Genomic DNA, 129,103 nt, shown 5'->3' with positions numbered 1-129,103 from the left:
ACCTCCAGAGATAAGTTATGCGGCATTGGCATTTGCAGAGCCTAACTTTGGCCACCAGGTAAGTTCTACTCTAATTTACCGTCAAAACCTAGCTAGCTAGCTAGCTAGTAAAGTTACTACAAATTTATGGTATGGTATGTAAAAGCATTTTCTCAGTCAAATTTAACCTACTCGCGATTGGCACAAGTTTGATCAAGCATGCAGTTCTAAAGTGACATTAAATCCAACAAATATTGTGAAACAAGTGAAGTAACCAATATCGAGGAGCACCAAGTATATGAATTGTGGCCTCCGCTAGTTCGTCCTGTATGTAATGTCACACCAGCTTAGCTAAGAATATGATTGAAGAAACGGAATTGCTAACCTTTATTTGATTTTTTTTGGGTGTGTGTGTGGAGGGGGTTTAATTGCATATTCTTCAAATCGAATCAACAAAGATTCCTAGTGGCAGGCTCCTTCTCTGGCTCCGACGACTAAGAACGTTCAGACAAGTTAGGATTTAGGGCTCAGCATTAGAATCACATGAAAAGAGGGTGGAAAATGGGGGGGATCGGAAGAAAGTTCACATGGCTTAGATTGGCCATAGGAGGCGACAAGGCAATAAGGGTGTGGGATCTCAACTAGTTATCAGGAGAAGGGGTGGTGATGGCATCACCAGCAACGGGAAGCCAACAGAGATGAGGAATATAGTGGATGGGGGCACTCGCTACTGCCTAGCTTTTTTTTTTTGGAGGGGGAGGGGGAGAATAGAGGGAGGATGGCTCAGGGGACGTAGGGATATCGGGATTTGTGCAGGCTTGTCAGCGCCATTTACAACTTTCGGCACCGGCGAGGGTTTGTCCGCACCGTTTGCGACTTTTGGCACCAGCGAGAACAGGGAGGATATTGTGCTGGTGAAGAGGCGAGCATGTGATGTGCCACTAGGAGGAGTGGGAGGGAAGGAAAAGATGGATTATTGTTTGTGCACGTATGTTAACACGATTATATATGAAAGTGGCTGAGATGAGAAAAGTTTTGTAACCGAGACGAGGTGTTAGTATAAAACCTCTTAAAAGAAGTGAGAAAGAGCTCGTATACTCGCTGTTAGTATTATATATAACCCTATTTTTTAGATTGGTTGTCATTCTAATAAGTTTCAAAATAAATAATAAGTTGCGGCAAATTAAGTCGTTACCCCATTAAGGGTCTGTTTGGAACATAGGGTTCCCAACCCTCCATCGTTTTCCGCGCGCACGCTTTTCAAACTGCTAAACGTTGTGTTTTTTGCAAAAAGTTTTTATACGAAAGTTGTTTAAAAAAAATCATATTGATTATTTTTGAAAAAAAAATTAGCTAGTACTTAATTAATCACGCGCTAATGGATCACTCCGTTTTCCGTGCGCACGGCTCCGGATGGGAACTGCCAGCAGAGAACAGAGCCTAAGTACATTCTTATTTGTTTCCAAAGCAACCATTAGCTCCGATTAACAGTTGTGTGTAGCTGCATTGACGAAGTAACAATCTAGATGCATTGACGAAGGGTAGAAAGTAAAGGTCACTTCTAAAAATAATACTTTGAATTGTGAGAATAGCAAGTATTTTTTAAAAAAATAACTAAATAATAGAATGTAAGTAATTTGAAACAAATAAAATAGATGGTTTAATAACAACAAAATGTAGCTCTTGGTACACCTTTCTAACATATGACTTCAACCATGAATTTCTCCTCTCATGTCAACTATTCTCTCTATCCCAAAATATAACTATGGTTATGTTTAGTTCCCAAATTTTTTTCTAAAAACATCATATCGAATCTTTAGACATATGTATGGAGCATTAAATATAAATAAAAAAAAGTAATTGCACAGTTTGCATGGAAATCGCGAGACGAATCTTTTGAACCTAATTAGTCCATGATTAGTTATAAGTGCTGCAGTAACCCACATGAGCTAATGACAGATTAATTAGGCTTAATAAATTCGTCTCGTGGTTTCTAGGTGAGTTATGAAATTAGTTTTTTCATTCATATCCGAAAACCCCTTCCGATATCCGGTCAAACGTCTGATGTGACATTCAAAAATTTTCTTTTCGCGAACTAAACAAGGCCTATATATAACTCGGACAATATCACCTCTTGTACCACACTAAGGTTTTGTTCTTCCCCCTTCTTTCCCAGCCCACCTTCCTCTTTTTTTGCGCACGTACTTTTCAAATTGCTAAACGGTGTGTTTTTTTGCAAAAGTTTTCTATATGAAAGTTGCTTTAAAAAATCATATTAATATAATTTTGAAGTTCTTTTACTAGTACTTAGTTAATTATGCGTTAACTCAGCCTAAGGGACCATTTGAAAGTGATACGAGCGATTGATAAATTGGGTTTATGATATATTTTTGAGGGCACAAATATAAAAAAAAGGCAAAATTGGTCATATAGCAGGCAAAAAATACCGAAAGTTGCAAGTTTTTTTTTAGAAAATCGTGCCGTTTCGAAGTTTGGAAAGTGTGCTCTTGGTAATATCCGGTGACTGCAATCCGAAAAAAGAATGGACCCTTTGACATGTGAATATCAGTTTAATTATCAAATGTTTGACATTTTCACCCACAAGCACACTTATAAATGGTTTCTCGAAAAAGACAGGAGATTATAGAGCAGCTACCACCCACCTACAAATGGTTTGGTACTACTTTTGGTGCATCAATTTCACTGTCATCAATGCAAGCTGCCCCCGTCTACGCAAATTCTGAGTTGCTCGGCTTTAACTGTCCGCGGTCTTTTCCACGTCTAATGACGTCAAAATTGAAAGTTTGGTTGAAATTAGAACGATGTGATGGAAAAGTTGAAAGTTTATATGAGTAGTAAAGTTTGATGTAATGGAAAAAAGTTAAAGTTTGAAGAAAAAATTAGGATCTAAACACGGTGTAAGCCGAACTCTTCTTCTCTAGCCAAGGCCTTTGCTTATATAAAAAAATTTTGGCCAAAAACATCACATCAAATATTTGGCACATGCATGAGGCATCAAATATGAGAAAAAAACAATTGCACAATTTGCATGTAAATTGTGAGACGAATATTTTGAGCCTAATTACACCATGATTTGACAATATGATGCTACAGTAAATATTTGCTAATGACGGATTAATTATGCTTAATAAATTCGTATCGCAGTTTACAAGCGGAATCTGTAATTTGTTTTGTTATTAGTCTATGTTTAATATTTCAAATGTGTGTTCATATACTTCAAAAACTTTACACCCAAAGAACTAAACACACCCTAAGGCCTTGTTTAGTTGGGAAAAAAATTTGGTTTTAATTGTCACATCGGATATATGGACACACATCTGAAGTATTAAACGTAGTCTAATAACATATTCCATCAGTAAATTGCGAGACGAATTTATTAAGCCTAATTAATCCATCATTAGCAAATGTTTACTGTAGCACCACATTATCAAACCATGGCGCAATTAGGTTTAAAAGATTCGTCTCGCAATTTACACGCAATCTATGTAATTGTTTTTTCTCCTACATTTAATACTCCATGAATGTGTTCAAACATTCGATGCGACAGCGTGGAATTTTTTATTTTGGGAACTAAACAGGGCCTAATTTTCTCCATGTCCAGTTTTACATTACTAATATCCTCTTTGTTTAGGTTTATAAACCAAAAAATCTAATCCTAAACAAATAAGCAATCTTTTCGTTTGATTTTTTAAGCCATGAGCCACTCTAACACTATTAAGCCAAAAGCTAGTTTAAAAAAGGGTTTCTGACTTAGGTATAACTTATATACCTTCACTACTAAACTTCACTACTTCCTCCGTTCCACAATGTAAGTCATTCTAGCATTTGCACATTCATATTGATGTTAATGAATCTAGACATATATATTTATTTAGATTCATTAATATCAATATAAATGTGGAAAATGCTAGAATGACTTACATTTGTTTAGATTCATTAACATCAATATAAATGTGGAAAATGCTAGAATGACTTACATTGTGAAACGGAGGAAATACTAAACTTAAATCCACTGGTTTATAAATCATATAAATCATATAAGCCAATAAGGTGGGCTTTAAGTTATCTAATCTAGTTATGGGTTATTATACTTTAAGATGAATGAAGCGTGAGATTACGCTCACTGCTGTATCCTGGATTTGTGATAGTGATTTTTCAGTTTTGCAGCAGCAGCACCTCTAGATTCTCTACAGGCACCTCTGGCTTTGCAGAAACAGGGGCCGGATTGAAAAAAAAAAGGAATAAATTCATCTGAGGTCACTTAACTTGTCAACGAATCTAGTTTTCATCCTTCAACCAGAAAACCAGATACAATAGATCCCTCAACTATCAAAACCGGTGCAAACGAGGTCCCTCGGCGGTTTAGATTGCTGTTTTGGCTGACGTGGCGCATACGCGGCTAATTTGACTCGGTCTTCATCTGATGTGGCATTGACGTGGCGCTTACGTGGCAATCTGATATGAAAAAAATAATAAAATCCATGGGACCCACATGTCAGCTTCACACACAAAATAATTAAAAAATGGTGGGACCCACGTGGGCCCCACATGTCATCCCTATCCTCATCACCTTTCATCTTCCCCTTCGGCCTTCACCCTTCTCTCTCTCGTGGATGGCATCGACCGGTGCCCACCGATGGATGGCGCCGGCGGCGAGACGGAACACGGCGGCCACGCCACCTCCTCCCCCGCACCCTCCTCGCCCGCACCGGACGCGACAAGAACCTGCCATGGAAGCTCGCGGCGTTCTCGTCACCACCACCACCGTTCTCGTCGCCGGAACCCGAGTACGAAGGGACGGAGTGGGAGCCCCTCCTCCGTCGGAGCACAAGGAGCTCGCCTCCTCCCTCACGGAGCTCATCGTTGGACCCAGCCGCCCCGCCATCGCCGATTCGCCGTTGACCAGGCCGAACCCGCCGCGCGACGTGCTGAAGACGGAGGACGAGCAGAGGCAGCGCATGGGGAGGCAGCGCCGTTGACCAGGCCGAACCCGCCGCCGGCTTGCCGCCCCTCCTCTCCCCGCCAACCCTCGGACTGCCACGGCCGTCCGTCGCCAAACGAGCCTTCCTCGCATATGCGCAGTACCGCTTGCTCGTGCCGAGGATCGCCGTGCCATCCCAGGCTTGATCACTCCCTGCCGCTGCCGCTCTTCTCGTCGGACCAGCGCGACGGGTCATCGCCGCCACGTAGCTTGCTCTTCTCCTTCTCCAGGGCGTTGCCTAGCGTGATGCCCTCGAGGACATCTCGCCGCTCTGCGTCTCCTCGTCAACTACGGCTAGCAGCAGCAGACATATAAGTAAAGCTCGCGGCAACCAATATCCAGACAGAGCCAAGCATATCGCAAATATAGCATCACAAGAGGGAATATTAATAGCTTCATTATACATATAAGTAAAATCCTTGCACCTATAACTTGCTCAATCAAGAAGCGAATTGAATATTTGAATCTGTTAATTGCATTTCCAACTCGCGGTCCGCCGGGACCTCGCCGGAGCCCTCCCGGAGGTCTAGGGCCCTCACGCCGCGGGCAGTGTGGAGGCAGCAGAGGCGACGAGGAGGTGCCTTCTTTCTTGGGATGGTCAGCCAGTCGGGGCGGCGGCAAAAGCTTGGGTTTTTTGAGGCGGCCGGGCGAGGGGAGGGGCAGCTCCGACCCAGATGTGACCATCGAGGATGTCGGCGGTGGCGGTCGGGCGAGGAGGGAGGCGGCGTGTGGCGGCAAGGCGAGGAGGGAGGCGGCGCGCGGCGACCGAGCGAGGAGGGCAGCGCCTTTCAACTGGGCATCGCGGGCGGAGCGGCCAACGGAGTGTAGCTGTCGCGCTCGCTAGCGACCTCCTCCTCTGCCTCTTCCTCCTCCGGCAACCTCCGCCGCCCGCGGCCTGCCGCCGCTCCGCCCGCCCCTCCGCCGCTCCGTCCGCCGGCATGCTCCTGCCGCCGCCGCGAGGACGAGGGAGAGAGAAGAGGAGGAGAAAGGAGAGCCGAGAGGGACTTGTGGCTGACATTGGGGCCCACGTGAGCCCCACCATTCTTTTATTGATTTATGTGTGAGACTGACATGTGGGTCCCACGAAGTTTATTATTTTTCCAGATCAAATTGCTACGTATGCGCCACGTCAATGCCACATCAGATGAAGACTAAGTCAAATTTGCCACATAGGTGCCACGTCAGCCAAAACCACCGTCAAAACCACCGAGGGATCTCATCTGCGCTGGTTTTGATAGTTGAAGAACCCGTTGTATCTGGTTTTGTGGTTGAAGGACGAAAATTGGATTCGTTGACAAGTTAAGGGACCTTAGATGAACTTATTCCAAAAAAAAAACAAGGCTAGGCCCGGATTGGAGAAGGCCATCAAACGGGCCGGATGAATCAGTACGAATGGGCCTCCGTTCGCACGCCATGTTGGGCCATGAACCCATAAGCCCAGCCCATATCCAATCTCCCCCGCATATCCTTGGCTGTTGGCTTGGCTGGTTCCCCATCTTCTCTCAACCCCTCGCCGCCTCCCGACCTCGACGACGACGACGACCGACGACGAGGTAATCCCCCTCTCCCTCTCGCTCTCCAACCTTCTTGGAAAGATTTGATTCCATCCATGTGGTCCAAGAATCTCTTCCGGACCAGAATTCCCAAGAAATCGTGGTGCGAGAACGGAGGGTGAGGGGGTTCTTTGGTTGGGTTAGGGATTGAGGGTTGTTGGGGGCGGTATTATTGGGATTCGGGCTGATTTGGGAAAGTTAGGTTCATTCTAGGATGAGGATGGATTGGATGCATGGATGGATATGGATGCGTGCTTGGTTTCTGTGATTTTGGTAGTGATATGAGGGTTCGGTTTGGTGGTGTGGTGTGGGCGCAGGTGCGGCTGAATTTGCTGGAGGATTGATTGATTGGCCATGTCGACGGCGGTGAAGGCGTTCCTGAACAGCCCCGTCGGCCCCAAGACCACCCATTTCTGGGGGCCCGTTGCTAACTGGGGCTTCGTCCTCGCGGTACGCGCACAATCATCTCTTGGTTTGCCCCTATGTTCTATCGATAATTCAGTGTTGATAATTATTAAGATGCAGCAGTTGTTTGCTCGATGACGCCTTCTTAAAGCGTTCTGTGTTATGAGAAAAATGTTCTCGGATGATTTGTGCAAAAGCGCAGCATGAAATCGAGTAGAAGCTCACTGGTTTTTTCATGTTATGTCTGTTAGGTGGCATTTTCTTCTTTAGAACAGCGTAAAACTGCTGATTGTCACATCGGGTTATCCACTTTTCAGACCATGTTGCTATGATTGTAAAACTGAAAGCTACGATTGCTGTCATCCACTAAACAACTATGTGATTTAGATGTACCAATTCTATGTGCAGTTACTGAAACAGGCTAGAGTATGTTAGGTCACTGCAACAACGCTTGTATTTTGAGGTGCCAAGGCAACATGTCTGTTTTATTACCATTGCAACATTCTGTTGGAATACTGAATTCTTGAGAAATGGTTCTGGTTTGGACCATGCTTATTTTGCTTGCAATAGAGCATTGGCGCAGGTACATTTCTGTTGCATCTGAAAACTAGTTAATGTTTTTAGCCGTCAAAACATCTGGTTTGTTTTATTCTTGTGAAAAGTACATTTGATTTCATCTTACATATTGAAGTGTACTGAAGTGTGAATAACCTGATCTGTATGAAAAATCACCTTCTTGCTCTATCCACTAATGGGCTACTCTACGTTCTAACTTCAACTATTCATTAATGTGGGTTGATGGATATTGAGATAGTTTAGCAAGTCTCCTGGAGTAGTTGTCAAGGATCAGTCTAACCAGTAAATATGGTGTTAGCAGTAAAGTAAAATTGTGTCCACTCACATGGTCCAGCACTCTGGCATGTATTTATTAAGTACATCCAAGTCGGAACTTGGATTCACCTGTTAGCTGAATGCTTTTGACAGTTTTTGCTACTCGATAAAACAAATTAACACTCACTGTGGTAGCTTGATAGTAGTCTCTGTCTTTTTAGGCATCGCTAGTAAGTGTGCAATCATAATGCACAATGGGCAACAAGATTTGGTTAGCAATCACTTGCATGCTATAATGTGGACTGTGTTACTAGCATATACACAAATAATTGTGCTTTAATTTCGTGATTTCGTCTTTCCATTCCTTTGTTGTATGCTCAATGTTATCCAATGATCCCTCTGATAACTTATATTACTATGCTTGCAGGGTTTGGTTGACATGAACAAACCTCCTGAAATGATATCTGGCAATATGACAGCAGGTCGGTATAGTTCTTGATATTTGCTCCTTGATATGCTACATAACATCTAGACCTATTGAGTTATTTCAGCATTAACCTATGCCCATGCCTATCTAATACTATCTCCATTCGATGCAGCCATGTGCGTGTATTCAGGACTCTTTATGAGATTTGCCTGGATGGTACAACCACGGAACTATTTACTTTTAGCATGCCATGCTTCCAATGAATCGGTTCAGCTCTATCAGATGTCTCGGTGGGCTAGGGCACAGGGGTAAGATGTCGGCAGCAAATTCAGTTTGTAGTTGATAAAACATGTACTCGTATATATGTCTGCTGGGACATATGGCGAAGTTCCTTTTGATCAACGAAAAGGACAATACTGAAGCTAACAAAAACATGAAAATACTTTACAGGTATTTGGAGAAAAAGGAGCCAGAGGCTCAGCAGTAAAAAAAAGACGCAAAGCGCAGCATTTAGCTTCTCAATAAGAAAACTTGTCTCATGTCCATCAATGCTGAGTCTGTAACACAATATAATCTCAGATCATATCTTCCTTGTGTGCCATAAGTGCTTGCCCCTAATGTTATTTGATGTCAAACCTGTTCCAGAAAAATCAGAATCGCACATAATTTCTGGTTGTTTTTCTGAAAACCTTTATGATTTCCTGTTTGTAAAAACTCATCACATTGTGTTGAAAATGATTGGTTCCAAATGTAGTGCCTGCTGTTTGACAACCAATCTCCATCATGCATGTGGTGTGTCCCTTGCATTGTTCCAAAAGACTGCATTCTAGCGAAAGGACCAAATGCTGAAACTGGTATCAGGTATATCTTTGCAAGCGACTGATTGTCAAGCCTGTGGATGACACCTAGTCATTACAATCATACCTTACTTGGGAGAAGAAAAAAGGTATGTATCTAGTAACTGGCACACTTCCACTTTGCTCTAATTTGGTTGGCCGAAATGGATCCAGCTGAAGAGAGAAGAGGATATGTTTTTTTTTAATTTCTCATGTATGCAATGCAAGGCTGTAGTTCTCGATTGGGCACCCTGTCATTTTCAGTTTGTCCTATCACTCATGTGCCCTTGCCATCTTTGGTTTCATCATGGATACGATTTTTTTCACTAAAGCAATGCGTGAAAAGGACAGCGTGTGACCGGCTTTATCCCTTGCCCTGTATAATAGACTAGCTAATATTTGGAACGCTGGAATTTTTTAATGTCTTTTACGAAAATAATTTAATTCAGGTGAAATTCTTGCGTTCAACACGGTCCTTTACACGGTAATATAATTATAGGCCCTGTTAGAGGGATCTTCTAACAATCGCAGTTTGTTCTAGCACCTTCAAGTCCTATTAATAATTTAGATTCCCATGTAATCTCTCCATCAAAAAAAAACATACTTCTTCTGGCCCAAGAAAAACTAACCTACTTTTTCTGTCCTAAGAAAAACTAACATAGTATGTTAGGATGGGATTTGACATCACAAAGGATAATGAATAGGATAATGAATCTAGACAGTTCCAGATGGTGTCAAATCCCTATCTAGGTTAGGTTTTTTATTTTTTTGGGAGGGGGGGGGAATGAAGGGAGTATATTGTGCCTTATGTCGGTCCTGTTCTTTTGTTCAACAAGAGTTGGATGAAGATTAAGATTTTTGTGGCACGCTTTTCAAACTGCTAAACGGTGTGTTTCGTGCGAAAACTTTCTATATGAAAGTTGCTCTAAAATATCATATTAATCTATTTTTCAAGTTTGTAATTATTCAAACTCAATCAATCTTACGTTAATACCACCTCGTTTTACGTGAAAAACTTAACCTTCATCTTCATCTTCAGGAGAAAAGAACACCACCAAAGATTCGTAGCTAAGAACTGATTCCTTTTAGGATGGAGGGAGTAGATTTTGAGATTGTAGTTATAGAGGAGGCACAAAACTATTTTGAGATACTCATTAGTCGTTTCTCATAATCCTATGCCCCTCTAAGGCAGTGTTCGGGAGGCATGGTTGCCAACCTTGCCTCCCGACACGGAAAACTAGGGGTGGTCATTCGGTCTAACCGAAAATTTTGGTCTCGGTCTTCGGTCTTTCGGTCATTTCGGTCTTTGAAAAGTGAAGACCGAATTTCAACGCAAAAATATCAGGACCAACAAATTCAGTCTCGGTCTCGGTCCTGACCGAAATTCATCAACATTTTCATATATGCAAAGAAATAATGGAAATTTTAAACAAAAAATCACAAAAAAAAATTGTAAACACACGTATGAGTAAAAACTCTTATTAGGTTGCATGCTTAGAAGAAGTAGGGATGTGAAAATTAGAGTTTAATCCTATTGAATTTAGTGGATTGTAGGTTGCATTTAGACTTTTTTTTATTAATTCGGTCTTTTCGGTCTATTTGGTTAACCGAGGAGACTAACTGAATTGACCGAACAAAATTCGGCTTTTCACTGCCTAGGATCAAATTTCTCGGTCTCGGTGTTGGTCTTTTCGGTTCGGACTTTTATTGCCCACCCCTACGAAAAACAAAGCACACGATTATAGTGAAATTAATTAAGTATTAGGAAAAAACTTAAAAAATGGATTAATATAATTTTTTAAAGCAACTTTCATATAAAAAAACTCTTGCAAAACATACACCGTTTAGCAGTTTGAAAAGCGTGCGCGTGAAAAACAAGAGAAGTTGGTTGGGAAAGAGGGGATAAGAACACAGCCTAAATAGTGCCATAAACCTGAGCTAAACGTACTCTAGAATTTTTGCAAATGTCTATATGAAAATAAATTAATTTTGGTGACATTTTCACGGTGATACGAACCTGAGCTACATGCAGTCCTGTATCATCAGGAGATTGAAAAGTGAAAGCCGCTTATCGTGTTGCGTCGGTGTGGGCGTCTGACAGGTGGCTAGCAGACTTGCCTTTTGTTTATGCGCACCGTCCCACATGGACGAGGATGTCACTCATCACAGGCAATCTTGAGTTTAGAGTTGACAGTTTGACACCCATCCATGACCCATGCATGACCTTGCTATCCTCCCTTTGTGGTTGTTGAAACTCTTGGATATTTCCAAAAAACATTAATTAAGTTATGACATAATGCTACAGTACGTTAGAGATATTGTATATTTTTAGGGAGGGTACAATACCATTTTTAAGTGTTGTATCATGTTTTGACTGAGAGGCTATTGAGGGGAAAAAAAATCTAAAAGGCTTCTATAAGCTAGTTTTGGTAGTATGGGTTTTATTATGTTAATTTGCATGAAAAGCTTTGTGTAAGCATTTTTTTGGTTATTTAGTTATAATTTGGAGCTCTTTTTTTTCTTCCTCATAATTAAAGCTCATAATTTAAAGTTTTGTGAAAATTGACTTCTTTTTATCTTGGTTTTAATTTTGTACCGATCAAACAATGAAACAAAGATGGTAAGAGTTTGTGAATATGGAGCTTGTTACTTTCAACTAATTTACAAATTCCCACTCACTGACATTTGAAGCTTCTTTAAAAAAAAGAGCATGGTGAACTGTCGCTGCTGTTATTCGCAGCACATTTGATATGCACCACACAAAATGGCATGAAGGATTATGGTTTTTTAAGGCCCTGTTGGATTAATTCGTAAAACGAATGAATTAGAGAGAATTAAGTAGGATTAGTTCTAGACATCAATAAAAGTGTGGAATTATTCTCCTTCAAATCCTATGTGAGAGGGATTAACCGAACACGGCCTAAGTTGGCCACAATACAAGTTTATTAGACTAATCATTCTTCATGCGCTTTTTTTTGCTAGATGGCGGACAAAAGCTAACTAAATTTTTGTTACGAAAGAAGGAAACCACAATTTACTTAGTCACTTAACCAACACAACGAGATCAATTGTTGCAACTAGAAAAGGCGATAATTTACAACAAATCATGACCTACACCCTTACCACCATAAGTTTTTTCAAAAGATTACGTCATTATCACATTTCATTATGTCCGTTTTAACTAGTATTTACGTAATCTTTTGCAAAACACTTATGGTGGTAAGGGTGTAGGTCATGATTTGTTGTAAATTATCGTCTTTTCTTTGGCTGCTGTCATGAGGACATGTCTTATTCTTGCGCGTGGCATGTGAGGATACGAGATGTAGAGAGGAAGAGGGCGAGAACCGAGAGAGAGGATTGGGGGGGAGGGGGGGGGGACAAAGCACAAGTAAGGCATTATAGTATCGACGATTGGGCGACGCCTACACTATGCAGGCCATGCTGACCTATTAGTGTAGGCTAGCGGTCGTCAGCAGGATGACAAAAAAAAACCCGGCCACGTCTAATTTATTTGTAAGCCGCCACCCTCATTTTGCATGGCGCCATGCAAAATGCGCGGGAATTTCTAGGTTAATTTCCTTACGTGAACAACAATAGAAGTCCCCCCAAACAAATCTTTTACTTATATTTAATCACCTCTACAATTTTACCCCTATAATAAAAATCTAGAGGACTCCAATTTTACATCCTAATAATTCATATTCTATATTTTTCTTTAAAACTCATAAACATCATCAAATTAATAGATAGACAGAAAGTATATATCGACCCATTCTCATCCAAAGAAAACATACTTTCAAATGAAACCGAACATCAAAATACACCTCTACTTAATAAAAACACTAATCAAACATCACTATTCCAGTCCTCCTAGCACCTTATTTTTTTAGATTAAAAAAGGGGCATAACCGCTCGCCCCAAACCGCATCGCTATCGTATCGACCGCCGATCGCGACTCCCTCGCCCCCATCCCATATATCGACGGCCCTCCTGCCGCCGCCGCCGCCTCGAGATTCGTGCGCCCCACGGCCGGCTCGACACGGCGACGCCGCCCCCCCGCGATGAGCGGTTTGCTTCTTCGCTGCTTACAAAGAGGAGTATATACAAATACCAATCCACCCCTCCTCTCCTCCTCCTCCTTTTTCCTCCCCCTTCCGAAACGACGAAAAGCAACCGCCGAGGCGGAAGCGGGGAGAGGAGAATTCGCCGCCGCCGCCCCCCGATCGGTGGTGAGCACGACGCGCTGTTCTTCTTCTTGTTGTAGTTTTCTTTTCTGTTCCGGCGATTCGGCGGCCTCTCCTATCCCCTTTGTTGTTGTTGTTGTTGTTGTTGTTGTGAATTTTCTGATCCTCGATTGGAACGAGGGGGCGGTGGTGGGGGGGTGATTGATTGATTGATTGAGTTCGGTTTGGGCGGAAGGTAGGTTGGTCCGTTCGTTGGGGCGGGCTTGGCTGGCTCTGGTTCTATTCTTTTCTGCCGGCAGCTAGGCACCACCTACCGCGTGAGGTGTTTGGTTCTAGGTCACCGGAGGAAGAATCTTGGAGGGGGCAATGCGGGTTTGGGTATCTTCTGGTGATTTGTTGCGTTTGGGGGGTTCGGATTTGTTTGGTTTCTTGGTTTAGTTTGCGCTAAATTTGTGTTTCTTGGATTCAGGAAGAACAACTAACAACTAGATTGATCCATCCCTGCGCCGCCGCCTCCGCCTGCCGTGGGGGCTCTCTCCGCTGTGGATGATAGGTATGGTGCGATGAGAATTTTCGTTAGGGTTCTTGCGGATTTGTAATACTAGGTGATTCTTGTTTGTGCTAAGATGCTGTGTGGATTGTTTGGTGGATGCGAGGACAGGGAGGCTCGACGATGGGAGGGAAGAAGGCCAAGACGGTTGAGAGGAATGACCACCGCCTGCTCTGCAGTGACGTGCTCACGGAGGTCTTCCACAGGCTGCCGGCGCGCACCCTCGCGTCGTGCAGGCTTGTCTGCAAGTCATGGATGTCGGAGCTCACCGATCCCCATTTCGTCCACGAGCACCTCAAGAGGAGCCAGCAGAAGCTCCTGCTCTTTGCGAACGACAAGGCGAACGATAGGTCCCTCGCGATGGTGCTCGCCGACGACACGGGGGCTACCTACCAGCTGACCAGGCCCATGGCTTCGAGGAGCCTCTTTGTGCACAATTCTTGCAATGGCCTGCTCTGCCTAGGTGACAGCACAGGAGCCGTGCAGTTGCTCAACCCGACGACCGGCGAATCGGCTACTCTGCCGATGCCGATGTATACCGCAGGGAGCAGCCAGTTCTCGTCGTGTAATTGGCACTGCTTGGGGTTTTGCCCGTCTACGAAGGAGCACAAAGTGGTACATTTCTACCTGGGAGCTCATTTTGATTCTTTCAATGTGTGCTGCGAGATATTCACTATTGGAGATAAATCCTGGAGACAGATTGGGAGTTTCCATGGAGCACCGACAGATAGAGGGGTGCATGTGAATGGAGCAGTGTACTATCTGACAAAGTTCCGTTACATTGCTTCGTCACGTATCAATTGTTTGAATCTTGAGAGCGAAAATTTTGATGTGATGATGCTTCCCCCACGCAAGTCGTATGGAGGGCATTGCTCTTTGGCGGAGCTTGAGGGAAAGCTATGCTTGCTAGTTGTGGAGGGTGGACATGATAATCCACCTCGTACAATGGACATATTGATGCTTGATAGTGGTGATAAGACAACCTGGACGCACAGATACCACATCTCATTGCCATGGTTGATGCCTTCATGTTATTTTACTCCAAAACACACTTTGTTCCATGAGGGAAAAATTTGGGTTCAGTTGTTGGCTCGGAACCTCTACTGTTATGATCCAAGTTCAAGCTCCACTGAACTGAAGATGGCATGTCCAGAATCTGAGTTTCCTTTTAGCACACATACTTTCATTGAAAGCATAGTTCCTCTGCGCAAAGATTACTTCATCAAGCAGATACAGTGATAATGGTGTTCATCACTTGTTTTCCAGATGTTCCGCAGTTCACAGAATTACAAAATTGTGCCCCTTTTTCCTTTTCCGTTGATGAATTTTAGCTGGTCAATGACTTAGAGTGGCCTATTTTACCGTGAATTGTAATTAGCTAAAATAAATGCAGTATTGAAACCTCCTTACAGCACATGCTTGTCTGACTTCTAATTGATGTGCTTGTTTCTAACTTCCTATTATGATGCTAAATTGATATGACGAGTTGAGAAAGAGAGGTTGTTCAGTTTTTACTTTACTTTGAATTATTGTTGCCATTTTAGGTGACCTTTTTTACATAACAGTGAAGCATGCATTTCTAATAAATTTTGGTTCTAACATCATACCATTTAGATATGTGCCTGCTACATGCTACCACATTAATATGGATAGGCCAATTTAGCTGTATGCACTGGACTACTCCTGTAATAACAGGTGCAGAGTTCTGCCTGTTCAAGGAAAAAGATTGAATGGCAACCGTTTATAACAGATGAAATTTGATTATGACATGAGTGGTGGTGCTTTTTTGGGGGGCAGAGTTGCTGGTTTTGTGCATCATATTTATTAAGAACCCACTCTCAGATTTTTTTTTTAACAGCACTTTCTGATTGTATCATCAGCTATCTATCTTGTTTTTTCCCGATCTTTTACTTCATAGCCAACTTCCATGTTTGCCTTTCCAGAAACACACCTGCCCTAAATATTGCTAGCTTTTATTTCGAATAACTATTGATGACTACTCAGTGTTATGTGTTCTATTGTTATACCCTTGTTGAAGAAAAATACTATTTGTGCTTTCTAGAAAGACATATGAATGGAGGATAGTTGTGCTAAATAATCCTTCAAAAGGAACACAGCAAGGTATGCTCTAGACACCCTTCTTTTAGAATCATTCTTGTACCAATTCTCAGACTCGATCAGAATCTTTATGTGCTGCTTCATATCGCTACACTTACTTTGGTTGTTATGGCAATGCTGTGCAACACATTGGTTTACAGTAAGATGAAATCTGAAACCAATGGTTTCCATTGCAGTTACAGTGATGTTCTTCTGATCTTAGGAAGGCAACTCGTACGCTCTTGTGAAGTATCAATCAATTTGCAAGACTTGGCTCTTCGTGATATCAGCCTCAAGATTTGATCAAGCGCTTTCTCTTCTCCACAGATCAGCAGCAGTAGTGATGCTGTAAGGTGAGCCTGCTATGCCTGAGGTCCAGATGTCTCATCACAGTCTTTGTACAAATGTACATACTTCCTGCAACGGTGTTCCAGCTTAAGCCTGACAACTGCTAATCAGTCCTGCTGTGGATGCCAACTAATTCATCTTCAACAACGTCGTTACCGTACATCCAATTGGTACTCCCTAGGATTTTGTCCTTGAAGAAGGGAACTCAAATTGGTACAATTCATATGAATTGCACAATTCATGGTATCAGAGTTGGTTCGACATTTACCTGCTGCTTCTCTCAATCTCTCTTGAGAGTGAAGATCTGGATGTTGTTTTGCTTCATCCATATCATGGTTTCTGTATCAGTCATTGCTCTCTGACGGAGCCTGGGTGTCAGATTGGCTCTGTGGTCCTGCCCACAACTTGTGCAGCAAAAAGAGATGAACATGCTGGTGCTCAATGACCACTCATCAATACAGGATTTTTGTTGATCCAATCCAATCCACCGAAAAGTTGTGTCGACTTGGAGGAGTATGAACACCCCCCCTTCAGGCTTCAGTATCCATCCTTATTTTTTTGTTGGAAGTCTGGTTCCCTTGCGTGATAGGTTTCATTTCAGCTGTTCTTTGTGTTTCATTGTGATCCAGATTTTTTCCGAATGTACCTGCATCATCTGTTACGGCCACCAAAAATTGCTTGATGTGATTAAGCTTCAATGAATCCATACAGAAATATTGGTGTTTTTGTGATGCTTCTTTCTTGAGAACATCTTCTGGAAAGAAAAAAAAATTATGGGGGATATCAGTCACCATTTTGCCAGACGACTTGTCTCACTCGAATCCTGAAGTCCCATGGTTGTTTCAGTTCTTGGGAGAACTTCCATTTTCATCAGAATATGAAACCAAAATATGAATGCTTGGGGTTCTTGAAAGCTCCGGTCTAGATGATGCTAGTTGGTCTATTAGCATGAACCATCCAATGCTTGAATTTTGATATCTCTACATTAGTCTGTTGATCGGAGTTGTTTACTGGATCCAATGTACCAGACCCCTCCAAAGAGATGATGGAAACTGCTTTATGAGTAAGACCTAGGGTTTGCAGGTAAAGATTTGACCTCAGGTGCTAACATGCCAACCGTTGACGAATTGAGATGAGATGCTTTCTGAAGCAAAGCACCATCTTGCACGTCCCAAAAGTACAGGAATAATTTGCAGCATATATTATGTAGGGGATTTCGCGCAAACTGCTAGTAATAAACTGATGAAAACCAATGAAATCCATACAAATCTTGTTAAAAATATATTAACATTCAATTCATTTCATTTTAAACTTGACAAAAAACCGAGCAATTTGTATTTTCGACCTAGTAATCCGGACCTGTTTCCATCGGTTTTAGGAACCCTGCTTACAAATCACTAAATTTGAACCAAAATTGCAACATTCATTTAGAACCCCTTTAACAAATTCTAAAAAAAATTACAAAAAGTAATAAAATCAGGTCAACCTAAACCAACAGTAAATAACAAACAAATAAATAAATAAATAAATTGAAGAACATGAAACGAGAGCAAGTGAAGAAGACGCAAAGTCATATTCATTCCACTGGTTGGTGGACCTGCCGAACCGAACCGAAGCTCACCGGAGACCAGAGGCCGCGGCCGCTGGAGTTCGCCGGCGGCGAGCGAGGGCATGGGCTGCTCCATCTCGGGGCTCAACGCCCTCTACGACGCGGCGACGGGCGGCGGCGACGTGTGGATCAACGAGCGCCGCTTCCGCGTCCTGCGCCAGATTGGGGAGGGCGGCTTCGCCTTCGTCTACCTCGTCAGGGAGCACCAGGCCTCCGCCGACGCCGCCCGCGGCCGGAGCCCCTCCCTCGCCTCAGGTTCTTCCCCGCTCGATCCTGCTCCAACCCCACCGCCCCCGCGCCTCTTGGCGAGTTCTTGATTTCGCCCTCGTGTTTGTTTGTTCTTGGTTTGCTCGAAGGTTCTCCGCATAAGATTTGCGCTTGGTGGACAAGACTTTGAAAATTTACCTTGGGGGTTTTCTGATCGAAACCATGTAGTAAATTGTGTTCATGATCCACTTCGAGTAATCAAGTAAGAGTGTTGTGATGGAATGAGTGGAATTTCTGTAATTTCAGAGCTTATTGTAACCCAATTAGAGTTTCTTTCATTGGAATAGATGGGGTGAATCTGGGATTTTCAGGAGATTATTTACTATTGTGAAGTTGTTTCGAGTCCTGAGAGATTTCTGATGCGTGTATGTTTTAACCGTTGGTACAGAGGATGGGACATATGCTATGAAGAAGGTGCTGATACAGAGCAAGGAACAGCTAGATCTGGTGAAGGAGGAGATCCGTGTTTCGTCATTGTTCAACCATCCTAACCTGCTTCCGCTTCTTGATCATGCCGTGATAGCAGTTAAGGTAACATGCTGTTCAGCGCCTTTTTTTCGTGATAGAGGATGACAAGTCTCAGGAAATGTGAAAGATTTAAGGAAATCGCTGTGATTTTGGCGAGTTGGTTGTGCGCTTGGGCTTGATGATATTGTAGGATTTATGCTAGATATATCTGAAGCATATGCTTGTTTCATGTTAGTTAGGTAGTACATCCTAGAGATACAGCAACAAAATGGATTCTGTAATGCGGATATTTAGGGCCTGCCATAAGCCCATAGTGTTAATTAGCAATAAGTATGGTCACAAATGGTTAGGCAAATTATTACCTACCGTATACTATGCAAGTCTGTTTCATTCTAAGAGGACTTCTATGGATTTCATATATTTAGAATCAACAGGGAGATTGGAACCATGAAGCCTACTTGCTCTTCCCTGTCTATATCGATGGTACTCTGTTTGACAATGCCAAAGTCATGCAATCCAGGAAGGAATTCTATTCAACAATCGATGTTTTGAGAATATTCCAACAGGTAAGCAGTTTTACTAGACAATAATATCAACACTATTGATGTCGTTGAGAAATTTGAAGTCACGGTGAACTGATTACTTGTATGTGACTGGCCCCAGTTGATTGAGAACTTGAGATGCTCAAAACGAAATTATCTATCTTAGTGTTCCGTTACCTTTCTGAAGAACAAAAATATGAGCACAAAAGTCAAACTGTACCATTCTGATTTGACTTCTCTTGTGTAGTACTGATTTTTCTTTTCTTCTTGTACATGCTCTTATGTCTCATTCCTTCTAAACTTTCATGTCAAAATAAAATTCACAACACATTAGTTTTCTTCCTGGGCTTGTCTATAGAGAGATGATCATCTTAACAGTTTCTCTTACGCTGTTTCATATCAATGACATTGCTAACACACATTAAATGATGAGATGCTGAAGTAAGAAAACTGTTCTGGATTATCATCTCCTTATCTTTGCTTGAATAATAGTTAGTATTTCATTACCATCTCGCACCTCCCCTTTGTATACTAATAAAGGATCATCACAGCTCTGTGAAGGACTGAAGCACATGCACAGTTTTGATCCACCATATGCCCATAATGACGTTAAGACTGGCAATGTTCTTATAACTCACAGAAAAGGACAAGCACCTCTTGCAACTTTAATGGATTTTGGAAGTGCAAGGCCTGCAAGAAAAGAAATCCGTTCTCGTGCTGAAGCATTACGATTGCAGGTTTCTTTCATCTGCCTAGCATTTTAAGAGATAGCTCTTCTTGTTGATTTTCAATTTTCTCAATTTTTGGGATATTTTCCCATTATCCTAGAAAGATATTCTGTTCACCTATTCAGATGTTTTAGTACATAGGAGCATTTTCTTTCTGGTGAAATTTTTATTTCTCTACAGCTGTGAGTGATTATGTTTGAACTATGAATTATAACTGGTATTTTTATCTCCCCATAAACTGGTGGATATACCAGGCCAAATAATCATGTAAAAACTTAGTATTCACTTTATCATGCAATTGTTACTCAGAAGAAGTTGAATACCAGTACTTGGAGAACCATTGGTCTTTTGCTGTCTAGACATGACGGTTCATATCTTGCTTTACTATAGGAATGGGCCGCTGAACATTGCTCTGCGCCTTACCGTGCACCTGAACTGTGGGACTGCCCAAGTCATGCCGATATCGATGAGAGGACAGACATCTGGTCTCTAGGATGCACCCTTTATGCTATCATGTAAGTTCGCTTTGTCTTCTTCATGAGTAAAATATGATAATCTTTGATTCTGTTCATCTCTTGTCAATGTGTTAGTTTCATTCTAAGTGTTTGTGGGTCTGCTATTGTTCCAGTTGCTTGGGCACATAATTACTTACACGATTTTAGAAACTCCGGTCAATTAACCATGCATGTCATGTTATTAGCAGCATTGGCAACTTTGCTCAATTCAATGTCATAAATGATCATTCCATTATTTTTTTTTGGGGGAATACATTCCATCAAAGTTTTAAAGAATATATATTAGATACTTGGTGAAAGTAATTACCAATTGTGATCCTGCAATAGTCTTTTCAAGATTAAACTCAAGTTTTGTAGAAGTTGTAGAAGTTCAAAGTCAAGTACAACTATTTTATTTCATAAAGCTCCTTATCCCGTCATTAATCTTAAAGAATGCAGTGCACAGATCCATTAGAGTTATAGCCTGCGGTTACCTAATAATTATCTGTTGTTTAAATCATTTTCCTTCTTAGGTACAATGTTTCACCATTTGAGTATGCTCTCGGTGAATCTGGAGGAAGCTTGCAATTAGCCATTGTCAACTGCACGCTGAAGTGGCCGGCAGGACCCAGCCCTCCTTACCCTGATGCACTTCATCAGTTTATTACCTGGATGCTTCAGCCACAACCTGCAATGCGCCCTCACATCGATGACATAATTCTACATGTCGAAAAGCTTATGGAAAAATATTCGTCTTAAACCTGCTGAACATACTACTGACTTTGTTTACACAGTTACACAATTGAATATATTGCAAATTGTGAACATTGTTCATGTCTGAGGTCTTTCCTTACTGAGAATTGAGATTGAGTAGGCACAATTTATTCTTTGTGGATCTTTCAGATTGTAATTGACATGCCTCCTAACTGTTGTTAATTCTGGTATTCAGTTTTCTTGTAAAATATTCGGTGAATACCACAAGTTTTCTCAACTTATAACCTCCATTGATACCTTCTTTCTTGTGCTTCTTCCCCAGGTTCTTGTTTTATTTGTTTTAAAGAATTGGGTACAAAAGTAAATGTTTGATTGTGTGGACAGGATAGATGGCAAAGTTAGAACCCTACAGAAGAAAACGACACCTGGAACTTGATGGAAAATGAAACAAAGAATGTGTAAAGAATATCAGGTTATTTTTTGTCCAGAATTTCCATTAGAATGGAAGATACACCAAGTTACAATCGAGTTCCACAGAACATTACATGATTGCACCGTAAATTAATTAATCGTCTGCACAATTACATGAATGAACCAATGAATTAACGAACTTATCCTGCATATTTCTCTTATAAATGAGGATATAAGGGGGGAAAACATTGATCAACTTTTTCTCATAAAGTATATGGCAGCGCAAGCAGCCTCCTAGCAACTCGTGAATCATGGTTGCCATGTTTGATACTGAAAATTGATCTGGTCTGGGAATCAGGTATTCAATATGATGTATCTTCATGTAGGGATCACTATATATAGTTCTTCAGTTAAGCATTCAGCCCACAGATTAGTCTTCATGATCTTCTTCACCTTCAGAATCTGTTTGATAGTGAGCAGTTTTATGAGACAAATAAATATACAGTCCTAGAAATAAAACTTATTTAAATCAGTAACATGAAGGAATCAATTACCAGATCGAACATCATCGCCGATACGGCCTCTAGATTGAATTTGCTTGACTAGCATCCGGTATATTAGTACCCACCAATATATGTGAAGAACTAGAAGTGAGAACAGAAGGCTGTTGAAAACATAGTAGTATATGGGGCCGTAAAATTTATGCTTCTCTTTGTCCAAGGTCAGCAGTACTTCATAGCTGAAAAAGGTACCAGATCATTGATCAACAAAGTTTCTTAAAGTCTTTCTAGTGTAGTTGTGCCGTTGTGCTCTTTTCGATTATAGCGCTAAATGGCTAGAGATGCGTAGATAACACCAGATGCCAGAGCAGCATATAAGCAGGCATGAGTTTACCTTGTGCTCCTTAGGATCCAGAACGGGAAAATTATTAGACGCAGAAGAATCCATGAAGCCACAAAAAGAAGAAATGCTGCAACAGCTAGCCCCTCGCAACTACTGTACTTGGACATCTTCCCAATCTCTAAGAATATATCACTAGCATCATGAAGGGCTAGAACAACTGAGCCAACGCGAGCAAATCTGTTCGAAAAACACAATAATATTTAAATATAGCTTGTGGAGCTGGAATGCCATACATACAATTACCTTATCTGGGAAATTGTTCAGAATATACCTGAAAATATAGGATAGAACGATCAAAACAACAGTTGCCAAATGGTGAGACATTGAGACTCCAAAGTCTGACCGCCTTGTTTCCCAGAACAAAAGAGCGAAGATGGAATATGTGTAAAATCCAGCAGCAAACATGTAGACAGCCTTAAGCTTGAGTCTGCAATAAGGTAGAAAACAGGAAAAAAAAACTCTGTGTGACAGAAACCTTTTCACAGGTATAGATTATTTTTTTTCCACTCACTTTGTCTTCTGATCAGGCCAGATCTGTTCACCAGGCCCAACCCAGAAATTTCTGGTGTTCTTGAACCATGGCTCATTGTATGTTACAGACAGTGATAGCAGTTCTGCAGAAAGAAAATAGACGAATTTCCATGCTGACTCCTTAAACTTGTTAATTTTCTTCCTGCTTTCATCTGTTTCAGCAAGTTTGTCATACCCCTTTCCAAGTACAAGCCTTCTTGCTAATAACTGCGAATTGAACGAGACGATAAGTCTATAATATATGCATGCAAGGGAGTACAGGTATTGCACAAATATGACACATGCAACCATTGCATCAACAATTGTATCCTGCTAGTATCAAATCATTGCAGAGATGGTTAAAAGTGTTACCATAAACGTGTCACCTTGTACTCCAATTAAAAGCAACTCAACACAATCAAGGCCTACACTTTATGCCTTTGTATTAAAGGGAACAAATCAACCACACAACCAACTTGCTAACTGTTAGTACTAAAAGAAGCCAACTTCACATGAAAACAAACTATGAACACATCTTTTATCAATCCAATCGCGCAGAGTCCGAATCGAAAGATACTGCATTCATTTTCACCATGCTCATAATTTCAACAGCATATGAAATCTGCACGCCAGAACTCTGCATAATTGAAAATGAAAATTCTGACACCCAAAAGCAGATGCCTTTTATCTAACAGTCTTAACATAATCAAACCGATCCATTAACAACTCCCAAGTCTACCACCAGCAGTTCAACACTGCAATCCCAAGGGCATCTCGGATCTAACGAGACAATGCGCAGATTTTACCTCGAAGACGAAGCGGTCGAGGAGGAAGCGGACGGCGGGGAAGAAGGCGACGAGGAAGGGGAGCACGGCGAAGTCGCCGTAACCCGGGTAGGACTCCGCCTCCCAGTCCACCGGCGCCGACGACAAACCCAGCAGGTGCTCCGCGAGCGCCGCCATTGCCGGAGGAGGAGGGCGACGAGATCCAAGAACTCTCACGCTCCTCGGATCCAAAAACACCAAAACTCCCCAACTCCTCCAAGAACGCGAAATGGCTCCGCGAGATTCGGGTGGGTGGGGAGGATGAGGGTCAACTCACTCAACTCGAGAGCAGCAGCAAGAACAGGGAGGGATTTGGGATCGGGGGAAGAAGAAGAAAGAGAGTAAAAAAGACATGTTTTTTTTCGGGTGGATGTGATGGCGAGGAATGATGAACTGGCGCCCTTTTTCTGTGGGGAAACAAACGGGAGAATCTGCAGCTGGAGTAGAGAGAAGAGAAGAGAGTAGCCTTTCTCAAGATAAGATCCAAGGCGGCGGCGATTATTGTACTCGGGCAAATTGGTCAATGTGTGTACGAAATGCTTTAAAAAATGCATGGAAATTATGTGCAAATCGATGTAAGCCTTGTTTACATAAAAAAAAATTTGGTCAAAAACGTCACATCAAATGTTTGAACACATGCATAAGACATTAAATATGGAAAAAAACAATTACACAGTCTACATGTAAATTGCGAGACGAATCTTTTGAGTCTAATTACGCTATGATTTGACAATGTGATGCTACAGTAAATATTTGCTAATAACGGATTAATAAATTCATTTCGCAGTTTACGGGCGGAATCTGTAATTTGTTTTGTTATTAGTCTACATTTAATACTTCGAATGTACGTCCGTATACTTCAAAAACTTTACACCCAAAGAACTAAGCACACCCTATATCTGCCGTCTGCCGAGTACCTTAAAATTTCGTGGAAATTAAGTAGCCCATTTACAACAGCTAGAGTGCATTAGTGTTAATTGCCAACTACTCTCACAGTTTCATATTATGAGTCGTTTAACTTTTTTTAGGTAAAATTTATTAACTTTGACTAAATCTATAGAAAAATTTATTAACATTTAAAACACCAAATTAGTTTCATTAAATCTAACATTGAAAATATTTTTATTATATGTGTTGTGCTACTATATTTATTTGGTTAAACTTAAATAAGTATGACTAGAAAAAAATAAAACAATTTATGATAGGAAAGGAGATAGTATCACTTAGAGTATCTCCAATAGCATCTTAATATCATTTCTTATCTAGTAATTTGAGAATTTTTGGTTGAAAATCGGTTCCAATCGATTCTCCAGTCTTATTCCTACTATCTTCTATTTCCTAGCCCGCAATCATCGTTATCCACTTATAGGGACACACTTTGGTTCCCAATTGCATGTGCGAACGTGATTTCGTGGGAAAGGAGGGATGATTTCTATTGGACTTTTCTTGAGGGGCCTACCTATTAATTCTTAGGAAGCCAATTTCAACCAACTTTTAGAGCAATGAAAAATTAAACACCTCAAAATTTTGTTTTAGGATTCTCAAAACTAAAATTTTAGGTATATTTTGAGATGGTGTTAGTGATGCTCTTAAAAATACTTCTTTATATAAACTTCCCTCGTTGCTTGGGTTTGATGTGCTATGGGCTCAGCTACTCTCAATTTCGCTTATGTGAAAAATGAGTCATCCTCCACTTCTCCCCCACAATCATATTTCCGTCACATAAAAAAATTACCTACCTTGAAACATTACCATGTCTAAAATAAAAATAATAACGCCTACTCTAAAAATGTAATTCTCATTTTTGGACCACGATAGGAGGAGGGATGAGCGACTCTGGGGGCAACTCTGAGGGCGACTTTGGGGGCGACTCCGCCGCTGGCGCGAGAGCCCCTCCAACTCTCGAGCGTCGTCTTGTAGCTGTCGACAACAGGTCTGCCCTACTCCCCACCCTCCCCCCTCGACATGCCTTCGTCCCCGCGCTCGGTTTATCCCCCACCTTTCTTCTCCTCTAAAACCTAGTGCCCTTTTCAGTAGCCTCATTTTGCACAACTTTCACTCCTCTGTCTGCCCCTCGGGTGATCTTAAACACCGCTCTGACCGGATTGCTCCCCTTTGGATTGCAGTCTCCTCTAGGAATTCTAGCTTTAACTCATTCTCCATTAAGAACATTCTGAATTTCTGGTTCAGTTCATTTTCGCAATCCTTCTTGGTGGTCAGTTTGGGATTAGGCTTGTTCCGTACAGAGGTTGCTAGCTCCAATGTGGCTTCTACTATGATTTTGTCGGGCTCGTCAGTGATGCAACAGAAAGGGATCTCGCTCCACCTCACCATTTAATCAGCTGTTCTTGCTGTGAAATCAGATTTCCTCAATCAGCTGGATGAGATTTCCTCTCAGTCAAAGTTTCTTCCCGCCTTGGACGTGGCAGTTCAAAATACATGCAGTAACAGTGTTCCGACCTTAATGCCAGTTTAGGAAGTCTCTACTCTAGCCACTAATGCTGCTCTGCCTACCGATGATTTACTCCCATCTGCCGACCCTCCAGGACTGAGCACCGCACTTACCGCGACGCGTTACTCGCCCCACCTACTAGCCCTTCGTCCACCTCCAACCTTGCGCCGCGGAAAGCCCCCCTCTCCATGTTCCATCGCTGTTTCCGCTGTTTGAGCCATGACCACACAGTTGAGTACTGCCGAGACCCCGTTGTCTGTGCAGCTTGCCGTGGCATGGGGCACCGCCAGTCCGATTGCCATGCCTCACTCTCGCCGGGGCAAATCCCCACGAGTTCCCGTACCACCCATCCCCTCCAACCAACAACTTGCCCATCCATCTTCCAAAGCCGCTGGATCAAAAAATCCTGCGCCACCACCGCTCCGCCTGCAACACCACTTCCAAAAAAAACCCTATCCTAACTCGCTTCACTCAGTCAAGATGGAGAGTGCGACTGCTCAAGTGCTCAGTGGAGAAGATGCTGTTCTGGCTGCAACTTTTGCTGCTGACATGCTGGCTGGGGACCAGACTGCTGCTAGCGAGGGGCAAGATGGAGGTCTGAACTACTGGGATAATGAGGTATCTTTTGATCTGGAACAACTGTTTGCCTCTGCTCCTTTGCCCCACCCATGTCTGGCTATTCTGGCGGCTCACCGCACCGCGGTTGCTGGTCCGTCTAGACCGAAGGGGAAATCCCCCCTGTCGATTGTTGGTGCTGCTCTGCCAGTCATTAGTGAACCAGATGAGGTGAAGGACATCTTTATGTGTGAGTCGGGTACTGCAAGCCGACCTGCTCGTGTCCCTGTTGTCTCTTTCAACAGTAGGTCCCCTCCTCCACCTGCATCGAGGAGGGCTCGCTTACCTCACCTGGGGTCGGGTGGGTCTCGTCCAACTGGGACACCGAGCAGCTCTTCCTCAATAGAGGTTGAGTCAGATGATATTTCCTCAGCCGACAGCCCGCAGACAGGCCAGCTCAACCAGTTTCTTGCTCAGCTCAATCCAGCTTTTGCAGAACTGCTTCGCATGTACCCTCTCCACTATGACATGTTTGCTCCCTATGCTGACATGCGGATTACTGCTCACTATGCATCTGCGTTCCTGTACCCTGCGGCTTCAGAACCGTCGCGTGTGATCTGGGAAGCAATGAGAGAGTACCTCCCTCACATTCACTTCTCCTTGAACCCTGCTAGGAGGGGAGCTATGTTTGTCAGATTTAGTACTCCTGAGGATCGGGATGCTGCGGTGGATTTCCCTGGGACCATGATGGCAGAAGGGCACATCCTTGTCCTGGAGAAGCCTGAGGACAATGAAACCTGCTTTCACCAACCGCTTGACAAGTTAACTGAGTTGGAAGTTCTGGATTGGCCCCCTGAACACCGCATTCCAGGCCGTATCAGAAACCTGTTCATTGGGGTTGCTTTTGTGATTGAAATCGATGATGAATGTGTATATGGGGACGACATGTCGTTCCTCTGTCTGGTTGTCCAACAATACCCGGGCCAGCCGGTCCTTCCAGCTATGTTTGTGTGGCTTCGAAATGGTGATATTGCTGTGGCAAAAATCAAGATCATCAGGACATGGGACGCGAGTCAGAACTTCGATGACAATGGCACATACACACACCACTTCCCAGTCCTTGTTGTCCCTAACCCAGGACGCCATTTCTCTCAAGCCCCACTACCGCCGCCTCCAATCAATCCTGGTCAGCCCAGAATCAGAATCAGAATGCGGGAGGGGGGACACAGAACAATCTCCAATATGACTTTGTTGTTCCGCTTACAGCTCCTCCTCCTCAGTTTGAAGATAACCTGCATGTTTGGAGTTCAGTTCATATCACAGAGTTGGTGGATGATCCAGTGATCGGGCACTTGAAAGACTTATCACTGCCGACTCTGACTGAACATCTCCCTCATGAAGACACTGAACCAGATCAGACCTACTCAGTCAGGAAAACCAAAGGCGACAAGAAGCGAGCCAATGAGGAGATTGTCAAGCGCAGGCAAAGCAGTCGCCTGGCAGCTTAGGAAGCAGCTCGCTTTCAGACTGTTGCTGGGAAGGCTGCTAGACTGAAGTTGAAGGAATAACTCTCCAAGTGCTCTGTCAAGCTGAACCAGGTGGTGGCTAAGCATAAGCTACTTGATTGGGACTCTGCAACCACCCCTGAAGCGCTCAAAGATCTGGCTGTCACTTGTGGCCTGGATGACCATGATGTTGCTCAGCTCAACAAGGTGCTAGCTACGCTGGATGAAGATGCGGCTTAAGCAATGGGCCTCTCGGGGTAGGGATGTTTTGTTGGTCCTCCCCTACTCGGCTAACCCCCTTCCTATCTAATCCTTATTTAGCTATGGTGCTACTAGGTTCTCCAATGGCTGCTAACTCTCGATGTCTTTCTGTTCTTTCATGGAATGTTAGAGGCCTAGGGGATAAGACTAAATGTGATGTTGTTCTTAATGATATATTATGTGAAAGACCTCTTCTAGTTATGTTGCAAGAGACAAAGCTTGCTATTGTTACTCCTGCGAAAGCTCGTGCTTTCCTTCCCACCTATCTTGCTGATTTCATGCCTGGGATAGCACTTTGCTCTTGAAAACTTAGTATATCTCTCGTCATCATACGCTTTCGATTTCTTTTGAATCTCTGATTGATTCGATCTCCTTCACTGTCACCAATGTTTATGCTCCATCCGACCAGGCCTACACTGATGATTTCCTTGTTGAGCTGATTGATCTTGATAGAACCATCTCGGGACCTTGGCTTCTTATCGGAGACTTTAACCTAATCCGTTCCCCCATCAGAAAAGAACAACGATTACTTCCGTTCCTCCCTTGCTTCCAAGTTCAATGATACCCTTGATCAGCTATCCCTAATTGAGCTCCCCCTTTTAGATAGACTGTATACTTGGACGAACAAAAGGGATGAACCTGTCTTAGCTCGTCTAGACCGTGCCTTTATCAACCTAGACTGGAGCAACACTTTCCCAATGACTCACCTGAAATCTAACACAAGAACCACTTCGGACCATGTCCCTCTTGTTGTCTCAGCCTCCACTAAAGTCCCCAAGCCACAAATCTTCCGTTTCGAAAACTCCTACCTTCATAAATCATCCTTCTTGCCGGCTGCGCTAGCAAACTGGAACCCCTCCCAGGGGGATGTTGATGGGGCGGCGGTCATTGCTGCTAACCTCAAAAAAGTTCGATCCAATGTTAAAGCCTGGGCAAAATTAAACAAGGACGGATGTGGAGTGGAGGACGATTGCAGATTTGTTATTGATTACTTGGACTTTCAGGAAGAGAATAGGCCTCTGTCGCCGGCGGAACTTACTCTCAGGCAGCTTGTTCAGAGAAGTTCACCTCTTTACAGCTTCAAAAAGCAGCGTACTGGAAGCAACGTGGGAAGATCAGAAGGATTAAGCTGGGGATTGATAACACTAATTTCTTCAAAGCCCATGCGTCCAACAATCATCGCAAAACTTATGTACGCTTGATTAAAGTTCAGGGTGTCGAATTCTCTGATCATGCTGCTAAGGCGTCGATCATGCATGATTATTACAGTGCAATTCTATGGTCTACCTCAAATCCTGAGTGGCATTTTGATCTTGCAGCGTTGTATAGTCATCGCATTTGGAATTGTGACAGTCTGATCGCTCTATTCACCCAGACTGAAATACTGTTGGCAATCCGGCAAATGGACAGGAACAGTGCGCCGGGCCCGGATGGGTTTGGACCGGGGTTTTATCAGGCTGCCTGGGGAACAATATCATCTGATGTTATGCTAATGATGCAGAGTTTTCACGCAAATGAGGCTGATCTGGAGCAAATTAATAGAGCCTATATTGTCCTGTTTCCAAAACCTAGGAAGGAGAACACACCTGATGGATACCGCCCAATTTCCCTGCAAAACTGTTTAGTTAAAATCATTGCAAAAGCGCTTGCTAACAGGCTGCAAATGGTACTCCCCGAGCTCATTGATGCTGACCAAACTGGTTTCTTGAAAGGAAGAAGTATATCTGAAAACTTCATTTATGCAAGTGAGTTGATTCAATGCTGTCATAAGAGGAAGTTACCCACTGCCATCGTTAAATTGGATTTTGCCAAAGCATTCGACTCGGTGACCTGGATCAGTCTCCTTGAAATTCTCCGCGTAAGAGGCTTCCCTGAGCTGTGGTGTTCATGGATCTCTGCTCTCCTATTTATACTGATCAAACATGTGCTACCCTCCAATATGCGGATGATACAATTTTAGTTTGCAGATCCTCAATACAAGACATCCAGCTGCTGAAAAACACCCTGGATCAATTCGCTCTTGCTTCTGGTCTGAAAATCAACTATGCCAAAAGTACTCTAATCGCAATGCACACGCCGGAGGATGAGGCTACAAGCCTCGCTCAGATCCTCCAATGCAAAATTGAGGATTTCCCCATGTCCTATCTCAGCCTGCCTTTGACTCCATCTAAGGTTAGAAAAGGAGAATTACAACCAATGATCGCTCGAGCTGACAGATACCTTGCTGGCTGGCAAGCTCGCCTTCTATCATATGCGGAGAGATTAGTGCTGGTGAATGCTGTCCTGGACATCATACCTGTATACGCCATGTCTGCCATCAAAATTCCCAAAGGGGTTGTTGAAGATTTGACAAAAAAAGAGAAGAGCCTTCCTCTGGACAGGTGAAGACACTTGCAGTGGGGCAAGGTGCTTAGTTTCCTGGGATTCAATCTGCACACCGAAGCAATTTGGAGGACTCGGGATCAAAGATATAGGCAATCAAAATAATGCACTACTCACAAGAAGACTTCATCACCTTCACTCCGGTCATTCTACCTAGGCTAAATGGGTTTGGGAAGAGATTTCTAATTTCAATTTGCTGCAAACCTCACTCGGCCCTCACTACGATTCACTAACGACCCTCCTGCCGCTTCTTCAGCACAACACCTCAGTTCTGGTGGGGGATGGCTGCCGAACTTCGTTCTGGCATGATCGCTGGTGTGGTGACTGCGTCCTGGCAGACAAATTTGCGTCGTTATACACACACTCGCTCAGCAAAAATGACTCGGTGGCCAAAGTCCTTTCGCTGGATTTGAGGGGGCACTTTGCCCCCCCCCCCCGACTAACGTCGGTTGCATCTGATCAATTTACATGCCTTTGTGCCCTCCTGGCTGAGCACCCAGTGACAAATGGCCAAATGGATGTGCGTAGGTCAATTCATAACAATGATATTCTGAAGACAAGCCATGCATACCTAGCTCAATGTTGCGGACTTCCCCCCTGCCCCAACTGGATGTCTATATGGAATAATAAGGCTCCGCTCAAAGTCCAGTTCTTTGCCTGGCTCCTGGCTAAAGATCGACTCCCGACGAAGAGAAACCTTCATAAGAAAAACATTGTGTCCTCCCCTGACTGTGATCTTTGCAATACCCCTGAAGAAACGGCTTCGCATTTGTGTTTGCATTGCCCTTTTGCTGCGGCATTTTGGAACAACCTTCATATCCAGATCAACATTACATCAATGAGCGAGCTGGCCTCCCTTCTCCCGCCTCATCAAATTCCTGGCAAACATTTTAGGGTGTTTTATCTCTTGTGCTTCTGGTGCCTTTGGAATCATCGCCATGGAGTGGTCTTCAGACATGAAGAAGCTTCCCTGCTCCGGATTTTCACTATGTGTGTCACTGAAGCCACCATGTGGGCTGAGCGACTAAAGTTTGATGATCATCATGTAGTCTCGGCTTGGAAATCTCTTTTTTCTTCGTCTATTCACTCTCTTGATGTATAACTGAACTTCCTATTCCTATTGCATCCTAATGATCAATGAATTCAGGTGGGGAATCTCTCCCCCCCCCCCATGAATTTTCTAAAAAAAAAACTAGTGTTATGTAAAAAAGGTAATAATAATTTGTGCTTTTTATTACATTTGCATGGGCTTTGAAGTAAATGATGTTAAAGGAGTAAGTACCTTATTTAACGACATTTAGCCTTTTACTACTAGGGTGCACATTAGACCAACTACACATCAAGAATACTTCTTGGTTCGGTTCAACACTAAAGTTGTTATCAGTTTTTTTTTTACAGAATAACAACATGGGAGATCTCTGCCATTATAATTTTCTTCAATTGAAAAACAGATTCAACGAAAACAAAATATTAGACTAAAAAGTAATGGAAAAAATGAAGATAGCCAAGAAATAAGAAGATTTCTCTGTATCACACCCATTTCAAATGGAGGAACAAATAAAGGTCTTCCTTAAAAGAACCTTTTCCAACCAAAGAACTCTTGTTGTCAAAAGATAATCCCTTTTCTTTGCTAAGATCAAAATAATAGAGTTAGATGAACACGAGGTAACTAGAAATAGGTTAAATAGGGGGCGGCGGATCAATGGTGAACGATTTGTTTATGTTATTTGTTGGATTTTTTTCATAGCTTGATAGAGAATTTGATAAGCCAATGAATTTTTTCTGCCTTTAGTAATACAGTTACTAATCAATTAAAAAATTAAGATATGTGCGTACACCAATGTTCTAAATCTCCGGCTATAGCTGCCGCTATAGCCAAAGATAAAGAATGGGGAGGGGAATAGCTAGGATATACCAATTTTGACGCTACGATTTATTGGCCGCTAATAGCTACAGTTAGTCGGAGATAGCCGCCAAAATAGCCGAAGATAGCTGCACTTAGCGGCAGCAAAACTGAAAAATATACTTTTGACGTGTGAGGCCCACGAAGTTCAGCCCAAAAGGCCAAAAGCCCAGCCCAAAACTAAACCCTAATCCCCCACTCCCCATCCACACCCGTGTTCTCTTCTTCTCCCCTAATCCCCGACTCCCATCCCCAAAGTTGCGGCGGCAGCGGCAGGGGCAATTGCGGTCGGCAGCGGCGGCGGTTCCTGCCCCCAAGCAGCAGCGGCAGCTCCTCCCACCAAGCAACAGCAGTCGCTCTGACATGCTGTGGCAGCGGAAGCGGCGGTGCTTCTCCTGGCCGCAGCTGCGGTGGATGCAGCTTCTTCTCCTGGAGGTGGCAGGGGCTGCTGTTTCCTCGCAACGACGAACGGCCACCATTCCTCCCTGCCCCCTTCACCAATCCTCCTTTCCATCGCGTCCCTGACTCCGAGCAGCAGCATGTCCCTGCCGGAGCAATATACAGACAAGAAAACATTCTCTGATTCAGATTGTTCAAATGCCAAATGTTTTGTATATGATGTTTTCCGATTTTAAATTGGTGATGAAATTTGAATTGGTGATGAACTCTATGTGCAATCAAATAAGTGATACTAGAAAATTAGCGTGCCGGTTGGCACGCCAATAAACTTATAGCCATGTGTGTATGTATTACCATGTGTATTACTATAAGCTATTGATTTCTACCAAAGCAATTGTTGTTAGTTCTATAGAAATATAAGATATCAACATGGTAATGGTACTTGTCTTAACTGTATTTTCGACATTATATGAAAATTCTTAGTGTTACTTGCTTATGTATTTGTAATTTTGCTTATATTTTCTTTATTTTCAATTAAACCTGTAGTAGATTGTATGTATTTGAAGATTTTTAATACTAAGATTCTTGTTACTACTTGTTTGGTGCTTTTAATTTCACTATTTATTGTTTTATTTTCTAGAAATATATGATGTTACTATCATGAAGTTACTTACCTCGATTTTGATTTAGTATGAAGTAATTGCATTTACGGAAAAAAATTATCATGGGTTAGAAATCCTAATATTTTCCCCTTTTCTTTCCCTTCATTTTTTATTTATTCAGTTCTCTATTGCTCCATCCGGCCATAAATATTTGGCCAAACATATGTAACTTGGCCACTAATAACATTCCATCCATGCGGAGGGAGTGTTTCCCAACTCCCATGAAATAATGCAGCCATAGTTTAGTTTATCAAACACATAAAAATAATATATATAAAGTTAATTGGAAAAGTACTATCATGATCTTATAAACTCAAACTAATGATCCAAGTTCATAAAAATAGACTGAAAATTCTTATTTTTAATGTTGAAAAAATTATCATTGGGAGTACTTTTTTCCCTATAATTCTCTATAGTTTTCTGTTCGCCAAGCATGCACACGCCTCGTATACCAAAAGGGATTTTCTTGATGGGAGTTTGATACATGAGAAACAATCTACTGCAGTTCTTTTGTTATTTTTCATGCGAATGGTACGTGGGGCGTCAGGCCCATACGTGTATGCAAGGCCTGGCTAAATGCTAGGCCCTCCCATAGCACAACGCAGTGTTCTTTTTTTTTTTCTTTTCTCGATCTTTCCCGATGCATGTATGTTCGCCTTTTTTTTTGCGTGGAGACCGTTCCGTGAATAAGGACTTGCCACATGGCTCATCTCTTCGGCGATTAATTTGCAGAGAATTCATGTTATAAGATGTCTTTTTTTTTCTTATATTTTAGAAAACTGCTAAATTTTTTAGTTGTAGCTATAGCCGGCTATAACTGCTCTTAGCTGTTGGAGAGCTCAACCGCTAAGAGGCTTAGCCAGAGATTTAGAATATTGGTGTACACATGTGGCAATAGTGCCACGAGAACCCCTTTGTGAGCTAACGATGAGCAAGGGCGTGAGGTGGTAGGAATTTAGGAATTAACATATGTAAAGTGAGCTCGGTCGAAGAAAAAAGAAGCTAGTCGATTGGTTGGTTAGGGAAGGAGGCAAATAAAAGCAGTTGGATTTGAAGTTTTTAATATAACCATCGAGCATCGACCGAGAGATCCACTTTGATCACTTAAACACAACTTAAAAACAAAATTATTAGCACGAATATTAAGAAATGACCTAACATTAAATAATTAGAAGGGGTAAAGCTTCGAACCTAGGTCGTCTAGCCCACCACCTTGTGAAGCTAGCCGGAAGATCCACGTGTGTTTCTCATAAAAAAATAATCAAATGATTATTATTGCAACATCATGTGAAAACAAATACATGACAACATCGTCTTCATCAGTTAATAGAACGAATCAAACAAATCAATCAATGTCCTAACAAGAAAAGAATCTAACAAGGAAGAAAAACAATTAGCATATCCTAGCTACTGCATTGCATATACAACAATAATCCTATGGTTATTGTTGGTTAATTTAATTAACAACAACGCTGGCTATCGCCTTCCTGGCCACCGATTTGGCCCAAAGCCTGAGCATCTCCTTCATGCCGTCCTCCCGGCTCCGCGGCCGCCCGCCGCGCCGGAGCCGCGCCTCCTCCTCCCGCCGCGCCGCCGCCACCATGTCCACCGGCACCGCCTCCTCCAGGAACGCGTCGACGGCGAGCAGGTGCACCGGCGGCGCCTCCTCCTCATCGACGCCGACGCTCTGGTGGTGGTGGTGCCAGTGCTCGTACTCGTACCCGGCCATGGCCAACGCCTCCAACGACGGCCTCGCCGCCACCGCCGTCTTCCTCGACTCCGATCCGACGTCACGCGCCGCCGCCGTGACGCTGCCCAATTGCTGCATAAGTTGGTAGAGAGCTAGCTAGCTAGAGCTTGACGATTTGGAAATTAATTAGTATGGTTATTGCATGCTGAGCTAGCTAGCTCATTGATCAGCTGGTATTTATAGGAAACGGATCATAGACTATACTCCTAATTAATCATATGGTGGTCAAAGTCGAACTCAGATCATATAATTAAATTAATTAATTAATTAATTACCGGGACATGTCAATGGCTTGAATTGTATAACAAAACGCATGTGCTGTTTCGTGAGATGAATTCCGACTCGACTCAGGGGGAGGGGAGTACTGTCACGGGTTGGCTTGGAATACGAACTTTCTTGTCCTAATCCGGCTAGTAGTAGCTTCTTAATTAGTAAAAGTAGCTTAACCTGCTGGTAATTAAGCTAGTCGTAGTCGGGTCGCCCCCAGTTGTTTCCGTATTTGGCCGTGGTTCATGTGAGCTAATTAAGCTAGCGCTAGCTAGCCCTGAACAGGTGATCACGTACAATACCATCATGGAGACGACGGCGACGACGTATGTACGTACGTGTTGTCGCCTGCTAGCTTGCTACGTCGTCTCTACTTGGGTCACGCCTATACATTAATTCGTACTTATGTACGTTATGCTTAGTTGTCTTTTATTAATTCAATCAATTAAAAAAATAGCTAGTTAGCTTTGACCAGTGATATTTGTTTTATAACCGAAAGTGCTTTACTAAAAATGTTCCCTCCATTTCAAAATATTCCAAAATAAGTTCATTTTTTACTTCATCAGTTTGTACCAAAATAAGTTCATTCCAGAATACATTCTACTACTCCCTCCGTTTCACAATGTAAATCATTCTAGTATTTTTCACATTCATATTGATGTTATGAAAAATACTAGAATGATTTACATTGTGAAACGGAGGAAGCAGTTGCTAAGCTGGGCTGAAGAACACACGTGCATGCGCACGTGTGGTTATGAACACACTTGACGCACGTGTGGAGATTCGATCTTGATCGATCTCAAGTTGCAGCCGGCCGGCCGCCGGCGGCGAGCCGGAGACGGAGGCATGGTGGAGAGGGAGACACGACATACTATGCTTTTGGCCGGGAAGATATATACATATATATGCACGGTCATGAGCAGATCAATACTAATTTTGACATGCCTAGATCTTGGCTGTGGTCAATGCTCTGAAAATTAAGGAGGGAAAAATGTTGGCTGATCAACTGGATGTAGCTAGCTGCACACGTACGTACGTGCGAATGCAAGCTGGGATTGACTCTTGACTCTCGAGGCTTCAAAACGGTTGTCGATCGGACTTGATCAGGATTTTACCGACCGTGAGTGAGAGAGTCTTCCGACGAAAACATCGGATCACTGTGGGCTCTCCGGAAACCTGCTGCTGATCGATTGTTTTTCCCTGCACGAAACAGGACAGAACGTATCTATAGAACTTTTATATACCCCCTCCGTCGCAGTATAACTACAGCTATAGGACATATCTCACATACTACCTCCATCTCATAGAAAAAAAACCAATCTATTATTAGATGTGACACATCCTGATGTCCAGATTTACTGGGATATCTAGTACTAGATTGTCTTTTACAGGATGGAGTAAGTACCAAGTGAGAAGGCAAATAACTTGAATACCCCTAATAAATTATTTATGAGAAAGAAAGACAGATAGAATAATATTCACATAGCAATGATGAGTATATAGTGGTGAAAATACATCTACAGAACTATTACTACACCAAGCACGCACGGTGGGAGGCAAATAATACACAAATAAAACAAATCCACAGCACTAGTCGCTAGAACTAGTAAGCGTAAAAAATTACAAATTATCTCAACAGTAACCTCAAATATAAACTATGATGTTTGGATCTTGTATCTCCGGGATAAAGAAGGCGCCGTCTCCCACTGGTGCATCCTCTGAATCAAGGACATAGGGGCCAATAATGTCCACTTCTTGCGTCTCCGACTCAGACATAGTTCGTATCCACCCAGTGTCTTCCTCCTCCGAGTCGAGGACGTATAGATTGTCGTCGAAGTCCACATGAAGGTCACCATGACCGTTGATCAAGCCTCACCTGATTCCTAAGCCGACGCACCCACGCCTCCAACCATCGCGTCTACGAGTGATGTTGTTCGATTCTCATGGTTTTCACCGCCACCGCTCTCTCAACCCTCACAGCAGGTTCCCCTCTACCGTCGTCAGACATTGTGTCGAAGTGGGTAGAGAAGGAAAGTGGATGAGGAAATAGCCAGAGAGGAGATGACAGGATAAGTCGATGAGAGAGCTAGAGAGAAGATGAGTGGGTGAAGAGAGAGAATGGGAGAGGAGAGACCCAAGGTGGCCGACGATGGGTGGTACGGAGGCATCTTGTATATGTCACTATAACCCAATGCAATAATTTTCAGTCCAAACAAGATGAATGTAGTCCTCCATGATTATTAAATGTGTTCTCGTAAAATAATAAATACATCTTACATTATGATAGAATATTTATCATAAAATGTGTTCTCGTGAAATAGTAAATGTATCTTATGACTATAAATATATCCCTCTAAAATATAATAAATGGGTTTCACCGTGATAGACGGGGGCGCCTTGGACACTATTGGATAGTACGTATGTATATCTAAATAACCAAAATCTAATAACTACTACCTCCGTCCCAAAATATAAAAACCTAAAATCGGATGAAACATTTCCTAGGATCGAAGCTATCCAGATTCGTAGTTATTCGTAGTACTGGGAGATATCTCATCCAATTATAGGTTATTATATTTTGGGATGGATAGAATATATATTGTTACATGTAGTTATATTTATACGTTATTAGTAGTAGGGAGTTTCTTTTCTTTTTCTTTTTTTTTTGGGGAAATCGTAAGGAGTTTCTGATGAAAGGATAGTGTCTTACTATCATTCAACCGCCATCATATATAGCCGCAGAACCTGTCATGAGAAACAGGCTACGGGCTTATACCATGATTGCAAAACATGCCAATTGCCAGGTAGTTGTGTTCAGCAATGATCGCATACACAGCCTAAAACAGGCTGAAACCACAGGCAGGCAAAGATCCGTCTGTTGACTCTTCTTCTCCGTCTGCCTCCTCCGATCGGATCTCTGCTCGATCCGATCCCCGGTGTCACGGGCTCGCTGATTCGTAGTAGACCAAAGCCAAAGAAGCTCCGACCTTCTAGGAGAAACCGCGACGCGGGTCGGTTTCCAGCACACACAATCGTGCGGCTCAGTTTCTGTTTGATCTTTCGTTTTCTTCCAGATTTGACCACCTTTTGCAATTTTGGAGGCCAGTTTCTTCAGCTTGACCAATCCATAATTAGTTGATTAATCCTAGAATTCAACCAATAGCAAGAACTAGGAGAACTGGGCTTTTAACTTGGAATCAACAGATACCTCATTCTGATCTCATAGTTTCGTCTTGTTACGCCAATGGAGACTTTCTCACAGTGAAGCTGAACATGGCAGGGAATATTACATGTCACAGATTTGTACAGGGAAATGGACCATGGGGCAATGCAAAATAAAGAAGTGGGCGTAAGGGTTGCACTCAGCGGATCATTCTGCTCTATATCTAAATAAAATCCTATGGTAGTAAGACAGCCTTTCATTCTCCCCGTACTTGTACAAACAAAAGTGAGATTCGAATGCCCCTCTACCGAAAAACTGAAGCTACATCCCACTGTGTAATAAACAAGCTAACTTGAGAGAGCCAATTACAAGTACTCGGGCTACTCTTTGATGCCATCTCCCGGTGTTTCATTGACCGTGCTGGCTTGTTCAGACTGTATCTCTTTGTATTCGCCAGTTTGTTCGTCATACGAGTACCTGAAATACATGGTAGATAAAATAAGCACATGCAGTTCTATAAGTTAGTGTTGGTAGTTGTAGAGAACTGTAATAAGGATTTGGTAATTAGGAATTCATATTGCTACAATTGAAGTTATTTAATAATATGCAGCTTTATTGTATACCAAGTGCATGGGGAAAATGTATTTTCGCTCTGAATGCACCCACACACTCAACTAGTAAGATGAGCTCTCGCCATCAAAGTTTGTTTGAAGGAATATTAATTGAATGGCCATGTGGCACATACCCATGTCTAAAGAATGAAGCTAAAATATGTAATAACTGGCACATGGATATCAGGATGTTAGTGGGCATAGTAACATAGGTAATGAATCATAGATGCTTCACAAGCAACGGTCAGTGCTAAAATCAACCATATGGTATTCCATTTTTCAAAATGACGTGAACACATGCAGAACACAGATATGGGTAAAATGGGAAACAATATATTATGCTATACTCTAAATTGCATGGATATCATTTCTCCAGAAATTTTCATAAGGATTTAGAAGTTGAGTTAAAGAATATTGTCCCATGTATCTCAACTAAGCTGTAAGCTGAATAGGAGGCTTAAATGTCAACTTGAAATCATTCCACACGAAAATAGGCAATGGACTACTTCAAGTCGTTCATTGGCTACCAACATTCTACTTCAAGTTGGTCACCAACAATCCATCCTTTGGCAGATGTTAAACCCTGTCATGAATTGGGTTCATGGCACCCAAATACACAATTGTGATAAAAATGGGGCCTCGACGTAAGTACTTAAAAGGGGAACTGTCCAGCATACAGATAGTGTTATTGCATCCAGAAGGAAACAGCCCACGCAAAAACTAACCAATGCCATTGCATGTAAATGAAAGATGGAGAATAATACCAGGCTCCTGTAGATGCAGAGCAATAACATCCAGATGTAGAATCATAGTAATAGCCCGTGCTACTGCTATAGTAATAACTGCATAAAAACGGGAAAGCAAATGTAACTAACATAACCTAACTATTCAAAAATTACAGCATTGGCTGCATAATTTTGTCGTAATGCTGATAGTAAAGAAAACCAGAACTGAGATACTCAAATCGGCTGTAACAGTTGAGTATGGTAGCATAAATTAAAACCTGTAACCTACCCTGAAGTTGGATCATAAACATAATCTGAGCTCACACTTCCATTCTCACCTTCTGCAAGGAACAAAAAAAAGACTAATCAAAACAGAAACAACAGTTGTTAAAAGTTACAAAGGAAATGTGTCACGTTCGTGTTGCTTAGCAAGCACAAATAGAAATCAGCAGCATATCACAACTTACTCTCTGCACCTGAGGTTTCATTAGCATCGTGAGATACTTGTTCAGGATTCGAACCTGAACCTACAGCATTTGCATCAGAATCACGTTTGACATCGGTCTTGTCATCATCGTCACCAAACATGTCAAAGTCACTGTCATCTTCCTTAGATGTGGTGGTGGTTGTAGAGGTATGGGCAGCTGAAGGACCAGGCTCCATATCCAGTAACGAGGCAGTGGTTTTATCTTTTGGACTGTCTGCAAACATATCTTCTTCAGCTTCTGGCAGACCAAGACGAGCACGTGCCAGACGTTCATAACCCGCTGCAAAAGCATGAAAATTGAAGCACATAAGAAGGTGCAATCCCTGTTAAGATACATTTCTAGAATAATTTGCATAATCACTTAAAATACAATGTACATACAGCCACAAGACACTACTGATAGAACTGGTACACAAGTAACTGCACTGTTTTCAGTTCCACAATCTCTAGATGCTGCTCTCTTTTTTTTGGCACTTTCTATCAATTTCTGTAGTGGATGCATCTTTAACTGGTGAAACATGGTGTTCTTATATGTTTAACTGCCCAGTGAAGTTAACTAATAGATTTATATCTACCACCAGTATACATGAACATGATAACATGAAGCTTTTATTCAAAAGGAAATCAATGCCCCAATGACGTGTGAACAGCCCAGGGGCTGTCGGATTGTACTTCATGTTCCTTTTCAACTAGGTCAATGTATGCATGTATTAACTGCAGCAATGCAGAGAATCTGCTTCTACTAGAAGAAAGAGAATCAGAGCATCTCATCAACGCAGCAAGCAAAACACCTATGGACTCGACATGCTTTTTTCTAATAATGTCAAAGAACTGAAAGCTGCTGTCAAGCACCCACATTTTGCATGTGCATTTTACAAGAAAACAAGCTCAATATTTTTGGGAAATTCAAATACCAAAGTAACCACATAGGCAAAAAAATATCTCTTTTACACAAACATGATGAGAGTGACACAATTTTCATACACATGGAGAGAAGTAAAAAAAAAAAACTCATGAGTACTACCTCCATCCCAAAATATAGCTACTTCTGGCTATGCACCTGAACAAGTAGCTATATTTTGGGACAGAGGGAGTCAAATTTAAGAAATGGAAAGTAACAAAAGTAGAAACATTAGAAAGGGAACATAACAACCGCAAAACAGAAATCAAATTAGCTAGTGATTGGACACTAACCAGCCTCACGTTCAAAAGTCTCCCGATCATCTGAATAAACATCTACATTGAAACATATAAAGATGTAAAGATGATGCAAATCACTATAAGGCTACACAACGTAATTGCACACTGAAATGACTAACAGAAGGCTAAGAGCTAAACAGAATGAGAATCAAGCATAAAAGAAGCACATACTATACTCTCCGTTCTCCATTAGCTTCATGGCAGCTTCTGTCAACTCATCAAAGATACGTTTGGTCCCCTCAGTCATCTTGCCACGCTTATCACTGGATGTATTCTTCAATCTTTTCAAAGCTTGTATTATCTGGCAGGGAATTGTCGAAAGTATTAGTAGGCACAGAAGTTATTGATACAAAAGACTCTACATGATTCTTTTACATAAAATTCTTGTTTTACATAAAAATCTAACCATAAGGTGTCCTCTACTGTTCCCAGTAAAAAGAACATGTTTCTTTTGTCTCGCGACAATTTTTTGGTTCATTCAGTGTTTCTGCTTTATTAGGGTATGTTACGATCCTTAGACCTTGGGAAGTCAAGAACTCAAGATGCAACAATGATGTGAGGAGCACATAATGTTACGACCAGCAAAAGAATGTCCCATTAATAATAGGTATCACAAAGCCAAGTAAATATCATGTGGAGAAGCAACACACCATTATTATGCATTAATAACTGACACTTTCTCAAGTTTTTCAAGAATACTAGTAAGCCTACACTCTAGAATCAGAATAGCAAAAACATATGTTCCTAGAGATTGCTAAGCAATGAAAGTCACAATTTACGGGGAATTCGTTTGGCATAGATATGCTCTTTTTTACACAACAGGGAGAAATATGCAGGAAGCAAAGGATGTGCATGTAACTTCGCTCAGTATTAAGCTGACATGATAGCATGATGCAACAAACAACATTGTCCTTGGTGCAAGTTGGGTTGAATAGTTCGAGCATAGCATCAGCAGCAAAGATTTATATGCAACCACTATATCAGGCTATCAGGTTTAACTCTTTAAGATAATGGATAACTACAGTTAAAAATCACTAAATTTGGACAGTCATATAAGGCTCCATTTGGAAATCTGGTGCCTTTTTAAGAGCAATATCATTTTCCCCATAATTGGTACAACAATTGATTCAAAGCACCTTTTCTGGAGACTTAAAAGAAAATTCTTACTAGAATTCCCATGACTAATAGATTCGGTGGCATAGAACAATAACCCCAAACTTACCACAATACGGACAGCACAGATTGATCTATATCCAACATCAAATAAAAGAGAGAATTTGATAGCATAACAGGATTAGGGATTTAGGGTCAGTGTTCAACTCATTCAAAAGAATTAGGTGCTTTTACAATATCATTTGATGCCTAAGCACAGCATAGTTGCTTTAACATTTCTTACTTCTTAGCTAAAGGCATTTATTTGGTTACAAAGAGGCAAATATTAGATAGGGTGATAACTTCACATATACATAAAAACAATAGACACTCAAACATACCGTTTCGCCTGGCTCAAGTATGTTTGATATTCTTCTTTTTATCTTTCCAATATCATCGGATGAAAGATCCTGGAACTCCTCTTCTTTCTCTTTCTCTCTCTTCTTTTGAACCTTTTCAGCATACTTTGTGTCAACTTCAACACTATCCAACCAGGCATCCTACAGAAAATAAGTGCTTGCATCACTCAACTATAATTAAAATTACATGATTGCAATTTGTAAAATTTAAAACATAAAAACAGCAGCACCTTGATGTCGTTGCCCCTTGCGTACTCCACAAAGTTTCCGTTTTCGTCAAAATATCCTTCCTCCCTCTCTTGTTCCAAGTTAAAAGGCTCTAGTCGAATGCCATCATCAACCAAATTTGCACTATCCTGTTGAACATCAAATCAGTGTTATCCAACAATGATAGCCAGGTGGATAGCATCAAAGTCATGGCTCAACATTCATATGATATCAAGAAAAAGAATGAAGCAGAGAATAGTGTTTTCTAACTCAGAATATGAAGGGGGAAAACATATGCACTATAAAATGGTTCCTTAGTTCACAGTACTCATTCAAGTAGGATAAAAAAGTTGCAGCAACATTAACCAGGACTCAGACATCCATAACAAAAGTTCCCATCTTAATCTTAATGCATTTCCACTGAAGTATCCCTGCAGCCTCTTTGGTTTAAGTGTAATCCCGCATGCTCTTAGGATACTAAACTTGTTCAGTCTACTGAATATTTCCACAAAATGCCAGGTTACAAAAATTTACTCCAAAAATACGTGCAATTCCAACACTAAAATCATCTGCATAGCCAGCTAACTATATCCAATCCACGAAGCAGAACAAGCTTAGCGACTTCAGTCCATAGAAAGCACGGCCTACCTCGTATCGCACTTCGAATCCCCTGACGTCGGAGGCGACTCCCTGCTGGTCATCCTCGTCCTTGCGGTGGCGTCGCCTCGCGCGCCGCTCCGCCGCGAGCTCGGGGTTTATCAAGCCGTCGATGCCCTCCGCCGCGGCGGCTGCGGCGGGGTCCCGGTACTTGGCCTTCTTCCCCTTGGGGAACCGCGGCTTGCGCTCCCTGCCAACGTCACACCCGAACTCCATAAGAACCACACGCAGGGGGGAGGCAATAACGCCGAAACCCTAGCCGGAGGGAGAATCTCCTAGACGAAGGGGGGGAGTAAGCGGGAGGGGAAGAGGGGCTGGACTGTGGGGGGGTTACCCGGGAAGAGCGCCGTCGTCGTCGTCTCCGCCGGCGGCGTCGGCGTCGGCGTCGGCGTCGGCCGGGAGCGGGCGCTTGGTTCCCCGCGGCGGTGGCTCCATGGGTCGGCGGCGAGCGGGGGTGGCGGCGGAGATGACGTCAGCAGCGAGGGGGCAGATCGGTGGGTGGGTGCTTGTCAGATTGTGGGCCGTGCACCGTGCGTGGGCTCTCTGCTTTTCTTTCTTTCTTTTTTTTTTGTTCTCTCTCTTCGGCTCTGTTTGGAGCTTTGGATGGGAAGAAGCAGAACTGAAGAAGAAATCAGAGTTTTTTTAACTAAAGCCTTTTTAACTTGGAACAAGAGAGGGAGGAGGATATTTTGACGAAAACGGAAACTTTGTGGATTATGCAAGGGGCAACGACATCAAGGTGCTGTTGTTTTTATGTTTAAAGTTTACAAATTGCAATCATAGAATTTTAATTACAGTTGAGTGATGCAAGCACTTATCTTCTGTAGGATGTCTGGTTGTATAGTGTCGAAGTTGACACAAAGTATGTTGAAAATGTTAATTTGACTATACGTATCTCAAAATATCCTTTCTCCCTGTCTTGTTCCATTTTTCTTACTTGTTAGATACACGCCTATTCCTAGAACCCCACATGTCAGACTTACATCCTTTTCATTTCACTGCACATTTTTATTCTTCGAATGCGTATTCTATCTATCCTTCCGCCTTGCTCTATTTAGCTGTTCTTCATCAGCACTTGTACCTGGCACGTCTTCATCGTCTCTCCGCTCCCACAGTCCCACTGGCCCTCGCGCTGTGTGGTGAGGAGGGAAAGAGATAAGGGTGAGGAAGAGGAGAAGGGTGCGCGCATGCGTGGAGATAGAGGAGGCGGGGGGCGGGGGCGCGCATGATAGGAAGCCGCATCAACGCCTCCATGACCACGAGTCCACACCATCTCGGTGGTTTCTCTGACGTCGCCACCGTCGCCAACATTTGGGGATCTCGGGAGACGCCAGATCTGCCTCCCTTTGTTCCTCTCCTCGATCTGACGCCACCCCCTCCTCCTCAACTGCGGCCATCGCCATTGCCACAGGTGACTGCCAACCCGATACGTGCATTATTGTCGATCCCCCTGGTCCTCACGTGCGTCTTGCGTCCCCTCCTCCGGCGGCCGTGCTCTACTTGTTGAATTGTGGCCGTATCGAGGCTCCTCATGCCACTGCCACGGTATCTTCTTGAATTGCGAAAAGTACAAACTTATTGACAGGATTCAGGGGCACCTGGTTACACATGATCAGCTACAATGACTAGTTCAGAGGTTTGAAAAAGGTAGTGCAGACGAGGAGACGATGCAAGAGGATGGAACTAAATTCAAGGAAGATTGAGTTGATTCAGCTAGCAAATGGAAATACAAGCTCATCCAAGACAACATGGTGAGAGACGTAAAACTCTACCACACTGGACCGATCCAAACACTTTGGCCCTGTTTAGATTCCAATTTTTTTCTTCAAACTTCCAACTTTTCCGTGACATCGAATTTTCCTTCACACACAAACTTCCAACTTTTTTGTCACATCGTTCAAATTTCTTCAAACTTCCAATTTAAGCGTGGAACTAAACACAGCCTTTGTACCCCTTATGAATGATTGAATATTAGTGTACCCAAGGAATACACAACAACGAGAGCAAAACTCCAACTAGAGTATTTATCATGTTTTTTGGCACTCAAATTTTTTTCATGTTTTTGGCACTTAAAAGGCCGGTGTTTGACTGTGGATAACTTGCAAACTAAGCCGACCACACCAAGGCCAATGGTGTAACCTGGAGTTCCTTTTGGCATATGTTCTTCAAATGTTCCCACACAAGAGAGTTATGGACTGCAACATCTCTATTCTCTGCTCATTGGTTATCACGTACGGCAGTTACCTGCTGAAGGGGATCTGATTTCGTGGTGGTTGCCACACGAAAGAAGTTGTCAAAGCTAGAGTATAGAGGTAGGTATTGATGCTTTGGTCATTCTTTTTACCTGTCTGGTATGGAAGGAACACAATTTTGAGGCCAAGGAGCGCTCACTCTGCAACTACAGCTTGGCTAGTGGAGAACTTTATGCGAAGCTGGACTCCGAATTGGAGATGTATCGGGAGAAGTAGGTTAATTTGTAATCTTCTCTGCCAGATGCTGCTAGATGTAGATAGAAGAGCCTGTGTCGGCCGGCTTCCCTTCAAAGAATCCTAGTTGGTTACCGAACCAACAAACATGTTTATTGACCAAGGCCTTGTTTAGTTCTCAACTTTTTCTTCAAATTTTCAACTTTTCCGTCACATCGTTTCAATTTCAATCAAACTTCTAATTTTGGCATGAACTAAACACACCCTAACAAGCATAATCAGTGTTTGAGGATTTGGCCAACAAGCTAGTACAAATGAAGGTACGGAAGTATGAATAATCAGTAGATTTTTTTTACAGCCCAGCAGTAAGAAATGCGCCATCCCAGAATCTGACTGCCATTGAAGCCTGAGCAACAAGTGCGAGCCCAAATTAGCCTTTACGGGCTTCTCTGTATTTGTAAATCCTACATATATCAGCTACTGACATAATCCCAGGCAATTACCATGTTCATGTTTACAGAAGATTACAAACTATGTGTAATGGTTTGCTCTCCTTTAATTGCCTGCTACATACTTAAACCCGTGAATGTAGTACAGCTTGTTGCCTGCATCTTGGAATGATGTGCCCATGGGAGTATTTTGCCAGAAGATATCACAGAGCCCTTCGTGGAAAGAAAATCGGTATCCTTCCAGGTCTAGCTGAGCTACTAACATCAAATTATGTTCTGAGCCAGGTACGTAGTATACCTTTTTCAGCTTCACTTTGTCTGACTTTTTCTGACCTTATTGTATTACTTCAAGCGGTTCTCCTTTTGGCGTGTGCAGCATCTTATCAACCGGATGGTACTTCTGGGAATCCTTTCCTAGAACCGGTCAAATGATGGGGACAGGCAGAGTCCAGGATCCATGTCTGCAATTGATATTCATAACATGGATCAAACAAAAAGAAAATGCATGATTAATATGATAAAACTGATAAATGACATATATGTATGTTATCTGAATATCACGAGTCTGTTCTCAATGTGCGGTCGATTGCATGCATCCGGCGAATGTGGATTGCAGAGTTCCTGTGATTGGATAAAAAAATCCAAGTCCAAATTCATAGGTAAGCTAGCAACTGGAATTTTTGTTGAACCGAAATTGATTTTTAATTGTAGGTTTTGTGTTCGACTGTAGATCCGGATATTTGCGCGTTAATTCATGATGACTGTAAATCAAATTGCAGCTTGCTAACCTGATTTGTAAATCAGATCGCCCGACATTCCTCCATCCATCATCTACTTTATCACGCGAGAGTGCATGGTGATTATGCTTATACTGTTTGTATTTTACTCATAAGAATAAAAATCCATTTAAACTATTTACTGAAATGTTGTGTGCAGATGGGGATGTTATTCCACTTCTTACCATGAAAATAACTGTCTGGTGCTTTGTTCTTCTCTTATAGTTGGTGGGCCTAATGTTCGATTCTTAGTCTTTCAACTGCATTATTTAAAATGCAAACAGTAGAGATATATACCAGAAGTTATATTATGTTTTTTTACCCTATCATTCCATTATATTGGTGTACCCAACATGGTCACTTAAAGCATTGCATGGACACAACCATTGTCCGTGTACATTTGGTGTAAACTTTGAAAGATGTTTACTGACAAACAATTATTTGAGTTCCTTGATACATTACTTGACTTTAACACCGGTACTTCCTGTTATGCAAATCTTAACAATAAATGCATTATTGTAGATGAGATGGTTAAGAAAGACCTGAGCCATATGTCCCTGGTGGCACACTATAAGGAGAACCGCTTTGCGACGTGATTCATGGTGGCGGTGAGCTATTGCTATATGTGGTAATTTAAGTCAAAATTAGAGTGATATTGCTATATGTGGTAATCTGGATGTTAAATATGATTTTCACTCAATTTAAGGTGTCGACTATTGCGAGACATAACTCAGCTAACCAAGGAAATTCGGTGGCACTAACTGAGGTGTTCAAGCACAATAGCATTGATAATGCACTGCAAAGTGTTGTTGGACACAAGAGAAAGGTGCATGATCTAACACCAAAGGAGAATATAGGACGTGAAGATACACATTCTAGGGCAAAGAAGATTGGGAAGGCCAGACCCGATTCTCCATATGCTAACTTCACCAATAGCCAACTGTTAACAACTTCCCGGTTCTAGCTCAAGTAAATTGCCCCTCACTCCCTCTCTCCATCTCTTAATTCTTTTTGCAATCATATGTGGACAATGTATTATATTTAGGTGATTAATGAGTACAGGAGTTCTAGCAAATGAATATTAATCCCAGTGATATGCTTTGTAGGTGTTGCTGCTGCATCTGTTTATTCTTAAAGAACTATAGTTCATGAGCTCAATCTTGTTTGTGTAAATAATAGGAAATATGCATGGTATGTTATGAATTACTATGAAACTGGTTCTTATATTTTGATGGCAATGGATGTTATGTTATGGCCGGGATTAATTCCCATACTTTGCCCTGCAAGGTTGGATGAAAAGATGTTGGTTTACCTCTTCTCATGTTGTGATTTGCCACTTTGCCCTCTAATCGCCATGTGCAAGATGATGTCTAACATGACTTTGTAGCATGGATATGATAGGCACCTGAATGCAAATGTATATATTGCAACACGCATGTGTGTGTGTATATATATATATATATATATATATATATATATATATATATATATATATATATATATATATATATATATATATATATATATATATATATATATATATATATATATATATATATATATATATATATATATATATATATATATATATAGAAACTTACATGTTTTTCTTTTGCAGGTCCAAATGCATGGACAGGTTTTGGTGTAATCCATTCTCAGGTTGTGTTTTTCCTCATTGCAAATACATGCGAGCCTCACAGGATGACAGGGGCAAGCCACTCAGTAGATCAATGATGTTTATTGTCTTGTAAATCATAAATATACCATTGATTGTGATAGCATATCTTACAAACTTAATTACCATTGAGATGATTTGTGAACCACTTAATGTGCGATTGAATTGGAATTGGGAATTATTGTTCTATATTGTTTTTGGAGATATATGTGATGTGTTATGTTATTTCCTGTTAAAACATTCATATGGTGGGATGAGCCTATATATGCATGTACTGTACTATTTGAGGCATTTTAATAATGTGCCTAAAAAGAAAAGTAAAGGCATTGTAAAAAATGCCTTGAAAATAAATTAGGGGCATATGTTAAAATACCTCGGAAGAAATTATTGGCACAAGTCCAAATGCCTCAAATGTGTATAAAGGCATTCTAAAAAGTGCCTCAAATGTGTTTAAAGGCAATCAAAAAGTGCCTTCATCTATACTTATGAAGGCATTTTAAAAAAGTGCCTTAAAATGAAAATGTCTTTCCCTACAGCATTATATCCAACACTTTTTTAAGTGCCTTTTTTAAGTATTGAAGGCATTTTTTTAATAGTTGAGGCATTCTTAAATGCCTCCAAATCCTATCCATCCTGTAGTGGTTCCTTGATACATTACTTGACTTTAACACCGGTACTTCCTGTTATGCAAATCTTAACAATAAATGCATTATTGTAGATGAGATGGTTAAGAAAGACCTGAGCCATATGTCCCTGGTGGCACACTATAAGGAGAACCGCTTTGCGACGTGATTCATGGTGGCGGTGAGCTATTCTGTGATGTAATGTTGGGTACTATGCGATATGTGACTCATGTGTTCTCAAGTCTCCATCTCATAGCTTCTGTGTTCTATAGTGATATTTTTAATTGGTGTGACAATGATGCATGTGCACTACAAATTGCTCAAGTACTTTGATGTTTGTCGATGACTCCAGAATAATCATGTGATATTTTATTTCATCTATATTACAAATTTTTGCTGTTCCTGGTACTAATATGTGAAAACTATAAAGATGGTGAGTAATTATTGTTTGCGACAAAACAAGGCCATTGCAATGAAGTTGCATTCAAATGGTTATTTGACATTATTTAACCGTGTGATTTGAAGTTCATACATAACCTTTTTAATTTGTAGTTTATTTGATTTGCCCAGATTTTTTTCTGTGTACAGGATGACCTTTGGCAATCAGTTCTTACATTCTATGAGCCTTTCCATTTCTTCTCCTTTAATTTATGTTCGAGTCTGTTACAGTTACAAATGTGCATGCATCCTAGCACCATTTTGTGGTGAGCAATAATTTCTGTACCATGTTCTTCAGGGAGTTACTGATTGTGGTAAATTGGAGGCTTCTACAGTTGCTGTCACTTTTTAATTAATCATGTTGTGTACTCCCTCCGTCCTATAAAAAACCAACCTAGTACTGGATGTGACACATTCTAGTACTACGAATCTGGATATACATCTGTCCAGATTCATTGCCCTAGAATATGTCACATCCAGTTCTAGATTCATTTTTTTTCGAGACAGAGGGAGTATGTGCTATATCTATACATGTTGAAGTGATGCGTAATGTAGTCATGTGCTAGGGAGAAAATAATTGAGGCAGATATATTCAAGCTCAGCAAATTAGTTTTTATTTTTCAATGCACGCTAGTTTCTTGGTGCATATTGTAGTTAGGGCCTCTTTAATTTGTAGGATAACATAGGAAATATGGAAGATTTTAATCGCATAAAAAAAACAATGAAGCCATTTGAAACAAAAGATCGGATCATATCATTTCCTTTGAAAATTTATATGAAATAGATAATCCTATATATATTTTGGATTTTCTTTGAAATTCTATGAAATGGACAATCCTAACAAAGATTTTCAAGGAAAGCTAGCAAGAGATTTAATTTCTTAGAAAATTTCCTTTGTGACTTTCTCATCCGGATGTATTTTTCCTACGGATCACTCAAATGATCATTCCTTCATTTTTTTCTATGTTGCAATTCTCTGTTTCATACTTGCATTTCTATCAAAATTATGGTGGTGTTTGAATCTCCTGAAGATGAAGATGAAGATGAAGATTTCACGCAAAACGAGATGGTAATAACGTGTGATTAATTAAGTTTTAATGATTACAAACTTGAAAAATGGATTAATCTGGTATTTTAGAACAACTTTCATATATAAAGTTTTCGCACGAAACACACCGTTTAACAGTTTAAAAAGCATGCCACGAAAATCCAAAACTTTAGCAGTTTTGCTTATTCCTCTTTCTTTTAATCTCGCGTTTCAAGAAGGGCCTTATTTTATTTAGTTGAGTCCAAGTACCGGTTTAGCATTGGAGACATAATTTTATCATTGTAATATGTGTTCAATGTGTGAGTTGAGAATTTGGAGAACTCTGAACGATAGAGGAAATACAAACAAATCTTACTTTAGGAGCAGGTGATCCATGTCAAGAGGTGTGTTTCCAAAGAGATGCAAGATTGGGACAAATCGATCAAGGCGAAGTCCTGTTTCCAGCGACATATAAAATTGGAATTGACGCATACCTTTTACCTTACACAGATTGTGCCATAATTATTATTTGTGCTATATTAAGGTTTTCGGTGCAACAAATTCATTCGATGATGATTTAACATCTTTTTCATCCGATATGATTTGGAATTGATGCATACCGGACGGGCACCATGCTCAAAGAGACGAAAACCAACAACACATCCCTGGTTTCATCAAAATCCTGTTAAAAGCCCATATTCACGTGCATAATATTCGTAAGCATCAGGATATGAACCATAGTTGGTAGAGTCATGCATCCATGACTTCACCACCAAACCACCGATGTTGAAAAAATGGAACAATTTTGAGGGGCACAACATCTGGATATATCTTATCTATCCTAAATTTGATTTCTCAGAGAAACCACGATGTTTATATAGGCTGTTCTGCCCGCTGCCGTCTGACTTGGGCCAAGGCCTTTCCGAACCTTAGGCCTCGTTTAGATCTAAAAAATTTTAGCCAAAAAGTCACATCAAATATTTGGACACATACATATTAAATGTGGGAAAAAAATTCAATTGCACAGTTTCCATGTAAATTGCGAGATGAATCTTTTGAACATAATTACGCCATGATTTGATAATGTGGTGCTATAGTAAACATTTGCTAATGACGGATTAATTAAGCTTAATAAATTCGTCTCTCACTCGTCTCTCACTTTACAGACGGAATTTATAATTGTTTTGTTATTAGTCTACGTTTAATACTTTAAATGTGTATCCGTATACTTTAAAAATTTTACACTCAAATAACTAAACACGGGCCTTAGATCAAAATGTCATTAGAATTATCACTGGAGCCCAAAAACATTCAAGCAGCAACGGAGCAGCCCCAAAACTTTGAAGCACCACGTGGTATGTTCATTAGTTTCATGTTGATTATTAATATGCCTATACAAGTCAAATGTGCTTACAATAATGATAATGTTTCACAACTAAGTTCTCATTAAATTAATTTACACTATATCTGCAAATCAATAGAAGTTTCAAGTTTGTGCGGACTACGATAGTGATGATATGCTTAATAACACAAAATGAGACAGAGGCAGCATCTCTTATCTTATTGAAAGTATTCTAATCAAAATTTAATCCTGGATAAATACAACAATTAACCAAATCTTGTTCATTCAAAGATGTGGTGGGGTTCAGATGTGTCATGTCCTCCATGTTGCCCTTCCAGAGGGAACTACCTGCAGATGGCAAGAAGCTGTGCTACATCTGTGGAGACGACGATGGCAGCCATGAAGAATTACGTTGCCCCTTCAACTACATGTACTACCACATGTCTGATGAAGATGCCTCTGCAGGCACCTGCGAGGGGAGTTGCTCCGCGGGGAAGCACCCCATGGCCGAGGCCGTCGTCGTCTATGGCTCCGGCCGCTGTCGCGAGTTCTTGCGCTGCGTCGTCCGGGTGAACAACTTCCCGACCAAGCTCCGGCCATGGGACCCACTACTAGAAAAAGTATTTTTCAGACAAACAAAACAAGTTTTCGCAAGCGAGCAACTGGTCTGCCTATACCTCAAGGCCTGCAAAAATCGTGATTTTCCTAAGCGGGCAACTAGCCCGCCCGCGAAGAGATTTTTCAGCGCTAAAAAAAAAGTGCAGCAGCCACACCTTCCTATTCCCAATCCAATCCAATATTCCACTTCCTATTCTCCGTCCAATCCAATCAAACCAAATCAAATTCACAGAAGCATCGCAAATTCACATAGAGGCAACATGATTCACAAACAAAACAAATCCATAGACACAGTCGTCACCGGAAGGGAGGAGCTGCCGCCCGCCAAAGCCGGAGGGGAGGGCCGCTGCCACCGCGCTAGATCCGGAGGGGAGCAGCCGACGCCACCCGGATCTGGGGAGAGGAGGGGAACCGCACCGGGGTGCGCCACCGTCTATAGCCGCTGCTGCCACCGCCCTCCCCCTCCCTCAGGCCAGATCTAGGGAGGGGACCGAGCCAGGGTGCGCCGCCATTGCCTGGAGCCGTAGCCGCCAACGCCACCACCAGCACCGGTAGCCGTCACCGCCACCGCCCTCCCCCTCCCTCCGGCCGGATCTAGGGAGGGGACCGAGCTGGGGTGCGCCGCCACTGCCTGGAGCCGCAGCCGCCAACGCCATCGCCACCGCCGGTAACCGTCGCCGCCACCGCCCTACGACCGTAGCATCTGGCCAGATCCGTGCACGCCGGGGAGAGGGATGGAGAGGAGAGGGGAGAGCCAGAGAGGTGAGAGAGAGGGACTTAGCGATTTTTTGGGAAGGTGAGGCAGGCGGACTTCTTAACTTTTTAGTACCGGTTAAATCTAAGTCCCAAAAATATATTTACTACCGATTGGTATTACCAACCGGTAGTAAAAATACATCGGACTTGCTAAAAAGATGTCGACACTTTTTAGGGCTGATCTTAGTCAGCTTTGCTATCCGTCTGATCGCTAAACGTCTTCGGTTGTGCCTGTTCGGACCGTTCGATTTCTTCTCTTGATCATCTCCTAGCTAGAACGTAAGGACTGCATATGCTTTTGCTTTTTATCTTTTACAATGTAAGATTTAAATTTATAAATTTACATAGTAGTTACATCCCACTTACACACCACTTACATATGCAATTAGTATGTAATTTTAGGATTTACATATGTAATTTTAGAACTTACATTGTAAATACATTAAAATTACATATGTAATTTAGGGACTTACAATATAAATACATACCGACTAATTTTTGGTAAAAAATATGGCGCTATAAATATAGCTACTCCCAAATAAATCTTTAGTATCGAGATTAAAGATGAGGATCTTTAGTCCCGGTTGATGTTACCAACCGGTACTAAAAACTAAAAATATTTTTAATTACCAACCGATATCTCCAGGGTTAATTAAAAAAATAAAGCGAGAGCGAGCATAACACACGAACGGAAACCAGCGGTAGCGGTGACATTAGCTTGGGTGGAGCGGTGACATTAGCTTGGGTGGAGCGTGTGAGGAGCACGAGGCGGTGGTGAGGGAGCTGGCATGCAGGCACGAACTGACGACGCTGCTGCGGGCGCTGCGCGGGCAAGGGCAGGGGCAGGTCGAGGCCACCACCACATTCATCCTCGGGGAGGTCTCCCGCGCCTTCACCGTCTGCCTCTCCATCATGGCCAGCGCCTCCCCGTCTGCCTCGCCGCCGCGGCTGGATGAGACGCCGCCGGCGGTCGACTCGGCCGTCTCCGTGGGCGCGCGCGGCGCCGCCGCCACCACCACCGTGCGCGGCAAGAGAGGACAACGTCCCGCGAAAGTGAGTTGTCTACTGGAAGCAAAAATAAATACCGCAAAACTAGCTACTACTAGCTAATTAATCATTTACTACAAGATTAGCTGGGTTAAATTTGCTATAGGAATTGAGCACGAGTTCATCTGATTCATCCCGTGCATTGTTCCACAGGAGATTATTGATAGCCTCTCCTAATCGCCATCAGGCCGGTCTTCCTCGTCAACGGCGACGGCGGGGACGCCGCACGCGCGCTCGCGTGGCTCGACGCGAAGCCCGCGCGGTCGGTGGTGTACATCTGCTTCGGCAGCCTCACCCGGTTCCCGCACGAGCAGGTCGCCGAGCTCGGCATGGGGCTCGCGGACTCCGGCGTGAACTTCGTGTGGGTCGTCGGGGACAAGAACGCGTCGGCGTCACTGCTCCCGGTGGAGCGCCAGCGCGTGACGCTGCTGGCCAGCGAGTCCGCGCTCCGGCTGATGCAGCAGCCCATCTCCCCGCCAAACTCGCTCGCTCGCTCGCTCGCGGGTCTGCGCCACAGGAGGTCAGCGAAGAGCGGTGCGAGGAGGTCGACGACAACGGCGAAGGGCCCCACGAGCTCGCGGCTGGGTAGGTCGTCGGCGCTCTCGTGCCCGCTCGTGGGCCCCGCAACCTCGGCGGGCAAGACGAGCGTGTGGACGCGGATCCGTCTCCCTCCTCTCCCGCCGGTCACCGCGTGCCTCTGCCTCTCCGTCGCGAGAGACGAGAGGGGAGAGAGATGAACCGATGAAGAGAGGGACAAAGGAGGAAGAAGAGGGGATGACACGTGGGCCCCACTATTTTTAATTAATTTCTATGTGAAACTGACATGTGGGTCCCACAAGTTTTATTATTTTTCGGATCGAATTGCCACGTAAGCGATACGTCAATACCACGTCAGATGAAGACCAAGTCAAATCAGCCACGTAGGCACCACGTCAACCAAAACCGATGTCCAAAACACCGAGGGACCTCATATGCACTGGTTTTGGCAGTTGAGGGACCCATTGTATCTGCGCTGGTTTTGGCAGTTGAGGGAGCTGTTGTATCTGGTTTTATGGTTAAAGGACGAAACTCGGATACGATGACAAGGGATCTTAGATGAACTTATTCTTGGATGATTTGATGACTGTGTGTGCCCGCTGGGCAAGTTGAATACTACAACTTGAATTCGTTTTCTCAAAAACAAAAAAACAATACAATGATATTTGAATTCGTGTAAAATGTTTTGGATTTTTTTTATTGCTAACAAACGATTTCATATGCGGCGTCCTCAAACATGGAGTTTATAACACATGAAAAAAAATATGACTATATTGTGTGCAATGATGTATTGTTTGCAATTATATAGTGAAGTACTGCATCCGGAGTGAGATTTAATGCTATATTGTGTGCAATTATATAGCAATATGTAATTTCATAGTTTGTTCGTAGTTTGACTTTGAAATGTAGAGCATAATTATATTCATCATACAAATTCCTTTTATTTACACGGTTAGTGCTTTATGCCAGATAATTTCACGTTATTATAATGAAAAAGTTTTCAGTGGAAAATAATTGTTTAACTATATGCAGGTTATTTTTATGTTCTATTGACTTCACTTTTTATCTAGGGTTAATTGGATTCATGCCATTGCAATTTTGCTGATTTGAAATACCACTACTATTCATGATATTGGATGCATGCCATTGAAAATTTGTAAAATTTGAAACATGCCACTCCCGGATGCATGCCACTGAAAATTTGTAAAATTTGAAACATGCCACTCCCGTTAAGATTTCCATCCGAGCATGTACATTTCCGTCGGACCCTTTGTTTCTTCTCCATTTCTTCTACACGGATACGTAACATCAGCAAATCCAAATCATCAGTAGCCAGCGGCGGCGCCTCGGCTTCCGCGGCCATGGCTGGCTCGGATGCGGCGGCAAAGCTGGTCGCCTCGGCTTCCGCGGCCGCGGCTGGCTCGGACGCGGCGGTGAAGACGGCCGCCTCGGCTTCCGTGGCCACGGCTGGCTCGGACGCGACCGCGACGACGGTCGCCTCGGCTTCCGCGGCCGCGGCCCGCTTGGACGCGGCGGCGACGACAGTCTCCTCGGCTTCCGCGGCCCCGGCCGGCTCGGACGCGGCGGCGACGCTCGATAGCCTCGACTGTATTGGTCCCTTCGTCCTTGGTGACCTGTCACGAACAGAGATTTCCCTTGGCGTGACATGACCACGACAGTCTTCTCCTCCGGTTGCAGTTCCAGCTCGCCCGGCTTTGCCTCCTCCTTTGCCGCGCCTCTGCCTTGGGCTCCTCGGCCGCAGTCGGCGCCGCCGCCTTGGGCTTCTCCTTGGCAAGCTCCTCCATCGCCGTCCACCTCTCGTGGCACACCACCAGGTTACTCGCCACGACCGTGCGCTGCTCCGCGTTCTCCCTGGCCGACCGCCTCCGCCAATCCCCACCACCGCGAGTGACCACAAAGGTAGCCGCCCAAATCCGCCGCCGCCGCTTCTTTCTCCACCATCGTCACTGCCGCGTGCAGGCCGAGCGCCTCGGCACTGGCACTGTCGAAGCTTGCAGCAGCCATGGATGGATGGACGATGGCGGTGTGGATGTGGCGGCGGCAGGAGGAGCACCGCGACGATCGCGCCGTCGGTGGCAGGAGGCGGCAAATCCTTCTCTCAAGTGGCGTCCTCCGCTGGCGCCTGCAGCCGCAGCCGCGAGGCCGCCACCACCGCCGCCGCCGCCATTCCCAACGAGGAGGAGCTCCGCCTACTGCAAGCGCTTGCAGCAGTGACGCGACGTGAAAGAGGACGGGGAGGATGGAAAGAGCGACGGAGAGGACGGAAAGAGTGACGGAGTGGCATGGTTTCAGTTTTTAAAATTTTCAGTGGCACCCATCCGATTACGCGAATAGTAGTGGTATTTTTTTGATTTGTCACATTTGCAGTAGCATGGATCCAATTAACTCTTTTATCTATAATGCTACTATAGGAGGAACAAGATATTGTTACCGGTAATAATGCTACACTATTAAGAATTGGTAATTAATGGTCTCCAGTTATGTTATGGGATAACACCTTTAGAATTTCTAACTATTTGTTTTTTCTTTTGACAAATTTGATGGTAACTAGTGGTCTCTTATTCTATTATTGCCTTATAGCGGAAGCCAAAGATGTAAATTATTTTCATTATCGTAAATAAAATGTCATCACAAAACCCATTTAAAAGGTGATTTAGGGCGTTACGGTACATGTGCACTTAGTAAATAATGATATAACTACTTTTCTCTCTTGACAAGATAACCGCTTAGTAAATAATGATATAACTACTTTTCTCTCTTAACAAGATAACCAAGGCGGTCATTTTGTATTAGTAAATAATGATATAACTACTTTTCTCTCTTAACAAGATAACCAAGGCGGTCATTTTGTATTAGTAAATAATGATATAACTACTTTTCTCTCTTAACAAGATAACCAAGGCAGTCATTTTGTAGCATGGATGGGTTAGTTAATAGGTGTGTGTGTATATGTAGACTAATTTATAAATAATACAAACAACTACTCCTCTACAAAGGTGCTTGCATTCAATATGAAATTTAGAAAATTGCTCTAGCATATGACAATTGTTATTAATCAACGGAAAACTCGAGTGAAACTTAGGTATCCAGGCTTTATTACCTATAAAGTTGAGCTAAGATTGAGATGATCTTTGAGCTCCAATGTAGGCTCAAGCTCGAATAAATCAAAGCTCAAGTACTAGAGTTTGATGCATGTTTCTTGCATGTCTGTACTGATCAAATTTGCGATGAAAATCCAATATTATCTCTATCCCAAATTATAAGGAATTTTACCCATGTAACCTTATAGTTGTACGTAGGATCCAGTGTTTTAAATAAATAGCTCCACTAAGAAAGGTTGAACTAATAAATTTCTAATTAAGAAAGAGTACATACAAACTACTGCAACATGAAGTTTACGGAAAAAAAAAAACACAAGCTATGAATTAATTGATTGACCAATAGACCATGCAGAGAAGAAGGTACCACACTCTTCACTCTTTGAGGAAGAATAAAGACAAACTTTGGGAGTAGCCAATGATTTATGGAATAGTGTCCATCAAATGGAATTGATGTTATTCTTTCTCTAATAACTAACAACAAACAATGGGCAAAAAAACATAACAACACCAGGGCACATCTAATAGACAAATCACAACACCGGTTCACATTAATTACATTTTTTTCTAATTTTAAAGGCACACATTTGTCCTAACACAAACATCTCTAATTTCAAAAGATACATTTGCCCTAACTCACAAACATCTCTAGGAAACAAAACTAGATAATTGTAAAATGGCGTCAACCCGATGGAAAGAAAAGCCTTCAATCTAGTAGTTGTTCAAATTAATAGGACCCACTCCTTGTAAATCCTGTACAAATGATTTTCAAAATGATAGAGTCAATATAATATTTATCAAACTAATTGTTTATAGATAAAAGTTTGATTAGCTTAGTTACCTTCCGCAAGTTTTCACTGCATGTAACCAAGCCTAGATAGTATGTCAAATATCTTTAAACAATGAGGATGATGTCGATTAACATCTTGAAGGGAAATGATGGTATTGGCCAAAATATCTCTAACAGGAACCTGGAGAAAAGAGAAAGCATTAGATGTTACATTTACAATATATACAAGCATCATGTTTTGCAATATATACTATGGAAATAATAAATACAAGTACCGTGCATGCAAGAAGGGCGGTTGAGATTACATAATTAGCAACCTCATCTGTCACCAAATCTCTGAAGTGGTCAAGATCTAAAACCAACTCACATACAATCAAATATTGCTCCAGGTCACCAAATACTTTAAGGCACTTCTCCACAACACGACTACTATATTTTTGTCTTGCGAGATCCACGTAATGTGTTTTAAAGCATGATGTTATTATTTCCAGGTGGAATGGGTGTCCAAATTCCAAAACATCCTGCACAATATAATTTCTAGAAAAAAGGTAGAGTAAGTACTTATTGATGTATATAAAAAGAAATGTTTAAAAATTTTATATAATGATATATCCCAAATTATGAAAGTCAACTGAAACTATGAAAAAAAATTTAAGATAACATAATCAATACATCAAACGTAAAAGAGCAAATGGTACCCTCAACATATTTTATTGTTTTCAGCAATGTAATTTAGGTTTTGCACAATTAGAAATATTAATATAAAATTGATATCCTTACACAATACAATCTAAACTAAATTAATATTTTCTAAAGAATTTATAGTCATATATTCTTGGGTATCAATTATTACATATGCAATTAGCATAACAAATATAATAATGTGTAGTTGCTAGATACACGTAGATTATTTAAATATGAAAAGAATGAAATTAATTTTTATTAATAATCTAGTTCAAAGGGCTAAAAGTTTTAGGCTAGTCATTTCCTAATAGGTAAAGTTTAGGATAACCTCATATTGTCATATGAAATTTAATGATCATACTATTATAGCAGATTTTATAATATTTGCTAATGATTGATTCTAAATACTTACCCGCTGCGATGTTTAGCAAGATAGACACTGTTAATACAAACTTGAGTAAAAATCTTGTACTTTTCTTCTAATGTTATATGCCCCAAACAGTTTTGCAGAAATAGCAACCCGTTTAGATGACAAGCTATCTCGATACAATTCTCAACAACAGCATCAACTAAAACCTGCCAATCAAATAAGTTGCAAAGGATAAATCATTAAAGTAATAAGAAACATGACAAAATAAAACCAAATTGACACTAAATATAAAAGGAATGCGAATACAATGTAAATATCTAGAACTTCATGAAGTAAAATGTTTATATTTTAATTAACTAATGATTCTTGCAAATTTACTGCTATGACACATGTACGTGAGAACACATTAATCTCATCGCCAAATCAAAAACATCATTGAACACATTAAATACGTAGAGTGTAAATTAAGTTTCGTATAGCATTGGGTAACAATGGACACTTAGTTCATAGAAAAGTTGAAATTGATATTTCAAAAATGGTAAATATCCAAATGTAGAAAGTATCAATTTATTATAACTGGTACACAAATTTCAACCAATTTAAAAAATTCAAGTCAAGTTTAGCATATTGTGAAATTCTAAATTGTTACAGTGCGAATACATCCGCTACAACACCTTAACAAAATACATCAATAATTAATAAGGCAATATTTTGTTAGTCAACACGAAAAACACTATTCTGATTATATTATAAATTGTTGGCAAATATTTATAAATTTTTAGTCAATAGTTGGCATTTTTTAGCAATATGGCATACAGCCTTCTCTAGCTAGTAGCTACACACTTGCAGCTATGAGTATAAATTAAAACATTTTATAATATAAGAATATCATTAACTAGAATCTCAAATTAACACCAGCTAGAATTTTTATAATGGAAGAAGAGAAGATAAAGTACCTTAGCAATGTTAATAATGGAAGAAGATAAGCTGAAGTACCTTAGCAATGTCGGCTGGAAAACACTGTATGCATGCCTGTATCACCCTAAGTTTATCTGAATCTGTCACGAGGCTCTGCATCTTCGACCGCCGCCCCACCCACGGCACGATGGCGTTCCTCACAAGTTGACACGATTTCAAGCTTCTGCAAGATCTGATCATCGTCACCACACCATCTGACCTGCATGAATGCGACGAACATATCGATCGATTGAGCGAAAGTGTCATTAGATCATTATCTATAACCATTAGAATTTTACTTGAGAAGAGAAATCATAGCAAAAGTGTCATTAGATCAAAGAGAAATCATCATCAATGGTGATCTACAACCATTAGAATTTTACTTGAGAAGAGAAATCATCATCAATTGTGTAAATGGTGTAGTATATGCACATGCCTCTCGACACAGATCCTGTAGAACCTGTCCCTGTGCTGCGTGATCTTGGCGACGATGGCTTCGTGGAGCTCGCAGCAGCAGTTGTGGAGGACGCAGCTGAGCAGGCGCTGGCCATGGATGCTCTCCATGATGTCGGCGGCGTGGTCGACGATGACTTCGGCGACGAGGTGGGCTTCGTTTAACGGGGCGTGGAACAGGGTGTGGAGCACCATCTGCTCGTTGTTGGCGAGGTAGACGACGAGCTGCGGCGTGTCCGCGCCGGCGAAACGCCAGCCGGCGTTGGCGGCGGCGGCGGCGCGTCGTGAGATGGAGGAGGAGGGGGAGGCGGAGGCGGCCGGAACCTGCAACTCGTGGGAGCCAAGAAGAACGTGGCCGCCGCGGGCGTGGCGATCATCGCCAAGCATGCCGCCGTGGCGGCGGGGGCGGGGCGTCCATGGCGGCGTCGGCGCCGGTGGTCCGGCGACCGCGTTGCCGTCGGCCCAAATCCTCCCAGGCGTCATCGCCACCCCGCCGAACGCCGGGACGACTCGGCGGTTCGCCGCCGCCGCCGACGTCGTGGCCACATCCTCCCGGCGCCACCACCCCGCCGCCCCCGACGTCGTGGCCGCGTCCTCCCGGCGGCGCCACCACCGCGCCGCCTCCTGCTCCCGCTCCTCCCCGATGTCGAGTCGCCGCAGGAACTCCATCTGCTCTTCCAGCTCATCACACGTCGCCTCCTCCTCCTCCTCCTCCTCCTTCCGTTCTTCCTCCTCCGCCACCACCACCTCCTTCCCCTTCCCCGGCGCCGGCGCCGCCATCATCCGCTCCTCCAATCCAATCACCACCAAGACCAAGACCACCAGAAAAGCTTTTGGTTCTATACGGGACAGGAAGCTTCGGGAACTCGGGGATTTAGGGGGGGGATTGCGTTGCGATATCGATCCCCGCGGTTGCGCATTCTTTCCTTCTAAATCACCATCTCTCCTTCCCCAATGTGGTTTAAATTTGGAGATAAAAGGGGAAGAGAATTGAGGAAGCGGATAGTATAGGAGGAGAGAGAGAGCGCAGTGGGTTTTATTTTGATTTGCTGCTATTTTCGCGGGCGCTTTTGGTTTCTCGTCGCGCGACCGCGGGAGAATCGAGCGAGCAAACCGCGACCTGTCGTTGGGATTTTTGGACTGAGAATCTCGAATGTTTGTTGTGTTGCGTGAGGTAGCGACGTAGCGTGACTGCGTGACAAGTTCAATGTCTTCTCGTTTCTTTCTTTTTTTTTTCTTTCTTCTTTTTCTCTTGATAAAACTGGTACTTCCTCTGTTTCTTACTTTTTTCCTATTTAAACTTTTTTTAAAATTTGATCATGTTTATAAAAAAAACGTAGTAGTAATTCACAAAACAAACATATAATCAAAAATCTATTCAATGTTAGATTTAATAGGACTGATTTGATATTTTAAATGTTGCTGAATTTTGTTATAAACTTGATCAAAATGATAAAGTTTGACTTAAAAAAATTCAAACAGAGGAAGTATTTACAATATAGAAGCGTTCATATGCTCCCTTAGGAATGCCATTTATTAAGATATGTTACTCTCTCGATCTAAATTAATTTTTTCTCTATATTTGTTAGGTTCTGGTAATTTGTAAACTGACATTTTGAGCAAGTGTGTTAGTTTCCCCTTTCGCCTACTTTTTTTTTTTCAATTACCGTCTTCCTTTAAGAATTTCACAATGGTTTTCGTTGTTATCGCTTTGCCCTTTTGCACTCCGACTTGTCGCTGGTAGAGCTAGCATCGATCACGTCGATCGTTGATAGTACACACTTCTTGGATCTCAAGATTTTTGTCCTCTCACCACGAGACACTCCCAAGTTACCGTTCTCAAAGGAAAAGATAAGTAGGATCAAATTAAGATGCAATCGTGACAACGGAATATCTTCACCCTCTCCATAATCCTAACCACCCACAGCAGCAGAGCATTGCCGACTTCACTTCTGACTGAAATCTCCAACACCCCTCCCTTCCAGAAAAACAACGAAAATAACCACCACTAGACAGATGTATAGGGTGGGAAATGTACCATTGTTGTTGCATGTATCCAATCAGTTGCTGTTTGTTTGTTTTTCCTATAACCAAAAAAAAGGTTCAATTATACCCATGTACCCCAAGAGAGTCGCCATTCAGCATAACATCCATGAAACAGCTGAAGCAGCAAGGTAAAAACATCTCAGGTGCAGACCTATAAGACATTCTTCACAGTAAAGGAGGTAAAGGAAGCAAAACCACAAACTTCTCCTCACCCCGGGGGAAAGAAAAAACAGAAGGCAGGTAGGCATAGCAGAGAGCAGCATCAGCACCAAAACCCAATCGGCAGCACCACCACCAGGTGACCCTCAGTTGGAGCTGGCGCCAAAAACCCTGATCCTCTCCTCGACTTTGGCATTGCAGCAGGGGCACCGGGCCACGCCCTTCTCCTCATGCCTCTTGTTGCAACCGACGCAGAGCACCTGGTGGGCGCACTGAAGCAGGATCACGCACGCCTCCTCCCTCTTGCAGATCACGCAGTCCCTGCGACGGCTTGTCTTCTGGGTAGGCGCTTGCGACTGCTTGTTCGACGCGGGCGATGGCCTTTGGTTGGTGGGCTGCTTTGGCGCCCGCGTGGAGTTTCGATCGGCCACACCAGGAGGGTGGGTTGAGGGAACAGTTGGATGATTAACACCCATCGACTTTTGTAGACGGGCTAGTTCATCTTCAAGCCTCTTGATATCATCTTTGAAGCACCGAGACTCCACTTCTGTCTTCTGGCGTATTTCTTCCAGTCGGCGTTCAGCATTCGCTTTGGCAGATTCCCGCTTCGCGTGCTCCTGTTCTGCAAGCGCCAGGTTTTCTTCTTTGGCTTTTGTGTCTTCTCTTATTTTCATCTGCAGATCAAACACATTAGAGATGTATTTGTAAGGCAACAATCATAGCTTGCATCAGCGATTAGCTAAAATGCTGAAATGAGTAATGCATCTCAAAGTTGTTCACAGGTATCAGAAGCAGTAAAAAGATGATCTAGCATAATATTAAAACAAAGACAACCATATCAAATCAGAGGACAAATCAATTTCTACTGCTAAATATAACTCCTTACCCTCATAGTAGTATAGACTAACATTCAAGCACTAAATTTGTTGTTTCAGAAACCAGGCTATTCATTGGATCAAGAGTGTTTGCGCTCACTGGCCAGCTGGTCTGACCAACGATCCAAATACAATCAAATACTTCCCGCGTCCCGACTCTCCTCAGGATATGGTTTTGTGGAAATATTTTCATTGCACACGGCTTGCTAATCTAGTGTAACTGCATCATATTTGCCCATGCACTCAAATGATAAGCACAGCACAGCTGGTAAGCGCTTTGTATAGTGAAGCGTAGGTTGAGGGTTCGATCTATAGCACCTGGTGCTCAATAAAAGGTCTTTTTTTTTTGGTGGGCCTTGTTCTATCCTCTTCTAGTTTCTCCTTACAAACTGCACCAACCGGTGGTCAAGGCTTTCTGTCTAACCAACAGTAGTCCAGGCTTCTAAGCTTTGACATAAAATTATAGCATAAAAACAGAACAATCAAAACACAAGGCACAAAACTAAGAGATTTATATGTATAACAAAGGCACTTGTTGTGAAAAAAAGGGAAATTTCGGGTTTATAATACCCAAGCAATCACCATTTTAACTTTATACCATCAAAGATTCCTTGTGCACTTTAAAATGATACCTTATTTGCCATTTCTGTCAACTTCCGCTAGTGTTTCCTTATTTTTCAACATTTCCTAGGAACAGATGGACATGAAACAAATAGTGCTATGAATATAAGCAACCAAACATTGCATCATGTACTGGCTCAAACATCACATGACTGCTTGAAGGCATTCTCTACTTATGCAACAATATGGATGCATGCATCAGATTCATCAAGCAATGCGTCAAGAGGTTGGCAGAACATCCCCCGCTACCGCCATATCCATCTCACACCACTGGCACCCAAGTCAATGGCAATGGTGATGAAGCAGCGCCCTAGGGTGAGGACAATGGATTGATGGATGACAGCATCAAAGTGGACAAGGAGATGGCGAGGAGCAGCAGTAGAAACTGAACGGTGAGGTCATCAGCGTACGCAGAAGAAGCACGCAGCAGCGGCAGCACTGCTCTCGATACGGAGATCTCTTTTCATTACATTTGGTATGTTCTTGTTTAATTACTTGGCTCGTTACTTGCAAATTTGTATCTACTTGCACATTCATTTCTTTAAAGTAATAATTGCATATCCAGGCAATCTCTGGATGTTGATGTGCATGCTGTTCTAATCTTTGACATCACTACCCCTTTGCATTCAAGGCTCGTGACTTTAAGGTAGAGAGTGAGAGATAGGTAGTGAAAAACAGAGGGAAGCTGTCTGGAAGGACCCTCAATCTAAACCAAGGACAGAGCAAGGGCATAACAAGCCAATCCAACAAAATATTTGTTTAGTGCACACAAATAAAAATACGGTAACAGGTGTGGTTTTTATGGAATTGAAGTGCACTGAGATCTACAGTACATACCTAAATTGGATATTCGGGTGCTATACAAGTACACAACCAGTTTTGCAAATAAATAATTGATGTGCTATTTCATGGAAACAAGAAAATGAGGACATTACCGTGTTTTTAGATATTCAACATACGATGCTGGCTTGCAATTTTGATACATATATAGTTTCATTCAAACACCCAAAAATCATCAAGACATAGGCTTAGCACAAGTTCAAAAGATACCGATGAACAAAGACTTATCTTTTTTGTGTAAATGCTCAGTCCAGCTGACATACTGAGTTATTTTAGCTCATCTAGCGATGGAGTTTAATTATAAGAGAATTTGACTTTAGTTAAAACTAGAAAGCAGTTGCGTAGAAAATTAATCAAACAGTTATGGTAAGCATCTAGAAAACACAATCAGCATGTTTGCAATGCCCAATAGGCATCTCATAGACATGGTAACTGAATATACGGATGATACAATCCGCAAAAACCTATAATGAACATCATCAATTGAGGAGGACAAGGAAATAGAAATAGAGACAAAATAAACCCTATTTTACTGGAATGCAAAATAACTGTGTTAATGCCTTGCTGAAGAGAAAAAGTCACTAGATCGAAATGTCTACACATAACAGCTTCTTTAAAAGAATTCGAGGACAAATTGATTGCAACACTAAAACTGGCAACATGGATTTTTCAACTCTGCCGAGACACTAGCAACTACTACCTTCAGCCCATAATATAAGGGACTACTCTTGAGGTAGTGAAGAGCATTATCTAGATTCTTAATGCAGTTTTTTTTTCTCATTTTGATGGTAGAACTATTAATAACATATTTTGCAATAGCTTTAGTTAGAATTTAGTCCATTCAAATAGCAGCACCAGCAAAACATGCAAATAGAAAGAAGTAAACTTTAATGGTTGGGTAAAGTCAAAATCCAAAAAGTTAATGGGAACCAAACTTATGTATGATTGATACTGATTGAATGGGAGTTTCAGTTCTAACAGAAACAATGTTTCAAAATTCGAGAAAGCATGGGCAAAACTCAAGCAAAGAGAAGAAAACACAACGCAAAGTACACTAGTCCTGCATGTCGAATAATTCCGACGAGAAGTTACAAAATGAGTATTATTTTCAGCTGCCAGATGGTTCTATACTAATTTTCCAATTGAAAACAAAACATTCAAAATAGAAATTGAGCATGGCAGTCCAACATGATTCATACGGCTACCTGGGACATGATAGAATCAGATCAAAGCACAATATCACAACACATGGTGTATCAGAAGGTGACAAATCAAGAAAACAATGCCACGGTATATAGGTTTATTGCATGTGCTCTCCAAGCATCAACACTCCACTGTCACCAACACTATTTTCAGGATGTCTAGTCCTATCAAACAATCTATATCAGTTTAACTTAGAAGGCAAGTCATTGGTAAATATATGATCACTCTGACCCTCACAGGTCCACAGTAAAGTAGAAGGTAAAGCTTACTGAGTAATAGCTCAGTAAAGAGTTATGAACAATTACTGGTGAAGCATAATCCATTTCATAAAAAAAAAAGAGTAAATAATAGTGATAAATGAACACAAAGACCAGATATGTCCCTTACTATAGCTGTTAACATACATCTAACACAACCTGTAATCATGCAGAGAAATGTCGGTATGCATATCAATAAGGGAAGAGCCCCAGTAACTACCAGTTGGCATCAACAGTCCAATAGTTAATCGCTAACTATTTAATCCAAAGTTTGGTCATATGACCAGAATAAGGTATAAGCCATAATGCCATATTCTACTGTATTGTGTCAAACCATGAGAGGCCACATACTTTCACGAGTCATTATGGTTTTACCAACTTTACCACAAAATACCTACAGGAGAGCACTATAGGTTATTCAGAATTGTAACAATTTATTGGCATTGTATTATTACCGATGACCACTACCTCTAACGGTTAATTCTCTACTGCAAGTCTACGACTATACATAATCAAAACAGTGCAATCTCTCGTGGTAGGAAGCTTGTGACATACAAGTACTTGCCAGAAAATAAGAAAGAAGGATATAAAGACTTGAGGTGCTTGCAAAAGACATAATAAATTATGCAAGATCATCCTCACCTCCATATTTCTTATTGCCTTGTTGATCTCAGCAAGTTCCCTGTCCACCTGCGTAATCTTTGTCTTGCATTCAGCAATGTCCTCCTGAAGCTTTGCCTTTTGGCGGTCCCACATCTCAAGCCTTTTGCTGTCCTTCTTCTCTTTCTTTACCAACTTCTGGCATTGCCGTTCTGACTCTGAAGCACTCAGCTTTGCAGCTTCCATCTCTGCACGTATCTCTGCATTCTCCATTTCCAGTTTCTGCACTGTGGCATTACTCCGGTCAAGCTGCCCACTCTTCTTCTTCAGCTCATTCTCCAGTTGTGTGAGCCGCTTCATTGTCTCATCTTCCATTTCCTGCTTATCCTTCTTGCGCCGCTGGTTCTCATCATGCTGCATACGTAGCACACGCAGCTCAGTGAGATCAGTGCCAAGCTTGCGAGCAGCCTGTATCGCCTTCTGCTGCGCCCACTCTTTGCGCTCCTTGAGTTGCGCCTCCATCTCCCGTGTCTGCCTGATGAGATCGCGCACCATCTCATTCTTCGGATCAGGCTTCACATCAGGGGCGTCTTTCTTATCAATGTCCAGCAACTTGAGCTCCTTTACAATGGAGTCAATGATCTCCTCTGTGGAGAGCTTCATTGTAACTGGCTGGTTAGTCTGCGCATCCGATGCGATACCATTGGACCTTGACCAGGTGGTCTTGATGCAGGAGATCACACCAGAAACACTGCCAGGGCCCTGGCGCATTGCGAGTCGCATGAAATTATCAGGATCAAACAACGCGGTGTCAGGGGTAGCGGAGGCTGTGGTGGTATGGTAGTGACAGTAACCACGCTGCCCCGGGGCTGCAGCGGCGGGTGGGGGAAGCTCGTCACTCTCAGCAGAGGCGATTGCAGGCGTAGGCTTCTCGTTGAGGTTGGCGCCCATGGAAATGGCCTGATCGAGGCGGAGATCACAGGAGAGGAGGCACCACATGGCCTCGGCGCGGGAGAGGGTGGGGCGGCTGCTCTGGAGGAGGCAGACGAGCCCCGCGAGGGAGTACTCTTCGAGGCGGCGGAGGTCGGCGAACCCGCCTGCCCCACCGGCGTGATCGGGGTCTGAGAGGAAGACGCGCGCGTTGGCGACGATGTTGGCCACGGGTTCCCCCAGCTTCCCGTAGCAGTGGCCCGCGCGGAGCACGGCGTGGAGCGCCGCCTCCTCGCAGTACCCGAGGTCGGCGAGGCGGGCCAGCGCCGCCGCGTAGGCATCCTCCAGCCTCCTCAGCAGCCGATCCTCCAGCTCGTCCGCCGAGGCGCGCCCCCACGGCGCCGCATCCTCCCCGGACGGATCGGGATCGGATGCGGTCGGGGCGGCCGCCGCCGCAGCCACCGCCGCGGCGGAGGCGGAGGCGGAGGCAGGGCCCGCACGCACGGCGCGGTTCTTACGGCCGGCGCGTGACGCGCGGTCGCGGGGCTGCCCAGCCATGGCGGCGGCGGCGGAAGGGAGGAGGAGGTGGGCGGCGGAGATCGGAGGGCGCCGCGGCGAGGAGGGGAGGGGAGGAGGGGCGGCGGCGGCGAAGGGTTCCACCGGTGTGGACTGGTAACGGAAGGGAAGGGGGAGGAGAGGAAGAAGAGATTAACCGTGGGCCTTAACGGGCCGGTTTGTGGGAAGGTGGGCCTCTATGGGCTGGATATGGGCCTATCTGGAAACACGAACGGCAGAGCTGGGCCGGCCCAGCCCGGTAATAACTGGACCTTTGACTGCTTGGATCAGGCCTATTCCAAGCCCGAGACTTCACTACCTGTTTTCTTTGGGAATGTGTTCACTTTAGGTCCCTCGTCTTTGACGTCGAGTTTGGATTACATCCTCGAACCATAATACAAGATATAATGTGTTACTCCCTCCATTTCACAATGTAAGTCATTCTAGCATTTTTCACATTCATATTGATATTAATGAATCTAGGCATATATATCAATCTAGATTCATTAACATCAATATGAATGTGGAAAATGTTAGAATGGCTTACATTGTGAAACGGAGGGAGTACTCAACTTACAAAACCGGATTAACTGAGATCCCAAAGCACTTTTATGCCTAGTTTGGCTGAACGTGGAGAGTTGAATCACCGTAGGATCACGTGAGCTCCATGTTTCATCGACCAATTCTTTCTTCCTCCTCCCTTCACCTCTCTCCTTATCTTTAGGGTGAAGGCCGATGTGGGAGAGGAGCTAGGCGACACATGGCGGACGGTGGGAGAGGAGTTGAGCGGCACCAGTGGCGTTGTCAAGCTGGGCCTCCCACCACCACGATAACCGGATCCACCTCCGCCTAGCCGTCACCACCCAGCGTCGGGAGCAGGGTAACACACTGCCTAGTGCCCTCCACTTGGCTTGTAGGACGCGAGGTGTGCCTCCACCATTGCCGTCGGGCCCACCACATGCCCTTCGACCACCCACGCGCCTCCACCACATCCACCACCACCGAGACCAAAGGATGGGGGAGAAGGGAGGTAAAAGGAAGCATATATTGTTCACTGACATGCGGGTCACACATGGGTTCTATTTTTTTTATGGCTTCGAGTGCCACATCAGCCAAAACCATCCTTAATATTGCCTTGGGACCTCATTTAGGCTGTGTCGAGGAGTGATCCTCTCTAGCGGGAGGACGTGAGACCCCCTTTTGTGAATTCGGCCAGGGGATAAGGCGCGATGATCAAGAGCGTATCTCCGCTGTGGATTAAGTTAGTGAGGTGGATGGTGATCGAGTGAGAGACGAGGGATTATACAGGTTCGGGCCGCTGGGAAGCGTAATACCCTACTCCTGTGTGTGGAATTATGCTTATGCTATTACAAGAGAACTCAAACCCTAGGAGACCGGCGGGCTAGTTTCCACCTAAGGTTCAAGCTTCCAAGAGTCGTCCCCTTGCTTGGTGGGCAAGGTCCTCCTCTTATAGTTCAAGGGGATACCACATGCACCGCCTCTGCGCATCTCGTCCTTGGAGGGGGGTTGAGCTACCGACCATGCCTTAGGCCGGAAGCATGGTGGCCGCTTGTCCTCGGGTGGGCCCCAGCACCGTCCTTTGTCTGACACGGGAGACACCCCCTGTCATTCCCTCTAAAATTCCTGGAGACTTTTTGTGGGTTCATGCACAGGGGGTGCACCAGTTGAACATCGGTCGCTGGGCGTCGATGGGACAGGGCATACCTGCCCCCACGCCGCCTGACATAGGGCGGGACGTGGGTGCGTTGCCGCCCGTCCCATCCGCCTGCGACCGGTCATAGCCCGGTCAATGGCGATTGACGCACGTCAATCGACTAGGCGTCGCACGACTGCCCATGCCGCATTAAATGCGGCAGGGGTTGTTGGGGCACTGCCCATCAATACACCTGGCAGCGCCCCTTCCTCCGCCCACTCAGCTGCAACGTGGCAGCCAAGTGAGGGCCTCAGGGTGACGCAGCCCCTCGGACCCGAGGGGCGCGGCAGGATACCCTGAGGCCCCTAGGCAGTTACAGGCGCCTCTTGGCTACTCGTTACTTGCACGCCCGACCCCCCTCCCTCCCCCGATGAGGGGGGGGCTAGGCCGCGCGGCCACGTGGCTAGGTGAAAGGGTCCTTTCCTCTCAGTCCCATATCACCGACAGGCTGTGTTCGGCTCCCTAGGTTAGGAACTAATTCTCCGCGCACGTAAAACGGAGTAACTTATTAGCACATGATTAATTAAGTATTAGTTTTTTTTTTTGAAAAATGGGTTAATATGATTTTTTAAAGCAAGTTCCATATAGAAAAGGAATAAGTATAGCCAACCATGCTACCATAAGAGCAGTTTAATAGTACAGCCAACTACTACCACCAAATCATTTACAACCAATCTAATAGTTAATTTATACAAAAGTTACTTATAAATATATACTACACCATTAATTTTTGATCCTACCTCTCATATACACAGCGTCTTGGAGTCCGGTTTACAGCTGGCTATAAATCTATAAGCCACTTATCTTCTCTCTTCTCTCCACATGTGCTTATAGCTGGTTTATAGTATGCTATTATACCTATTGGTGTTACAAATCCACAAGGATTATTCAGCTTCCTTGAATGGTTTAGATTGTAACCCAATTTAGAAAATCTAAAAGATAGAAGATAGAACACACAAAGCCTAGCCTTGACTTTAAAGGCTAGGCTTCGTGAAATCTAGAAAATAAGCTATTTCACGAAGCCTAACCTTTTAAATCCTATTCGGAAGAGCTTCTAGTAGTTATAGATTATCCAAGAATCTCCAGCTACCCAAACAGTTTAGATTGTCACTCAAATTAGAAAATGAATTAAAAGCTAAAAAGGTAGGAAATATATCTTTTTAATATTCTCATAAGCTGGCTACCAACCAACTTTTTTTTCTTAAAATCTAAAGCTCTCCTAAACAAGACCTTAGATTTGATTTCTCATTAGCTACTTATCAGAATCTCGAGCTCCCAAGTATCGTCTTAGACCAACATTCCCCGCATTGGACATTACACATAAGCTTTATCTATTTCGTTCTGAAATCGTCCAATCATTTAAGGTAGGTATGAAACATTTCTCATGTTCCAAAAAAGCACCAAATTGCTGATCTGTATATATGCAAACCCATGACTGCTTGTTAGTGTCGGTGTATGATCCAAACAGTGCTCAGCAAATGGTCGCTGTCAATGCTCTGAATTCTGAAGGGGCCTCGCTCCAACCGCATCTATGGCACCAATCTTCCTCTGTTTTCATTACTGACTCTCTTGTTTGTTTCTCGAGATGCAGAGGAAGAAAGCTACACATGGCAAATTGCAGACGGTGCATAACTGAGAAATCTGCATTATCACTATCATTAACTACTAATAATCTATTACACCATCACACAAGCAGGTGAAACAACCAAGTGTAATGCAGAAAGTTTTTGTGTGGAGATTACAAGTTTTGACTTTGGAGAGTACATTTTCAGTACCAAATTACTGGCAAATTTTACCTCTGCTAATATCACTCCTAGTAATTAACATTGCTGTTTACACTTTACACCAATTGCACTCTTATGTTTGCTCCATTTTCATCGTCTGTACCAGGAAAGATACCAGTGAGTAACAAAATAAGATAAAAAAAGAGTGAAATTTACATTGCAAATGTTTTTTTTTTCAGATCACTGTGCAAAGCAACGATGAGTCGTCGTCAGCTCTTCTTCCACGGCTCGGCGGCGCCGGCGAGGTAGGCCTTCTTCCTCCTCTCGGCGCGCGCGAACGCGCACACCACCACGAAGCACGCCGCGTACACCGCGTGGACGCGCCACGTGGCGCGCGGCGCCTCGCCGGCGGCGGCGCGGTGGAACACCGCGGCGTAGTAGTGCAGCCCGACGGCGAGCCCCACCATCATCTGCGCCAGCGACAGCGCCCTGGACGACAGCGACGCGTCCTCCCCGGCGCCGGCGCCGCCGCCGGGGGAGGAGGAGAACGCGGCGACGAGGTCCACCATCTGGAGCACGAGGTAGGCGACGTACCCGAGCGACTGCGCCGCCTGCGTCCACGCGTACGCGGCGGGCGACGCCGCGTGGAAGAACCGGAGCGGCTCCAGCCCCGTGGCCGCGGCGGCCACGGCGAGCGTCGCGAAGTAGATGGCGAGGTACGCCTGCGCCAGCAGCAGCGCGCGGCGGAGGAGCGGGAGGTACGCGCCGACACGCCGCACCAGCGCCGCGAGCAGGCACAGCGGCAGCAGCAGGACCGCCGCCGACGCCGCGGTCGCCGCCACGGGCGCCCACCGCCCGCCCAGCAGCGGCCGCACCCCGTCGGCGATGCCGGCGTTCGCCGCCGACAGGTACGCCCTGGACGTCGACGACAGCCGCGCCAGGTCCGGCACGAGCGTCTCCTGCAGCCGCGCCGGCAGCTCCCGGAACTCCGAGATCAGGTCCTCCGCTCCGTCCTGTTCCGCCAACGTCGCCGCCACCTCCTCCGCCGATTTCCTCGATTCCTCAATCTTCATTACATCAACGGCATTGGACTCGAATGCTTTCTTGGTCTTGGTATTCGCCATGTACTCCGGCGACTTCTTGGTGCCGATCTTGGTGAGCTTCGCCGCCTTGTCCTCCTTCAGAAGCTTGGTGTTGGCCGTCGCCGGAGTCTTGGTCGTGGCAGTTTTGGCGGTGGGGACATCACCGGAGCTGAGTTTCTTGCCATGTTTAAGCACTCCACTCTGATCCTTGGCCGCCGCCGCCACCATCCTCTTCTTCAGTGGCAGTGCTCTCTCCGCAGTCGCCGCCGCCGCCAAACCACCCTTCCTGCCGGACAAATTCGCCTTGCGCGACGCCACCGCCGGCGAAGCAGAAGCACAGACGGCAGCGTGGAAGAAGCAGAGCAAAAGAAGCGCGAGCATCATTACGACCGCCACCCTCCGCCCGCGGCACGCCATGGCCGGGCGCCGGCGGTGGCAGAAACGATCGAACAACACAGCGAGCTGGAAGAGCGAGAGCGAAGTGGAAGCGGAGTGAGCTGTGAACTGTGAGCTGCACCACGCCACCCACCACAGCTAAGCTGTGATGTGAGGAGGAGGAGGAGGAAGAAAAGAAGAGAATGCCAGAGCGCGCGCGCGCGCGCACAGTAAGGCGTCACATGGTGGCGGCCGGGTGGTGGCAACTGACGACCGACAATCTGCGCCACGAATAAAGCGACTGTTGTAATCAGGGGAGATCGATCCATCATCCTTCATCCATGGATCAATCCCAGTTCGATTCAGATGTTTGGCTCATGTTTACTAACCTCCTCTCCTCTGTTTTATATTTTAACTTTTAAGTCTTATATTTTAAGTCGTCTAACTTTTTTCTTAATCAATTTTTTTAGCTTTGTGAAATTTATAGAAAAAATTAGTAACATTTACGATATCAAATTAGTTTCTTAAATTTAACATTGAATATATTTTGATATAATATTAGTTTTTATTAGAAATATTACTATAGTATTTTGCTACAAACTTACTAGGGAAATAGTTAAACGACTTAAAATATGAAACATAGCAAGTATTGAAAAGGAACATCTTATTAACACATGATTAATTAAGTATCGGATATTATATTCTTCTAAATAACTTTTGAATATAATACTTTTGCATGTATCGTTTTGCAGTTCACCATATTAACAGAGAACAGGATATACTATCTCAGCGAAGCTGTTTTGCCGAACTCAACCTAAGCAAGCTCGGCTTAACCTTGATTGAAGCCACGTAGTCCACATGTCTGTCAATGTGTCGCTATTGTCCAGCTAGGATGTTTTTTTTAGTTAGGTGATTTGGATTATTGTCCTTAACTTTTTCTGCTACCAATTTGATATTTTAAGAAATAAACTTTAAAAATAGAGCAAGTGATATAAAACAATGTAAGCATAGAAGAAGGTTTCTTTAGAAAACATATTTTTTTGAAGCGCCCGGTGTGCACATCTCTCCGGCGGCAAGTAATCCAGAAAGCATTTTGAAGGCGACGTGGATTGAGTTTCTTATGAAATCTCTAGGCTTGAAATGTATAATGCCTAACTAGCTACTTCTATTCCATTCTATTATAGTGCGAGTGTGGCAGTGCCATTTACACAAAATACTATTTTACTCCTAAACACTTATAGATCCAGATCGTTTATCTCTGACAATGATCATGTCAAATAAGCTACATTTGTCCCATTTCCATTTAATTCAGCCATTTTGATGCGGGGATTACACTATTACGATTAGAATAACTAATGATGTACTGCTAATTGTGATCTTGTCAGTTGTCACATCGGAGAACACTATAAAAGAGAGAGAAAAAAAAAACAAGAACAAGCAAGTAATTGGAGATTGTCATTCCGATCAGCTTCATGCGTTTATTATTCATAATCTTGTAAATTTTGTTGTGTTCCTTCAGTCACGCGTGCACAATAGGATAACAAAGACTTTTATCGTTGATGACAACATATCTGCATGTATAATGTAGTAGTACTAGTATGTAGACATCTTATCTACCTATTAATAAGCGTCGCCTCTTTGTGCCAACAGACGCACATATATTATTGGAGCGATCTAGGACAATCAATTCTGGCGTAATCTGGACATCACTAATTTTGCCATTTGCAGCTTTTCCTTTTTAAAGTTTGTTGGGGGCGATGGGGCTTGAGGTCTTCTTGATGTGCAGTGTTAGGTTTGGGCCGGTATTGGGCTTCACGCTTAAGAAAATGGGTTGTCGGCCTAGATGCTTGAATATCCAAGTTTGGTGTTCTCTATTATTGGTTGTATTTCTCTTTATGAAAAGCTTTATATTACCTCACTCAACTATACCTCAAATCCGATTTTCCTCCCTCAACTATAAAAGCAGGCATGGTGTCTCCCTCAACTTTAAAACAGTAGCCTCCTTGGTTAGTTTTGTAGATTGGTTTCGTTCAACGTGGTTGCACAATAATAAAAATTATCAATTAAAATTAAGAAAATCATGTTAGGTATTCATCTTCTTTCATCTCTTTCCTCTCTCTCTCCACCTCTCTGTTGTTCTCCTGTGGGGAACACGACCAAGCTTGCATCATACAAGTCGTTTCCCTGCTTGGCAACGATGTCGCCCGAGGAGCGGCAGCGCTCGGCCTCCTCCCTCCTCTTTCACCCTCCCTCCATGAAATTCAAACAACCACACTGTTGTCTGCTACCTAGAACCTCCTTATCCATGCACCATGCCACCATTATCGGCGACGCTTCCTCCCCCTCTTTCACCCTCCCTCCCTGACGTTTATACCGCTACGCTATTGTCTACTACCTAGAACCTCCTTATCCATGCACCATGCCACTGTTACCGGTGACGCTATCATGCGCCCCCTTGTCGAACTCATCACCCCACCTGCACCCATAGCCACCTCCCTGACACCGTCCAAGTCCTCCCAATGGCATACATCCTCATCAGTGACCCTTCTTCCATCGACAGTGGTAATTGCCCCTTGCCCTCTCACCACTCCTTATCCAGATCCGGCCAACTCGACCTCTTCTAAGCATCCATTGGCAAGCTCAGGTGCTTCTTATCGGTGTAGTGTAGTGCAAAAGAGGACATGATCACGTCGGTGCCGATGGTGGTTTCGTGCTCCACTATATACATAAGTGAAGGATGTGTCGATAGACTTCAAACTTCGAGCTCCCTTGTGGTTGCGGTAGAGGGAATGAAGGCGATAGAGGTCGTGGCCAGCTGGAGGCTCATGTGGTAGATCTGCTTTTGGCACACAGCCAATGGCGGCAGAGGGAGCAAATAAACCTAGAAAAGATGCACCATGGCCTCATCCTCTCCTCCTTCCCACATGCCTCTGCTTGGTCTGCGTCCTTCTTCTCCAACTCATTCCTATCCCCACCATCGTGGCCCTCGCATGCACCATCTTCACACCAACCACCATCATGGGTCCCTCCTAGTGTACATCACTCCCACCTTAGCCTCTAGCACACACATCTCACCCTTGCACCGTCTTTCGCGCTGAACATTTGTTCCCGATGTATTATTTTTGACTCCACATACGTGCTATACATGTACCACATTGGACGAAAATGCACTTAGTAAGACAAAATGATCCGATTTGAAAATTAAACAATGTGTTATACCTAGTTTTATGGTTGAGGTTGGACATTCAACAACTTAACCCATAACATGAGTAGTAAATTTTCCTTCTTTTTACAGCGTTTGATTGATATACGTGCTAAATGCCTAATTCTATAGGTGTCCAAACAGACGGCCTAACCAAGAACACATGGACTCGACGGTGGCACGACTAGTTAGACACAACAACTGTTGCGGGCCAAGCCAACCCACGTGCAGAGGCCTCAGCCTAGGCACAGCCCAAGAAGGCTACGGGTTGTGCCATGCTAGCACAAGCCCGATGAAGGCCCATCAGCATGTTTGAGCCACATAATTTCAAATATAATGCGGGAAAAAGAAAAAATGTGAAAAGAAGACAAAAACAGGAAGATAAAGGGAAAATTAGAAAAGGAAAAAGTGCACCCAAGGTCCCTCAACTTATCATCGAGATACAAAATCGTCCCCCAATCGTAAAACCAGATAACGGACGTCCCTCAACTAGCAAAACCGTTCGCTTTAGGTCCCTCGATGGTTTTGACTCCGGTTTTGTCTGACGTGGCGGCTGAGTCAGCGTGGGACCCACGTGGGATCCATGTGGGCCCCATATGTCAGCCTATCCATGTCAGGCTCCTCTCCCTTCCTCTCTCCTACACACACACCCAGACGAGTCGTCGGCTCTGTCGACGGCGGCGGCGGTAGCGTGTTCGCGCGTCGGCGGCGGCGGCAGTAGCGCGTCTGCCAGGAGCGGCTCCGTCGGCAGCGACGACTGTAGCGCGTCAGCGGCGGCGGCAGTAGCGCGTCCGCGCGTTTGCCCTAGAGCGGCTTCGTCGGCGGCGAAGGCGGATGTAGCGCGTCGGTGCGTCTTCGTCGTCGTCGCCGCCGCCGCCATCGGCGACAACCTCCTGGAGCCGGCACCGTCGTCGCGGGCACCATCGAAGAAGCGGCAGGAGCGGATGAGGACGGCGGCGGCGAAAAATCCCACATGCGAAGTAATTAAGATCGATCGACAACCACATATTTACAACAGCCACCATGCACATCATCTCTTCATCATGCATATATATATACGCACGCATGCGAAGTAACTAAAATCGATCGATCGATCGAATTAACAAGGACAATGAAGACCACCGGCGGAGGAGGATCTCCCAAGGAGGCGGTGGTGCCGTCCGCTGCCTCCGGCGACACCACACTCGGCCGCCACCTGGCGCACCGCCTCGTGCAGGTGGGCGTCAGCAACGTCTTCGCCATGCCCGGGGACTTGAAACTGACGCTTCTCGATCACCTCATCGCCGAGCCCGGCCTCCACATCGTCGGCTGCTGCAACGAGCTCAACGCCGGCTACGCCTCCGACGGCTATGCGTGGGCCCGTGGCGTGGGCGCCTGCATCGTCACCTTCACCGTCCGTGGTCAGCTGCTGCACGGCCGCCGTCGCCGCAGCCATCGGTTCTGGAATCAGGTGACGGGCGACGAAGCCGGCGCCGCCTTCAGGAATCAGGAGCGCGCGGGCGCGGCTCCGTCGTTGCCGTCGGCGGTAGCTCGTCGGAGCGGCTCCGTCGTTGTCGACGGCGGTAGCGCGTCTCCATCGTCGCCGCCGTCGCCATCATCGGAGACGACAGCCTCCTGGGACCGGCACGGTTGAAGCACGTGGGCGTGAGCTCGAGGCCGCGTTCTTCTTCTCCGGGAGCCACCATCGCGCTCCTCCCCCGCCGGGCCTACCGTGTCCACTGCATCGGTGACGCACTCCCCTTCTCCCGCGTCATCGCCGCCGAGCGACGGCTCGCTTGCTCCGTCGGACAAGAGGAAAAAAGTGAGAGAGAGATGAGGAAGGGTCGAAGGGAGATGAGGGGGAAGAGAGAGGAGGCTGACATGGATAGTTTGATATGTGGGGTCCACGTGGGTCCCACGCTAACTCAGCCGCCACGTCAGATAAAACCGGGGTAAAAATCACCGAGGGACCTAAAGCGAACGAGATTTTGCTAGTTGAGGGACGTCCGGTATCTGGTTTTGCGATTGGGGGACGATTTTGTATCTCAATGACAAGTTGAGGGACCTTGGGTGCACTTTTTCTATTAGAAAATAAAATGAGAAAAATGGAGGAACACCGAAAATGGGAAGAGTAACTATGCTCGAGCTTGGACCATGCTGTGTTAGCCCATGGGCTGAGGCGCCGGCCCGAGCATGGCACGACCCACGATCAAACAAGCTGTGACGTGCCTGGGCCATGACCATCACGGGATGGTCTGGTCTATTTGACCATCTATACCTAATTCTAATCACATGTTAAGAGAGCATTCTGTTTGAAATTTAGTGAGCTCTCCCTATATATTTTGGGATTTGTGGTTGCAGGAGTTCTGCTCCGTTCATTTATAGATGAAAAGTTCTAAAATACAAATGTCGATTACAATTTGATTAAATTATCCCCGAATAAATTTCCATGGTTTGGTAGTGAGCTAGTGGTATACTGGAGTTTTTGTAACGAATATAAAGCTGCATAAACAAAAATAAATCAGCCCTAAATTTCCATCATTGCGGAAGCAATTTCCTCTCATCCTCCCCTTCATCCTCGGTGTCAGACCCCTCGCCGCCGTCGGGCCGAGCTCCGCCGTCTCCCCTCGGCGCCGCCGCCTCCGCCCGCGCCGCCGCCTCCCTGTCCCTCGGGTAGGTGCAGTACAGGAACGAGTAGATGAGGCAGCACAGCACCATGGGGACGGCGATGGCGGTGTACAGTGCACTCGCGAGGGACGCCGCGTTGCGCCGCTCCGCCTCGACGGCGGCGGCGCCCCCCCGCGCAGCCAGGTCGTAGCCGTACAGGCGCTCGGCGAGGACGCCGACCACCGTCGGCGCGAACGACGCGAGCACGGCCTCGCACGTCCGGTCCAGCGCGTACACGCTCGTCCTCGACCGCGGCGGCACGATCTCCGCCAGTATCGGGCCGTTCGTCGACGAGGGATTCCACGACGCCATGAGCCCCAGGGCGAACAGCGCGGCGCCGTGCTTGGCGGCGGCGGGTGGGTCGCCGTGGAGCGCGAGGAGGAGGACGGCGGCGAGGGGCACCGCCGAGCCGGAGCTGACCTGGGCGAGGACGATGCGGCCGGAGTTCTTGAACCGCCGCGCCATGGCGTCCCCCATCTTGCCGCCGAGGAGGGCGCCCAGCGAGGTGGCGGCCTTGAACAGCGCCATGAGCGCCGCCGTCTCGCCGTGGGAGAACCCCACGAGCTCCAGCCACATTGCCGTGAAGGAGAGCGCCGACCAGGGGAACGAGCCCGTGAGCCCCTGCGCGACCATGACCTGGAACGACGGCACACGCAGCACGGCCTTCGCCTCCCTCGCGAACTCCTGCAGCTCTTGCCGCACCGGCTTGGCGGTGGTCGTCGTCGACGCAGTCGCCGCCGCCGCGGCGTCGTTGCCAGCGGCGAACGAGCGGATGGACACACCGACCACGGCGCCGCCGGCAGCGAGCAGGAGGAAGGCGAGGCGCCAGCCCGGAATACCCAAGAACGAGGTGGGCGCCATGAGGAGGCCAAGAGAAGTGCCACCCACCGTGCCGACCTTTCCCGCCACCATGAGCCACCCAAACGCCACGCCCCTGCTCGTGCCATCGACGGAATCGGCGACGAAGGCGTATATCGCCGGGATCTGCAGCGCCAGCCCGACGCCGTTCAACGCCGCCGTCACCGCCATCTGCATCGCATCATGAAAAGCATGTCAACCATGGAGCATGGCACGCCGGCAAGGTGAGCTTCGATGGAAACGTGCAAAGATCACTGGCCTGAGGAAAGGTGGTGGAGACGGCGATGAGCAGGGTGGCGGCGGCCCAGAGGAAGGCGCCGAGGGCGACGACGGTGAGGCGGTCGTGGCGCGCGGCGAGGTACGCGGCGAGCGGGTAGCACGCGGCCTGCACGACGGAGCGGGAGAGCGCGATGGAGCCCAGCGCCGACGGCGAGGCCCGCAGCCCGGCGCCGATCTCCCTGTACACCGCCGGGAGCAGCGCCGCGTCGGCGCGCTCCATGGCCAGCGCCGCGTACGCCAGGAGCAGCGTCGCCGCCCGCGCGCCGCCGCGGGGGCGGCGCCGCCGCCGCTTCTTGGTTTGCTGCTGCTCCGGCATGTCGGCGACAACAGCTAGCGCGCAGCGCGTGCACCGGGGTTTGTCTCGAGGTTAACAAGTGATTTTAGCGAATGAATCTTTGAAAAGCAGCAAAGGGTCACCTGTTTAGTTAACAACTACTGTAAGCTGCAACTGAAAATTCAGAAGGCAACAGTTTTTTCAAACAGGAATATACTAAATAGAACCCGTTTTAAAAGACGACGGCATTATTTTTTTGGCAAAATTGGTTCTATGGCATCGAAAGTTCTCGATTTTGATTCTATAGCATTAAAAGTTTATGGTTCACTTTAATAGCACTGAAAACTACATCCGTTACTATTTTTAGCATTCCGTCAGCAGTTCCGTCGGCTCACCCCATCCTACCTCTATCTTCTTCCTCCTGCGCTCTCCCTCCTATGGTTGACCACTCTTCAAGGCATCAGGCGAGCTCGACCATGACAGTATAGCGCTGAGCGAGTTGGAGCCTTGGATGGTGGCAGCTGGTTCTGGCATGCTAGAGGCGGCGGCTCTTGGGTCGGTAGACAACGGATCCAGGGCAAGGAGGAGCGGGTCGGCACTCAGGCGAGCACGCAACGAGCGCGAGGGTGGTGCTTCGGGGCGAATTTGAGGGCCGATGGATGAGCTCGATCGAGGGCAGCATGTCGGAGAGAGCTCAAGGGCGCCGACAATAATCTGGAGGGCTTTGCTTCCGTGCGGACCCGACAATGCCGGCGACGAGCTGGACAATGACACTTCGGGCGTTCATGGATTGGATGAGCTTGAGGATGACGCATCTAGGGGAGACCGAGGGCAGTGCATGCGGACTAACTCGGAAGCGGCACGGCCGCGGAGGAAATGGACCTGGTTGAGCACGCAAGATTTGAACAAGCTCTAGCATGGCCATGGCGGCGCGGCAGACGAGATCGATCGACGATGGCGCTGTCCGGGCAAAGCTAGAACGTGGATAGATCACACCTAGCAAGCGCGGATGAACACAGCGGCTTGTGGATGAGCTCGTGAGGGCTCACGTATTACATGACGAGCTCGTGGAGCCAGCATACTGTGTTCGCACCATGGCTGACCGGCCTGAGCTCCTGTATGACTGCTGTTTCGAGATGAGAAGGAAGTGGAAGAGGGCCACCATTGGTGTTTGATCTAATTTTTTGTTGAAAAATAATAATAAGAAAAGAAAACTAACTGGAGTTTGGATGGAATGCTAAACAGAAGTAACGGAGGTAACTTCAGGTGCTATCAAAATGAGCCTTGAACTTTTGATGCTATAAAACCAAAATCGACAACTTCCGATGCTCTAGAACTAATTTTGTCTATTTTTTTTCACGTTTCATCATTCGTCTTATTTAAAATTTTTATAATAAATTATGTTTAAAGTATTTTTAGTGATAAAATAGTTCACAATAAAATAAATAATAATTACGTTTTCTAATAAGACGAATACCAAAAGTATATAAAAAAATCAAGTAGTAATAAATAAGAAAAGTGATTCGAATCTACATGAAAGATGTAATACCTACCAATATACAATGAGGCTACACGTGACCATGTCTTGAAACCAAAGCAAAGAGCACAAGCACAATGCATATCAGCTTTTACGAGCTTGTACAATGTCCAAGCAAGAAAATAAGAAATTTTCTGGACGATAAGAAAATAAGACATTGTAATCATTTGTTTTCTTATTTTCTTATTTTCGCACAAGACGATAAGAAAATAAGAAACCAAAGCAAAGAGCACAAGCACGTTTGTTTTCTGGACGAGCTTGTTTCATGGAGCTTGTACAATGCAATGACCACGTGACCATATCGTTGGCTACGGCTTTTACAATGTCCAACGATTACAATTTTAATCATTGTGTTCCAATCGATTGATTATTATTTTTTATTTTTTCTTATGTTTCAACAATTGGAACACAATGTGTTATACATGGGGCCAAATGTTTCAACCTGTATTTGACGGTATTTTCTTTCTGTCTTTCTTTTACATTGCACTGCACTTCTCAAATGATCCATACGTGTAACTTTAATGGTGTTTTGTTGTGCGCTAGTTCCTCGTACATTTGTTTTCTCAAACTTTTTGTTTCACAATGTATATCTTGATGTTCCAGTGACCGTCCAATTTTCTGGCTTAGATTGGACATCCGATGCCTAATCTAAATTGTAAAAATTCAGTACATTTTGTTTAATTTTCTAAAGTTGATTTCACATATAGATTTGAACTTGAATGTCTGAACATCTCAAGGCCTGAAGACTTTCCTTTGCCTGTCACTATTCCCGGCTTGCCAGTAACCTCACTGTATCAGCATCAGCTTCACCCTCGCCTGAGCCGTAGACGCCGGCGCCGCCATCGCCGTCGCCGTCGCCTCTCTCACCACCGCCCTTCTCCTCCTCCTCCGATCCAACGAGCTCGAATCGCCGCGTGTCGCCGCCGCCACCGCCGCACGAGCCCTCCTCCAGCTCGACGTGCCGCAGCTCCGTCGTCGCCTGCGTGTCGCCGGTGGCGGCGTCGGCGGCGGCCAGCGATTGCATCGCGCGCGCGCGGTCCCTGTCCCGCGGGTACGTGCAGTACAGGAACGAGTATATCGCGCTGCACGCCGTCATCGGGATCGCGATCGCCGCGTACAGCGCCTTCGCCAGCGACGCCGCGTTCTCCCTGTCCCTCTCGACTCCGCCGCCGCCGCCGCCGGCGGCGGCTGGCTTGAAGCCGTACACGTGCTGCGACAGGTAGCCGACGGCTGGCGGCGCGAACGACGCCAGGATCGACTCGAACGACCTGTCGAGCGCGTAGATGCTCGTTCTTGATTTCTCCGGCACAATCTCTGCGAAAATTGGGCTGCCCACGATGAACAAATCACTCGACATCAATGATCAGATTACACCACGATCATTTTCCGAATGGAAAGTTTTGAGATGTAATCTGTGACATACTTGTTAGTGGCAGCTGCGTTCCATGAGATGATGAGACCCATGACGAACAGCACGAGGCAGTGGGCGACGCCGGTGGACGGATCGTCGGGGAGCGCCAGCAGCAGGACGGCAGCGAGGGGCACGGCCGAGCCGGCGCTGATCTGCGACAGCACGATCCTCCCGGCGTCGGGGTAGCGGCGGGCGAGCGCGTCCCCCATCTTGCCGCCGAGGAGGCCGCCGAGCGACGTGGCGACGGCGAACACGGTGGTGAACACGGCGGTCTCGCCGTGGCTGAACCCGACGAGCTCCAGCCACATCGACAGGAACGACAGCGCCGACCACGGGAACGAGCCGCTCACCCCCTGCGCCACGAAGATCTGGAACGTCGGGATCCGGCACACCGCCCTCGCCTCCCAGGCCAGCTCCCTCGCCTCGTCCCACGCCGACCGCCGCCGCCGCCGTCGCCCGGCGCGCCGGCGGGGAAATGCGGGTCGACGGCGAAGAGCCAGACTAGGACGCCGACGGCGACGCTGATGGCGGCCACGAGGTGGAACGCGACGCGCCAGCCTTCGACGCCGAGGACGGTGGTGGACGCCAGCAGCAGCGCCGAGAAGCCGCCGATGATGGAGCCGATGCTGCTGGTCAGCTGCAGCCACCCGAACGCCGCGCCGCGGTTGCCGTCGTCGGTGGAGTCGGCGACCAGCGACTGCACCGCCGGGATGACCAGCGCGAGGCCGATGCCATTGAGGCCTCTCGAGATCGCCACCTGCAAAAATAAAATAAAATAAAATAAAATAAAAAATCACACACACACACAGAGACACACACTGTCAGTTTTCAGCTGGGTTTTTTTAGATAATGGAATAGATAACATCCCGGCCTTTATTCAACAGAGCTACAACCAATTATTACAATCTAACACTCGAACAAAGAGTGTAGTTCAAATAGAATTAAACACACCCAAACATTATAAAAGTGACCAGACCAAGATAAGTAACACACAATTATTCAAGCTGGGTACATTGACCTAATTTTATTTTGCAGTTGATTGAGATTAGTACAGGCAAGTCAAGTGAGCGAATTCACAGAAATTTCGAACTTGTATCAAGAAGTCAAGAATGACAAGGTAGATCTTGGAAATTTTGACCTTGGCACATTGATGTCCAAATAATTCAGCAATTTCTCCATCACCAATTCACCATGTGTCGCTTACAATAATCAAGTTGCAATGGTTGCTTAGTCAAGAGTCAAGTGTGACTTCAACATCCTTAATCAATTATCATCATTTCAACCGTGGGAAAAAAATTCTAAAAACTGACTTAGCAAATTCCATCTACCAAGTCGCAGCTCCAGCAGAAAATTCTTTGCTGTTTTCTCTTGCATAAATTCGTCGATTTGGCAAATTTCTTCGTAGCATTTGACATTTGGAGTACTACTAATAAGTATATTTAAGCAAACAAATCACTTCGAACACACGAAGATTGCAGAGAGAGCTGAGACATCAATTAGCAGCTGCCTTTTTCCTAACCAAACTGATTAAGATCGACGAACCAAACAAGCAATGCGAGCGACTAATTACCTGGAGGAAGGTGCCGGAGACGGCGACGAGGAAGGTGGCGGCGGCCCAGAGGAAGGCCCCGGCGGCGACGACGTGCGCGCGATTGTGGCGCGACGCGGCGTAGGCGGCGACGGGGTAGCACGCCGCCTGCACGGCGGAGCGGCACAGCGTGAGCGCGCCGAGCCCCGTCGGCGTCGCGTGCAGCGCCGCGCCCACCTCCCGGTACACCGCCGGCAGCAGCGCCTCGTCGGCGCGCTCCATGATCGACGCCAGGTTCACCAGCACCAGCGTCCGCCGCTCCTCCCACGTCGTGGCCGCCGCCGCCGCCGCTGGGACGAGCCCCATCCAGCCGGCCGCCGGAGCTTCCTCTTCGCCTCTCACCTCGAGCTCGGGGTGCCCGCCATTGGCAGCGAACTAGCTAGGAGCTCGCGCGCCGGCGGCAGCAGCGGCGATCTGGAGATATCTTTTCGCGCGAATTTTATAATCTACGTTATGACTCGTCCTGGGCGCGTGCACGGCTATCTACCCTCACACTGACATGTGGGGCCAGGGGAGGGTGGGGTCCACGTGTCAGTGAGTGTTTCAAGTGGACTAGTAATTCTTTTTGACCGAACGATTGTGATTATGACCAGGAGTTGGCAAGTTGGGTTCTGATTGGCTGGTTCTTGAGGGGCCACATGTCAGTGAGACAACTGACACTTGCGATAGTTGCCTTTCTTTAACTATTATTTTTTCCTAACGAAATGTATGGATTTGTCTTGGAACGACTAAAAATTATTTCTTGTCACGTTGTTTAGTGCTAATTTATTGTTCACTTGCACGTGCAGCAACGAGGCAGCACAGCATGCGATTTTAATCAGTTGGTAGCTGACCTGATCTCATCGTGATTCAGATGACGATTTTCTTCAGATTCCAGCAGAGAATTTGTTGCGTATTATGAGCATTTGTCTGTCAAAGCCATTTGGGGAATTTACTGTCAACCATGAATCATTTCTGAAGATGAGCATGACACATTCTGAATTTTAGTACCAGAGCCATTCCATGGCATGAACATCTCCTTGTGGCTGAGATTAGGATTCAGACATTCAAGTCTGCTCCAAACTGAGCACATTCCTTTTCTTCTCCATTGTTTAAGGTGGGCAAATCCTTTGTTTATCATTCAGTAGATTTTGCAATCCAATGGCACCATTGAGAGGTTAGAATTCTGAATCAAACTGATTTATGTGAAGCATGGCAATCTCCATTATGAAAACAGAACAACATTATTATGTTATTAGGTCGTTGTAAAAAAAAATTGTTGCAAGAACTATTAAAATACAATACAAGCAATTGCTTCGGTTGACATTCTATAGCATTAGCTTTAGTGTAAAGGTTTATACCAGTTACAAAAGATAAGTTCATTGTGCCGTATATCAGGACTTTTTAACACCAGATGGACAAAAATGACAATACTTATCCTATCACTAACAGATAGATCTCCATTCTACATTTCCTAAATGGCTAAGTGAGAACATAAGTTTTGTCCAAAATTGACACTGTAGAACTCAGAACATTTGCCTGATAAATTGCTAAACATAAAGTCCTCTCTGTTGTTACGACTCCCTGTTTGCCAATAGTTTTGCAGTATCCTTCTCAGTCTCTGATAAACCCTTGACATCGTTGGTCACTTCAATTGTAGCTATTTCATCGTCATGTGGTGAGTCAACAACCTGAAAACGGCAATCGCCTTCTTCCAAACAAGAACCCTCCTGCTCCATCTGCTGCAATTCAGACTCTATCAGAGATTGCATACGTGCACGCTCTCTATCCCGAGGATAACTGCAGTACAAGAATGAGTATATGGAGGTGCAGATCGTAAATGGTATCGCAATAGATGTGTACAATGCCTTGGCCAAAGATGCAGCATTCTCCCTGTCTAACTGAACACTCTGTCCTTTGTTATCTGGCCTGTATCCATACACGCGCTGAGCTAAGATGCCAACAATAGGGGGAGCGAAGGATGCCAGTACGGACTCGAAAGACCTGTCAAGAGCATAGATGCTTGTTCTTGACTTCTCCGGAACAATCTCCGCAAAAATAGGGCTGCAAGGCAAGCAAGAGGTGCAAACATTAGAGTACAGCATATAGTAGAGAAAATGTAAATTTTGAACAAAAAGATGTGGCAAAAAAATAAGTTTTTTCATCATCATATAGAATACTTCTGTGTGTGAGGAAATGACATACAAGTTTGTAGCAGGACCATTCCAAGAGATGAATACGCCCATAATGAACAGCACAATGCCATAGGCAAATCCCTTGGATGGATCATCAGGGAGACCCAGTAGTAGCACTGCAGCTAGAGGCACAGCTGAACCAGCACTGATCTGTGACAAAACAATCCTCCCAGCATTCGGATAGTGCAGAGCAAGGAAATCACCCATCTTACCCCCAAGAAGACCACCAAATGAGCTTGCAACCCAGAAAATCGTCATTAGAAAAGCAGTTTCCTTGTGGCTGAATCCAATAAGCTCGAGCCACATGGACGCGAAAGAAAGTGCTGACCAAGGGAATGTACCACTGACTCCCTGAGCGACAAAAATCTGGAATGTTGGAATCTGAACCACAAACTTGGCCTCCTTGATCATTTCCTCAATAACTTGCCAAGCAGACTGTTTAGTGACCAGCCTGTCACACGTTCCAGCATTGCTTCTTGGAAAGTGAGGATCCACAGCAAAAAACCAGTTCAGGATCCCTACAAAGACACTAATGATCGCCACAAGATGGAAGGCAATGCGCCATCCTGCAATACCGAAGACCGTGGTTTGTGCCAGCAGCAAACCGACGAAACCCCCAGAGATGAGGCCTAGGCTGCTAGCAAGCTGCAACCATCCGAATGCTGTTCCACGCGTGCCATCTTCAGTGGAATCAGCCACCAATGACTGGATTGATGGTACCACCAGAGCAAGGCCAATGCCGTTCAGACCCCTTGCGAGTGCTACCTGGCATGATAAGTGCCACTGTAAGCTTGCAATTGAAAATGATCATATTATACTGGTCACAACAAAATAGAGAGGGAGCACTTGCCAAATAATTCGGTTACTTGGTGAGCATGTCATGTATCACTATAGGCAACATGAATGTGAACTTACTGCCCTTGCTTGTTTCTTTTATCGAGATCGAAATATTCCTGAAGGTTTTTACAAACATGTTTCTATGAAGTTATGAGAAAAGTATAGCATTGAGCCATTGACAACAATAGTAGTCTTGATAACTATGATATGCTACTTGTGCATTCTGACAAATGATCAGAAAGTTCGCCGATTGTAGAATAGCTACCTCCCGGTCATCTTAGAGTCAAACATTAGTCCCTAAATTGTTGGGCAACGGGAGACTCTAAATTAAGCATTTCGACAGTTCGAACTCGTGAAATTTCAATCCAATCTAAGCGGCTTTCCATTTTTTTGGTCGTAAAATTGAGATTGTTTAGCTCATATCCATAATTAATCAAGCTCTAGCAAAAGGGGAGAAAAACAGTACACGACTACACGCTAGGTTTTGATGCAACCTGTGTCTCCGCGCCGCCATCTCGTCTACACCAGTAACGCAGAGGCGCGGAAGCTGGTGCCCGCGCCGTCCCCGGAGAAGCCGGCCAAGCGACAGAGCACGCCGTGCCCTAGGGCAGGGCAAGATCGCCGCGCCGCCCGACCGCCGCCGAAGCCGGTTCGCCGCTGCGGCGGCGTGCGCGCGGGCGATGAGGGGGCCCTCTCATCGACGGCATCCGCCCTCGCCCTGTGGCTCCGGCCGTGCTCCACCTCCACCACCGCGCCGCCACCGCCGCGGCGCTCACCGGCACGGTGATGTGGAGGTGGCGACTACAAGAGCCCATTGGGCTAGGCTTTGTATTCAGCTGAAATCTGGCCCGGTTTTGAATTCTCAATTTAATCGTAAGTTTCAGTTTGACAAAAACATCTCGAAAATTTGTGCCCCCAAAATTTGAACCGGTGAATCCATTTCTCGAGCAGGGCTACTGTTTGGAACTGTGATTTGCACAAACTCATGTAATTAATCAGTTGCGGTGTTAAACACACCATTGATTTTGACTTTTTGAGCGGAGATCTGAACTCATCGGAAGCACAAAGCAGAAACGGGAGATCGTGGTTCACACCTGGAGGAAGGTGTCGGAGACGGCGACGAGTAAGGTGGCGGCGGCCCAGAGGAACGCCCCGGCGGCGATGACGTGGGCGCGGTTGTGGCGCGCGGCGGCGTAGGCGGCGAGCGGGTAGCACGCGGCCTGCACGGCGGAGCGGCACAGCGTGAGCGCGCCGAGCCCCGCCGGCGTGGCGTGCAGCGCGGCGCCCACCTCCTGGTACACCGCCGGCAGCAGCGCCTCGTCGGCGCGCTCCATGATCGACGCCAGGTTCACCAGCACCAGCGTCCGCCGCCGCTCCCGCTCCACGTCCACCTCCACCACCTCCGGCTGCTGCAGCTGCTGCCCCATCATCCCCTCACCTCCGTCGTCTTCTCCGGCGAGGAATCTCTGATCTCTCTCTCTCTCTTCTCCGGGCATTAGTACTTCTGCCGCTCCGGCGATCCAGGGTCAGGGTCGCCTCTGTACTTCGCGGGAAATTTAGTATTAATTCCGGCTGCTCTCCCTGCTGCGCGGGGAGAACGAGACTCGTCGTGTTTAACCGTCTATGACGCGTGGGCACCACCGGAACGTGGGGCCCACCTGGCAGTGGGAGTGTTGGCGTGGTGTATGGTTCGGAAGTCAGGTGCTGTCGAGGTCAGCAAGTCGGGGTGGAATTGGAAAGCGTTGAGGCGAGAGATACTTGGGACGCTTCCCATTGGTCTGTTTCTTGTGGGGCCTGGTTGGAGGTGACTTGGGTACAGAAACTACAGATTACTTGGATGAAGCATAGTAATTCCCGCTCAAAGTATAGCAAATTAATGTCTTTTTTTTTCCTGACACTTTGGTTTTGTATGACTATCTTATGGTTTGACAACATGTGCACCATGGCTGCCACAAATAATCTGTGTTCGGAACACATGGTTACCAACCCAAGCTATCCGCGTAGAAAACGGAGCGGTTCATTAGCGCATAATTAATTAAGTATTTGCTAATTTTTTTCAGAAATGGGTCAATATGATTTTTTTATGTAACTTTCGTATAGAAATTTTTTACAAAAAAACGCACCATTTAGCAGTTTGAAAAGCGTGCGCGTGGAAAACAACGGAGGTGAATTGGGAAAGTGGAGGAAAGAACTCTTGTGTTTTGACTTCAACCATCTTCTGATCCACTATACCCATTTTGCTTAAGTGGCACTAGGTATGCATCTTGGGTCACAGTGGCTAACAAGTGAACCCACTTATAGGTTAAAATAAATGGGTTTGCAGCTTATTTTGATCTATAAATTGATTTTGCGGGTTAGCCACTTACATCCTTATTATACGCATCCATCAGCAGCTAATATAATCGGCTCGCTTGTGATCTTACCGTGGATGTACTGGACATTCAATTCTTTTAACTTTGTATAGTTACATTACATTACATAATACATTCATAGGATGGGAGAACACCTTGTCTACAAAATGCATATGTGGATAAAAACTAATAATTGTATATCAAATCCACTTTATTTTAATACTAGCTCCACGTAAATTTACGCGGGAAAAACCGCTGGTTCTACTTTACCATTGAAAAATTGTTACAAGTACTAAAATATAATAAAGCAATTGCTTTGCTTAACATTCTACAGCTCCAGCTTTGGTGTAAAATTTGTAACATTAGTACATGTTTGAAAATATCAGATTCATCGTGTTGTACTACCTCCATATTTTAATGTATGGCACCGTTGACTTATTGTCTAATGCTTGACCATTCGTTTTATTCAAAAAAATTATGTAATTATCATTTATTTTATTGTGACTTGATTCGTCATCAAATGTTCTTTAAGCATGATATAAATATTTTCATATTTGCACAAAAATTTTGAATATAACGAATGGTCAAACGTTGGTTGAAAAGTCAACGGCGTCATACATTAAAATACGGAGGGAGTATATCAGATCTTCTCAACAACAAATGGACAAAAAAAAAACAACTAGATTCAATCTAACACTAACTGACCAACAGATAGGTCCCCAATCTACAATTTCTAAATGGCTAAATAAGAAGACTAGTTTTATAAAAAATAGGCATTGTAGAATTCATAACATTTGCCTAATAAATTGACAAGCTTAAAGTTCTCCTTTGCTATTAGGATTCCCTGTTCGCCAGTAGTTTTGCAGTATCCTTTTCAGTATCAGGTAAATCCTTCACATCATAGGTCAGTTCTAATTCACCATTAGCTGAGTCAAAAACCTGAAAACGACAATCCCCATCTTCCAAACAAAAACTTTCCTGCTCCATCTGCTGCAATTCAGATTCTATCAGAGATTGCATACGTGCACGCTCTCTATCCCGGGGATAACTGCAGTACAGGAACGAGTATATGGAGGTGCAAATTGTAAATGGTATTGCAATAGATGTGTACAATGCCTTGGCTAAAGATGCAGCATTCTCCCTGTCTAACTGAATACTCTTTCCTTTGTCATCTGCCCTGTATCCAAACACTCGCTGAGCTAAAATGCCAACAATAGGGGGAGCGAAAGATGACAGTACGGACTTAAAACACATGTCAAGAGCATAGATACTTGTTCTTGACTTCTCAGGTACGATCTCTGCACAAATAGGCCTGCAAGACAAGCAAGAAACGTTATAGTGGTAATATACTAGAGCAAATATAAATTTAAACAAAAGGTTGTGGCAAAGATTTTTATTTTCATCATCAGATATATCATAGTCGAGCAAAGCAAATGCAAAATTGGGACAATATGATGTGGCAAAGATTATGGTTTTTATCATCATATAGAACACTTCTTATGTACCAGAGGAAAATGACGTACAGGTTTGTAGCAGGACCATTCCAAGAGATGAATAAACCCATGATGAACAGCACAATGCCATAGGCGATACCCTTAGATGGATCATCAGGAAGACCCAGTAGTAGCACCGCAGCTAGTGGCACAGCTGAACCAGCACTGATCTGCGACAAAACAATCCTCCCAGAATTCGGATATCGCAGAGCAAGGAAATCACCCATCTTACCACCGAGAAGACCACCAAATGAACTTGCAACCCAGAATGTCGTCATTAGAAAAGCGGTGTCTTTGTGGCTGAATCCGATAAGCTCAAGCCACATGGACGCAAAAGAAAGTGCTGACCATGGGAATGAACCACTCACTCCTTCAGCCACAAATATTTGGAATGTCGGAATCTGAACCACAAACTTGGCCTCCTTGATCATTTCCTCAATGACTTGCCAAACAGATTGCTTACAGACTGGTCTATCGCACGAGCCAACATTGCCTGCCGGAAAGTGAGGATCAACAGCGAAGAACCAGTTCAGAATCCCTACAAAGACACTAATGATTGCCACAAGATGGAAAGCGATGCGCCATCCTGCAATACCGAAGACCGTGGTTTGTGCCAGCAGCAAACCAACGAAACCCCCTGAGATGAAGCCTAGGCTGCTGGCAAGTTGCAACCATCCGAAAGCCGATCCACGCGTGGCACCATCAGTGGAATCAGCAACCAATGACTGGATTGATGGTACCACCAGAGCAAGCCCAATTCCGTTAAGACCCCTAGAGATTGCTACCTACAATAGTAAGTACGGTTGTAAGTTTCCAATTGATATTGGTTCAGGAGCACGATTTTTCTGGTTAGCACAAAATATATACAGAACACTCGCTCAACATTTCAGTTACTTTGGTGCACATGTCTTGCACCAAATTAGGATACATACTAACTGCTTGACAAACATTTGTATGAAGTTCAACAAAAAGGATAGCAATGACCAGTATTAGTCATGATAACTATCAAATGCCAGTTTCCAATTTTGACAAATAATCAGATGTTCTCCTATTCTAGATAGCTCCCTCCTAACCTTAAGCAAACATTAGACCCTGAAAATGGTTGGGCAATGATGGATATAAATTGGGCATTTCGGCAATCCTAATTCTTGTAATCTCTACTGAATCTGCTCCCCTTTCCCATTTTGTTTATAGTAAATTATTCTTTAGCCCATATATCATTGAAAAGAAATTCAGTTTCTGCCAAAAGGGGGGAAAACAGTGCATTCGTAGCTTTGCTATTTTTTTGCTCTAACCTGTGTGTCAGGCTGTGAGCGCCGCCACCTCGTCTTCACCAACAACGTCGATGCACGGAAGCTGGTGCCCACGTACGCCGTCCCGGAGAAGCAGGCCATGCGGCTCACCCGCGGCGGTGCCCTGGCCGGGGCCGGGCAAGATCGCCGCGCCAACCCCCACCGCCGCCAGAAGCGGATGCGCCGGTGCGGCGTACGCGCGGGAGACGATGGGCCTCTCATCAACGGCATCGGCGCCTCGCCGCCCGCCGGCGATCTCGCCCGTGCTCCTCCGCCGCGGCGCATGACTCCGGCACGGTGATGTGGATGCGGCGAGGCGGCGGGGTTAGAAATGAGCCCATGGGCTGGGCTTACATTCAGTTGAAATCTGGCCCGATTTTAATTTAAATTATAAATTCAATCCTTTATTAATTGATTCTCAGAAAAATTGCGGCCCCCAATATTTGTTTAGACGGATACATTTCTCAAGTAAATTCAAATTTTTGCTCTTTATAAGTGAGATGTGTGATTTTCTTAATTAATTACACCTGAACAATTCATAAACACCATCAGAAGATGCCCACGGATAAAAGTTTTGTTTCAGTCTGTTTACAATTCAAGTAGGGATAGCAATTAGCAAACCTGCTAGATTTAAGATCTACCTAGATTTAAGATCTACTCTCCCGGCCATAATCCCATCTTTTGTTAAACATTATACTGATGGAGCATAATCCAAACCTAAGTAGTTAAACACAGAAGAATTTAAATTTAAGATGTCGGAGCAGAGATCTGAACGCATCTAGCAGCGGAAGCAGCGAATGATTTAGAGCAGGAAGTAGGAACGGAGCTTAATTAACGAATTAAAATCTCGGAGACATCGGCATCAGCAGCAGTAGCTCGTGCTCACCTGGAGGAAGGTGTCGGAGACGGCGACGAGGAAGGTGGCCGCGGCCCAGAGGAACGCCCCGGCGGCGATGACGTGGGCGCGGTTGTGTCGCGCGGCGGAGTAGGCGGCGAGCGGGTAGCACGCGGCCTGCACGGCGGAGCGGCACAGCGTGAGCGCGCCGAGCCCCGCCGGCGTGGCGTGCAGCGCGGCGCCCACCTCCCGGTACACCGCCGGCAGCAGCGCCTCGTCGGCGCGCTCCATGATCGACGCCAGGTTCACCAGCACCAGCGTCCGCCGCCGCTCCCTCTCCACGTCCACCTCCGGCTGCTGCGCCGTCATCCCCTCACCTCCGTCGTCTTCTCCGGTGAGGAATCTCTCTCTCTCTCTCTCTCTCTCCGGCTCCGGCGATCCAGGGTCGCCTCTTCTCCAGTTCGCGGGAAATTTAATATTCCGGCTGCTATGTACAGCTACACGGGATATTCTAGGACTCTTCCGGCCTCTTTGGCACAGGTCCAGCTGCAGCTCCACCCCTTCTGGAGCTGGAGCTCAACCCCTTCTGGAGCTGGAGCTCAGCCAAATAGTTTCAGCTCTAGTAAAACTGGGGGTGAAACTAAGTGGACCTCTCTCACAGAATAAAGTTGTGGAGCAGTTTAGACAGCTCCACAACTCCACTACAAACCTAACTATTGAAGCTAAATTTAGGAGTTGGAGCTATACCAAACAGGCACTTCGTGTTAGTCTCCATGACGCGTGGGCACCACTGAACGTGGGGCCCACCTAGCAGTGAGGTTATTGTGGTTTGGACGTGGGATGGAGTAGAGGTGCTCACGAGGTGAAAGCTGGTGGGAAGCACGCGATGCGATGAGGGTGAGAAAGTATTTTAATCCCTCAGTCCCCTTATTATTTGCATGACACTTAAATAATTATAAAAAAATTAAAAAAAAATGAGAAAGTGTATTAACATGTGATATTATACTCCACAAATATACATGTTCAAATTCAACTTCTACATCTCGTAACGAAAAAAACAAATTAAACCACAGCTAGTTAACGTATATTCAGAGTCAAATTTGTTTTTTTCGTTGCGAGATGTAGAAGTTGAATTTTTACTTGCATATTTATGAAGTGATATATCACATGTTAATACATCTTCTTAAATTTTTTTATAACCATTTGAGTGACATGCAAATAACGAGGGGATATCCCCTCGAGGGATCAAAGTCCTCTTCCGTACATGGAAGCGTTGAGCCGAGGTAGTTGTGGGGCTTCCCATTGGTCCGTTTCTCGTGGGGGCCCAAATGGAGGTGACTTGGGGTAAGTATGAGTGGATAATGCATAGGTCAATGTAGTTCTCCCTCGTCTTTTTTTCAAAAATGCTGACCGTCAGTCGCTTGGGGGGAGGGAGCCAAAATCGGGCGCTCCCTCCCTCCAAGACACGCGCCCCTAGCCCCACCCACGTGTCCCCTGTCCCCACCTGCCACTTGTCCACACACACAACTCCATTGCAACAAATCACCCACATATTTTGGAAACCATCTATTAAGGAAATTCGTTCTATTTTTTGTTCCACCAAAAATGTTTCATCTAGTGTACCCACAATATTTCATTATGTATAGATCTAACATTGTAGTAAACGAAATATTCTTTTGCAACAAATCACCCACATATTTTGGAAACCCTCTATTAAGGGAATTGGTTTCATTTTTTGTTCCACCAAAAAAATGTTTCACCTAGCGTACTCACAATGTTTCATTATGTATAGATCTAATCTTACAGTGAACTTAAACATTCTTTCGCTATTTGTTGAAACATTGTTTTTATATAAGGTAAAAAAACACCCGATTTAAACGATTGAAACATTTTTGATTTACTTAGTGAAACAATTCCGATATACTTGGTGGAAAATCGTGCAACATTTAAAAATAATTCAATAATAAGCTAAAAAAAATTTCGTTGGAATATATCCATGTGTGGCCTTGTTTTGAAGATTTAATAGCAACAAATTTAATGGTGCAATCTGATCATGATTTGGATAAATAATTTAAGAGAAAAATTAGTTTAAAGTGGTTTTCCACGCATGCGTGGTGCTGACGTTAGCGCCCAATTTTTGGATGCCTGGATCGGGCGACCGATCGATAGTCTCTCCTCTTTTTTCTTCTCCAAGACTTGGCAAATTAATATGTTTATAATTACTGTTTTCATTGCCTATCTGTTTGAGAATCTTATGGTTTGACAGTATCACATTCTGGGTTAAGCTCCGTTTCAAATTGTTGACGCCGAATCGCGCCATCTCACAACTTAAGCATTTTATGTGCAATCCACGGTAGCACCAAGAGATGCGGGCTGCAAGAGAGGTAGATGACGCCAAACAAACATCCACGATGGACCACGTCAAGCGGTCAAGGTGAACACTCGTCGGCTTGTCTTAAACTCGATAGGCCAATTAGGACATCTTCTAATGTCATAGAGACCAGAGACGGCGAGCAATTAGGGGATCTTGGAGGAGAACAAACTTAGGTTGTGTTGTTCCCCTAATTTTCCTAACTCACCTCTCTCGTTTTCCGCATGCACGCTTTTTAAATTACTAAATGGTGTGTTCTTTGCAAAAAAAAATCTATATGAAAGTTGTTTTAAAAAAATATATATTAATCTATTTTTCAAAAAAAAAAAATAGTCATGCAATAATACGTGCTTCGTTTTGTGTGCCGGCTTCTCCCGAACGCTTCCTTAGGATAGGTAACAAGGGAGATGCATAATATAGATGATTTGGATAATATATTGATTTTGACGATTGATTAGATGTTCTTTCAATCGGCCTTGACTTCTATAAATATATTTATAGGAGGGGTGGACTTGCTTATTAGGGTCTTTCCCACGTGCAATGACATCCCTTCGAGTCGACGAAATATAGAGCATCTTGCAGACCTAGCTGGTAGCATAATACGGAGTACAGTAATAATGTATTAATATACTCGGTGGTAAAAGTATAGGGTATACCAGCTCAGTGGCACAATGTTACTCTCCTAGTTCAACTCCTCTACCAGCTTCATCATGCTTGAAAAACATATCTTTTTTCACAGAAAAGAACTGCTAATTTCTTGCCCTGCATACTCCTCTCCAACAAATGAATTTACTGCTCTGATTGTCTTTGTACTTGGACTAAATACTGAACGACAAAATGAAGTTAATATCTATCTATCTATCTATCTATCTATCTATCTATCTATCTATCTATCTATCTATTATCTATCTATTATATACTAAAAGCCCATTAAACTTCCTACAAACGCTCCCAAGCTGCCACATGGCGCTCTAATAAATTAGAGAAATCCTAGAAATTTTGAGAAAAAAACAAAACATCTAACCGTTGATTTTCATTTAAATCAGTGGGCCCACTGTTTCCAACCATTAAAAAAAAAATCCCTAACAGTTGCTCCTCTCTCCCATACGTATGTACCCCTCCCTCCGTCAGGTACGTAAATCCTTCCTTGATCCACCTCTGTCCCTACATATATACCCACCTTTATCACATATATAAATGGCTCTACATCTATTGGTTCTATCATTTTCCTCCTCTTCCTCTTATATTCAATAAAAACATAACCAATAATTATATATATATAGTGCTATTTATTGGAACAAGCAATATTTTCACTTTTAAATTAATTTATTAGAATAATCATTTAATTTATAACTAAACCAATAATATAAGATTAATTTATAATTAAAAATTAGATCATGTGATCTCTATCTAATTAATTTTTATACGATTTTGTCAGTTAAAAAAACAGAGGAGGTGAGGAGCGAGAAGGACAAATAAATACATACTTACATGCACGTCTGACGTACATGTCTCACGCCTTTTTATTTTTTAAGATAATTCTAACTATATAAAATAATGGGTCTCTCATCTTTAAGTTAAAATCGATAGTTAGACTTTTTTTTAGATTTTTTATAATTTTATCTGATTTATTATACTGTCACGTGATGGTTTAGTAGCGTTTGTAGAATCACACGTGGAATGTATATGCTTGGCGCTCTAATAAATTAGAAAAATCCTAGAAAATCAGAGAAAAAAAACATTCAACCTTCAATTTTCACTAAAATTGGTGGACCGTTATTTTAAACCGTTGGATTACATCTATTAAAACTCCCACATTGCTAATCTCCATCCCCAAAAAGAATAACGTACGTACGTATATAGTTCGTACGATCATCTCACTTTGTGGAAAAAAACTTAATTACCTACGTCATATACTATGGAGAAAAACGATAAATCAAAAAATATATCAATAGTAAAATCAAAGAAATACTAATCAAGAAAAAAACATCATACGGGCCGTCCGGCACTTATGTGTTGTCAGTAGCCTTTAAACTACGATTTTATTAAAAATAATACTACACAGAAATAAGTAGGGGGCAAAAATTATCTATTTTCATCACCTCGTACTCCTTTCTGTCCCTCTCCGTCCTTCAATACAGGGTATAGTATTTACTATGCTATCGTAAATATTGCAAGGGTATACATATGGTTGAGTTAAGGTGGCATCAGTGAAAGGCTACTGTAGGCAATGTATATAAAGGGACATATAACTAATAGAATCATTTGTGGGTGTGCCAATAGTGAATTAAGTGTTAAATGATGCTATAGCCTGGTCTTTGGGGGCACGGCTACGTCGATGTTGGACTGATGTTTCATGGCATTACATAAGAAAGCCTTGGCAGTTATAGTCGACTTTATCTGTTAGAGAGACATTCATGTCTATTTTTAACGGTGCTATTGTATTATTCGATTGAAGTGGTATGTTTAGACTATTTATACATAGATGTGGAAATAAGTGATGAACACCAAGTTAAGCAGTGTAGATGATTTTTAGTGTATTAATAATGTATAATTTATTTTAGTGGCATATGGCGCTCCTACAATTGCTCCTAGACCGCCATGTGGCACAATCTAATCTCACCATCGATTTTCATTTAAATTGGTGGACCCGTTATTTTATATCATTAAATTAGATCTATGCTGTTGATTTTCATTTAAATTGGTAGACCCATTATTTTTGTACTAATAAACCAGATCTATATATAATACCTTTCTGCTATATGTAATGTTTGCCGAAAGGAAGAAAACATCCGTACGATAAAGATGAAAACTTCCTCATGTTTAATATACAGGCGCTACTACTGTACGTATGAGTCCATACGTACTATACAAATACTTCCATACGTGCCAACGTACATGATTTTTCCTAATCTTGCTGGAAAAAAAATACTCATGAACTTAAAAAGGATAGAAGAAAGACACATCCATAAAAATTAACGGTCTTTAAAATATAATTTTCGATAAAATATATTAATTCACAAATATAAATATATTTAGTTAAATAAAGATCTATCTATTATATAATAAATATCCAATCAATGTTTTTTAAACCATCTTCTAAATATATCTATTATATATTAAAAGTACATTAAACTTTCTATAAATGCTTTTACACTGCTACGTGACTCTAAAATAAATTAGAGAAATCCTAGAAATCTATTATATACTTAAAAATCTATGAAACTTACTGCAAACGCTCCTACATATTTTCACGTGGCGCTCTAATTTAGAGTAATCCTAGAAATTTAGAGTAAAAAAAGAAAAGCATACAACCTTCAATTTTCACTTAAATTAGTGGACCCATTATTTTAAACATTGGATTAGAGCTCTTAAAATTCCCATTGCTAATCTCTATCCCAAAAAAAAAACAAAATTTAAATACCTACACCATATATGATCGAAAAAAAGATAAAGCCAAAAAAATAAAAAGAAAACATAAACATGTACATTGTAGAATCGGAAAGAAATACTAATAAGGAAAAATCATCGATGCCGGCACAGATTTATTGTCAACAGCCTTTAATTTACGATTTTAAGATTTTCGTCCCCAATCTAATATTATAGTCCCGGTGTAGATAGAAATTCCTTTATGGTCTAATTCTGAGCGGTAGTAAATACCAGGACTTAGTAATATTTGATTGATCACAATTTGGTATATTCCATTTATTATAAAGGTTGCTAAGGAATTCATTATAGGAATGCTTCCATTGGAAATGGTTTTCTTTTGCATATCGAAACAAAAAATTAATCGTGTGGATACGTATAATTCAGAAGAATAGGTGAGTGATTCATACTCAGCATCCCTTTCTTTTATCGAAGGTTCTAGCAATTGATATCGGGATTTTAATAGTTGAGTGATTCATACTCAGCATCCCTTTCCTTTATCGAAGATTCTAGCAATTGATATCGGGATTTTTATTTAAATCTAAGAGACATTCTTATCACAGAAGTAGTATATTAAAATCTACCATCTATTTTACATAAATATATTTCTTTTTTATTGTAGGATAATCTAAATTCCCTTACAGTATATATATACAGTGATGTATGATTCCTTTTAGTATTTTTTTAATAACAAATAAGATGTCCGTGTATCTGTGCGGAATTACTTTCCGATTTATATTTCGGAAATGTTCTCCAATTTATATTATGTCATTATAGTGTTTGAAAAACAAACTATAATACATACCCACGCATCGCGTGGGCTACCTTCCTAGTTCACTGAAAAGCTGGCTACAATGGTGCAAACTAGGACCTGGAATTACTGAACCCGTGTAATCTGTTTCCTGTACAAAAACCGTGGAAAATTTTTGGCAGATTGTATCATGAAGTTCAGGAGCTTTTCTGACCTGATCACTCCTTTGGTCACCTGCCAACACTGCCACACTGTTCAACATGGTAACGCATCAACGCTTTCTCATCATCATCATCATCAACAACATCACCAGACTCTTCCTCACCATACTCGACATCGATCACGGTGCCATCCTTGCTTCTCCTACTTCCTATTCCTGCCCGATGGCACCGCTCCAGCTCGATCTGCTGGAGCTCCGACGCGATCAAGGTGTCCATCCTCGCCCTCTCCCTGTCGCGCGGGTACGTGCCATACAGCAGGGAGTAGATGAAGCAGCAGAGCAGCATGGGGATGGCGATCGCGGTGTACAGAGCCTTGGCCAGGGCAGCGGCGTTCTCCCTGTCACTGCTCGATCCGGCTCCGTAGGAGACCGGGTTGTAGCCGTAGGCGTGCTCCGCCAAGAACCCGACGATCGGTGGAGCGAATGAGGCTAGGACCGACTCGAAAGAGCGGTCCAGAGCGTATATACTTGTCCTTGATCTCTCAGGAACAATCTCCGCAAATATGGGGCTGCACATGAGAAGATTTTGTTATGGCTGAGGCGAAAAAGAAATGTGGAGTAGATGGTCAATTGGTCAGTGGTCGTTGGATGTGTGCTAGGTTGATTGTTGCAAATTAAATTGATAAAGTATAAAGTTGAAATCATGAAATTGATAAAAGTACTAAAGTTGAAATCATGAAAGGGATGAAATGTAATTCTAGTAGTAAGGATTAAGGAACGGATACTTAATGCTTTGATGTACACCTTTTGGCTTAAAATGGTTTGAGTCTTCATTTTGAGAATTTATTTTTAGAGAAGGGTACTTTTTAAAATGGTTTGAGTCTTCATTTTGAGATTTTTTTTAGAGAAGAGAATTTTTTTACCCGCCTTATACATCCAACCGGATATATGCAGTCTTATTAAATTGGGAACTTAGCCCTCCAAATAACCCAATCTGAAATTCGCTTCTATGTATATTTGAACTTAGAACTTTGAATTGCTACACATGTCACTGCAACCACGAGACTACATGCAATTTTATATCATTTTGAGAATATAACATAACAAACAAACCAGGAACATTTACTTACTTGTTAGTAGCAGGACCATTCCAGGAGATGCTTAGCCCCATGATAAACATGACAAACCCATGCAGGAATCCAGAAGAGGAATCATCAGGCAGCGCAAGGAGCAGCAAAGCCGCAAGCGGGATCGCCGAAGCTGAGCTTATCTGGGACAGAACAATCCGACCAGAATCCGGGTAGCGAACAGCCAGACGATCCCCCATCTTCCCACCCAAAAGCCCCCCAAGCGAGCTCGCCAACGCGAAGCTCGTCGTCAGAAGCCCGGTCATCTCATGCGTGAATCCCATCAGCTCCAGCCACATCGGCGCGAACGACAGCGCGGACCATGGAAATGACCCTGTGACACCCTGAGCGACGATGATCTGAAACGACGGTATCCTCACCACGGCCCTGGCTTCTACCACCAGATCCTTCATCTCCTCCAATGGCGACTTGCGAGGAGGTAGCTGATCACCACCACCGTCGTCTTGGATGTTGCTGCAGAAATGAGGATCCACCGCGAAGAGGCGAACCAACGCGCCGACGATCACGCTAATCAGAGCGACGATGTGGAACGCGACGCGCCAACCGGCGACGCCCATGATCGTCGTGGATGCTAGCATGAGGGAGAACAATCCTCCGATCACCGAACCGATGTTTCCTGTGAGCTGAAGCCATCCGAATGCGGAGCCACGGGTGGTGTCGTCGCTGCAGTCTGCCACCAGAGATTGGATGGCTGGGGTGACGAGCGCTAGCCCAACACCGTTCAATCCCCTCGCTACCGCTACCTGCTCAAAGAAATACTTCTCATTTAAACTTGTTTTCAACTATTATTCGATACGAAATACTCCCTCCATCTCTAAATATTTGACGTCGTTGACTTTTTTAAATATATTTGACCGTTCGTCTTATTCAAAAACTTTTGTGAAATATGTAAAACTATATGTATACATAAAAGTATATTTAACAATGAATATAGAAAAAGAAGTAATAATTACTTAAATTTTTTAAATAAAACGAACAGTCAAACATGCTTAAAAAAGTCAACGACATTAAATATTTAGGGACGGAGGGAGTATATATATATTGAAGAATCATAGATTTTTTTTTAAAAAAAAGTGAGGCAAACGAAATGTGAGCACATAAAAACTGGTGAAGTTGAACGCATAAATCAACATTAATCCAGGCGTTTATATTCAAACAATTAAACAATGTACTCCTAATAAAATATTTTACTTGATTGGAATATAGAAACTTCATTACTTCAAGGTACAGCTTGAACTACACCACTTGGTTGCTGACATATGACACATCAACACTTAATTTCCTGTTGGCACAACCCTATGCAATATTTTTGGAATAAGAAGCCCTATGCAGTATGGATGTCTACAATAGCCAACTGTACTTCTCCCGGAATTCGGATGAAGAGAACTTAAACCAAAGGTTCATTTGTCAAATTAGAGTTATCCTAAATAAAATTTATAAATTTGCACTGCTAATCAATGGAAAGAAATTAAGAGTTTGTGTTTGGTTTGTTGCTTTAAAAGACCTAAAAAACTTTGTTTATGCTAAAATTTGGTAAGGTTTAAAAGGGCAACAAACCAGACAGTCCCAAATATCAGCACATAACTGTGATAGATACGACAGATACTCGTTTAATAAAATGGATTTCACAGATAACCTAGCATACCTTGCTTATTTGGCTATGCTACATTAGTGTCCAAAGTTATACTCCTACCTCAGAATTGGTTACAATTCGGGTTGTTCTTTCGAGATACGAATATGCGAGACAAAATTAAGGGGGAAAAAAAACTTTTTCGCTGGCCAAGTGAACACCGTCGAAATTGTACTGAGATTTAGAGGCCAAAAGAAATAAAACAAAAAAAAGCTTCATTTGCGTTTTTCAAAGTTTGAAATTGCGCGTAGAAAGCACTGCGCAAGAAGTTGAAACTTCACATCATCCGCTTTCACAGCAATGAAGTAGAACGAAAGCGACGACACATGATTTTGTGGGTATGAACCGAACTGGCCAACCAAAGCATATACCCACGATGATCCATTGCCTGATCCCCAAAGTTTGATCAAAATTCGAGCAGATACGCAACCGAATTACATCAAATTGGAAACAAGATCAGTAACGTACGCACCGAGACAGGCAAAATCTTGAAGAAAATAGAGATGTTCTTTTTTGTTTTTTCTTTTCCGGACCTGGGCGAAGGTGTCGGAAACGGCGACGAGGAAGGTGGCGGCGGCCCAGAGGAAGGCCCCGGCGGCGACGACGTGCGCGCGGTTGTAGCGCACGGCGGCGTAGGCGGCGAGCGGGTAGCACGCCGCCTGCACGAAGGAGCGGCACAGCGTGAGCGCGCCGAGCCCCATGGGCGTCGCGTGCAGCGCCGCGCCCACCTCCCTGTACACCGCCGGCAGCAGCGCCTCGTCGGCGCGCTCCATGATCGCCGCCATGTTCACCAGCGCCAGCGTCCTCCTCCCCGCCTCCGCCTCCGCCGCCGCCATATCTCCCCCAAGGCCCAGCCCGATCACCGCCGGTGATGATCCCCCTCTTGGCCTCTTCCCCGGCGCGGCGGTGCACGCGGCTCCTCTCCGAGAGATAATTTATTTATTTATTTTATTATTTTTTGCGCGGAAATGGTCTCCGAAGTGGACAACGAAGAAGTGCCCGCGGCGCGAGATGCAGGAGGAAGAGCCGCCGACGCGATCCCCGCCGTCCGTTTCTCAATCAGCGGCCGGATCCTGATGCGTTGACCAGAGCAGCACAGCTTTGACTCAGCCCGCACCGGAGATTTCTTCTCAAGCCTCCACGTGGCCCGGAGGCATTATAACGTGATTAAACGTCAAAGAATATCCGATTCTGGTGGGCCCCACTCTCTGCCGACCAGCTCCCCCGCGCCACGTCGGACCAGTGGGCTAAGCCCAGTAATACGCGAAAAGTTTACGGCCCAGTAACTGGCATGGGCCTTCTCCTTTCCTTCCTCGTGTGGCCCAGGTACATGTGCTCTTCACAGTGGGACCCGCTAAGCCTCGTGGGTTGATGGGCCCGTACGAGAGGATACGAGCAGCGTGCGCTTTTTGGACCTTAAGGTGGGCCCAGCCCAATATGGGGCCCACGGAGAATCGTTTTTGGATCGTGGACGAACTCCAGCCCTTTTTCTCCTTTTGTTTTTTTAATGTTTTTTTTTGGGTCGAGCAGTTTGTTGCTTGCAAAGGCAAAGTTAACTTAGGTGTAGGGCACTTGCTATAACACTGAAGTGTTTTTACGTAAAGCAGAGGGGAGATGCAATGATTGTGTGCCGTGGTGATTGGACATTTTGGACGTTCATTTTGGCATTAGATCCAGCCTTTTGCATATTGGCAGTGAGCAGTGAGCTGTGAGCTGTGATCAGTGGCGGAGCCAACTGGCGGACAAGTCAGTCGTTCTGTCAGGGGTTCTCGGGCTCTCGGCATTGGCTAGTAGGGGACTAGGGGTGGGCGTTCGGTTAGACCGAAAAATTTGGTCTCGGTCTTCGGTTTTTCGGTCAGTTCGGTCTTTGTAAACTCAGAACCGAATTTCATCCAAAAAAATTAGGACCGGCAAATTCAGTCTCGATCTCGGTCTGACCGAAATTTTTCAGGAGAAAAGTTTGAAACCAAAAAAAATGACAGAGGTGGCGCTGGCGCGGTGGAGAATAGAGGTGTCGCCGGCGCGGTGGAGGGCGGAGGCGGCGGCCGCCGCGTGGTAGAGGGCAAAGGCGTCGCCGGTGCGGTGGAGGGCGGCGGCGGCAGCCGCCGCGGCGGCCGCGCGGTGGAGGGCGGCGGCAGCGGTGGCCGAGGCGCGGTGGAGGACGGCAGCGGCGGCCGCGTGGTGGAGGCAGTCAGGCCGGTAGTAGTGGTAGTGGTAGTGGTAGTGGTAGGGTTGTATCACTTCTAGGGTTCGTTTTGATGGGTTTATTGGGCTTCCTAGGCCTATTGGGCTAAAATTTCGGTCATTTCGGTTAATTCGGTTAACCGAGCCCAATAATCAAAATAAATTCGGTCTTTTGAGGGCTGGGACCGAACAGATAACCGAATTTCTCGGTCTCGATCTTTTCGGTTTGGTTCTTCGGTTTGGTCTAAATATGCCCACCCCTATTGGCTAGCGCCTAGCAGCATGAACTACTGCAGTACTGCTCCCTCCCTAACAAAAATATATACTAGTTGCTATCTAGTGGCGAATCTAGAAAATTAATTTGTTAGTGCCATAACGTATCTACTGGTGTCATAGTACGCTAATTATACTTAAAACATGCTGGTATAATATATAGATAAACAGTTTAATTATATGTTTTGTTGAAAGTCGTCGGTGTCGCCTGACACCGGCCGTTACATTGTAGATCCGCCCCTATAGCTATCTAGTATTAGTTGTTATATTTTAAAGAAGGTTAGGGAGATGTTTTTTTTATGATTTAGGGTTTGTTTGATAAGGGTGCAACTTCAGTAATACTTGTTTAGGAGAGCTGGATCAAAACCAAAAACTATTAAATCTTTAATATTTTGTTAAAAGGGGAGCATGTACATCTCCCGCACTAAATAATATTAGGAATAGCTAGGAAAGGTGGAGTTACCTTTCGCAACTTCACACATAGACATCATATTAGATTTGAAGATCTACCAAATAGACCTTCATGATACTAGATGGTTATATTTTGAGACGGACAAATAGGAGCATTTCTAAGGTTTAACTTCTTTTTTTTTACAAATTTAAATGTTTTTTAAGCATTGTTTTTCAATCCATCCGGTTCAACTGTATCGTTGGGCACGGTCTTCTTTAATTAATTTAAACTTCTATAGACATCTATTAACTTAATAAATACATAGAAAAGAAGATAAATTCAGAAATTCTCATTTTAATCGGAGAGAAAGAAACAAAGGAGAGTCCAAATGAAAATACAGTTTATAATATGTGAAAATCAGATTAAAAAGAAAGGGGAAAAAAGGAGTCCAAGTAGAAAAACAATCTAAAATATCTAAAATCCAGATTTTTTTTTTAAAAAGGGAAAAATGGAAGTGTCCAAATAAAAATACATTTTTTTGAAAGAAAATAAAAATCTAAAACCGGATTTTTTAAAAAGAAGAGTCCAAGCATAAACACAATACAGGTTAAATAAATTTTGGAATAAAAATAAAAACAAGAGTCATTTTCTTATGTGAATGAACCATATAGACTATCAGGCATATGCAACTGATAAGGAGAAAATTGCATATGTACCATCGCAAAAGATTGGATTCGCTGGAATACCATCGCTTAAACAGGCTTCGCTATAATACCACTCCTAACCAAATCGTGTATGCTGAAATACCATCCTGGACCGATTTACCCTCAGGTTTCTTCTTCCTCCATCCAACTCCTCGTCTTCGTCGTCACCAGTGGCCATGGTGGCGGCGAGGAGAACTGATGGAACGAGCTCGCCGGCCGACGGCGGCGAGGAAAACCAAGGGAGCTCGGCGGTCGGCTGCGGCGAGGAGAACTAAGGGAGCGAGCTCGGCGACTGGCGGTGGGAGCGTGTGGGCGGCGGCGGTCGTTGCACACGATTGCGGGAGCACATGGGCGACGGCGGGAGTGCAGGTGCTGCGGCAGTCGTCGTACGCGGCGACGGGAGCGCGTCGGTTGCGGAGGTCGTCACACGCTGTGGCAGGAGCGCGTGGGCAGTGGAGGTCGATGCACGCGGTGGCTCTCGACGGCAGTTGTCGCGCGCGGTCGATGAGAACACGTCCGCCTCCGCTGTCCTCACCAACCCCACCGCGCTCCGCCTGCTCTACCCCAAGCACTTCGCGCGGCTACCCAAGGATGCCTCTGCCACCACTGCTCCAGTCGGCCGCACGCGACGACCGCCGCCGGCCGGCGAGCTCGCTCCCTCGGCTCTCCTCGCTGCAGCCATAGCCACCAGTGACAAGGAAGTTGAGGAGTTGGAGTGAGGAAGATGAAGCCCAAGGGCAGATTGGTTCATGATGGCATTTCAGCGTACACGATTTGGTTAGGAGTGGTATTCTAGCGAAACCCGTTTAAGTGATGGCATTCCAGCGAATCCAATCTTTTGCGATGGTACATATGCAATTTTCTCACTGATAAGTGGAAGAATGTCACCAAATATGGTGAAAAATATATCAAATATTAGTCTGAAGATGGAGGAAAAGAGCGAAACGAATATTGCATAATTTTAATATATTTGATCTATTCTATCATTAAGCAAATCCTGGAAGAGCCATCTTGTTTGCTTTATGGGGACGGAAATTGTCTTAGTTGGAATATGAAATGCAAGAACTTTAATCAATTTCGACAAGAGTTTAAATTGTACTGTCATTTTCAATATTTTTGTTTTACATTAAAGTGTGAAAATTTATCTATAATTTTTAACAATAAAGTATCCTATTATATACAAAATATAACGCTAGTCGCGTAATTTGTACGGGCCACTACGCTAATCAAAATGATTTGGCTTAACCTTAATTTTCGTTAAAATCCTATAAGTAGTGGTCAAGGGTGCATCCAACATGGAGACGGCGGGGTCTCGAGCCCCTACTACTGACCTGAAGACCATAGGAGCCCGCACAAAGCCTCTACCAATTTTTTTTATCATATGTGTAGGATCGTAAAGGGCCTTTCCCACCCCAAAAGCTAGCAATCTTAGGTCCTTTGTCCTTCCTTCACACATTGGTATCCCTCAGCCCCCCTTCAATCTTAGGTCCTTTGCCCTTCCACAACTAATGTGAGAGACTATTCAATAATCTCCCCCTTTACACATTGGTATCCCTAAGCCCTTCACCGTATCCGGGCCCCCACCGGGGAAGTATCTCTCAGCCCCCCTTCAATCTTAGGTCCTTTGCCCTTTCAAGCCCTTCACCGTATCCGGGCCCCCACCAGGGAAGTATCCCTCAGCCCCCCTTCAATCTTAGGTCCTTTGCCCTTCTACAACCAATGTGGGACTATTCAACAATCTCCCCCTTCACACATTGGTATCCGTAAGCCCTTCACCGTATCCGAAGTATCCCTCAGCCCCCCTTCAATCTTAGGTCCTTTGCCCTCCAACAACCAATGGGCCCCCATCAGGGAAGTATCCCTCAGCCCCCCTTCAATCTTATGTCCTTTGCCCTTCCACAACCAATGTGGGACTATTCAACAATCTCCCACTTCACATATTGGTATCCCTAAGCCCTTCACCGTATACGGGCCCCCACCGGCCCACGGTCCCCGCAGGCACCCACGGTCCATCAGGCCTTCACACGTGTCCATCGGACCAGAGATGTTAACCTAGCCTGGCTCTGATACTAATTGTAGGATCGTAAAGGGCCTTTCCTACCCTAAAAGCTAGCCATTGAGGTGAGGGGCTCCCCACTTATATCTTAGATCTTTTGCCCTTACACAACCAATGTGGGACTATTCAACAGAGTGATCACTGATCACATAACCTTAAATATGCCAAAAATACTTTAATACAAACGGGGTGAAAACTAAAAAGGGTCATGAAAAGGACGGCTTGAAAACACGAGATGCCGATCTGCCTTTCATGTAAAGTGGCCAAGCGTTTTTCCGGCTAAGGTGATGTTTCGAATCATCCTTTGCGGCTCGCCGGAAAAATTGGCATTCTGAAGCAAGCAGGAGATGCGTGCGTGCTCTGTAGAAAAAACTAAAAAAAGGCACACGAACATCCGAACATGCCATGGATAAAAGCTAAAGTGCCAAATAATATACTCCCTCCGTTTCAAAATGTTTGACACCGTTGACTTTTTAGCACATGTTTGACCGTTCATCTTATTAAAAAAATTTATAAAATATATAAAACTATATGTGTACATGAAAGTATATTTAACAATGAATCAAATGATATGAAAAGAATAAATAATTACTTAAATTTTTTGAATAAGACGAATGGTCAAACACGTACTAAAAAGTTAACAGTTTCAAACATTTTAAAACAGAGGGAGTACTATACTTTTTGTTTTGTTTTGGTTGACTTATTTTGCAGGTTCAGCTATCGATCGCTGAACAGTGAAGCATCATCACATTTTTTTTATTTGCTCCCATGATTGTGGTTTCGAAAAGGGTTGTCTGGGTGAATTCTACATCCTAGCTTGGGCCTTGGCAGGTTCGAAAAATCTAAGAAGTTGGCATACTTTATAGGTAGCTGGGGCCTAAGGCTATGAGCTTATATTTTCGAAATTGCTAAAGCTCTGTCGACAGAAAATCCTACCTCAAATCTTGTAAAATTTGGATCACTAGATGTGCTTCACGATTCGTGCTCTTCTTCTCCAACTCCGGCGACCACCTCTTCTTCTCCGGCGCCGGCGAACCCAAACTCCGGTAGAGGACCGACGAATTAGGGTCCCGGGGTGGGGTGGGGGTGGGGGGGAGGGGGAGGGGGAAGAGGGGGGAGTTCGCCGGTTTTAGAGGGATGGCCGTGGGAGGCGGCAGCCCTGCGGTGGGCCGCGGATCGGGCGGACGGCGAGGCGGCGGCGGCGCCGCCGAAGCCGCGGGGCTGGAGGACGGCGGCGGGGACAAAGCGGAAATAGTGGGGAGGAGGCGGCCGGTGGTGGCGCCCTGTCGCCGGCGACGGGAAAGACGACGGACAGCTCGTCGCCGCCGGCTTGAGGCAAAGGAGAGAAGAGGGAGAGGGAGGGGGAAGGGAAGGGGGAGGGGGCCGGGCGGGGGGGCCTTGCCGGCGCCGTTGACACCATTCGGCCAGCCGGCGAGGCCGGGCGGCGGTGCCCTGGGGCGGTGGTGGAGGCGCTGAGGAGCGGCGGCGCGTGAGGAATCAGGAGAGGAGAGGAATCGGGAGAGAGAGGAGAGAGGGTTTTTAGGGTTTGGTTGCCTGCACGAATCTTAAAGCAATCGGATGGTCCAAAATTTGTAAGATTTGTGAGAGGATTTTCTATCAAATGATCTATAGACAATCCCTTATATTTTTCTTGTAAAGGTTCTCTGTTTATTTCTTTTTTATTCAATGAAATTGGCGGCTCACTGATTCGGTCAAAAGAAAAAAAAAGAATTCTTCTTCCAAGCGGTTTTCATTTGTTAGCACGATTACCACTCATAACCAATGAAAAGTGGGTTATCATGTATCTACAGTGATATAAAAAAACTGGGTTAATTATATCGATCACCGGCTTGGTAACCCAAAACCGATAAAATTAAGATAAATTTTAGTAAAGTAGTCAAAACTCAGTTTGATTTTAAAATTTGTCCGATTTACGAAGTGTTCTCTTAATACGGATAAGTCCGATCATTGTAATAACTAAGTAATTACGTAACCGTCAATTTAATTTTAATATGGGTTCCCTTTTATAATTGATGTTCCATTTTGTATCACACTTCATCCAGTGTTCGCCAAGTGAAATTGACCTTTTAACCCTGTGGCAGTGCTCAAAAGTAGCCAACCGAACTCACAATTGCAGTTTGCAGATCTCTTTCAGTTTCGGAACGGCAGGGTTTCACACTCGTGGATTGTTCGTATCATCTTCATGATCAAGAACGTGTCTGTACCCTGCAGATGGACGGTAGGTCGCTGGCAGTGGCAGGGGTCCATTGGAGATGAATGAGATCGACCGTCACGACAGGATCTACGCCGTGCACCGCCCAACGTCGCACTGCCCCTCCTATCCTCTCCTCCTGTTGACCGGGCTAGCTAGTTTCACCTTTTCACCGATCGAGCCCTCTTTTCCTATCTCTGATGGTGTTCTTTTCTTACGAAGATTTGAAGATTAAGCTTTTTACACAAAACGAGGTGGTATTAACATATGATTGATTGAGTTTTAATTATTACAAACTTGAAAAATAGATTAATATAATATTTTAGAGCAACTTTTATATATAAACTAGAAAGGTAGCCCGCGCATTCGCGCGTGCATGTAAGATACGCTTTTGTAAAGTGTAATATCGACCGGATGACACACCACGCTTGAAAAAGTACAATTTCTTATAAATTCTCTTCATCTACATTGCTTGAACTATATAGTATTTAATTCACTACTATAAGCAATTATCAGTAATTCTTCATTTTCTAGAAAAAAAAGCGTCAATAAATACATAGGAGATATACATATTGTACAACTCGCTTCCCTATTATATATGTGATCTATAGTGTTTTTTCTAAAAACATACCTAGGCAACATGAGTCCTATACTTAAAGTTAATAGTAGCATATAGATAACTTTTTAACCAACTATATGTTTTGTATATGTAATAATACGTTGTAAAACTCATAATGACATGATATAGGATAGATGGAAGGTCATTAACATCTAAGCATTTAAACATGGTTATGGCAATGGAACATACAATGGTTGCTCCAATTTGTGAAAAGTAATAACTATTTTTTACAAATTTATTATATTCTGCCCAATCAATTTAATTCAATCCCTATTGGCATTTTCTATTTTTCTAATTTAGTTTACACAACTCTTATTTTATGTTAAAAATGAATAATGGATCATGAATTGTTGTTTTAATTATTTAATAGAGCAACAATTAGATTAGAAATTAGATGTATAGCTTAAAATATGGGTTTTTCAATATTATTCATAGTTTGTCTTTAAATTTGATAGCTAAAAGGTAGGAATAGGGAGGAGTGGAGTGCGAAGAGCCTGAGCTAAAGGGAAGGGGGCGTTCGGTGTTGTGTGCATGTTATGGGGAGGGCGAGGTATTGGAGACTTTATTTTCCTAATTTTTCCTAAATAATTTAAGTAAAACTGATGATCATATGATTCTCCTTGCATGTAGATTTGAATTAGTGTTATATATTTGTCAAGTGATATTTGACACCAAGTTGATCCTTTTATCATGTGAAATTATTTAAAAAAATTTCATGTCATCAATTATTATATGATGGCATTAAGTATCATATGTCAGCACCATGTATTTAGCACTATAATATAACTTTTATATGTGATTAACATTTTATTTAAATAAAGTAATACAATAGATTATAAGTTAGATATATATTTAATAAATAATATAAAATATGAACATTTAAATGTTTTTCATATTTTTTTTATAATTGTTTGAATGTACGCAAAAATGTAAGAATATAAACCAAAATCAAACATATTTATTTCAAAAGTTTGAATATTGTGAATATGCGTCTTTAACTTTAGTTATAAATAATATAACAAAAATAAGTCGATCAGAAATTCACTATATGCTTTGGATGATATTGTTCTCTATTTTTTTAATAATAAATTATGTTTTCTAAGTAATGTAATATGAGAATAGGAGGGAAAGAGAGGTATGGTGTGTTTGAGGGTGTGGGCAGTGGGGTGGATGAATGAGTAAGCGCCCACGTACAGGGCCATGGTGGAGATTGGGATATGGATTCTATTTTTTAAAAGAAAATGATGGATCTAATGGTCATAAATATGTCTTGAGAAACTAATACTTAATCCATAGGTAGGGTTTTATTTTGTCCATGTTACATGTCAACTCAGCTATTATCATCCTTACTTGTTTTAATTATCCTTAAAGCAGGATGCATTTTAAATAAATGGATCTGCATCTATACCACTAAACTAAACCCAATATATTACTAATACATAAAACATTTATATCTATTACAAACATAAATGTTTATGTCAACCCTTGTGTCTAAATCTATGAATAAATATTATATAATTATTGTTCCTAATGGTTAATAAGATAACACTGTAATAAAGCCGACTGTAGTCGCCGAGGCTTTATTTCTCCACTGCCTTTAAACATAGCTCGCGAGTCAACGTAGTCGTGCCCCTCAAGGCCAACATGGAGTATGATGTTAATGCCTAGTTCACTATAAACACCTTCATAGATGATCGCATCAGTAAATAGAAAGTTAAGCATTATTGTAAATGGTGGTCCTCTGCTCGGGTAGCCTCAACTCAGCCATATGTGACCCTTGCTATACTCATGGCAACATAGCATGCTTGGTGCTCTTCAAGGAAAAAAAGAGAGAGAATGTACGTGATGAAAGTATTTTTCCAATAACAAATAAATAGTTGTTTTTAAGTTTTGTGTAGACGCAATCATTTATGGTGTTAATCTGTACTGCTTAATTTTTTTATGGTATAGATACAACTATCTCTTTTGAAATGACAAGTTTGATCATTTAAAAATTTATAGCTAAATGGATATCCAACCGTGACAATCTTCGGAGGACCATATCTTTGTTTATAATTTGATAAAGATCTATAGTTTAGCGCATACTTTGTTTTTTTTTCATGTATTGTTCATAATTGCATGAGACATCTTTACTATTCCTAAGAATATATTTATTTTTTCCAAAATTATTTAAAGTAACTAATTCATTGGAGTGCATTTATAATCACTTCAGTGGGGGTGTATGGCATACATCATCAATTATGTCTGACGTATTAGAATTTCTAAACTATAAGAAAATATATGATTAATAATGCATAGGATTGTTGATTTGTTACCAAAACTATTTGGCAAAGAAAAAACATAAATGACCATAATTCACGTGATAGATTAAGGGATTGTATTATAGCAAGATCATTCCCTGGACATTCCAACCAAATAGTTCTGAAAAATTATAAAAAAATTGAGAAAAACCTCGCATATATTAAAATTAAATAAGATCTAAATTGAAAAACCACAATGTTGTTTCACTCTCCATGCATGTAGATTTGAATTAGTCTTATATATATTTATCGAGCGATATTTGACACCAAGTTGATCCTTTTTATCATGTGAAATTATTTTAAAAATTATCATGACATTAATTATTATATGTTGGCTAAATTATTTAAAAATAATTATGACATTAAGTATTATATGACGGCACCATGTATTTAGCATTACAATATAACTATTATATGTGATTGATATTTTATTTAATTGAAGGAATATAACAGATTATAAGTTCTTGTTTAAACCGTGCATATACATGGATATATGCGGAGCAATAAATTTTATTTTATAATATAGAAAATTCTACTTTAAAACCGTCCTTCTATCAGCATACAACGTAGTATGTTTTTTTTCTGGCTTTATAGCTGTACTCCCTCCGTCCCATAAAAAACCAACCTAGTACTGGATATGACACATCCTAGTACTACAAATCTAGACATATTTCTGTCCAGATTCGTTGTAGTGTAATGTGTCACATCCAGTTCTAGATTCGTTTTTTTTTGAGACGGAGGGAGTACGTACGTATATTTGTTTGGTTTTTTGAAGTGAACAATACATATGGGTATATCCAATTGTAGTGTACGTCAACTTTTCTCGTAAAAATTTCTCTTGTATATATCGGACATTAAGAGGCAGCTGTGATTAGATAATGGGCCTATCCGGACATTAAGATGAAGTAGGGATTTTTAAATAGATCCAATCTAACGGTTTAAAATACTTGGCCTACCAGTTTAAGTGAAAATCGACAGTTAGATTAGAAAATGCTATGTGGCGGTTTGGGAGCGTTTGTAGGAGTGCCACGTGGCGGCTTATGAGCGTTTATAGGAAGTTTCATGGACTTTTAGTATATAATAGATAGATAGATTTTTTTTTACGAAACGCGTCGTTTAGTAGTTTGGAAAGTGTGTCACGATAATCTTAATCTTTATCCAACCCTTATTAGAGAAAAGAACGGGACCTTTCTCTCCTCTGGATGCATGCCGGCCATAAACGAAGGCCTCCATTTTACTCGCTTTTACTAGCTCGTTCCAAGTGGCGTCCATATCTGTTCGGCGATACTGATCAAGATGGCATTGTAGATGTACTAGTAGATAGCTCTCTGTTTGCCTTTTCTGATGATCTTGCAGATCGATGTGCCGTCGACAGAAGCAAATCCGAAAGAAGAACGAGACAAGCAAAGCAAGCAGTGGAAACAAGGAGAAAGAGCTACAGTCCAACGCGGAAAAGCTTACAAAAAAATTGGTTTCTTGAGGAGAGGAGGGGTGGTCACAGCCGAACGTGGCGCTTTCCGCCGTGATTGCCGCGGTAATTTGTCCGGCGGGCCCAGAACGGCCGGCAGCCGGCAGATTTGAGAGTCCACACGAATCCGTCGCTGCGATCGCTTGTTTCGGTTGTTCCCTTTGCCTTACAATTGGCGTTTGGGAATTCCACTCGTCACGCTCACACTACCCTGACGCCAGGCCGCCTCTCCACACATGGCGCAGTCTCACACGCTCATGAGCAAGAGGCAGATATTACTACCTTTTTAAAGGAAAAAGATAACTTCATTTTTCTTTTTTTTTTCTTGATTATATGAAAGACGCAAACGCCACTCTACAGTCTACACACGCTCATCACACGCTTATACCCGTAATAATAACTTTTGTAGAAACACAATATAAACGTAGACGTCGAGATTTGTTCTAGTCAAATAAAAAGTATATCGAGGTACCGTTACCTCACGGTACCAAATCGTTTCCGATCCGAAACAATTTGGTACCGTGAGGTAACGGTACCTCAAGATAGTTTTTGCTGGATCGGAGCAAATCTCGTTATTTTTGTCGAAACTAAGTAGCATCCTATTATATCTTATTAGTTCAATCGATTTTGACATTACCACAATTTTGTATTTATTTAGTATGACACATCAAACCAAACTCACACTTAGCCTTACCCTACGTCTACGTTACAATGGTTTGAGTATATGGCGATAGGTCCCACCCTTACCCTTACAAGTAGAACAAGAATTCCAATACCCTTACAAACAGAAAAACGTTTATGTTACCCAGGTTGATCTTGCCTTGTTCCTGGAGAGCCTTTTAGAAAGTATAGATACAAAGCTGCATTGCCTTTTCCTCTCTTTTTTTTTCTTTTTCTTTCCCCTCTTATGATGTCAACTCGTGTGTGTGTTCCACCTCTCTCTAGCTATCTATCTACCTAGCTAGTTCCTTTCACGGACAAAATGTCTTTCACGAGCACATCACACACCTCTTTCTTTCTCTCTGTTTCTCTCTCTTTTCACTATCCCATGATAGTTTTGCTGGGCAAAAGATGCACACCCTAACAATGGCCGCAATATTGGCACTTGTAATTGGGCATCATCCAAAGGGGGAAAATGTGCCTTCCTGCTGGCCTCTCCGTGAGCAAAGGGAACTGGCGGACATGTCCATTCCTTGTCCGGGGATGCAAACTTTCTGGTCTCTCCAGGATGAATTGATGATATGTGGTTCAACTCGTAGTGGTCACTGCACAATGCACATTCTCCTACTATTCGCCTTTTATAACTATTTTACTTATTCCGTCTCAAATTACTTATCATTTAAATTTTATCCTAAAAAGAATATGTGTGTCTGTATCATCGATTTCTATAAAATTATATAGTTTAACCGTATAAAATTTATATTTTTAGATTCACCATGAGAAATACTTTCGTAGAGTAATTCACATGTTGGTAAGTTGTTTTAGAAAAAAAATACTTACATGTTGTTAACACATATGGATTTTTTTATTTAACTTTTGACAAATTAAAATATTGATAAGTAATTTGAAACAGCTGGAGTATTTTTTTTGTTAGTTTTTAACAATAGAAAAGCTTTTGCAATGTTGCTCCTTTAGAGGCGCGGCTATGTTATGGTTCAGATGTAGATATACTAATAAGTGTTTTTTTAGGTGAGAATGACACCACAATTTCTTAATTTGTACCTTCAAAAAAATGTTTCTCCTAAATATCATCGTTATTTCATTGTATTTCACGTTTTATTTTGTGAGTTTTTATTCACATGTGAACTAGTAATTGTCACGTACTCCCTTCATCCCATAAAAGACAAATCTAGTACGAGATGTGATATATCCTAATAATCTAAAATGTGTCACATCACATACTAGGTTTGTTTTTTTTTACGAAAGTCTGTTTAGATTTGTAATAATAAGATGTTTCACGTCCCATACTAGATTTGTTTTTTATGGGACGAACGAAATAATTAATTAGCACATGACCCATTAAAACCACTTAGTATTTTTTTAGATAATGGAATAAATACCCCAGCCTTTGCTCATTAGAGCTACAGCCAATTATTACAAGAAATCACACATTAACACCACATATTTTCGTGTAAAAGATCTATATTATGTTCATATCAAGTTTTATTGATTTTATTTCCCACCACCATGGCACGTTTTGAGTTGCAAAATAAAGTTTTGCTATTATGAATGAAAAATAGTTCAGCCGCTTTATCTTTTGATCAAATCTAGCAAAGATTGCTTCACCGATCCGTGCACGTGTGGCCGTACGGTTTGTCTCCCAACGTCCTACCAGGATTACTGCTCAAGAATATGTTTGTTTGCCGCATTGCTGACCAACAATACCCGCAATTATATAGTGATAAAGACTCAAAAGTTGAAAGGTGATCAAGATAGTTCATGTTAGTAAATGTATACATATTAATTCCCTCTATCACCAAATAGAAAGAAAATGCTTATACTTGGAGTGGGGAGGAGGCGGTATTCCTTAAGCCAAGCCCAACAAGCCACAGGTTCCACGTTGGAGCCTATGATCTCACAAAGCCGCGCATGCCTTGCAAAGGTTAAGGTTACCTTAGTGCGCTTCAGCTTAGGAGCTACAAATTTACAACATAGGGTGCACGTTGGGAGAGTCCGGAGCTCTACGACACGCTTAGGGAAAAAGTGAAGTTGAGGTGAGAAGGACTTGAGCATGGTTGTCGCTTCCTCCACCCCTCCCCCCCCCCCAAAAAAAACACACACACACAGCCAGAACAAGCTATAAAAGAGTGACAGCGAGGAGGACTAGATCCAGATGAGGATGACATCTGTGTGGCCAGAACTACCTCCTCCTCAACTAGATCCAAGGCGGCGGCAACAGTAGAAGAGGAGGCCAGCCTCGTCACCCTCCACCGTGCAGAGCTCATCGCTGCTGATCTTGTTGCGCTTCGCTGTGCAGAGCTTGTCACCGGCTGGCCTGCTCACGGTGGCCCAATCTGCCCAGCACCGAAAGAGAGGAAGGAAGGAGAGGCCGGTGGTGGAAGAAGAGGGTGGTGCGACGATGGGCAGGGAGGAGCCTGAGATGGGCGGACCAACAGAGGCGTCATCAGTTATTGTTGCATTTGGTGGGGCAAAAAGGGAATTTGATTTTTTTTTTGGTGGGGGGAGGGGGTAGAGAGAGTGTAGGGGATGGGTGGAAAAAGGGAGGGTGAAAGAGGCTTTTAAAAGGATACACGGTACCATGTTTTTAAGTGCAAAGTAAGATCGCTAGTGTCTCGGCCTCTCGGATAGCTCGAGTACTCAATTTGTGATGTAAAGTATGTTACCTCCCAATATCTTCTTAAGACCGTAAATTAATCAGCCATCAATTAATGAGATGTCTTTATGGATCTCACGTTAAAACCTTCATCAACCTTGTAGTGAAAACGGAGCGGATTCGAACGGATAATGATCATTATCATATCCTAAATCATATTTTTAAGCGAATGCGAAGCGAATTATTCGGATATCGGAAATGGTGCGGACCCGGTTCCAAAGCAGACTAAAGTTGTCATATGTTATGTGTGTATGCAGGCAATACACCATCGACGGTGAACAATTATGTACTTAATGAATGACCCATCGTAATAATTATGTACTTAATTGCTAAACAAGATGAATATATGATATACATAATATTAAAATACAGCTAAGCAAGTGTGAGATAGACGGTGAAAACTTTGTACTAAGAAATCTATTTTAATTGATGAATTATGTTATTAGATGGGCCAACTCATGTTATATACAATAGATAAAGTGGTTATATGGATTGATAATTTTGGATTATCCGGCAAACGGTCTATTGAATAATCCGGCGGAAATATCGGATAATTTGCATCCGCTGGATTTTAGAAATACCATATCCGCATCCGCCGGATTTGTACAAACTCATACCATATACTTGTTTTGGACTAATTCGAAACGGATTAGATCGGATAATATCGGATCCGTTTTCGCCCCTACTTGTAGTTAAATGCTACCAAAGATATGCCTTTATATATATGTGAGTATGTGACTGTTTTGGTTCCAAGTTCCAACTTACTCCCACCATCCAAAAAAAAAACCAACTTCATATTAGGATATGTATGTTCAGATTCATTATACTATGATGTATCATATTTCTGTACTAGGTTGGTTTTTTTATGGAGGAAGTATCTAGCTCTAGTAATTATTTATTCTTCGCACCAAGCCATCGCAGCTAAGCTCAAGGAAAATGATGGGGGCAGTTACTAGGCCCAATTTGACACGAATGAATCTTCCTGTCAAACATGCGCCACAGCAATATTTTTGTGGTTATACAGTAAGCAAATGTTTAGACCACCAACCATTGTAATTTGTAACGGTCATAAACAGTCATACTTTGTAACTGTGTTATCTACCTCATCTTTTTCGCGCATATTCACAATAGCTGCGTGACAGCTACTCATCGTAACCACATGCACTGTGAGATTGCATCAGCAAACAGAATATTAGTTGAACTAAACAGAGGCAAAAATTCGGTTTCAAAAAAAAAAAACAGAGGCAAAAATCCATCTCATTTCCAGTTTTTTTCCTCTGTGGGCCACAGCCTATACCAGATAACTGGAGCAGCTGCCAAAATGTTCCCCAGGGTCAGTGGAACTTTTATCATGTACTAGTAGAGTCAGTCAAGCACGTCATAGATCGCCTAATCTTCTCGCTGTCCCATTCACTGACCACCAAAAATGACAGAATAATTCTCCCCTTTTTCCCGTAGAAACTACAGTATTTTCGAATGAAATTCCTCCAAATGTCCTGCGCGGCCAGATTGAGACTGTTTACGCATTTCGCCGAAGCTTACGTATACGACGAGTGATTTACCAGATACAAAAATAATTTTAATTCTGTTCTTTAGGACAGCAGGTCTAAATAGAACCTCAAATAACCCTAAATAGCGAGACCAGTTGTCGAAGTGATGTCATCGAACCTATAAATTTAACAGTCAACGTAAACCACGCACGTGTAACGATGTGAGTTGATCCAAACCACATACTCCCTCCATACTTGTAAAGAAAGTCGTTTTGGACAGTGACACGGTCTCCAAAACACAATTTTGACTTCTTATTTCTATAAAATATTTATTAAAAAGTGATATATGTATACTTTTATAAAAGTATTTTTCAAGACAAATCTATTCATATAATTTTTACATTTTCAAACTTAATAACTTGAGAGTTATTCATGATTTATATTCCCAAGCTTTGACTTAAACATTGTCTTAAATGACTTACTTTACGAGTACGGAGGGAGTAACTCCTATAATGATAGATTAGTACTAACACTCTCTCCGTTTTTCAAATATACGATGCTTTGATTTTCTGATATATGTTTAGCCATTTATTTTAGTTAGTAACTATCATCTATTCTATTTTATTTTTAACTTGATTTACTATCGCAAGATTTATTTTTTGAATTAAAAATTAAATACAACGAATGATTAAATATTTGTCGAAAAATCAATATCGGCTATATATTAAAAACAGAGATGGTATTACTTTTCCTACTAGATGGTACTACTTTTCCTACTAAAAACAATTAATCCAACCGTCTCCATGAACCATCTGTTTCCTACCTATTGCCTAATTCAGCTTGATATATAGTTACCACGCGAAAAGGACGTGTGCTGTCACAAACGTGCCACGGAGGCATAGTGCATGTGTGTAGCCATTTCGGCCGGTGAGCAGCTCACCTGCCTCGTCTACGGATCGATGCATGTATCAACGGCCGCATCAACGCGTGGTTCCAATTCTTCCCCTACGCGTACGTACGTCCATCTATACGAGCCAATTAATCACTTGCTACTGTAGCCGTACTATTGTACTTGTACAACACTTCATTAATTACTCCTTCCGTTTGACAGTGTAAAGCGTTTTAGTTGTCCAAAGTCAAACTTGAACCAAATTTATAGTAGCAACTTTTTAACGTTATAAACAAATATATTATAAAAATATATTTAATGGTAAATTTAATAAAAACAAATCTGGTGATGTAGATTTTACGTACTATATTTTCATATAACCTTAATCAAATTTAAAATGGTTTGACTTAAAAATAAAATACCTTACATTTTAAAACAAAGTTAATTATGCTCTCTTTCTTTAGACTTATAAGACGAAAAATCTAAGCATAAATAAATAAATAGTTTTTTTATTAGCTTTTTTAAGCCATAAGTCACTCTAACACCATTAAGCTATGTTGATTTTTTTATGTGAGATAGAGGTATGACTCGACCACTAAACTAAGGACATTAAATGCACCCGCTTGTAAATCATATAAGTCAACAAGCTGACTTAAAAGTGTAAGCTAATAAGATTAAACCTAAACAAAGGCATTTAGTATCTCTATTTAAATTTGCATTTATCGTTGCTCGTTGCTCGTTATTCCAAATTTCTAATTTTCAACGTTTTTTCCAAAAATGTTCTTCTATTAGTCAGTGAGATTGGCTGGAGGTAAATGCTGACAGGATAGAACACGTCTGATTCTCTATGCCCACCAAAAGAGGGCAAAATGAAGTTTTGATGGTATAATTACTCTGAATCTAAACAATTTAAACCTACAAACACATTACATAATTGTTAGTAGTATGATCTGTTTAGAAAGGAGGGACTAAAGTTTAGTCCTCTCATAAAAATTTTAGTTCCTATGGGAGGGACTTATACTTTTGTGAGAGGAACTAAAGTTTAGTCCTCATTCCCAAACATCACCGAATATATTCACATAGTATGATACTTCTAGTAGTAAATTTTGATGAAAAATGTATTTATATATTAGATCAGTCAATTTATTTTCCTTTAAGTATCAATAACTTTTAAACGATCGGATTTGCTTTATATATATACGTAACCATCCTCTTCCGTCTATCAGACAGGCCTGACCTCCACCAAATACTACCTCCTATCCTCATCCAACCCCATCTTTCACCAACTTTGTGTCACCATTATCATCTCCTCCCTCACATCCAGTGTTGATTCTATCGCCCTACCTCTCCTACATTGTATTGACTATCTTCTTACAACTGGCACAGTGCACCTATCACCAACACCAACCTAATGTTCTCCGCTTCGATGACTGAGGAGGCGCCATTGCCGTGTCACCACCCACCACCTTGCTGACATAGCCCTGATCATCAATCTAAGTCAAAAAACTCTCTATTCTCCCATCGTCACCCTCATGGCACCACCCCGAACTTTAATCCAGCATATCACCACAAGCACAATTGTTCATTGGTAGCATCGGAGAGGGCATATTGGCTGAAAAGAAGAATAGGGGCACAAATTTTGCACAAGGGGTTGTCTATCTAGTTCTCAAGTAACTTTTCCTAACCATCCAGATTGCATCGAGATTCGTCCGTGAACAGTAAACCTTATTCTCTCCTCTTCTGTTTTCCCCCACCGATGCGGCCCTCCACTCCTCCCGATCACACCAATCCCGTCCTCGCCAACTAGCCTCTAGGCATCAGCATCACTGCGCAAGGACCACAAGTCTAGCCTCCTCCTCCTTCCCCCTCTGCCTCTCCCTCTATTCATCCCTAAGCCGGCAACGGTACTGTTCCCTTATGCCGCCTTCTTCCTAGTCTCCGTCGACTCGTGCCACTGGATTTGCCACCACGGACGGCAGCTTCCCAATCCCACGGCTTCCCTCACCCCTGCCACCAACCCTGCCCACCACTAATCTTCATCTCTGCGGCTCCGATGATGCCCCTCCCCCCTCCCACACAACAGGTTTGGCTGCCGCCAAGGTCATTCTTCTAAACCCAAAATAACTCCCCTTTTGCCCTACCCTAGCCCCCTCTCACCCCTATCCTACCCCAAAACCCTAAACTCTAACACCACAATCGCTAAACCATCACCAAGAAGAGGAGCTTGTCATCGATGCCATCACCGCCAAGAAGTCATCTTATTCCTCTTCTCCGTCTTCTCCGTCTCCCCACCAATTAAGGCCCCTTTGAATCGCATGATTGAGAAAACGTAGGATTTTGATAGGAATATAAGTGTAAAACGCAGGAAAAACACAGGAATGACCGTTTGATTGAACCGCAGGAAAAACGTAGAAATTGGATGAGAGAGATAGACTTAAAGGAAAGATACCAAGAGGTTGAAGCTCTTGCTAAATTTCCTCCAATATCTCTATAGGAATGCCATTCTATAGGAATTTCAAAGGATTGGATAGGATTCAATCCTTTGTTTTAAAGGCTTCATAGGAAATTTTTCTATAGGATTGAAACCCTTCAACATTTTTATGTTTTTCCTCCAAATCAAAGTGCCCTTAGAGTTTGAAGACGACTCCCTTATTGCTAGGAAACATGTAACTAGAAAATCTTTTTGCACAAAGAACGACGGTGACCAAATTATTGGACCGAAATCTTTAGGATTTTCGGTCGCCGGATGAAAGTATCAAAAGCCCAAAGGAATTGGTGCTATTTGCAGGATGACACCGGGAGGAACATGATGAGTCACGCACGGTCTCCGAGGCATGACCTGGGGCCGGGCCCGGGCCCGGGCTGTGGCTGACGAAGATGACAGATCAGGCACGCCGTTTCCCCGAAACAGGAGATACTCTCCCCCGGGTTGGTGCGTCCATCGCTCGGACGTGATTACGATCCGCGAGTTGGTGACGGCTGGCCCGTACGCCGGATTATATTTGGACCGGCCGGCCGGCCCCCGTGCGAGCGAAACGGACAAGATCGACGACGGCGACCATGCACGCACGCCGGTCCACCACCTCGCCGCGTTGTGTCAGCTCGCCACGCACTCTGTAGTCTGTACCGCTCTCTGCTCCGCGGCCGGGCCAATCATGCCAACCTTGACTCATGCGGCCGATACGTTGTGTTGCAGCGTTGCGCACCCCGGGGGGTGGGGGGGGGGGGGGGGGAGGGACCATGCCGATTCGAAACGTTGCAGTACGCGATGCAACACCGGCACCGGCGTCGCACGCGCGCGCGGCCGCCCACGAAGCGGCCGGCAGCGACGACGTCGACCGGTCGATGGATGGATCGTGGCCGACGCAGCACGGCAGCGGCGCCGGCGCTGGCCAGCCTTGTCCCCGCAGTGGCAACCCAGCCCGCAGGCAGGGCAGGCGCGGCGATTTGCAGGGCGGCTTGAATCGAATTGATGAATAGCTTTGGCGCTGAGCTTGTACGTTCTCGTGGATCGTCACTGGCGCCGTGTATGGTCGGGCACCCGTGCACTGGACCGGCCGGTTTGTGAATCCTTCTTGTTACAACCACAGATCTTCCTATCTCCATTGAAACCTCGTATTATTCGAGATCGTATAAGTAGGGCATTATTTGAGATCGTATTAGGCTGTGTTCTACACAGTACATTTTTTTCCTAACTTCACTTCTCTCGTTTTTTACATGCATGCTTTCCGAATCGCTAAATGGTGCGTATGTTTTTTTTAAAAAAAATATCGAAAAGTTGTCTTAAAAAACATATTAATCTATTTTTAGTTTTTTAACTAATAATTAATTAATCATATGTTAATCCACTCCGTTTAGCTTAGTACTCCCTCGTCCCATTTTAAACGCAGCCATGAGTTTTCATGTTTAACTTTAATCGTCCGTATTATTTGAAAATTTTTTATGTTTAGTATTTTTATTTTTGTTAGATGAGAAAACATTAATAGTATTTTACGCGTGACTTATGTTTTTAAAATATTTTAAAGTATTTTTAAATAAGACGAACGATTAAAATTGGACACGAAAACTTATCGTTCCACTTAGAATATGGCAAAGGGAGCAGGAAGAAAAGGTTTCAATATCCCTCAAAAGAACGCACGGACTACTTAATAAAAGTGTATTTCCTCCGTCTAAAAAAATACACACATTTTACTTAGATTAAGTTTTTATGTAACAGAGCGAGTACGCCTAATCAGTTTGTTGTGTGAGGAAGGACAGGACTACAGCCTACAAGAGGAATTAACACTGTGCCACGCCAGATCAGCAGTGTCCGGCCATCCATGATTCATTCACCGGCACACAAAAGATGAGAAAGAAAGAGAGAGGCAGAGGTAAAAACCCGCCTGAACAGTACACTGATTACTGGTTACTGCGCTCTTCCTATTCGCTCGTTGCCATGCATTCACTCGGCACGGAAATCAGGGCGGACGGCCGGCCGGCCGGCGACCACCACTGATCGGCAATGGCGAGGGCAATAGTAGCTACTCGATCGCTGCAAGGTGCGTGGTACTCGTACGTGGTGCCGCCTCCTGTGCAGCTGCGCGAGCGAGCAAGGCGACCAGACTTTTGGGCTCTGAAAAGCCCCTAAACTTTTGGGTTTGGCTCGAAATTATATGCATCCGGCCGTGATCAGGCACAGGGTCACGCACAGGCAGGACCCCCCCCCCCCCCCCCTCTGCCCAGAGATCATCGCCATCATCATCCCAACCCATTGACACAGACCCAGCCCCAGCAGCTGTATAACTGGGCAACACACGCTGACCCGGGTACTATCAGTACTGAAGGGAAGCTTAAGATTCTAAAGAAATTACTTATCAGTAACCAGTTAGTGAGAGTGAAAAAAATTTAGGTATCTTAGCTTTCTGGTTTCTAATTTATTTTCATTATATAATTACATCTTTTAAAGTGTTTTCAAAATCTGCGTGAAAAATCTAGAGTATTACGGCTATGTTTAGATTCCAATTTTTTTTCTTCAAACTTTCAATTTTTCCGTCACATCGAACTTTTCTACACACACAAACTTCCAACTTTTCTATCACATCGTTTCAATTTCTTCAAACTTCCAATTTTAGCGTGGAACTAAACACAGCCTACCTCTGTCCTTCAAAATAAGTTCATTTTTCATCCGTCATATGCATACCAATAAAAACATAAAAAGACTTAAATATCTACGGTTCCTCACTTTATCAAATCACAGTACAACTTTTTCTCTATTTATTTACTCTCAATATATTTATCTCATACTTTCGCAAATTTCGATATAATGATCACTTAAAAGTAAGTTTATTTTAGGACAAACTGTATAGAACAAAATTGATCTTATTCCAGGAGCAGGAGAGTTGTGTAACTATGAGAAAAGCTGCAGAAGGTCCCAAGCATGCCCTAGTCTCCATCTCACAATGTGTTTGAAGCAGGTAGAAGGGCATCATTGCAG

At 43.6% G+C, this 129,103-nt stretch overlaps 12 protein-coding genes, 2 long non-coding RNA genes and 1 pseudogene across 20 annotated transcripts; 4 read left to right on the top strand and 11 right to left on the bottom strand.

Moving 5' to 3' along the window:
- Nucleotides 1–4,225: 4,225 nt before the first annotated feature.
- On the bottom strand, nucleotides 4,226–4,703 carry LOC136351933 (uncharacterized). Its single transcript, XR_010735225.1, has 2 exons — nucleotides 4,571–4,703; nucleotides 4,226–4,455 (listed from the first exon to the last, which is right to left on the bottom strand). It is a non-coding gene; the product is annotated as an uncharacterized lncRNA (long non-coding RNA).
- A 1,755-nt stretch (nucleotides 4,704–6,458) lies between these two features.
- Nucleotides 6,459–8,968, top strand: LOC4346901 (mitochondrial pyruvate carrier 1). The gene is made up of 5 exons (XM_015756393.3): nucleotides 6,459–6,534; nucleotides 6,852–6,984; nucleotides 8,198–8,252; nucleotides 8,370–8,505; nucleotides 8,648–8,968. The coding sequence occupies exons 2-5, from the start codon at nucleotides 6,889–6,891 to the stop codon at nucleotides 8,682–8,684; spliced, it is 324 nt and encodes a 107-aa protein (XP_015611879.1). The 5' UTR covers nucleotides 6,459–6,534; nucleotides 6,852–6,888; the 3' UTR covers nucleotides 8,685–8,968.
- A 4,182-nt stretch (nucleotides 8,969–13,150) lies between these two features.
- LOC4346900 (putative F-box protein At2g02030) lies at nucleotides 13,151–15,181 on the top strand. The gene is made up of 3 exons (XM_015756388.3): nucleotides 13,151–13,262; nucleotides 13,687–13,770; nucleotides 13,879–15,181. Exon 3 carries the CDS (start codon nucleotides 13,891–13,893, stop codon nucleotides 15,004–15,006), a length of 1,116 nt encoding a protein of 371 aa, XP_015611874.1. The 5' UTR covers nucleotides 13,151–13,262; nucleotides 13,687–13,770; nucleotides 13,879–13,890; the 3' UTR covers nucleotides 15,007–15,181.
- A 2,586-nt stretch (nucleotides 15,182–17,767) lies between these two features.
- LOC4346899 (uncharacterized) lies at nucleotides 17,768–21,324 on the top strand. 2 transcript variants are annotated; one of them, XM_015756392.3, is made up of 6 exons: nucleotides 17,768–18,076; nucleotides 18,477–18,619; nucleotides 18,991–19,122; nucleotides 19,650–19,835; nucleotides 20,217–20,341; nucleotides 20,854–21,324. In XM_015756392.3, exons 1-6 carry the CDS (start codon nucleotides 17,884–17,886, stop codon nucleotides 21,077–21,079), a joined length of 1,005 nt encoding a protein of 334 aa, XP_015611878.1. In that variant the 5' UTR covers nucleotides 17,768–17,883; the 3' UTR covers nucleotides 21,080–21,324. The 2 variants fall into 2 exon arrangements, with proteins under 2 accessions (XP_015611878.1, XP_015611877.1); XM_015756391.3 differs by having other exon boundaries at nucleotides 18,982–19,122.
- A 167-nt stretch (nucleotides 21,325–21,491) lies between these two features.
- On the bottom strand, nucleotides 21,492–24,126 carry LOC9268169 (ASC1-like protein 1). The gene is made up of 6 exons (XM_015795920.3): nucleotides 23,665–24,126; nucleotides 22,860–23,086; nucleotides 22,620–22,775; nucleotides 22,340–22,525; nucleotides 22,000–22,184; nucleotides 21,492–21,907 (listed from the first exon to the last, which is right to left on the bottom strand). Exons 1-6 carry the CDS (start codon nucleotides 23,818–23,820, stop codon nucleotides 21,876–21,878), a joined length of 942 nt encoding a protein of 313 aa, XP_015651406.1. The 5' UTR covers nucleotides 23,821–24,126; the 3' UTR covers nucleotides 21,492–21,875.
- Nucleotides 24,127–39,080: 14,954 nt separating this feature from the next.
- LOC4346897 (uncharacterized) lies at nucleotides 39,081–44,897 on the bottom strand. 4 transcript variants are annotated; one of them, XM_015795804.3, is made up of 10 exons: nucleotides 44,714–44,897; nucleotides 44,371–44,569; nucleotides 43,746–43,871; nucleotides 43,498–43,656; nucleotides 42,176–42,305; nucleotides 41,999–42,040; nucleotides 40,785–41,084; nucleotides 40,607–40,658; nucleotides 40,357–40,434; nucleotides 39,081–39,458 (listed from the first exon to the last, which is right to left on the bottom strand). In XM_015795804.3, the coding sequence occupies exons 1-10, from the start codon at nucleotides 44,812–44,814 to the stop codon at nucleotides 39,362–39,364; spliced, it is 1,284 nt and encodes a 427-aa protein (XP_015651290.1). In that variant the 5' UTR covers nucleotides 44,815–44,897; the 3' UTR covers nucleotides 39,081–39,361. The 4 variants fall into 4 exon arrangements, with proteins under 4 accessions (XP_015651290.1, XP_015651288.1, XP_015651289.1 ...); XM_015795802.3 differs by having other exon boundaries at nucleotides 40,794–41,084; XM_015795803.3 differs by lacking the exon at nucleotides 41,999–42,040.
- A 3,828-nt stretch (nucleotides 44,898–48,725) lies between these two features.
- On the top strand, nucleotides 48,726–49,945 carry LOC107278793 (uncharacterized). The gene is made up of 2 exons (XR_001539702.3): nucleotides 48,726–48,999; nucleotides 49,649–49,945. It is a non-coding gene; the product is annotated as an uncharacterized lncRNA (long non-coding RNA).
- Nucleotides 49,946–57,045: 7,100 nt separating this feature from the next.
- On the bottom strand, nucleotides 57,046–57,898 carry LOC136351705 (uncharacterized). Its single transcript, XM_066303974.1, has 3 exons — nucleotides 57,813–57,898; nucleotides 57,361–57,727; nucleotides 57,046–57,051 (listed from the first exon to the last, which is right to left on the bottom strand). The coding sequence occupies exons 1-3, from the start codon at nucleotides 57,896–57,898 to the stop codon at nucleotides 57,046–57,048; spliced, it is 459 nt and encodes a 152-aa protein (XP_066160071.1).
- Nucleotides 57,899–64,465: 6,567 nt separating this feature from the next.
- LOC4346894 (MND1-interacting protein 1) lies at nucleotides 64,466–70,671 on the bottom strand. Its single transcript, XM_015757056.2, has 2 exons — nucleotides 69,110–70,671; nucleotides 64,466–65,345 (listed from the first exon to the last, which is right to left on the bottom strand). The coding sequence occupies exons 1-2, from the start codon at nucleotides 70,553–70,555 to the stop codon at nucleotides 64,818–64,820; spliced, it is 1,974 nt and encodes a 657-aa protein (XP_015612542.1). The 5' UTR covers nucleotides 70,556–70,671; the 3' UTR covers nucleotides 64,466–64,817.
- A 3,224-nt stretch (nucleotides 70,672–73,895) lies between these two features.
- On the bottom strand, nucleotides 73,896–75,750 carry LOC107276932 (uncharacterized). The gene has a single exon (XM_015755816.3). The coding sequence runs from the start codon at nucleotides 75,487–75,489 to the stop codon at nucleotides 74,260–74,262; it is 1,230 nt and encodes a 409-aa protein (XP_015611302.1). The 5' UTR covers nucleotides 75,490–75,750; the 3' UTR covers nucleotides 73,896–74,259.
- A 5,336-nt stretch (nucleotides 75,751–81,086) lies between these two features.
- On the bottom strand, nucleotides 81,087–82,748 carry LOC107276164 (uncharacterized). The gene is made up of 2 exons (XM_015755678.3): nucleotides 82,413–82,748; nucleotides 81,087–82,324 (listed from the first exon to the last, which is right to left on the bottom strand). Exons 1-2 carry the CDS (start codon nucleotides 82,746–82,748, stop codon nucleotides 81,167–81,169), a joined length of 1,494 nt encoding a protein of 497 aa, XP_015611164.2. The 3' UTR covers nucleotides 81,087–81,166.
- A 2,038-nt stretch (nucleotides 82,749–84,786) lies between these two features.
- Nucleotides 84,787–87,843, bottom strand: LOC4346893 (uncharacterized; annotated as a pseudogene).
- A 669-nt stretch (nucleotides 87,844–88,512) lies between these two features.
- LOC4346892 (uncharacterized) lies at nucleotides 88,513–91,806 on the bottom strand. The gene is made up of 3 exons (XM_015755304.3): nucleotides 91,348–91,806; nucleotides 89,427–90,181; nucleotides 88,513–89,285 (listed from the first exon to the last, which is right to left on the bottom strand). The coding sequence occupies exons 1-3, from the start codon at nucleotides 91,747–91,749 to the stop codon at nucleotides 88,796–88,798; spliced, it is 1,647 nt and encodes a 548-aa protein (XP_015610790.1). The 5' UTR covers nucleotides 91,750–91,806; the 3' UTR covers nucleotides 88,513–88,795.
- Nucleotides 91,807–93,195: 1,389 nt separating this feature from the next.
- Nucleotides 93,196–96,707, bottom strand: LOC107276672 (uncharacterized). 2 transcript variants are annotated; one of them, XM_015755421.3, is made up of 3 exons: nucleotides 96,276–96,707; nucleotides 94,128–94,882; nucleotides 93,196–93,916 (listed from the first exon to the last, which is right to left on the bottom strand). In XM_015755421.3, the coding sequence occupies exons 1-3, from the start codon at nucleotides 96,591–96,593 to the stop codon at nucleotides 93,439–93,441; spliced, it is 1,551 nt and encodes a 516-aa protein (XP_015610907.1). In that variant the 5' UTR covers nucleotides 96,594–96,707; the 3' UTR covers nucleotides 93,196–93,438. The 2 variants fall into 2 exon arrangements, with proteins under 2 accessions (XP_015610907.1, XP_025875936.1); XM_026020151.2 differs by lacking the exon at nucleotides 96,276–96,707 and adding an exon at nucleotides 95,393–95,710.
- Nucleotides 96,708–102,733: 6,026 nt separating this feature from the next.
- Nucleotides 102,734–106,674, bottom strand: LOC4346891 (uncharacterized). 2 transcript variants are annotated; one of them, XM_066304394.1, is made up of 3 exons: nucleotides 106,183–106,674; nucleotides 104,063–104,823; nucleotides 102,734–103,501 (listed from the first exon to the last, which is right to left on the bottom strand). In XM_066304394.1, exons 2-3 carry the CDS (start codon nucleotides 104,656–104,658, stop codon nucleotides 103,003–103,005), a joined length of 1,095 nt encoding a protein of 364 aa, XP_066160491.1. In that variant the 5' UTR covers nucleotides 104,659–104,823; nucleotides 106,183–106,674; the 3' UTR covers nucleotides 102,734–103,002. The 2 variants fall into 2 exon arrangements, with proteins under 2 accessions (XP_066160491.1, XP_015651337.1); XM_015795851.2 differs by having other exon boundaries at nucleotides 106,244–106,674.
- Between the last annotated feature and the right edge of the window lie 22,429 nt (nucleotides 106,675–129,103).

The sequence above is a fragment of the Oryza sativa genome, chromosome 9 (genome assembly GCF_034140825.1).
Source record: "Oryza sativa Japonica Group chromosome 9, ASM3414082v1".
NCBI classification, from domain to species: domain Eukaryota; kingdom Viridiplantae; phylum Streptophyta; class Magnoliopsida; order Poales; family Poaceae; genus Oryza; species Oryza sativa.
The sequence above is the reverse complement of the archived record's forward strand: the minus strand, read 5'-3'. Positions and strand labels throughout refer to the sequence as shown.

Bases quoted from the DNA above. Each gene is read 5' to 3' on its own strand.
- LOC4346901 (XM_015756393.3), top strand. From the start codon at position 6,889: ATGTCGACGGCGGTGAAGGCGTTCCTGAACAGCCCCGTCGGCCCCAAG. The intron at 6,985-8,197 runs GTACGCGCACAA...CTATGCTTGCAG, and splicing joins ACTGGGGCTTCGTCCTCGCG to GGTTTGGTTGACATGAACAA. The intron at 8,253-8,369 runs GTCGGTATAGTT...CATTCGATGCAG, and splicing joins ATCTGGCAATATGACAGCAG to CCATGTGCGTGTATTCAGGA.
- LOC4346900 (XM_015756388.3), top strand. From the start codon at position 13,891: ATGGGAGGGAAGAAGGCCAAGACGGTTGAGAGGAATGACCACCGCCTG.
- LOC4346899 (XM_015756391.3), top strand. From the start codon at position 17,884: ATGGGCTGCTCCATCTCGGGGCTCAACGCCCTCTACGACGCGGCGACG. The intron at 18,077-18,476 runs GTTCTTCCCCGC...CCGTTGGTACAG, and splicing joins GAGCCCCTCCCTCGCCTCAG to AGGATGGGACATATGCTATG. The intron at 19,836-20,216 runs GTTTCTTTCATC...GCTTTACTATAG, and splicing joins CTGAAGCATTACGATTGCAG to GAATGGGCCGCTGAACATTG.
- LOC9268169 (XM_015795920.3), bottom strand. From the start codon at position 23,820: ATGGCGGCGCTCGCGGAGCACCTGCTGGGTTTGTCGTCGGCGCCGGTG. The intron at 23,087-23,664 runs GTAAAATCTGCG...TTCAATTCGCAG, and splicing joins TCGACCGCTTCGTCTTCGAG to TTATTAGCAAGAAGGCTTGT. The intron at 22,185-22,339 runs GTAAACTCATGC...TACCTTTTTCAG, and splicing joins TGGATCCTAAGGAGCACAAG to CTATGAAGTACTGCTGACCT.
- LOC4346897 (XM_015795804.3), bottom strand. From the start codon at position 44,814: ATGGAGCCACCGCCGCGGGGAACCAAGCGCCCGCTCCCGGCCGACGCC. The intron at 41,085-41,998 runs GTTAGTGTCCAA...ATGCTTTTGCAG, and splicing joins GACTTTTGAACGTGAGGCTG to CGGGTTATGAACGTCTGGCA. The intron at 40,659-40,784 runs GTAAGTTGTGAT...TGTTCCTTGCAG, and splicing joins TGAAACCTCAGGTGCAGAGA to AAGGTGAGAATGGAAGTGTG.
- LOC136351705 (XM_066303974.1), bottom strand. From the start codon at position 57,898: ATGGAGGAGCTTGCCAAGGAGAAGCCCAAGGCGGCGGCGCCGACTGCG. The intron at 57,728-57,812 runs GCAAAGCCGGGC...TGTTCGTGACAG, and splicing joins GAGGCGCGGCAAAGGAGGAG to GTCACCAAGGACGAAGGGAC.
- LOC4346894 (XM_015757056.2), bottom strand. From the start codon at position 70,555: ATGGCTGGGCAGCCCCGCGACCGCGCGTCACGCGCCGGCCGTAAGAAC. The intron at 65,346-69,109 runs GTGAGGATGATC...TTTGATCTGCAG, and splicing joins AGGCAATAAGAAATATGGAG to ATGAAAATAAGAGAAGACAC.
- LOC107276932 (XM_015755816.3), bottom strand. From the start codon at position 75,489: ATGGCGTGCCGCGGGCGGAGGGTGGCGGTCGTAATGATGCTCGCGCTT.
- LOC107276164 (XM_015755678.3), bottom strand. From the start codon at position 82,748: ATGCCGGAGCAGCAGCAAACCAAGAAGCGGCGGCGGCGCCGCCCCCGC. The intron at 82,325-82,412 runs GCCAGTGATCTT...GATGCGATGCAG, and splicing joins TCTCCACCACCTTTCCTCAG to ATGGCGGTGACGGCGGCGTT.
- LOC4346892 (XM_015755304.3), bottom strand. From the start codon at position 91,749: ATGCCCGGAGAAGAGAGAGAGAGAGATCAGAGATTCCTCGCCGGAGAA. The intron at 90,182-91,347 runs GTGTGAACCACG...TTATCATGCCAG, and splicing joins TCTCCGACACCTTCCTCCAG to GTAGCACTCGCAAGGGGTCT. The intron at 89,286-89,426 runs GTATGTCATTTC...CTTGCCTTGCAG, and splicing joins AATGGTCCTGCTACAAACTT to CCCTATTTTTGCGGAGATTG.
- LOC107276672 (XM_015755421.3), bottom strand. From the start codon at position 96,593: ATGACGGCGCAGCAGCCGGAGGTGGACGTGGAGAGGGAGCGGCGGCGG. The intron at 94,883-96,275 runs GTGAGCACGAGC...TTACTATTGTAG, and splicing joins TCTCCGACACCTTCCTCCAG to GTAGCAATCTCTAGGGGTCT. The intron at 93,917-94,127 runs GTACGTCATTTT...CTTGTCTTGCAG, and splicing joins AATGGTCCTGCTACAAACCT to GCCTATTTGTGCAGAGATCG.
- LOC4346891 (XM_015795851.2), bottom strand. From the start codon at position 106,546: ATGGCGGCGGCGGAGGCGGAGGCGGGGAGGAGGACGCTGGCGCTGGTG. The intron at 104,824-106,243 runs GTCCGGAAAAGA...TTCTTTGAGCAG, and splicing joins TTTCCGACACCTTCGCCCAG to GTAGCGGTAGCGAGGGGATT. The intron at 103,502-104,062 runs GTAAGTAAATGT...TCTCATGTGCAG, and splicing joins AATGGTCCTGCTACTAACAA to CCCCATATTTGCGGAGATTG.